This window comes from Musca vetustissima, unplaced genomic scaffold, assembly GCF_032173495.1.
Source record: "Musca vetustissima isolate MV318-11 ecotype Yass unplaced genomic scaffold, APGP_CSIRO_Mvet_v1 utg2577, whole genome shotgun sequence".
Lineage (NCBI taxonomy): Eukaryota > Metazoa > Arthropoda > Insecta > Diptera > Muscidae > Musca > Musca vetustissima.
Genome location: NW_026888763.1, coordinates 1 through 120,061, shown reverse-complemented (window position 1 = coordinate 120,061; position 120,061 = coordinate 1). Strand labels below are relative to the sequence as shown.

Below are 120,061 nucleotides of genomic sequence, written 5' to 3'. Positions count from 1 at the left end.
TTTTCAGGGACCTACACAAGGCGTGGATTTTTTAAAGAATATTTTTTCAGGGACCTACACAAGGCGTGGATTTTTTAAAGAATATTTTTTCAGGGACCTACACAAGGCGTGGATTTTTTAAAGAATATTTTTTCAGGGACCTACACAAGGCGTGGATTTTTTAAAGAATATTTTTTACAGGGACCTACCTACACAAGGCGTGGATTTTTTAAAGAATATTTTTTCAGGGACCTACACAAGGCGTGGATTTTTTAAAGAATATTTTTTCAGGGACCTACACAAGGCGTGGATTTTTTAAAGAATATTTTTTTAGGGACCTACACAAGGCGTGGATTTTTTAAAGAATATTTTTTTTTTCAGGGACCTACACAAGGCGTGGATTTTTTAAAGAATATTTTTTCAGGGACCTACACAAGGCGTGGATTTTTTAAAGAATATTTTTTCAGGGACCTACACAAGGCGTGGATTTTTTAAAGAATATTTTTTCAGGGACCTACACAAGGCGTGGATTTTTTAAAGAATATTTTTTTTAGGGACCTACACAAGGCGTGGATTTTTTAAAGAATATTTTTTCAGGGACCTACACAAGGCGTGGATTTTTTAAAGAATATTTTTTCAGGGACCTACACAAGGCGTGGATTTTTTAAAGAATATTTTTTTCAGGGACCTACACAAGGCGTGGATTTTTTAAAGAATATTTTTTTAGGGACCTACACAAGGCGTGGATTTTTTAAAGAATATTTTTTTAGGGACCTACACAAGGCGTGGATTTTTTAAAGAATATTTTTTTAGGGACCTACACAAGGCGAGGAGTTTTTAAAGAATATTTTTTCAGGGACCTACACAAGGCGTGGATTTTTTAAAGAATATTTTTTTAGGGACCTACACAAGGCGTGGATTTTTTAAAGAATATTTTTTCAGGGACCTACACAAGGCGTGGATTTTTTAAAGAATATTTTTTCAGGGACCTACACAAGGCGTGGATTTTTTAAAGAATATTTTTTCAGGGACCTACACAAGGCGTGGATTTTTTAAAGAATATTTCTTCAGGGACCTACACAAGGCGAGGAGTTTTTAAAGAATATTTTTTTAGGGACCTACACAAGGCGAGGAGTTTTTAAAGAATATTTTTTAGGGACCTACACAAGGCGTGGATTTTTTAAAGAATATTTTTTAGGGACCTACACAAGGCGTGGATTGTTTAAAGAATATTTTTTTAGGGACCTACACAAGGCGTGGATTTTTTAAAGAATATTTTTTTAGGGACCTACACAAGGCGTGGATTTTTTAAAGAATATTTTTTTAGGGACCTACACAAGGCGTGGATTTTTTAAAGAATATTTTTTTAGGGACCTACACAAGGCGTGGATTTTTTAAAGAATATTTTTTTAGGGACCTACACAAGGCGTGGATTTTTTAAAGAATATTTTTTTAGGGACCTACACAAGGCGTGGATTTTTTAAAGAATATTTTTTTAGGGACCTACACAAGGCGTGGATTTTTTAAAGAATATTTTTTTAGGGACCTACACAAGGCGTGGATTTTTTAAAGAATATTTTTTTAGGGACCTACACAAGGCGTGGATTTTTTAAAGAATATTTTTTTAGGGACCTACACAAGGCGTGGATTTTTTAAAGAATATTTTTTTAGGGACCTACACAAGGCGTGGATTTTTTAAAGAATATTTTTTTAGGGACCTACACAAGGCGTGGATTTTTTAAAGAATATTTTTTTAGGGACCTACACAAGGCGTGGATTTTTTAAAGAATATTTTTTTAGGGACCTACACAAGGCGTGGATTTTTTAAAGAATATTTTTTTAGGGACCTACACAAGGCGTGGATTTTTTAAAGAATATTTTTTTAGGGACCTACACAAGGCGTGGATTTTTTAAAGAATATTTTTTTAGGGACCTACACAAGGCGTGGATTTTTTAAAGAATATTTTTTTAGGGACCTACACAAGGCGTGGATTTTTTAAAGAATATTTTTTTAGGGACCTACACAAGGCGTGGATTTTTTAAAGAATATTTTTCAGGGGTCTATACAAGGCGTGGATTTTTTAAAGAATATTTTTTCAGGGGTCTATACAAGGCGTGGATTTTTTAAAGAATATTTTTTCAGGGACCTACACAAGGCGTGGATTTTTTAAAGAATATTTTTTCAGGGACCTACACAAGGCGTGGATTTTTTAAAGAATATTTTTTCAATGAAATTATTCCCCCACTGTTCCATTCAATAAAAATTAATCAACCATACAAATATGGCAAGAATAAATGACGATCTTCACCATCGTCGTCTTTTTTTTCTTCTTCTAGTTCGAAAGATCGACCAGTCCCACACACCATTTAAGGCTAAGCATTATAAAATTTTAATTAATTGAGTGATTACGAATGGGAAGCAAATATAGAGAATTGCAGCAACAACAACCACGACAACAAAATCACATTCAAATGCAATTTATTTTGTTTATTTGTGTGATTGTTTGTTTATAAATAATAGAAATCATAACAATAATAATAATAGATTGCAGTTTTGAGATTTGTTGCATTTGGGAATTTAGAATTTAATTAGGAAAAAAATAATTCTAAATTGTTGGAATGCTGCAACAAAAAAAAAAATAAATAAATAAAAAGAAAAATAAATTAAAATATCAAAGAAGACGGAAATTTAATAATAACCCAGCAAACAATTTTGGAAAGGCGAGGGGGAAATAAAAATCTATGAATGATCTTTGGGGGATTTTCTGAAAATATAATTGCCTTGGAGAGATATTCTACAAATAGGAGACCTCTTTAATATAGCACTCAAAATGTCTACCTCTCAAAAGGATATCTGTCTATACATACATTTTAAGGACCTCTAAAGAGATTTTCTTTTTATAGAAGGGCCATTTATTTGTAATATGCCCCCAAAGGGAAGTTTCTAAAGCTTATCTGCCGATGCATCTTTTATTCAATCACAAAATTTTTTAAATTACCTTTTCATTCAAATAAGTGTCGGAAGCACGATATGAAGATAATAATTATGAAGCACCCCTTTTTCTAAGAAAATTGAAAATGCTGGCCTTAATTATGCCTTCCGGATATGCTGGTTAAAAGTCAGTTTACATCTAACGTATCATTAACATCGAATAAGCTTCTGAACGCCAACACGTTGCCTAAGAACCTAAACTAATGCTGCCTCTAAGCTGCCTCCTCCAAGATTGCTGTTGCAACACCAATCCTCTTCGAAGTATGCAGAATTTTAATCTGATTATGTGAATATTCTTTTTTGTCTGTATATAAATTTTAATTATAGTTAAGCAAAAAAGAAAAATATGCGTAGATTTTGCATAATAACACACAGACACACATGCACGCACACTTAGATAAAACACTCGCCGATGCATTCATTCATCTGAGGCCATTTGTGGTCAAAAGAACTACGAAACCACAAATGCATGCCATTCATCTCTTGAGTTTCTTTTTTTTTCTGCGTTTGGTTCCGCAAATGACTACCAAACGTCTCCATTATTGTGTGGTATGTGCATGCGTGTGTGAGTTGTTTTATGAATTCATAAATTTTTTGGGAGGGTAAAGTTACGGAAGTTTTTTTTCTTCAGCTCCCAATCTGCATAAAAAAATCATTAGCTTTAATAGTTCCAATTTGCTGAACGCATTCAGAGTACGGGCAATTTTTTTCTGAATGATTTTTATTCCTATTTTACGCTGATGAAGACATAAGGTGGGGAAGAATATGCGGAACAAAAATAGTTTAGGAAAATTATAATTTATGATGGCCGAACAAAACGCATAACCACCTCTTTTTTTCTGGAAATTAAAAGGCATGAAGATGATGGGAGGAGTTCAAAAACGGATTTCAAAAACTGAATAAATTTTTGCATAATATATTTAGATAAAAAATAATAAAAATATTATTATAAAAAATCCACGCCTTCTGTGTATCATTGAAAAAAATATTCTTTAAAAAATCCACGCTTTCTGTGTATCGTTGAAAAAATATTCTTTAAAAAATCCACGCCTTCTGTGTATCGTTGAAAAAATATTCTTTAAAAAATCCACGCCTTCTGTGAATCCGCCTGAAAAAATATTCTTTAAAAAATCCAGGATTTTTGTAGACCCTGAAAATATTCTTTAAAAAATCCAGGATTTTTGTAGACCCTGAAAATATTCTTTAAAAAATCCAGGATTTTTGTAGACCCTGAAAATATTCTTTAAAAATCCACGCCTTCTGTGGATGTCTGAAAAAATATTCATTAAAAATCCACGCCTTCTGTGGATGTCTGAAAAAATATTCTTTAAAAATCCACGCCTTCTGTGGATGTATGAAAAAATATTCTTTAAAAAATCCACGCCTTCTGTGGATGTCTGAAAAAATATTCTTTAAAAAATCCACGACATCTGTGGATGTCTGAAAAAATATTCTCAGGGGCATTGAAAAAAATATTCTTAAAAAAATCTACGCCTTCAGGGGCATTGAAAAAAATATTCTTAAAAAAATCTACGCCTTCAGGGGCATTGAAAAAAATATTCTTAAAAAAATCTACGCCTTCAGGGGCATTGAAAAATAATTTTTTTAAAAGCTACGGCTTGTGAAAGGCCTTGAAAAAATATTCTTTAAAAATCTACGCCTTGTGAAAGCCCTTGAAAAAATATTCTTTAAAAAATCTACGCCTTATGTAAGGCCTTGAACAAATATTTTTAAGAAATCCGCGCCTTATGTAGGTCGATTAAAAAATAATTTAAAAATGTAATATTCTTTAAAATTCCGCTCTTGTTAGTACTTGGAGAATTGTCTATACAAAATCTACGCCTTCTGTCAGGCTCTAAAAGTGTAATTTTCCCCTATCTTAATTGTCATCTACCACGATTAAATTCCAATAACTCAACAAGTCTTCCTCAGCTTCATGCAAATAATCTCTAAAAAAGCCCACATGCATGCCTCAACAAAAATTGATTTATTTCCCGTCTTAATTACAAAATGATTGTAAAGATCGCTTATCTCATTTGAAATAGAATAACAACAAAAATATTGGTTTGCGACAAATTTTTATTTGCCAGTAGTTAGTCGCCATTTGCCACATATGGAGATTCTAGCCAAAACGGCCACACTCCTCTTCGATGGCAACACTTTTATATGGTCGTTCGTTCGGCGGTCAGTTGGTGGTAGGTTTGTGTTGTTTTGGTTAGAATTTTCAAAACTGGTTCAAAATTGGTGTTCAAACAATGGACCACACTTGACACGATTTAAATAATTTATATTCAACGAATTGTCATTTCATATAAAAATTGGTTATAAATATTCTCAACTCATCATTGCCATTATTAGTATTGTTATTGCGATGCCATATTTGGATAATATTAGGTGATAGCGATCTGCTCGAAACAGCAGGTAAAGGCAAAAGGTGTTCGAGCAATGACATGATTATTGGGTAATGAATTAATTTATTTAATAAATGCGATAATGACAGGCGAAACGCCTAATCTATATGAAAAATTCACGCCTAAGCCTCAGATGTTGGCTCTAAAAATCTATTTAAAAAATCCACGCCTAAGCCTCAGATGTTGGCTCTAAAAATCTATTTAAAAAATCCACGCCTAAGCCTCAGATGTTGGCTCTAAAAATCTATTTAAAAAATCCACGCCTAAGCCTCAGATGTTGGCTCTAAAAATCTATTTAAAAAATCCACGCCTAAGCCTCAGATGTTGGCTCTAAAAATCTATTTAAAAAATCCACGCCTAAGCCTCAGATGTTGGCTCTAAAAATCTATTTAAAAAATCCACGCCTAAGCCTCAGATGAAGGCTGTAAAAATCTATTTAAAAAATCCACGCCAAAGTCTCAGATGTTGGCCCTACAAATCTATTAAACAAACCACGCCTAAGTCTCAGATGGTGGCTCAACGAATATTTCTAAAAATATCCCGATCAACGTTGAACCTCACTTCCTTCCGTCCTTCCTTAGAAGTAATGTCAATATTAATAAAATGTCAACAATGTTAATCAAGAAAAAAACAACAGCACAAACAAGTGTCAATGTCAGTGTTAAAGAAACCGATGCGCGACATTTTCCCCTTATTTCACATTTTCAAATCTCAGACAGTTTGTCTGAGTTCTTCTTCGATCTTCGTCGATTATGGTGTGAAAAATGTCAAATACAATTGACAGGTAGCTGCTGCAACAGAGAAAATTCAAAGAATGAGGAATACAAGGAAGAGGAGAAAAAAACTACTGTAAAAATATCCAATGACTGGGAGGTGAGGTAACATTGTACACTCGAAAAAAATGTTAGTCGAAGTAAAAAATGGCATTAAGATTTTTTGATTTGTTTTCGAAAGCAGTATAAAATATTTGGGAGGAAGGCTTGAAATTCGTTTTCTTACCTATTTAACTTAAATTTGGACATTCGTTTCAATATTTTCACTTTTTATGAAAAATTGGCAAATTTTGAGTTGGGGACCTCCTTGCCAACATAAAAATCACTTTAGCATTCAACGCCCACCTAAAAAAGTGGCGGCAAATTCCTTTGGTTTCGCTTTTTATGGCACCACAAATTTATTAGGCGGCGGCCACCATTCCGCAGCCAATTTTCTTCAATGTTTTAATTAATAAACGGTCAAATCAATGGAAAACAATCTTAATTAAACATGCACAGCACGCTTAATGTTGAAAATTGTTTATTAACACACACAAAATGCAAAAAACAAAATATTTCATCTCTAAATGGCTTGTAATGGCATGTCAGCAAAAAAAATGCCAAACAGCATTTTTTTCTCCGTTCCGACCAGAAAAGCAAAACCCTGATTTTAATTGGTTTTACACAACGGCAAACAATGATCTACGCCAACAACCCATCAACGCCAACACCGCCACCAACCACATCGTATCTAAGCTCAACGCCGTTATGGCAATGCAAATACGACGGCGCAATACTGCCGTCGGAATGGTGCCACGCTCACAAAATGCACTTTGACTTTAATTCGTGTCTAAGTCGTAAAGAAGTGGGCGGGAATGACAAGGGAACACAACCAAAGCCAGAGAATGAGTGCCACCTACTAATAGAAAAATGATGGCAATGGTGCCACACCAGAATGATTTTTAAAAAATATTGTAGCTACCTAAAAAATATTTTTAAAAATCCTGGGTACTAGAAAAAATATTTTTAAAAAATCCCAGCCTATTTGAAAATTTCATGTGGCAACACCCTGTACGAAGCGTTTGCTTCTTATCGAATCCAAGCTCACTAGCATTCAATAGACATGACTTTAAATAAGAGTGTACATATAGTTTTGAACATGCAAATGACTTAAAATACCAAGGGGTGAGGAGTACTGCAACAACAAAAAACAAAAAATTAAATTCAACTACACTTGATCTGTCGTTCATTCTGCGCTGCACTCGCTTCGAAGTTTCGAATGTAATAATTAGTTGTACCGGTCGTTGGCGTATTTACACGAATCATCGCCGATGTTAACATTAATTATGCCGATTTTTCCTCGCTTAACAAGACAACGGCTGCAAACGTCAGTTGTAGATCTTTATCTCAATGACTCTGTAGCAAGGTAATAAATTTATTTAAATTTGCACCTAACCACCGTCGCCAACACCGATATTTTTGGGGACCGAAATGGCGAGGATGATGGTGTTGTTGTTTTACAAAACGTTTACAACACGATTAACCAAAAAGACAACAACAACACCTGTGAACTTTGACGGTTGTTAATGATGTTGACAGTCGAACAGAAACAAACAACAACAAAAATTGCACGATAATTTAATTTTGTTGTCAGGGTAGAAGTTTTTTTTTTCGAAAATGGGCCTTAGGATTTTTTTTTTGAGCCTTAAATAGATTTTTAGAGCCACCATATGAGGCTTAGGCGTAGATTTTTAGAGCCACCATCTGAGGCTAAGGCGTGGATTTTTTAAATCAATTTTTAGAGCCTCAATCTTAGCCTTAGACGTGATTTTTTTAAAAAGATCTTTATAGCCGCCATCTGGGGCTTAGACGTGAATTTTTTAAATAGATTTTTAGAGCCACCAAGTGAGGCTTAGACGCGGATTTTTAAATAGATTTTTAGAGGCTTAGGCGTGGATTTTTTAAATAGATTTTTAGAAACACCATCCGAGGCTTAGGCGTGGCGTTTACAACACGATTAACCAAAAAACACAACAACAACTGTGAACTTTGACGGTTGTTAGTGATGTTGACAGTCGAACAGAAACAAACAACAACAAAAATTGCACGATAATTTAATTTTGTTGTCAGGGTGGAAGTTTTTTTTTTCAAAAATGGGCCTTAGGATTTTTTTTTTTTTTTTTTGAGCCTTAAATAGATTTTTAGAGCCACCATATGAGGCTTAGGCGTAGATTTTTAGAGCCACCATCTGAGGCTTCGGTGTAATTTTTTTAATAGATTTTTAGAGCCACAATTTGAAGCTTAGGCTTGGATTTTTTAAATAGATTTTTAGAGCCATTTTCAGAACCTTAGGCGTGGATTTTTTAAATAGATTTTTAGAACCACCATCTGAGGCTTAGGCGTGGATTTTTTAAATAGATTTTTAAAGCCACCATCTGAGGCTTCGGTGTAATTTTTTTTTAATAGATTTTTAGAGCCACAATTTGAAGCTTAGGCTTGGATTTTTTAAATAGATTTTTAGAGTCACCATCTGAAGCTTAGGCGTGGATTTTTTAAATAGATTTTTAGAAACACCATCCGAGGCTTAGGCGTGGATTTTTTAAATTGATTTTTAGAGCCACCATCCGAGGCTTAGGCGTGAATTTTTAAAATTGATTTTTAGAGCCACCATCTGAGGGTTAGGCGTGGATTTTTAAAATTGATTTTTAGAGCCACCATCTGAGGCTTAAGCGTGGATTTTTTAAATAGATTTTTAGAGCCATTAATAGAGGCTTAAGCGGGGATTTTTTTAAATTGATTTTTAGAGCCACTTTCAGAACCTTAGGCATGGATTTTTTAAATAGATTTTTAGAGCCATTTTCAGAACCTTAGGCGTGGATTTTTTAAATTGATTTTTAGAGCCATTTTCAGAACCTTAGGCGTGGATTTTTTAAATTGATTTTTAGAGCCACTTTCAGAACCTTAGGCATGGATTTTTTGAATAGATTTTTAGAGCCATTTTCAGAAACTTAGGCGTGGATTTTTTAAATAGAATTTTAGAGCCATTTTCAGAAACTTAGGCGTGGATTTTTTAAATAGAATTTTAGAGCCATTTTCAGAAACTTAGGCGTTGATTTTTTAAATAGATTTTTAGAGCCATTTTCAGAAACTTAGGCATGGATTTTTTAAATAGATTTTTAGAGCCATTATCTGAAACTTAGGCGTGGATTTTTAAAAAAGTTTTTTTTTTGGTTTTGTAAATAAATTTTTGGAACCATTAATAAAGGCTTGGGCTTGGATTTTTAAAATAGATTTTTAGAGCCACCATCTGAGGCTTAGGCGTGGATTTTTTATTGAAATATTACATTAAATTTTTTTATATTATTTACTAATATTTTTTATTTACTTTTTTCTATTTCAGGTAATTCCATATTTGAAGCGAATATCTCACGTGAGTGTATCTTAAATTTGAAGACATTATCGAAGTGATTTACACAAAAACTCCATAACATATAATTATCACCCTATGTTCGGGCTTGTTGTTAATTTAACCCAATTAAATGCAAATTTCGAAGTTAAACAAGATCGAAAAACTTCCCACGCTCGTTAGGTGACAACAGAACATGTGTGAGTTTGTGTGGCATGTGCCTTAAATTGTATTTTGAATGAATTTATTAACGGAATTCCCTTTTACTTCTTTCGAACACCATCAACCCGACATGTGGAATATGGACTCACAATAAATTTTACAATTTTCAACTTAAATTGCCTATCTGACTGGCTGGCTGGTTGGCTAAATAGCTCTGAGTCTGTCTATGTATGTGTGCATTTGTTTGTGTGTTGGTTGCCAAAGCATTTATGTTTAATCCCTTATTTTGGGCCATAAATAAAATAACGATGCCAATAGGTCCCAAACACCTACGAATGAATAACAAATGTGTATTGTGAAGTGTGTATCTGTGTGTGTGTTTAGGTGAGAAATGCATTAGTTATAATTCATGCCAACACACACACATGCATACGCGTAAATACCCATTTACATATGGAATTGAATCAATGTTTTAAATCATTGCTGCATTCTTGAGTGACAAAGTTTTGGGATAGAAATATGTGGGATTTTGGAAAACTGAAATGCATTAATTAAACAATAACAACAACAAATATAAAGTAGGATTTTTAAAATAGTTTTAAAAACTATTTATAATATTTTAATAGGCGTGGATGTTCTAAAAATATTATTCATTAAGCTACAATAGGCGTGGGTTTTTTAAAAATATTTTTCATCAACCTACAATAGGCGTGGATTTTTAAAAATATTTTTTCATCAACCTACAATAGGCGTGGATTTTTTAAAATATTTTTTCATCAACCTACAATAGGCGTGGATTTTTTAAAATATTTTTTCATCAACCTACAATAGGCGTGGATTTTTAAAAATATTTTTTCATCAACCTACAATAGGCGTGGATTTTTAAAAATATTTTTTCATCAACCTACAATAGGCGTGGATTTTTAAAAATATTTTTTCATCAACCTACAATAGGCGTGGATTTTTAAAAATATTTTTTCATCAACCTACAATAGGCGTGGATTTTTAAAAATATTTTTTCATCAACCTACAATAGGCGTGGATTTTTAAAAATATTTTTTCATCAACCTACAATAGGCGTGGATTTTTAAAAATATTTTTTCATCAACCTACAATAGGCGTGGATTTTTAAAAATATTTTTTCATCAACCTACAATAGGCGTGGATTTTTAAAAATATTTTTTCATCAACCTACAATAGGCGTGGATTTTTAAAAATATTTTTTCATCAACCTACAATAGGCGTGGATTTTTAAAAATATTTTTTCATCAACCTACAATAGGCGTGGATTTTTAAAAATATTTTTTCATCAACCTACAATAGGCGTGGATTTTTAAAAATATTTTTTCATCAACCTACAATAGGCGTGGATTTTTAAAAATATTTTTTCATCAACCTACAATAGGCGTGGATTTTTAAAAATATTTTTTCATCAACCTACAATAGGCGTGGATTTTTAAAAATATTTTTTCATCAACCTACAATAGGCGTGGATTTTTAAAAATATTTTTTCATCAACCTACAATAGGCGTGGATTTTTAAAAATATTTTTTCATCAACCTACAATAGGCGTGGATTTTTAAAAATATTTTTTCATCAACCTACAATAGGCGTGGATTTTTAAAAATATTTTTTCATCAACCTACAATAGGCGTGGATTTTTAAAAATATTTTTTCATCAACCTACAATAGGCGTGGATTTTTAAAAATATTTTTTCATCAACCTACAATAGGCGTGGATTTTTAAAAATATTTTTTCATCAACCTACAATAGGCGTGGATTTTTTAAAATATTTTTTAATCAACCTACAATAGGCGTGGATTTTTAAAAATATTTTGGAGTTCTTCAAAAGGCACGAAGTTTTTTCTCTGTTAAAGAAAATTTAGATTTCTCCTATTCACACATATTACTGTCCATTGCGGAACTATAAGCCACCTCTCAAGTTTCTCCCCCCTCGCCGAAACTATCACTACCCAGGTTTCCCAACCTCCCTCCCTTCTTGTTGTTGTTGATGGTAGTTGGCCTTTTGTTTGTTTTGGTTTTGGGTTTAGTTTTGTTTTTTTTTTCGCAAACATTGGCAACCTAAAAAAATACGTTCACCTTTCTTTTGAAAAGTTGCCGCCTTTGTCGGCTTAACTGACAACTTCAATCAATTTCAAAGCGGAGCGCTTTTCACCCCTTCCATCTCTGCTGCTTCCGTTTCTCCAATTCGTGGTGCTCTTGTTCGTGTTTGTTGTATGGCGGCGGCGGCGGCGGGATGTACATATGCGTGTTTTTGTTTTTGTATTTTTTGTAACACAAATCCTTTTGAATTGTTCTGGAATATTGTGTTACACCGACTGACTGACTCACTCATTTTGCCAACCATTGAAATGGCCAGTAGATATGTGTGCTGTGTTGCACTGCACATATACAGCTCGTATTCCTACTCCTTCTCCTCCTTCTCCTATCAGACGAGGGATGGCCACATTTGTTTTGCCACAAGCTCACCTCAACCGGTCACATGTTGTAGAGTTGCACTTTGTCGGTCAGTGGTCATGTTGCAGCAGCCAGAAAAGAAGAGTATCAACGATGATGCCAACAGCAACAACAAGAGCCATTAAAACCAAAACTTCACAGCATAAAATATCATTTTGTGAAAAAATAAATATGTTTTTGTATATGACAAGGTGGGTCAGGTGATATCCTAGTATATAATTCTATCTTTAAAAATAAAACTCTCAGGTTCGAAATATTTTTTTCTCATATTCTCACAAATATTTAAGTACCTTTAGACTATTTCATTGACACACCATTCCGCATAAGTTTTAATTTAAATATAAACTTTAATATTTAAAATTTCATTAAATTCTATTTTTAGCCCTTCCCAAAAATAGCAGCGTTATCTGCCACACTTCATCATTTCCAAAATGTGCGACACCCACCTTTTGAACTAAATCTTCTGTTATGGCACATAAATATGTGGTCATTTGTTTACAAGTCAATGATTCCGATTTTGGTCATTGATAAAATAAACACGAAGTTTCGAAAATGGAAAGTGTGACCGAAAGCATAAACCAGGCGTGATGGATTCATCCCATGATAAAACAAGTTTTTACAAAAATAAACAAATACATAAAAAAACAAGTGAGCGGAGCAGTATAGTCGGACGGGGCCGACCATACGATACCCTAAACAACTACCACGGAACTCAAATTTTCTGCGGATGTTTATTCCGAGCCAGGGCAGTATTGCGTGATATTTGTACCCTCTTTCCCGATTAGAGGTAAACAGCACCTCTTCCTCACACTGACATATTTTCCGAATATTATAGCTATTGTCCAGATACCCTTCACCGTGGGTTGTGTTGTGATGATCGGCTTTCATTTGTGGTCTATAGATCGACTCGAAAATAACAGAAAAAATTAAGTTCTCGGTCCACTTCATTCCAAAATTATTATCTGATCATCACCGAAAATTATAGGCGTTGTCCTTGACCATAACTGGAACCTCATGTTCTGTGGTAATGGGTTACTAACTAATATACGAATACGGAGATACCTGTAAATATTTAGGTGTAACTCCCACATCCGAGCACATACAACAATATAATTGGTATTAATTTAAAGGTCGACCTCTCCTCCTCCGACGAGTACATACGACAATAAAATTGGTATCAATTTAACCACTCCTCTTAACATCTCGGGTTCATGTCCATCAGGAGAAAATATGTACGCCATAGAATACAAATTTTGTAATTTTTCACACAAAAGTCAGGTTCCATTTGACCCGCTAAATATTGATCGATCTTTATCAAAACATATATGCTTATTCTTTGGCCCGATCCCCTCTCGGGATGTTCGGGCCATTATTGCGGCCTCTACAGCGACCAGAAAAACCGACAAAAATTTAGTATTTGGTCCATTTCATCCCCTAAATATTAACCGATCTTTCCCAAAAACAATAGGGGTCTTCATTGGCCAGAACCCATCCCACATGCAAAATTTCGTGAAGATTGGTCCATAACTGTGGCCTGTATCGTGTTTACAAATTATAATGGACGCACGGACGGATACACATGTCTAGATCGACTCAGCTAGTCGAGATATGATATGATCGGTATACTTAAAGGTGGGTCTAGGTTTACATAAAGGTGGGTCTAAATCGGTATACTTAAAGTTGGGTCTAGTATACTTAAAGGTGGGTCTAGAATACTTAAAGGTGGGTCTAGAATCGAATTTTTAGATGATTTTGCATTAGTCGGTAAAAGTCGAAAATCGATTTTGATCAGGTTTGACAAAATCGAAAGATTGAAAAGTCGACTTTTTCGTCAAAGACAAAAATCGAAAAGTCTAAAAATCGACTTTTTGGTCAGAGGCAAAAATCGAAAAGTCTAAAATCGAATTTTATGCTCAACTACGACTGTCTAAACAAAACTACTTTACCTGCCTACCATCCAATTATTTAGATATTAAGAATATACATTTATAGATCAGTCAGTTCGTACTTATGACATTTAATTTATGTCTAAAAGCATACCTGATGTTCAACTCGTCTACAAAGACCACATGCTTCACGTGATATAAACTGAATTTTTCCGGAACGCCTGCAGGTTATTTAGCGACATTAGCTCCTTTATAGGAAGGCTCTCTGCCCTTCGTCTGTGTATATTAACTGTATAAAACACCATGTCCATATTGTATTGAAAGTCTTCCTGGCATTCAGCTGCTTTATCCATATTAAGCGTCCCTCAGATTGTCTGAAAAAAATGTATTCCCTTCATCTCGTTTATAGAAGATCGTCTATAAAGGACATTTCATATTGGGTATTTAAAACAATAAATATATTTGAAGACCTTGAATACGCGAGGTTTAAAAATTCTTAAAACGCTTCAAGTTGTGGATTAATTAAAAATATAATTTTTTTTTAAGAATCGCTGACTTACATCTCGCCAGTATAACAGATGAAGGGCAGTGAGCTTCAGAAGATCTGCCCTTCAGCTCCTCTAGAAAAAAATTCGCAAATTAGCTTCACCACATCTAAATAGAATCTCTACACTTCAGAATATCTATACAAGACTTCCAGTTTAAACACGAGTATACCAAGCTTCATTCTAAAAAAGACACATTGCCCTTAGGCTCCTCTGTAAAGACTTCATTAAAAAGAGGACTCCACCACCTCTAAGAAAAAAATGTTGCACATCGACTCGTCGATTATCTACTCTGTGGACTTTGCTCTTGTCTTCACAAGCTCTAAAAAGAAGTTTTACCATTCAGCTTATCTATACAAGACTTCCAGCTTCAGAACGCTTGTACAAAAAATCCTAGCCCCCTGCTTCGGTCTATAAAGATACCTGGCCCTTCGGCTCATCTATAAAGACCCCATTCAAATCTCCTCTTGTAAGATTCTTTTTCTTCAGCTCGTCTATATATAACCGACCTTAATATCGTACATATAAGACACCCAATTTATATATGCAGAAAATCTAAGGAAGCCTCATTTTCTGTTATGGTATGGGTGATTCTCTAGTCTTCACCTTCTCTAGTAAGAATGTCTGTTCTTCACAACAACCATAGAAGGCTTACAGCTTCAGCTCGCCTGTTCTCAAAATTGTGGTCTTCAGGTGATGTAGTAAGACTATCTTCAAATCAGGCCGCCTATAAGAAATATATTAATCTTGACGACTTGGTATGTGTGGAACCACTGCCCATCATCTCGTTCGTAGAAGACTCTCTGCTTCTATGTACCGAAAATTTGCCGTTTAGGTTGTGTAAGCTAAAGTGTACAGAAACGTCTATATACGAACTGAAAGATAGATAGTACCTTCAGTTTGTATATGGACGATTCTCTACACTTCATCTCATCTATGAAGAATCGCTGCTCTTCAGTTCCTCTATAGAAGACTTCCTGTTTTAGCTCGCCCTGAAGAAGACATTCCTGTCCTTCCGCCTTAGTATATAAAAACATTATGTGCTTGAGCTCATCTATTAAGACTCCCTTTAAATCAGATCGTTTGTAGAAATTTTTTCTCATCAGCTCGTTTGTAGAATTTCACCTATACAGTCTCACTCGCTCATTTTTGCAAGACAGGCATAACTCAAAAAAACCGATTTTGCAGAAAATGCGTTTCAAGTTTTCAATTTACTCACACTTTATATGGGACAGAGGAACTTCTACAGATTCTCAATTAGAGTGTGTAGGAGACATTCATATGATTTTTTTTTTTAAATCATTAACTCGAAAATCACTTTTTTTGAGTTATGCCTGTCTTGCTGCAAATGAGCGACATATCCTTCAGCTAGTCTGGGGAGGATTATATGTTCATCAATTCTTCAGTTGTAAAAAAGTCTGTTGTTCAGAAAAAAAATTCAGATTCAGCTCAGCTCAACCTAATCTTCAGCTGGTTTAATTTGAAGTGCCTACACTTGATTTCGGGTATGGGTGACTCTCTAACCTCAAGGACATCTTATAGAAGGCTTTAGGCTTCAAAATCCCTGTAAAAGAAATTCTGTTCTTTACCTTCAGTCTACACCTTGCCTTTCACGACGTCTGTGAAAAATTCAATTCTCTTTAACTCATTTCTAGAAGCTCGCCTACATAGACTCACTGCCATTTGTTGTATTCGTAGAAGACTCCCAACTTTTATATGCGGAATCTGCCCAGCTCGTCTGTAGAAGAAGTTAAGTTATGTCGTAGAAAATGTCTATCGCTGCAGCTCGTTTTAAGGAGCTCGCCTATATACACTTAATGTCATTCATCCCATTTTTAGAAGACTCCCAGCTTATATATGCGGAACGTCGGCCTTTCACTGTGTGTATAAAAGATTTTCTGCTTCAGTACTTAAAAAACGCTGCCCTTCAGCATCAGTCTTTAAAGACACCTTTCCCTCCGGCTCAGTTTTTCTTCAGCTCATTTATAGAAGATACCCAGCTAATATATGCAGGACATCAGCTTTTTATCTCATGTAAGGAGAACTAGATAGACACATCAGTTCATGTATGGACAACTTCATAATATCTGGCCTTCAACTATTGTTCAGAACTCTTCCTTCTTCAGCACGCCTGCAGACTTCATTCTGGCCCTTAGCTTGACCTTCGTCTCATCTGTAAAGGCTCCCTCCATTAGCTCGCCTATTAAGGTACTCTTCTGGCCCTTCCATAAACCTTAATAACTTAATAACATTTTAAGCTATTTGTAAATATCCCCTTGCCTCTCCCCTCTCTGAAAATAATTAGTCAAGTCTATGTGTGTGGTCTTTGGCTGGCCATTGGCCATAGATCACATCTGGAAAGACATTAAATCCGACGTAAGCTGGCGACCATCATTAAGGCAATGCAATAAATAATGGGACGGACATTAACTTCCTAATCAAAAAAAACAAAGACAACAACAAAAAACCACCAGCAGACACAACAACAACAGACATCATCAGCAGGCCAGTCGGAGCAACCAGTAACAAAAAACAAAAATGTGTGAATTAGTTGTAGTGACAGACAGGCGCATGAATCGGCATCGACAGACAATCATCAAACAAAAACAACAACAACAACAAAACGAAAATCTACAACGATGTGAAAAATTATGGAAGCTTAAAGCGAAGCGATAAAAAAACGATGCGCAAAAAAACAAACTCTTTCACCAAATATGCCGATGCTGGTGCTGCCATCGCTGCTGCTGCATCAGCTGCTGCTGATCAATGAAATGATGACTGTAATCAATGAATGACGAAAGAGATTCCCAACATAACCGAACCAGCTATGGAATTGGCGACAACACAGACATGGAGCAGCAAAATGAACGACAGACGTTAAATACCGAAACAAGATCATGCCAGTTTGTCATTCTGCCGATCTGTATGTCTTCTGTCTGTTTGTCATTCAGCTGTCGGTAACGATCAATGTGGAGGACCACACACTGAGCGACAAAGAGAGCTAACGACAACCCGTTGTGATCCATCATCTTCTTGTGGTCAAATGGACAGCAATGGATGCGAATAGAAAGACGGACGGACAGACAGACAAATGGATGAATGTTACAGCCATCATCTCCACCACCATACACCATCATCAGCAGCCGAAGTCGCATCATCATCATCAATAGATGACTGTATTGACACCCCATGTAATGAGAATCTATCAACGCTTCAAACGTTGTGGCCAACCGCATTGAAGAAGTCTGACAAAAAAAATCGGCGAATAACAGTTTTTTCGTCGAGCCTTCAATTGGTTCCCAACATATCGAGGCGGCAATGGAACACCATTTAAAGCTAATTATGGTGGTGACACAAAAGGTAATCATCATTATCGCGAAGGGGATAAGGAGGATGAAGGCTGGGGGATGATCAATCGTTAGAATTGCCCAGATGCATTAAATGAATCAATGAATGAATGGATGGATGATGATTGAATGACTGGCTGACTGACTGGACTGGCTGACTGACTGTCTAACTGAATGCTTGGTTGACATCGATCGTTCAGAGAGAGAGACACAGAAGAGGAGATAAAAAACTAACCGTATAGACCTCCAACCATAATGGATTTTTAATATGACATTAGGGGGGACCAACAAAAAAACAAGCCAAGCAATTCTGTGGAGAATCATCGGAGTTGCCAGCAAGCGGATTTTTTATTTTTTTGCCACAATCGAATCAAAGCAAAAAATTCGAAATACAGTTCAAATATCATTGAAATGCTTCAACAACTGTGTGTTTGATTGAAATCCTCCATATGCCATCATCATACCAATCGATCCAACCAACCGTTCGATCACTGCTTGTGTCTGCTGATGATGACAATTGTGGAGCAAAAAACTCCGCACCACATTACGCCAGATGTCACATCCAATCAAGTGCAATGTGTGATCAATGAATAATTAAAAAATTGAAGAAAAAAATTAAATACATTCAATAACAACAACAACACCGACAGTGAAAAAAATTGTTTCTAATTACATTAAGAATGTTGAGCTGTCTGATCTCAGCTTCTTTGCGGCGGGGTTATGTGTGAAATGAAAATAATATAAATAATTGTTATTGATTAATTATTATAGAGGGGAAGTCAGAATGGATGAAGGCAACACATAGAAAAAAATTATCGATTACTGAAGACAGCGAAAGATAGGCTTCTACAGACGGGCGGAAAGGAGATTCTATAGACAAGCGGAATAAATTATTCTATAAAGAAACCGAACGGATTGTTCCACACAAGATTTGAAGAAAGTCTCCTATCAACGAATGGAAACTTCTATAGATGAGCGAAACGGTGTATTTATAGACGGCACGATCAAGGGAGAACGTCTGCCCTTCTGTTCGTCTATAGTTCTCCTATATAAAATTTCACCACCTTTAGCTTCAGGGAGGACCTTTCTTTAGTTCTCATTCCATCCACGAATAATCGAGCTAAAGAACAAAAGCTAAAGAAAATCTTCTATATATGAATGAAATCTTCTATAGACGAACGGAACGGAGACTTTATAAACGGCACGATCAAGGGAAAACCCCTGCCCTTCCTTCGTCATTAAAAATTTTCCTGCTCAGTTATCCTATAAAAAGTGCCCTATAGAGAAGAAAATTGTGCCCTTACGCATCAGTCGTTAAAGATTCCTTACCCTTCGACTCGTCTAAAAAGACAGCGTTGAAATAAGTTGTTGGTGTAGCAGATTATACTGCTGTGTATTTTTCTCTTTAATTCTTAATCTGCTTCTGTGGGGTATAGCTGGGCAGTTGATGAGGTGTAGCGTGTCATGCGGAATCACATACCGTGCAGATATTGTTCACCTTGTCGTCAATTCATGTCCAATATTAATTGAGTCGGATATACCATCCAAATCTCAGTTGTGACAAGATCACTCCCTTTTGCACCTTTGGATATATCCTCTCCAGATCATGAAGATCCTTCCTGACATTCCTAGGTGGTGGGTGCCTATCCATAAGGTGATTATTTGGATTACTGCGAAGCAGCTATGGACTCGACAACATCTTGTTTTGTTACCGCTCAGGAATGATCTTCGTCTCACTCCGGCTCTGATGTTACAGTGATTCGGGGTATAGTACAAAACCAAACCCATCCGCTGCCTCAAATGGGAAGTTAGTTCTTAATTCGGGTATACGACCCGCAGGTATATAGCTAGTGATGATGACCCGGAAATTCCTTTCTGCTACCCATCAGAAGGATTGGGCAGTTATCTGAAGCAACGATTGGTGAAATTTCTGAATGATTGCTAAATGGCTTTTCTATGGCGTTCAGAAGTTATGAAGTTGGGTCTGGATCTGTTGATGGATATAATAATCAATCTCCCAATCTGTGTGTCTTTAGGTTATATGTAAAGAATTTATTTACCTTCAGCTCATTTTAGAAGCTCAGATATACAGAACCTATGTCTTTGTAGGCGAAGGATACTTTATAGAGTCTCCTGTAGACGAGCTGAAGCATGTCTTCTATAGAATAGATGAGGAGAGTCTTTATAGATGAGCTGCAGTGCGACTTTAATAGACGACAGGGAAGCAGTCATCTATAAAAGAGCTGAGCGGTCTCTTTTACAAACGAGCTGATATGAGCCTTCTATTAAAAAAGAGAACCTTCTTTAGACGGCGACAACAAAGGAGTCTTTATAGACGGCTAACAGAGATCAAACAAACTGTCTATTGTCTTCTATTGATAAGCGAAAATCAGGCATATGTGGCTGAAGGAACCATATATATGTAGACGAGCAAATCAGAGTCTCTATCGAAAGAGAATGTGGTATAATCCAAGAGATGAAGACAATCTGTTGAGTGAATCTATAGATCTAGTCTCCATAGTCGAACTAAAGATTCCCTCTATAGCCTAACTGAAGAGCAGAAAATCTTTTAAATCGAGCTGATGGCCTGTAAATGGCCCTATAAACCAGAAGGAGGTTTTCTATAAGCCAGCTGGAGTTCAGAAACCTTATTACAGACGAACTAAATGGCAGAAGGACTAAAGGCCATTGAGTATGTTATACACTATCTGAACGGGCACTAAATCTCCCATAGAACAACTGAAGAACAGAAAGTCACCTGAAGACATCTAAAGACCTTTTCCGAAGGCAGAATCCATGTATTTTGGATTCTTTAAGGGCTGGCTGAGGTCTGGCTAAGGTCTGGCATAGAGGCCTTCTATAGGCGGTATGGATGCCAGTGATTCTATTAAATACGAGCTGAACGGGCAGTAAGTCTATTATCGATTAAAGGGCAGCGAGTATATTCTATTGAAGAACTGGAGGCCCACGAATCTTCTACAAAGGAAGAACAGGCAGAACAGACATCTGAAGATGGACTTTCTGAAGACAAAGGAGTTTTCAGAGGACGAACTGAAGTCCTGGGATTTTTCTGAAGGCAAACTGCAGTCCAATGAGTAGAATAGAAAAAAACTACTAGTATATATAGCCCGACTAAAGGTTTCCTCTGTAGACTAGCTGAAGGACAGGGAATTTTTAAGGCCAGTAGCTTTTCTATGGACAATCTGGATAAACTGAAGGACAGAGAGACTTTTATAGAAAAACTGAAGGACTGTGAGTATTTTATAGACGGACAGTTACATATCTAAAAACCTTCTGAAGACCTAGGAATATTCTGAAGCACAGATCATTTTTGGAGAGAAACTGAAGTGCACCGTTCATTTACTGAAGACGAACTGAAAGTCAGGTTACCTGCTATAGAGGAACTGAAGTACGGAAGATGTGGGGAAATTCTGAAGACACACTGAATACCTGAAGACGAAGCGGTCTTGGTGATCGTTCACAAGAACAGAGAGATTTCTCTAAAGAGACTTAAGGACTGTTAGTCTGTAGAAGGACAGATATAAAGATGTTCTGAAGACAAGCTGATGGTCAGGTGCCCTCACAAATCAAGCTGAAGGACTGAATATGTGGTAAAATTCTGAAGATAAAATAAATACCAGCGGGTTTTTTTATAGAGATCTGGAGCAGGAATCTGTAGTGTCTATAAAAATGAGCTGACGACTTGGGAGTTTTGTTACGCAATCTGATGGCTAGCCTGAAAATCTCTATAGACGATATCTGTTGATAGGATTAGGAATATTTTGAAGACAAACTGAAGGGCAGGGTATTTTTTAGAGCTCAAGGGCATGAAGGACTGAAGATCTGGGAGATTTCTGAAGATAAACTAAATGCCAGTTAGTTTATTTTAGACGAAGCAATATTTTATAAAGACAAGCTAAGGTATTGAGGTATTTATGAGAACGAAAGATTTTCAAGGATTTTATATATACTTTATGAGCTCGAGCTGGAGCTGAAATCAGATGGAAATAAATCTCTATAAAAAAAACTGAAGACTTTATAGGCTTGTTAGACGATCAGATGGCAGTCCTGTAAATATTTATAGTCTGATCTCTTGATCTAATGTATCACATATATTATACGAAAGATATTCTGTAGAAAATCACATCTAGGTCTTTGGAGATCTGGATTTTCTATTCAAAAATACTCTTTAAAGATCTAATTGATTTACAAAATATCCTATCCTTTTAAACCCTATATAATCTCCACCATATGTGTGTATTTAAAATATATAAAATCGGTGTAGATCTTTATATGAGGACTGTGTCGCTGTAAATATTAGCTATGTTCTAAAAAAATAAAAACATTCAGAATGGGAAAATTGACTATGCACTTCAAAATATCGAAAATTGAGCGGGACAATTTTGTGGTGGGAAGGAGTAATTTAAAATTTTTTGGAAACAAGTTTTTCATACGCCTAGAAGGCCAACTTACTACCATTTCGGTGAGAAATGCGTTTAGGGTATGAAAATACTTCAAATTGGGCGGGGCCTAAATATGGTCCTATATTGAAAAATTTCTCTATTCTCTGTCGAACTCTAATATGGGAAAATACAACCACTTCGGTAGGAAATGTGGCTTAACCCATTGATATGCCGAAAATGAGCCGGGACCTTAAAAATATTGAACAATCACGGCCTCTATAATTTACGGAAAAAATATGTTTAAGAAAATTCGCGCCGATAAAGGTAACTGAAAAAAATAATATTTAATAAAAATGGATGTCATGAAAAACCATTCTTTAAAAATCCACGCATTTATAGGACTCGGAAAAAATCATTTTTAAAACATCCATGCCTTCTGTAGGTCACCGAAAAAATATTCTTTAAAAAATCCATGTTCTATAGGTCACTGAAAAAATGTTCCTTAAAAAATCCACGCCTCTGTCACTGAAAAAAAAATAATTTAAAAAAATTAACGCCTCTATAGGTAACTAAAAAATATTCTTTAAAAAATCCACGCCTGTATAGGTCACTGAAAAAAATGTTCATAAAAAATCCTTGTCTCTATAGGCCACTGAAAAAATATTCTCTAACCACTTCCTCGCCTTTACAGGTCGCTAATAAAATAGTCTTGGAAAATCCAAACATGTCGGGGGAAATATTCAAAAAATTCAAATCCATGATATGGATGGCGCACGCATCAGTTAAAGTTTGTTAACCTCCAGTTACTTCAGATGAGTTTTTTTTTAATAATGGCCAATTTCGAGTAAGACCTTTATTTTTTTATTTCAAAACAAATAGCCAAACGTTCCGCTTTAAAATTCCAGGAATATTTAAAATAAGACGTAAATAAAGCTAGAAAAAAACGATGGGGTAAAGGAATGATAGATAAAAGGGAAAGCAATAAACAAATATTTCAGAAAACCCAATACTTTAGCAAGGTTCATGATGGTTAGGGTTTGCAGATAAATTCAAAAACCTTCAAAGCGAGTATCTGACTACAGTTCTTCTTGGGGATGCCAATTTCTAGGTAAATAAAATAACAACAAACGATGGTCTACATCAATTCAAAAAATTGTAACGTAAACAACGGGTTTTCCAGGAAATCAATAAAAAAACAAAACAAAGAAGAAGGTCTTTGAAATTGAAATTTGAACGCCATTGCGTTCAGTGATGTTTATCGCGTGGTTGTCTATTAGAAGAAGCCCTCGACATCGTCGTCTCGCTTGCTTTCCGGGAAGCGAAGTTTTTCATCGTCTTCTGCTGCAGCCATGGAACAGTTTTTTTTTTTTTTTTGTTATAAACAAATGTTATTGTGAATGTCCCATTATTTGTGTCTTCCACTTCATCGTCGTCTCCAAAAAAATTGGTCTAGTTTTACGTTACGTCTTCTTATCTATGTCATGGTTCTGCTCTGCTCTATGGTGTAGGAGTTGTTTGTTCTTGTAGTTACTTCCGAGAATTGCTTCTATTTTGACAATAGAAACCAAAAGTTGTGTTTTTGTTCTAAAGTGTCATTCAAGACTATTGACAGCCTTCTTGTGGTTTCTTTGTGTGTTTTCCTTTTCATTGTAATCAAATATTTGCAGACAATTTATTCTAATATTTGATCATTTGGATTTTTATTCTTTATGTTTGTTTCTTTGCAGGTAACTAAATACAAAGTTTTAATGGGAGAATTCCTCGGAACAAAATGTATATGTAAGTAGAACAGTTTTGCGGAATAATTTAGGAGAGGTTGCCGAAAATTGGAATAGGTAATTGGAATGGAAATAGATATCCACGTTTTAATAGATTTAAAAAATGGCTCTAGAAAAAATATTCTTTAAATAATCCACGTCTTCTATAGGCCGCTGAAAAAATATTCTTTTAATAATCCACGCCTTCTATAGGCCGCTGAAAAAATATTTTTTAAATAATCTACGCCTTCTATAGGCCCCTGAAAAAATATTCTTTAAATAATCCACGCCTTCTATGGGACCCTGAAAAAAATATTCTTTAATCCACGCCTTCTATGGGACCCTGAAAAAAATATTCTTTAATCCACGCCTTCTATGGGACCCTGAAAAAAATATTCTTTAATCCACGCCTTCTATGGGACCCTGAAAAAATATTCTTTAAATAATCCACGCCTTCTATAGGCCCCTGAAAAAATATTCTTTAAATAATCCAGGCCTTCTATGGGCCCCTGAAAAAATATTCTTTAAATAATCCACGCCTTCTAAAGGCTCCTGAAAAAATATTCTTTAAATAATCCACGCCTTCTATAGGCCCCTGAAAAAATATTCTTTAAATAATCCAGGCCTTCTATGGGCCCCTGAAAAAAATATTCTTTAAAAAATCCACGCCCTCTATAGACCCCTGAAAAAATATTCTTTAAATAATCCACGCCTTATATAGGCCCCTGAAAAAATATTCTTTAAATAATCCACGCCTTCTATAGCCCCTGAAAAAATATTCTTTAAATAATCCACGCCTTCTATGGGACCCTGAAAAAAACATTCTTTAATCCACGCCTTCTATGGGACCCTGAAAAAAATATTCTTTAATCCACGCCTTCTATGGGACCCTGAAAAAAATATGCTTTAAATAATCCACGCCTTCTATAGGCTCATATAGGCCCTAAAAAATATTCTTTAAATAATCCACGCCTTCTAGAGGCCCCTGAAAAAATATTCTTTAAATAATCTACTTCTTGCTGGGCTCCGGAAAAAAATATTCTGGCCCCCCAAATGTATTCCATATGCCAGAATTTTTTTAGAATAAAAAAACGTCTGTACGACCCTAGAAGTGCAAGTTAAATACTTTTTATTAAATCGGATTAAATATAAAGGGATTTTTTATTAAATATTATTTTTTTCTCCACTCTACCCCCATGGCACCTCTGCAGCGATTAATGTGCTTCGGCTGCTATTTACTATTTATTTTTCATAAATTTCCATAATTTTTTCTCTCTCTCTTCTATTTCCTATTTAACTTGTTTATGCGGTTATTATTTAGATTTGTCGGCATTGATGTATGTGTGAGTGTGTGTGTTTGGGTCGAGTGAAATCTTGGCCCCAGGCTCTTTATCCATCCCGCTACCATTACTATTATTATTATCGCCAATCCACATTTGTGAAGCACTCCCATATGTTGCAGAACACAAATTTTGAAGTGCATTTTTATTTGCACAGCACTGCATTTCGGTTGCCATTGCTGCAGCTACTCCACAATGAGAGTTCTATGCGGGAATAATAAACACACGGGATGGATGGACGGATGGATGGTGTACTGATACATAATGGGTGTGTGTATGCGTTCCAAATATGTTTGCTCAACCATTGCAAATATATTGCATGAGCTGCCCCATCATTCCCTCTCTTCTTCCAACATTCTGCTGGTGGAGCATCTATCATGGAAACGCACATTCTGCCACTCATAACTGTCATAACTGGAGGATAATGTGACTTAAAGCGATTTAGCATAACAACATTTGTTGTTGTTGTGAAGAAAATATTGTAGACTGGGATATTTTTTTAGCTTCTATGCCATATTGCAGTTTTTTTATGTATTTAAATGTCAACAGGAAGGCGGGAAAAATATTCAAGCCTTGCAAAATATTCTTTAAAAAATCCACACCTTGTGTTGACCCTTGAAATAATATTATTTAAAAAATCCACGCCTTGTATTGACCCTTGAAAAAATATTCTTTAAAAAACCCACGCCTTGTATTGACCCTTGAAAAAAATAATCTTTAAAAAATCCACACCTTGTGTTGACCCTTGAAATAATATTATTTAAAAAATCCACGCCTTGTATCGAACCTTGAAAAATATTCTTTAAAAAATCCACGCCTTGAAAGGCCTTGAAAAAAATATTCTTTAAAAAATCCACGCCTTGTTTGACCCTTGAAAAAAATATTCTTTAAAAAATCCACGCCTTGTGTTGGTCCCTGAAAAAATATGAAAAAATATTCTTTAAAAAATCCACGCCTTGTATTGACCCTTGAAAAAATATTCCTTAAAAAATCCACGCCTTGTATTGAACCTCGAAAAAAAATTCTTTAAAAAATCCACGCCTTGTATTAACACTTGAGAAAAGGATTCGTTCGCCATTAAACTTCCTCATTATTTTCAATTGACTTATTTCAATATTTTTATCTTGAAACTCTTCAAATATCCTTAAGGTACTCCAGTCTTCGGGGACTTATTTTACTAAATTAAGATAGGAGAGTAAACAAAAAACAACAACCAAACAAAAGAGAGAAGTATTTGTTGTAGGGATGTTGCTGCTCCGATGCTGCGGATGATACAGCATTGCTACTGCTGCTGCCACTGCTTTGGCATAAATGCCGCATTAAACAGATGGTGTTTGCAACGTCTCCTCGCTGGACGACGACAACAACACGCACCTCATTGTTGTTGTTTGTTTTGCTGGTTTGGCTAGGGTTTAGCTGTATTTGTAATGATTCGGACGATGATGATGATGCTGCTGCTGATGCCGAAAGAACATTGAACTTTGTTTAAGGACCTGGCAAAATGTTTACCCAACAGAGGTCGATCTTTTGCAACTGCCCTGCTGATGTTGTTGTTGGTGTTGCTGTGGCAAAAGCTACCCTTTTTCCAAGTAAACAACTAGCCAACCAACCATGTGATGAGGTCTTTGTCTTTTTTTTGCGTAATCGTTTATTTTTTTACTGTTTTCTTCAAAAAGTAAGGGAAGAAATGACAAACGTTGAAGGGGATTACTCCACCAACCAGGTATCTGATCCCTGATGCCAGTTGATTTTCAAGCGTACGTAGTACTATGTCGTAGCTTCGTAGAGGTAGGTCATGTAGTAGAGTGGAGAGTAGAGTAGCTACTTGTCGTAAAAAATATAGTAAACCCTAGTTAACTGCTGATGCTTGATTGCCTGTGTAGTATTTGTGAAACGTAGTAGAAATTATGAAACAAAAACAAGAACATCAGCAACAACTACAACAACACAAACAGGATTATATTGTATTTCAGGAGTGAGTCAATGCCACGCTATAATTTATGTTCCGATTGTTTTTTTTTTATTCCCCTATCATCACGTGTTGCGAGTATAGTGAATAGATCGCGTAGTAGAATTTAAAAAAGTAATGTTTTCGCAAGGGGGGTCATTTATTGCAGTGGAGGATTAAAAACTAGTATTGTTTTTCAATTAGTTAAAGGATTCAAAACTCAGCAACATTTTCTAATATTAAGAGGGGTTATATTTCCTATTTCCTGTTTATTTAAGTTAGGAAATTGCCATAGATCTGTGCTGTAGATAGAAGGCCTGAAGGTATTGTTGCCCCAAAAATATGTGGATTTTTTTAGAAAATATTTATTAGGGTCCGAGGATTATTTTAAATCTTTTTCTAGGCCCAATAAGACGTGGACAATATTATTTCTAGCCCTAACAAGGCGGGGTTTTTTTAAGGAATATTTTTTCTAGCCTATGCAAGGCGTGGATTTTTAAAAGATTTTTTTTCTAGGCCATACAAGGCCTGGATTTTTTAAAGAATATTTTTTCAACGATACACAGAAGGCGTGGATTTTTTAAAGAATATTTTTTCAGGCGGATTCACAGAAGGCGTGGATTTTTTAAAGAATATTTTTTCAACGATACACAGAAGGCGTGGATTTTTTAAAGAATATTTTTTCAACGATACACAGAAGGCGTGGATTTTTTAAAGAATATTTTTTCAGGCGGATACACAGAAGGCGTGGATTTTTTAAAGAATATTTGTCAGGCGGATACACAGAAGGCGTGGATTTTTTAAAGAATATTTTTTCAGGCGGATTCACAGAAGGCGTGGATTTTTTAAAGAATATTTTTTCAGGCGGATTCACAGAAGGCGTGGATTTTTTAAAGAATATTTTTTTCAGGCGGATACACAGAAGGCGTGGATTTTTTAAAGAATATTTTTTTCAGGCGGATACACAGAAGGCGTGGATTTTTTAAAGAATATTTTTTTCAGGCGGATACACAGAAGGCGTGGATTTTTTAAAGAATATTTGTCAGGCGGATACACAGAAGGCGTGGATTTTTTAAAGAATATTTTTTCAGGCGGATTCACAGAAGGCGTGGATTTTTTAAAGAATATTTTTTCAGGCGGATTCACAGAAGGCGTGGATTTTTTAAAGAATATTTTTTCAGGCGGATTCACAGAAGGCGTGGATTTTTTAAAGAATATTTTTTCAGGCGGATTCACAGAAGGCGTGGTTTATTTAAAAAAAATGTTTTTGTGGTTTATTTAAAAAAATATTTTTGAAGGCTTCGGAGACGTGGTTTATTTAAAAAATTTTTTTGAAGGTCTCGGAGACGTGGTTTATTTAAAAAATATTTTTGAAAGCTTCGGAGACGTGGTTTATTTAAAAAAAAATATTTTTGAAGGCCTCGGAGACGTGGTTAATTTTAAAAATATAGTTTTGAAGGCCTCGGAGACTTTGTTTATTTTAAAAAACTATTTTTGAAGGCCTCGGAGACGTGTTTTTTTTAAAAAAAATATTTTTGAAGGCCTCGGAGACGTGGTTCATTAAAAAAAAAATATTTTTGAAGGCCTCGGAGACGTGGTTTATTAAAAAAATATATTTTTGAAGGCATCGGAGACGTGGTTTATTAAAAAAAATATTTTTGAAGGCCTCGGAGACGTGGTTTATTTAAAAAAAATATTTTTGAATGCCTCGGAGACGTGGTTTATTTAAAAAAAATATTTTGAAGGCCTCGGAGACGTGGTTTATTTAAAAAAATATTTTTGAAGGCTTCGGAGACGTGGCTCATTTAAAAAAATATTTTTGAAAGCCTCGGAGACGTGGTTTAATTTAAAAAAAATATTTTGAAGGCCTCGGAGACGTGGTTTATTCAAAAAAATATTTTTGAAGGCTTCGGAGACGTGGTTCACTTAAAAAAATATTTTTGAAGGCCTCGGAGACGTGGTTAATTTAAAAAAAAATATTTTTGAAGGCCTCGGAGACGTGGTTTATTTAAAAAAATATTTTTGTGGTTTATTTAAAAAAAATATTTTTGAAGGCCTCGGAGACATGATTTATGTTAAGAATATGATTTCAAGTCCCTCTAAGGCTTAGTTTAATTTAAGAATACCTTTTCAGGGCCCAGTAAGGCGTGGATAATTTTAAAAATATTGTTTTCAGTTTGAAAATGTTGTTGTAAGGCCTTTATATATTTGTACATTTTACTAAGGGTACTTTTTATGAAATTGAAAATTGTTATATAATTAAAAAAAAACCTTACGTTATTTCTACTTAAAGTGTAATACATTTAAAGTAAAACCCTACAAAGAATTCCCCCGTATTTTGTATTCTCAAAGAAAACTAAGTGATTTTTGTTTTATTGTAATATAAACCTGCAAAGAAATTTACTTACATTTGTCGGACCATTAGTCAATTGGTTCGTTAGTTATGTTTATTTTTTATTTTTTTTTTATATAATTTTCACCCCATTTTTTGTTAATTGTAATCTTCAAAGGACGGCATATTAAATTTCATAGCGCACAATGCGTTTGTCAATTTATTCTTCTTTGCCAAAGAAGAGCTCAACCTAACAACAACAACAACAGCAGCAGAAAAAAACAAATGCCACACATTCAACATAATTTTTGCTTAGGCATAGGCTAGAATATCACAAAAAAAAAAATGCAACGACGACACCTGTTTAGACATCCATCCGAACGCAGAACATCAAAGAAAAAACTCCGCACTTTGTTTTTTTTCTGTTACATGAAAAAGGGTAATTGACGCCTACGGAAGTTAGTGGCATGGTAACACCGCATTCATACAACGTTTCTTTTTCGTTTTTCTTCCTCTTATTCTTGTTGTTCTTCTGCGGTGGCTTGTAATTCGTTTGTTGTTGTTCGTTAAGTTTCATTTTCATTTGTCAGCAATTAGTTATTCGGTCAGATCTGATGACAACACAACAACTTTTGTAAACCGATGATTTTCATGTGTTAGTACCTACCTCCCCATATATATTATCCACCAACAACAACCATATGAGAGTTTTGTTTTGTTAAAATGTTTTTTCTTGTTGTTGTTCCGTTATGACAAAACCACCAGAGAAGAATTTACGTCACATCAAAGGGTTGCCAGAGGAATTTTGAAGGACCTAAACCAAATATTAAATATGTTTATCAAGATCCTAAGAGGAGTGGTCGATTAAGGCGTGGATTTTTTATGAATAATTGTTAAGGCCCTAAGAGGAGTTTTGGAATAAGGCGTGCATTTTAATAGGCCCCAAAGAGAGTGAAAAAATAAGTCGTGGATTTTATAAGACAATTTTTTCAAGGCCCTATGGGGCCTTAGAGGAATTTTTTATTTATGGAATATTTTTTGAAGACCCTTAGAGGATTTTTATACCCTACACAACTATGTTGTCAGGGTATTATAGCTTTGTGCAGCCCCAAATGTTTGTAACGCCGCGAAATATTGGTCCTAGACCCATCTTTAAGTATACCGATCGTCAAATCTCGACTAGCTGAGTCGATCTAGACATGTGTGTCCGTCCGTCCGTCTGTCCATTATAATTTGTAAACACGATACAGGCCACAGTTATGGACCAATCTTCACGAAATTTTGCATGTAGGATGGGTTCTGGCCAATGAAGACCCCTATTGTTTTTGGAAAAGATCGGTTAATATTTAGGGGATGAAATGGACCAAATACTAAATTTTTGTCGGTTTTTCTGGTCGCTCCAGAGGCCGCAATTATGGCCCAAACACCGCGAATTTTTGCATGGAGAAGGGGATCGGGCCAGAGAATAAGCATGCATGTTTTGATAAAGATCGGTCAATATTTAGCGGGTCAAATGGACCCTGACTTTTGTGTGAAAAATGACAAAATTTGTATTCTATGGCATATATATTTACTCCTGGAGGATGTAGACCCCAGGAGCTAATAGCATATCCAAGAGGAGTGGTTGGCCTTTAAATTGATACCAAATATAGTGATGTATCTACTCAGATGTGGGAGTTACAGTCAAATATTTACAGGTGCTTACGTATTCAGATATTATTTAGTAACCCATTACCACATTAGAGGGAGAAATATCGCGCTGATGGCTTTGAAATTTTTCATGAAGTTCCAGTTATGGTCAAGAACAACGCCTACAATTTTCGGTGATGATCAGATTAAAATTTTGGGATGAAATGGACCGAAAACATAATTTTTTGTGTGTTTTCGAGTAGAGTATAATCCGAAAATCACAACACAACCCACCGTGAAGGTAATCTGGACAAGTAATTAGAAGGACTGTACTGAATATTCGAAAAAAGTAAGGAAGAGGTGTTGTTAACCTCTAATCGGACAAGAGGGGGCAAATATCACGAAATATTACTCAGACTCGGAATAAACATCCTCAGAAAGTTAGAGTTCGTGGTAGTTGTGTAGGGTATCGCATGGTCGGTCCCGTCCGACTATACTGCTCCGCTCACTGGTTTTTAAAGAATATTTTCACGGCCCTTAGAGGAATCCTTCATTATACCCTATGACAACTATGTTGTCAGGGTATTATAGCTGTGTGCAGCCCCAAGAGTTTGTACCGCCGAAATATTGGTCCTAGACCCACCTTTAAGTATACCGATCGTCATATCTCGACTAGCTGAGTCGAATATTCTTAAAAAAATCCGACCATACTGCTTCGCTCACTGGTTAAGAAATATGGCCTTGAACATTATATTAGTTGTTTATTTAAGGAATATTTGTTGAAACCCCTTCGAGGATTTTTCGTATATAAGGAATACTTAAGAAACAATTTTCAAGGCCCTTAGATGATTGTTTTAATTAAGGAATATTTTTCCAGACCATATTAGCCGTGGTCATAAAAGATTTGGAAGATTTTAAGCATATGTTTTGAAGGTCCTATGAAGCCTGGGATATTTTAAGATAATAATTTTGTAGGGTTCAACAAGGCCTCTAATGTTTCAAGAACACATTTCTGGGACCTATCTAAGCCTCTAAATACGTTTCTAAGACCCATCAAATCCTCGAATATTTTAAGATAAAATTTCTAAGACGCAACAAAGCTCTGATTATTTCAAATATATGTTTCTAGGGCCCAGCCAGGCTTCGCATAATTTAAAATACTATTTTTAGAACTCAACAGGAAATGGAATATTTTAGGATTAATTTAAAGGACCCAGCAAAAATTTAAATGGTTTAAGTATAATTTTCTAAGGTCCGACAAAGCCTCGCATATTAAAAAACTAATTTTTTAGTGTCCAGGATTCAGCAAGGATTGGAATATTTTAAAAACCAGTTTCTTTTACCCAGCAAGTCTTGGAATGTTTTAAGAACAAATTTCTGGGATCCAGCAAGGCTTCCAATGTTTTAAGAAAAAAAACTATAGGACCCAGCAAAGTCTCGAATATTTTCAAAATAAGTTTCTAGATCTCAGCAAGAAATAGAATATTTCTAGACACATTTTCAAGGGTCCAGCAAGGCATAAAACATTTTAGGAAGATATTTGTTGAGTCCTGCATGGCCTCAAATATTTAAAAAATGTTTCTAGGCCAAGCAAATCTTCGAATGCTTTAAGACAAATTTTCTAGGACCCATCAATGCCTCAAATATTTTAAGAACAATTTTCCAGGACCCTCGAACATCTTGATGATTTGTTAGCTCGAGCAAGGCCTCGAATATTTTTGGACTCGAAGAAAAATGTAAGGCATACCAATGTTCGAATATTTGAAGGACAATATGTTAAAGACTACCTTCAAAAATTTATAAAGTAAGCCTTGAAAAAACCTTCGAAAATTAAAAACAAAGTCTTGTTGAGTCACAAAAAATTTAGGAAATTTTTTTTGAGGTCTAAGACGGCTTCGATTAATGAAAAAAATCTTGTAAGAAAAATCTTGAAAAGCCTTGAATACTTACTTTGCTTGTTACAGAACGGTTGTTCCAAAAGCGAGCTTAAAAAAGATTTCCAAGCGCGTCGATCTTGTGCGCAACTCCACCAATTTGGAAGACCACGTTTCAATATGTTGTTTTCTACTTGGTCTTTCCATCTAATTCGTGGCCTTCCCCTTCTACGGGAACCATCAGTAGGCTAATTTTTATATGCCTTTTGAGCTGGGACATTTTCATTCATCCGGACAACATGGCCTAGCCACAGTAGTCGCTGCAACTCAATACGACTGACTATGTCGATGTGCGCGTATAAATTGTAAAGCTCGTGATTCATTCGACGCCGATATTCAGCGTCGAGGCAGATTGGCCCGTAGATCTTTCGGAGAATGTTTCTCTCAAACACCCAAGGGCTGCCTCTTCTGCTTGCGCAAGTGCCCATGCTTCTGATCCATATAATAGCACGGGTAGTATCAGCGTCCTTCACAATCTTCTCCGAATTTCAAAACTGATGTCATTCGTTTTATTTATGGCGGTACCAAGGTATATAAAATCCTTAACTACTTCGAAGCAGTAGTTCTCTAGTTCCCCAGTTGGTCCGAGTCTACTGGACGTCTTGCTCGTTGATACCATCAGCTTGTTCTTCTCGCCGTTTACTGCCAGACCCACTTTGGCAGACTCCTTTTCAATTTGTTCAAAGGTGGCTGTTACCGCTCGCAATGTTCGACCCATTATATCGATGTCATCGGCGTAGGCGAGTAACATGTGTTGTTTGGTGTACAGAGTGTCATTTCTGTTCACCTTTGCGTCTCGTATGACCTTTTCCAGTAGGATATTAAAAAGATCACACGACAAACTGTCACCTTGTCTGAATCCTCGTTCGGTATTGAAGGGCTCCGATAGGTCCTTTCTGACTTTAGTTGCTAACCTTGTGCCACTTAAAGTTATCCTGCATAGCCGTATTAATTTTGCAGGAATGCCGAACGCAGACATGGCTTTAAACACCCTGTCGGGCTGTCGAATGCGGCTTTATAGTCGACAAATAGATGGTATGTGTCGATGTGTTTTTCGTGGGTCTTTTCCAGGATTTGGCGCAGAGTGAAAATCTGGTCAATGGTGGATTTGCAAAGCCTTGAATATTAAAAATAAAAACTGTTAATGTATTACAGGCAAACCATTACTTTAAGACCACGCATATTTAAATAAAATCCTTTGAGGGCTTAGGGTCTAAAAGAGTTACGAATATATACAAAAGATCTTTCATGACATAATCTGTTCCGGAACTTTCTAAGAAAATTCTTTTAACACTACAAAAATATTTTTTAAGACTTAGTAAGACCTCATGAATACCTCGCAAAAAAGGTTTCAAGTTAAAGAAATCCAGGGCATATGACCTTGAATATTTTAAGAAAATTGTTTAAAGGTCTAACAAAGCCCCCTTCAGTTGCTGGGAATTATTTTGTGGCATGACGAGGTCTCCATTATTTGCAGAAAAGTTTCTTTGCAAATAATTTGAAATATTTTTTTCAAGACCTGGAATATTTCAAGGTCCAACAAGGTTGGTAACTTATTCCAATAAGGCCTGCAATATCTTAAGAATATTATTTCAAGTTCCATCAAGCTCTGGCATATCTCATGAATATTATACCATGACATATGACAGGTCATGGATATTGTATTTTTGTAAAGTCAAACATAGGAATTGGATATTATTTTAGAAAAAATGTTAATGGCCACCTAGACCTGTAATATTTAAAAAATATAGGTTTTTTCAAAACCTAACAAAACCAGAAAAATAAAAAAATATATATTTTATTCTAAAATCCCCTGGCAACCCTAATTGTCGGAACAAATGGAAAACTTGTCACCAAGTTCTTAACGCAATTCAAAGAAAAAAAAACATATTTTGCAAATTATTTGCGTGAAATGGTCAACAACAAAACCTCTGTTTAAAAAGGTGCTGTTAACTGGGCTTGGTGTAAATCACAAGGTACAAACTTCAAAGAAATTATTGTTGTTGTTGTTGTTGATGTTTTATGTTCGGCATAACAACAAAGGCCAAGTATTAAATCATTTGTGTGTTATTGTCCAAAAGGTTATTGACCAAAATTCCAAATGTGGAAAAATGCAGCACATCATCTCCGCTCTCGCTCTCTCTCTAGCTCTCCCCTAAAGAGAAGATCTTAAATTACTTGACATGTTTGACTAGGGCAATGAAAAAGAAATCAAAGAAGAAGAAAAAACAGGGACAGGATAGATTGTACTTAAAAAAAATAGTACAAAAGGTTTTAATTTCCCCTTGATGTAATGTTCCCCCCATCACCCGATGAAGAGCATACAGCGAGGGGAATATGTCAAGTTTCTTTGTTCTTTTGCCGAAATTAAAAGTTTCAAATTACAACAAAACATTAAAAAAACAAAGCAACAACAAAAACAAATAATTACAACAAACCACATGTATTTGTTGGCTGACTGATATTCTTCTCATTTGTTGTTTATTGTTGTCCTCCTCCTAGGCCATGAGGATAATTCCATTGACTTCATTGCCACAACTGCTGCCTCGTTTATCGCCACTGATGAGGATAATTGCATTGACAGCGTTAAGCCTTTGTTGAACTATTTGTTTAAAAACCCTTTGACACACAAAACGATTCGGCCAATATGTCCGATTCACATTCACACACACACACACACACGGTGGCTTTTGTGTATCAATGAACTTTTGTGTCAGAAATCAATCAGCGATGTCAGGGAGCAATGAATCAAAGGAGAAGAAGCATCACACAACAATCAATGAGGGGGAAAGGGGAGCAGGACTGTATAGAATAAAGATTGTAAAAAAGAAAAAAACAAGTGAAAAAGTATTAAGTTCGGCCGGGCCGAACTTTGGATACCCTCCACCATAGATATACTGACAAGTACTAGAAATGAAAATATAGGGAAAATACCAGAAAGTGGACCTATACCAACATTTCTAAAAAAGGATTAGAAATTTACTTAAAATTTATTTATAATTGATAATTATACCCTCAGCATTATGGCTAATGAGGTGTATACACTTTAACAGACCCCATGTTTCAGTGGACCAAATCCGTTTCAAAAAATTTAGATTTCATCCAAACTTATTATTTCTCCAAACTTAGTTCAAATTAGAAGATGGGGAAAATCGGTCCAATCCTTCTGGAACCTCCACACAGAGACTAGGTCTAAATGCGGTTATAGTTCATTATCGAACCTTACGTTCTAATTTTTTATCTCGCTATCCTCCGCAGGTGAAATGATTACAACAGAGTCTTAGAACCAAACTCAAAACGACAGATAACTATTTTAATATAAAAAAGGGGGTTATATGGGGACAACCCCAAAAAGGGGGCGAATATTCAAAATTTTTGGTAGGGAGATTTGTTACCATATACAACTACAAAATACCAAATTGCAGCAAATTCGATTGAAAAATGCGCTCAAGAACCCCAAAATACCGAAAATTGGGGATACCCTTATATGGAGGCTATCCGAAAAAATTGACCTATACTTATAATTTTTTGTGAAGAGATTTGCTACGCAATAAGAACTCAAAGTACCCAATTTTAGCGAATTCGGTTGAAAAACGCGGCCAGGAACCCTAAAATACCGAAAATTGGGGGGTACCCTTATATGGGGGCTACCCGAAAAATTGACCTATATTTATAATTTTTAGTATAGAGATTTGCTAACCAATAAGAACTCAAAGTACCCAATTTCAGCGAATTCGGTTGAAAAACGCGGTCAGGAACCCCAAAATACCGCAAAATTAGGGGTACCCTTATATGGAGGCTATCCGAAAAAATTGACCTATACTTATAATTTTTTGTGAAGAGATTTGCTACGCAATAACAACTCAAAGTACCCAATTTCAGCGAATTCGGTTGAAAAACGCGGTCAGGAACCCTAAAATACCGAAAATTGGGGGGTACCCTTATATGGGGGCTACCCGAAAAAATTGACCTATACTTATAATTTTTAGTTTACAGATTTACTAACCAATAAGAACTCAAAGTACCGAATTTCAGCGAATTTGGTCGAAAAATGCGATCAAACTCCCCCAAAATACCGCAAAATTAGGCGTACCCTTATATGGAGGCTATCCGAAAATATGGACCCATATTTATCATTTTTAGTGGAGAGATTTGCTACCCAATAAGAACTCAATGTACCAAATTTCAGCGACTTTGGTTGAAAAACGCGCTCAAGAATTCCAAAATTCTGAAAATTTGGGGATACCCTTATATAGAAGGTATGCCTAAACGTGGACCGATATAGCCCATCTTCGAACTTGACCTGCCTGCAGACAAAAGGCGACTCAATGCAAAATTTTGGCGTTCTATCTCAATTGATTTTTGACCAAAAACCAAGTTAAAAAATAAGGAAGATCTTCACCGATTGGCTTTATCCTAGTTCATATGAAAGCTATACACTCACAGAGAATCGTGTAAAAATTTGGAATCGATTGGGTTATTAGTTTTTGAGTTATCGTGCCCGCCATTCGCAAAAGAGAAAAACGCGTTTAAAGTTTGAGAAGCCCTTTAGCCGTCACTTGATGTTGACACAATAAATCGGCTATATCTTCAAGAGATCTTGAGATTTTCACTTGAAATTTTGTAGAGACATTCTTGAATTAGTGTAGAATCGAATTATATCAAAAAAATTTTTGACCCCGAGAATGGGGTCAAAAAAATATCTCTACATTCTGGTTGTGGTTCTCCTTGTGACCTTCTGATTTCTATCCAAATAACTTACTTCACATAGTGACCTCCAAACTTAATTCCTCCCACTAAATTTTTCAAAACACTCTTATAAATAATTCAGATTTATGTCTACATAACAACCAAAGCATTTTCTCTCCAGTATCGGTATATACTCCCTTGTGGCATCCTGAGTTAATTTCTTCCCTATTTTTTGCGACCCACTCTTTTATATATTTTTTTTTTTTTTTAATTTTTTTCCTCTTGTCTACAATATAACTATTGACCAAAAGTCATGTAAGCCAAACATGTTTTCGCGTTGGCTAGACTTCAGCCACATAGACGAACGGTCGGGTCTATAATTATATTTGTATACATGTAAAAAAAACATAAATAATTAAAAGTACATAAATATTTCTATTAATATTTAATTTATGTTAAACATTTTAATATACAAACATGCACTGCAAAGGAATAAAAAAATAATATAGAAAGCTATGCAACAGACCGGCCAACCAGCTAACAAAACGAACGTGTATTTCCTTTACAGTTTTGGCTGTAGTTAATTTTAATGGCGTTAACATTTAGGCCATATATGGTTTTTTGTTTTCGACGGGAGTTTCACTTGACCACACTTTGAAAAGAAATAATAAAAACTTGTTTATATATATATGCCCACAACTTCGTTAGCGAATGTAGGAAATATTTATTAACATATTATTTTATTTTCAAAGAAAACTGCATATGTCAGAAAAAAACAATCCACACATTAATATCGACCATAAATTAAATTTGAGCACGATTTAGTACCAAATTTCATGAGCTCTAAAGGTTCATCCAAATCCAAATTTTACCAAATTTTCTATTTAGCACACATTATATCCATAAGTACCCTCGTCAACCATCTAACTAACCTCCTCAACATTCCAACTCCATAGGTTCACACACAATTCAAATTGTACCAAATTAGTACACAAAACATCTTACTTACCCCAAACCTACATCACCACAGTTATCCAAAGGATAACTATCAGGATTCCAATTCTGTCGTTCCACCCACAATTCAAATTTTACCAAATTTCCAAAACTTTCCACTAAACCCAAACAACACCCCAACAGTTATCCTAAATCTAAGTTTCAGAATTCGAACTCTACCACAATTCAAATTGTACCAAATTTAGTACACATTAGTACAAATTTACAAAACAAACCTACATACCCCAATCATACACCCACACAGTGATCCTAAATCCAATGTTCATACTTCCAACTCTATCGGTTCACCCACAATTTAAATGGTACCAAATTTAGTACACAGCAGTACCAATTTCCAAAACTTCCTACATACCCCAATCATACACCCCCACAGTAATCCTAAATCCAATGTTCGGCTTCCAACTCTATCGGTTCACCCACAATTTAAATTGTACCAAATTTAGTACACAGTAGTACCAATTTCCAAAACTTCCTACATACCCCAATCCTACACCCCCACACTAATACTAAATTCAAATTTTAGGATTCCAATACTATCGGTTCACCCACAATTTAAATTGTACCAAATTTAGTACATAGTAGTACAAATTTCCAAATCTTCCTGCATACCCCAATCCTACACCTCCACAATGTTCATAAATCAAAATTTCAGGATTCCAACTCTTTCGGTTCATCCAAAAATCAATTCGTACTAAATTTGGTACATAGTACTACCAATTTCCAAACCCTCAAATCTTCCTGCATACCCCAATCCTACACCTCCACAGTGTTCATAAATCAAAATTTCAGGATTCCAACTCTTTCGGTTCATCCAAAACTCAATTCGTACTAAATTTGGTACATAGTAGTACCAATTTCCAAACCCTCTTACATACCCCAATCCTACACCTCCACAGTGATCCTAAATACAAATTTCAGGAATCCAACTCTATCGGTTCACCCACAATTTAAATTGTACCAAATTTAGTACACAGTAGTACCAATTTCCAAAACTTCCTACATACCCCAATCCTACACCCCCACACTAACACCAAATTCAAGTTTTAGGATCACCCACAAATTGTACTAAATTTAGTACATGGTAGTACAAATTTCCAAATCTTCCTGCATACCCCAATCCTACACCTCCACAGTGTTCATAAATCAAAATTTCAGGATTCCAACTCTTTCGGTTCATCCAAAGCTCAATTCGTACTAAATTTGGTACACAGTACTACCAATTTCCAAACCCTCTTACATACCCCAATCCTACACCTCCACAGTGATACTAAATAAAACTTTCAGGAATCCAACCCAATCGTTTCACCCACAATTTAATTTGTACCAAATTTAGTACAATTAGTACAAAATTTCTAAAACTTCAAAAAAAATTCTAAAACTTCTAAAACTTCAACTTCAAAATTTCAGGAATCCAACCCTATTGTTTCACTCACAATTTAAATTGTACCAAATTTAGTACAATTAGTACAAAATTTCTAAAACTTTCTACATACCCCAACCCTTCATCCCCACAGTGATCCCAAATCCAAGTTTCAGGGTTGCAACTCTATCGGTTCACTCACAATTCAAATTGTACCAAATTTAGTACACATTTCTAAAACTTCCTACACATATCTCAATCTTACACCACAACAGTGATCCTGACTCCGAATTTCATGATTTTAGCTCTATTGGCTCACCTAAAATTCAAATTGTACAAAATTTAGTGCCATTTAGTACCCATAAGTATTATTTTCTTAAACTGAATCCTGACCCCAATCCCACACCCCTACAGTGATCCTGATTTCAAATTTAATTTCTCCCGCTCTATAGGATCACCCAAATCCAAACTATACCGATTATATACGATTTAGTACTTTTCGTATACATAAGTAACAAAATTCCAAAACTACTTTAATATCCCAATCCTACAATCCGACGGTAATTTTAATTTCAAGTTCCAGGATTCCAGCTCGATTTGTATCTCCAAAGTAAATTTGTGCCAAATATAGTACCATATAGTACTTTTCGTACACATGGGTACACGCTTTCAAAACCATCTCCTTAAATGGACCCTACTTCTCAACATTAATTCACACACCAAATTTCAAAGTTTTTAACACTATCCGTTCACATGCTACAGAATTGTACCAAATTTAGTACATTTTCGTACTTTTCGGATAGTTATAGTTCGAATTTCCACACACCTACACACCATCAGCGACCACCAATCCAAATTTCAAAGTTCTAGCTCTACCCGTTTGCCAAATATAAATGGTATCCCACAACCTGTAAGGCATACGAAAAATATTTCTAAGAAATATCCCCTTTTTTGACAGACCTTTGAAAATAATTTCGGAAAATATCAATGATTTGGAAAACATAAAAAAAATATTTCTTAATGAACCCCTTGCATTGACAGGACTTAAAAATACAGTCCTTACTGGGACTCGAAACAAATATTTAACCATTTCAGTGTGTTTGTCGAATATATTCCACATTTAAAAGTACTCTCTTTCTTTGCGATTTTTCGGTTATCCTATGTACCGATACTATTGATGTTTTTGTTTTTGCTGAAAGACAGACGAACCTGGGTAAAAAAGTACATTGCTATTTTTCTAAAGTTTGTGCCTTTATATGATCTTAAATACAAAATTTTAGATTTTTATACCTACACTGAAAGGGTTAAAAATACATGCCTTACTTAGTCTTAAAAAATATTCATAAAATAATTTTAATATTGTTGAGAAAATTTTTTAACATATTTCAAGCCTTAAAGGACTTTAAATGACATATTTCTAGCCTCAATTCATTCATTATGGTACCTTGAAAATATATTGTCAAAAATCTACTATGCATTGCTAGACAATGAAATAATATTTTGCCACTTAACCACGCCTTGCTGTACCTTGAAATACATTCTTAAATGAGTCATACCTTGCTAGGCCTTTAAAATAACTACTAAAATTAGACACGTCTTCTTAAGTCTTGCGTACAAATTTTCTTTAAATTATCCAAGTCTGGTAGAATCCAAAAAATAGTCCACATTCTTTAAGTAATGCCCGTCTTGTTGAGCCTTGAAAAAATATTTTTACAATCGTTCACTTATCCACACCTAGAACAAATTCTCTAAACAAATGAGTGCCTTGTTGTCCTTCAATTAAATTGTAATACAAATCCATCGTACCGCAGGGCGTATGACTACTGTCGTTAATTATTCGCCCCATATTCTGAAAATCATCAACCACTTGAGGGGCTTTGGAAAAATATTCCCAAACAATACATTCAAAAAATATTCCATACATTTAAGGACATTCTTTAAATAATCAACGCCTTATTAGACATTGCCTTGCAAAGTCTTGCAAAAAAAATATTCTTTAAATTATCCAGGTCTGGTAGAATCCAAAAAAGAGTATACTTTCTTTAAGTAATCCCTGTCTCATTGAGCCTTGAAAAAATATTTTTTAAATCGTCCACCTATAACAAATTCTCTAAATAAATGGTTGCCTTGTTGTCCTTCCATTAAATTGTAATACAAATGCAACGTACCGCAGGGCGAATGACTGTTGTTAATTATACGCTCCATATTCTGAAAATCATCAACCACTTGAGGGGCTTTGGAAAAATATTCCTAAAACAATACATTCAAAAAATATTCCATACATTGAAGGATCTTCTTTAAAAAATCAACACCTTATTGGACATTGCCTTGCCAAGTCTTGCAAACAAATATTCTTTAAATTATCCAGGTCTGGTAGAATCCAAAAAAAAAATATTCTACTTTCTTTAAGTAATCCCTGTCTCATTGAGCCTTGAAAACATATTTTTTAAATCGTCCACCTAGAACAAATTCTCTAAATAAATGCTTGCCTTATTGTCCTTCAATTAAATTGTAATACAAATCCAACGTACCGTAGGACGTTTGACTAATGTCGTTAATTATTCGCCCCATATTCTGAAAATCATCAACCACTTGAGGGGCATTGGAAAAATATTCCTCAAACAATACATTCAAAAAATATTCCATACATTGAAGGACCTTCTTTAAATAATCAACGCCTTATAGAACATTGTCTTGCAAAGTCTTACAAACAAATATCCTTTAAATTATCCAGGTCTGGTAGAATCCATAAAATAGTCTACTATCTTTAAGTAATACCTGTCTCATTGAGCCTTGAAAAAATATTTTTTAAATCGTCCACCTAGAACAAATTCTCTAAATAAATGCTTGGCTTGTTGTCCTTCAAATATAAATCAAATGTAATACAAATGCAACGTACCGCAGGGCGTATGACTACTGTCGTTAATTATTCGTCCCATATTCTGCATCAAGCATCAACCACTTGCGGGGCCATGGAAAAATATTCCTAAAACAATACATTCAAAAAATATTCCATACATTGAAGGATCTTCTTTAAAAAATCAACGCCTTATTGGACATTGAAAAAATAATCTTACAATAATCCAAGCCTTATTGAGACTTATAAACATATTCTTAAAATAATACATGCCTTTTTGGGTCTTGAAAAATATTCTTAAAATAATACACGCCTTTTTGGATCTTGAAAAAATATTCTTACAATAAGCCAAGCCCTTTTAGGCCTTAAAAAATATTTTTAAAATAATACACGCCTTTATAGGCCTTAAAAAATATTCTTCCAATAGACCACTCTGTAAATAATTGGGCCTTTAAATAATTTGAAATTAAGACATCTACGTACCTCAGGGCGTATGAGTACTGACATTAGGTATTCGACATATATTCTCCAAAAAATCCACGTCTTGTTGAGCCTTGATAAAGTATCTTTAAAAATACCCAAACAATGTTGGGCCTTGAAAAAATATTCTTAAAATAAGTAAAACCTCATAGAGTTGAGAAAATATTCTTAAAGTAATCCAGAACGTATTGGGCCTAGAACTAAATTTTTTTCAAATAATCCACGCCTTATTGGGCCTTGAAATATTTCTGACTCATTAGATCTTAAAACATTTTCTTAAAGGAATCCACGCTTTATAACATCTTGAAAACATATTCTGAAAATCATCAACCACTTAAGGGGCTTTGGAAAAATATTCCTAAAACAATACATTCAAAAAATTTTCCACGCATTGAAGAACATTCTTTAAATAATCAACGCCTTATTGGACATTGTCTTGCAATGTCTTGCAAACAAATATTCTTTAAATTATCCAGGTCTGGTAGAACCCAAAAAAATAGTCTACTTTTTTAAGTAATCCTTGTCTCATTGAGCCTTGAAAAAATATTTTTTAAATCGTCCGCCTAGAACAAATTCTCTAAATAAATGCTTGCCTTGTTGTCCTTCCATTAAATTGTAATACAAATGCAAAGTACCGCAGGGCGAATGACTCTGTCGTTAATTATTCGTTCCATATTCCGAAAATCATCAACCACTTGAGGGGCTTTGGAAAAATATTCATAAAACAATAGATTCAAAAAATATTCCATACATTGAAGGATCTTCTTTAAAAAATCAACGCCTTATTGGACATTGTCTTTCAAACAAATATTCTTTAAATTATCCAGGACTGGTAGAATCCATAAAATAGTCTACTAACTTTAAGTAATCCCTGTCTCATTGAGCCTTATATTTTTTAAATCGTCCGCCTAGAACAAATTCTCTAAATAAATGCTTGCCTTATTGTCCTTCAATTAAATTGTAATACAAATCCAACGTACCGTAGGACGTATGACTAATGTCGTTAATTATTCGCCCCATATCCTTAAAATCATCAACCACTTGAGGGGCATTGGAAAAATATTCCTCAAACAATACATTCAAAAAATGTTCCACGCATTGAAGAACATTCTTTAAATAATCAACGCCTTATTGGACATTGTCTTGCAAAGTCTTACAAACAAATATCCTTTAAATTATCCAGGTCTAGTAGAATCCATAAAATAGTCTACTTTCTTTAAGTAATCCCTGTCTCATTGAGCCTTGAAAACATATTTTTTAAATCGTCCACCAAGAACAAATTCTCTAAATAAATGCTTGCCTTATTGTCCTTCAATTAAATTGTAATACAAATCCAACGTACCGTAGGACGTTTGACTAATGTCGTTAATTATTCGCCCCATATTCTGAAAATCATCAACCACTTGAGGGGCATTGGAAAAATATTCCTCAAACAATACATTCAAAAAATATTCCATACATTGAAGGACCTTCTTTAAATAATCAACGCCTTATAGAACATTGTCTTGCAAAGTCTTACAAACAAATATCATTTAAATTATCCAGGTCTGGTAGAATCCATAAAATAGTCTACTATCTTTAAGTAATACCTGTCTCATTGAGCCTTGAAAAAATATTTTTTAGATCGTCCACCTAGAACAAATTCTCTAAATAAATGCTTGGCTTGTTGTCCTTCAAATATAAATCAAATGTAATACAAATGCAACGTACCGCAGGGCGTATGACTACTGTCGTTAATTATTCGTCCCATATTCTGCATCAAGCATCAACCACTTGCGGGGCCATGGAAAAATATTCCTAAAACAATACATTCAAAAAATATTCCATACATTGAAGGATCTTCTTTAAAAAATCAACGCCTTATTGGACATTGAAAAAATAATCTTACAATAATCCAAGCCTTATTGAGACTTATAAAAATATTCTTAAAATAATACATGCCTTTTTGGGTCTTGAAAAATATTCTTAAAATAATACACGCCTTTTTGGATCTTGAAAAAATATTCTTACAATAAGCCAAGCCCTTTTTGGCCTTGAAAAATATTTTTAAAATAATACACGCCTTTATAGACCTTAAAAAATATTCTTCCAATAGACCACTCTGTAAATAATTGGGCCTTTAAATAATTTGAAATTAAGACATCTACGTACCTCATGGCGTATGAGTACTGACATTAGGTATTCGACATATATTCCCCAAAAAAAAATCCACGTCTTATTGAGCCTTGATAAAGTATCTTTAAAAATACTCAAACAATGTTGGGCGTTGAAAGAATATTCTTAAAATAAGCAAAGTCTTATAGAGTTGTGAATATATTCTTAAAGTAATCCACGACTTATTGGGTGTAGAAAAAAATATTTTTCAAATAATCCATGCGTTATTGGACCTTGAAATAATTCACGCCTCATTAGATCTTAAAACATTATCTTAAAGGAATCTACGCTTTATAGCATATTGAAAACATATTCTCGAGGCGTGTTTCGAAAATAATTTTGCATTTTTTGGTGTTTTTAGAGTATGGGGCGTATACATTGTGTCAGTAATCATACGCCATGAGATACGTTTATTTCATTATTACAATTTTATTTAACTAATCAGAGCAGATTTTTATAAGACATGAATTTATTCTTAACTTGTTGCCAAGTCCATCTAATTTGGATAATTTTAAGACACATATTCCTCAAATAATCCATAATAATCCAAGTTTTATTGGACCTTATTGGGCCTAGAAATAATAATCCACGTTTTTCAGCATCTCGAGTTGCGTTTCAAAAATAATTTTGCATTTTTCAGGGTCTTATATTATGGGGCGTATACATTGTGTCAGTAATCATACGCCATGAGATACGTTAATTTTATTGTTACCATATTTTTATGGGACAACCAGAGAAGATTTTTTTAAAAGACGTCCATTTATTCTAAGATTTCTTTCAAGCCCATCTAGTCTTGGATAATTTTATAATACAATCTGGAAAAAATATTTTCGAAAACATATGTGTTTCGGAAATTATTTTGCATTTGTTGGTGTTTTATATTATGCGGCGTATACGTTGTGTCAATAATCATACGCCCTGAGATACGTAGATTTTATTGCTACCATATTTTAAGAAACAACCAGAAAGATTTAAATTATAAAGACGTCAATTTATTTTAAGATTTTTTTGAAATCCATCTAGATAATGTTAAGAAGTTTTTTTCTGTGTAGGTCCAATAAGTGTAAACTATTTTAGGAATATTTTTCACAGGTCAAATAAAGCTGGATTATTAAGCCTGTTTTTCCAAAACCAAATAAGGTTTGGAATATTTTTTCAAGGTCCTATATTACGTGGATACGTTTCTGAAAATTTTATGGATGTATGATAAGGCACGAATTATTTCAAGAATATTTTATCAAGGACCCATAAGATGTGAATTAGTTTATTTCAATAATATAACTATTAGACTGGTAAAAAAAATTAAATCCTCGCCTTTGGAGACTGACAAAAAATACTCTTTAATAAATCCACGTTTTCTGAGGCTGTCAGAAAAAAAAATTATTTAAAAAAATACATGTTCTCTGAAGAAAAAAATATTTTTACAGCCCTTCCGCAGCTTTTTTAACCCACTGTCCAATCTAATAGAAAAAGGTGCCATTAAAACACCAATCCAAAGTCCACTTTCTAAATAGATTTTTTTATTATTCCGTTGCTACCATTTCACTTAAAGATGAGGGTTTCTCCAAAAAAACATAATGCCACAGCAGAAATGGATCCTGTGTCTAGTGGTTTTATGGTGGACGGGCGTGTTGCAAGCATTTTGTTTTTAGAGATATTATTATTATTTCTATTATAAAAAAATGTTTTTATTGTAAAATAAAAACATTAAAATCTTTATTACCCTCATTTTGAGATGCCTTGTAAAATGCATCGATGCTGTTGCCAGCTAGCCAAAGCGGATTTTTTTTTGCGCTAAGAAACATTTGTATTTTTTCCACTGCAATGACCAGTCAACGAGAGCTGAGCATCTGTGGCAAGCAATTAAATGGTGCGTCGTCACTAAGTGTGCTAAATGGATGGCCAAATGGCTGGTTAGCTGGCTGGTTGACCGGTTAGCTGCGACTCTGGCTACCCAGGGTATTTCTGGCCTGCAAACATGATCCTCACCACCAACACCATCAGTGAATTGATTTGTATCTTTCTTTTTTGGCAAGAAAAAGAAATCTTTTTTCATGCTGCCTCTGTTAGGCGGAAGACGGTTTGCCCTGCTTAAGTTTTTTATTTTCGTTTTTGCTTAGGACTACAAAATTTCATTACACCAACAACAACAACGACGACAAAGACATTTGTCAGCGTTTAATTCTCACTTAGCAATTAGCAGACATTTCAACAGCAGGAACAGCCAACCAACCAGCTAGCCAGTCAGCCAGCCAAACAATTTTTAAGAATATTTTCTCTAGGCCTGACAAGGCGTGGATTATTTAAAGAATATTTTCTCTAGGCCTGACAAGGCGTGGATTATTTAAAGAATATTTTCTCTAGGCCTGACAAGGCGTGGATTATTTAAAGAATATTTTCTCTAGGCCTGACAAGGCGTGGATTATTTAAAGAATATTTTCTCTAGGCCTGACAAGGCGTGGATTATTTAAAGAATATTTTCTCTAGGCCTGACAAGGCGTGGATTATTTAAAGAATATTTTCTCTAGGCCTGACAAGGCGTGGATTATTTACAAAACATATTTCAATATTTCCATACTTTTAAGGGCTCTTAAAATTATTCTCATAGTACTTTGTAGCGTATTATCGATGTCACAATGTATACGCATCACTGATAGCTACAAATGTTCTTTAGAAAATCCACGCATTTTGAGCTTCAAGTTTTTGGTTGCTGAAAAAATCTTCTTTAGTAAATCCACGCCTTTTGAGGATTCATATTTTTGGTTCCTGGAAAAATCTTCTTTAGTAACTCCACGCCTTTTGAGGATTCATGTTTTTGGTTCCTGAAAAAATCTTCTTTAGAAAATCCACACCTTTTGGGGCTCCAAGTTTTTGGTTTCTGAAAAATCTTCTTTAGGAAATCTACGCCTTTTGAAGATTCATGTTTTTGGTTCCTGAAAAAATTTTCTTTAGAAAATCCACACATTTTGAGGCTTCAAGTTTTTGGTTTCTTAAAAAATCTTCTTTAGAAGATCCACGCCTTTTGAGGCTTCAAGTTTTTGGTTCCCGAAAAAACTCTTCTTTTATAAATCCACGCCTTCTTAGGCTTCAAGTTTTTGGTTCCTGAAAAAATCTTCTATAAAACTCTTCTTTTATAAATCCACGCCTTCTGTGGCTTCAAGTTTTTGGTCCCCGAAAAACTCTTCTTTTATAAATCCACGTCTTCTGAGGCTTTAGGTTTTTAGTCCCTGAAAAAATCGTATTAATCAGTCTAGTCTTTCTGAGGTCCCTGAAAAATTCTTTTTAATCAGTCCAGTCTTTCTGAGGTCAAAATATTCTTTAATAAATCCACGCCTCAGTTGGCCCTTGAAAAATATTCTTTAATAAATCCACGCCTCAGTTGGCCCTTGAAAAATATTCTTAATAAATCCACGCCTCAGTTGGCCCTTGAAAAATATTCTTTAATAAATCCACGCCTCAGTTGGCCCTTGAAAAATATTCTTTAATAAATCCACGCCTCAGTTGGCCCTTGAAAAATATTCTTTAATAAATCCACGCCTCAGTTGGCCCTTGAAAAATATTCTTTAATAAATCCACGCCTCAGTTGGCCCTTGAAAAATATTCTTTAATAAATCCACGCCTCAGTTGGCCCTTGAAAAATATTCTTTAATAAATCCACGCCTCAGTTGGCCCTTGAAAAATATTCTTTAATAAATCCACGCCTCAGTTGGCCCTTGAAAAATATTCTTTAATAAATCCACGCCTCAGTTGGCCCTTGAAAAATATTCTTTAATAAATCCACGCCTCAGTTGGCCCTTGAAAAATATTCTTTAATAAATCCACGCCTCAGTTGGCCCTTGAAAAATATTCTTTAATAAATCCACGCCTCAGTTGGCCCTTGAAAAATATTCTTTAATAAATCCACGCCTCAGTTGGCCCTTGAAAAATATTCTTTAATAAATCCACGCCTCAGTTGGCCCTTGAAAAATATTCTTTAATAAATCCACGCCTCAGTTGGCCCTTGAAAAATATTCTTTAATAAATCCACGCCTCAGTTGGCCCTTGAAAAATATTCTTTAATAAATCCACGCCTCAGTTGGCCCTTGAAAAATATTCTTTAATAAATCCACGCCTCAGTTGGCCCTTGAAAAATATTCTTTAATAAATCCACGCCTCAGTTGGCCCTTGAAAAATATTCTTTAATAAATCCACGCCTCAGTTGGCCCTTGAAAAATATTCTTTAATAAATCCACGCCTCAGTTGGCCCTTGAAAAATATTCTTTAATAAATCCACGCCTCAGTTGGCCCTTGAAAAATATTCTTTAATAAATCCACGCCTCAGTTGGCCCTTGAAAAATATTCTTTAATAAATCCACGCCTCAGTTGGCCCTTGAAAAATATTCTTTAATAAATCCACGCCTCAGTTGGCCCTTGAAAAATATTCTTAAAAATATTCTTTAATAAATCCACGCCTCAGTTGGCCCTTGAAAAATATTCTTTAATAAATCCACGCCTCAGTTGGCCCTTGAAAAATATTCTTTAATAAATCCACGCCTCAGTTGGCCCTTGAAAAATATTCTTTAATAAATCCACGCCTCAGTTGGCCCTTGAAAAATATTCTTTAATAAATCCACGCCTCAGTTGGCCCTTGAAAAATATTCTTTAATAAATCCACGCCTCAGTTGGCCCTTGAAAAATATTCTTTAATAAATCCACGCCTCAGTTGGCCCTTGAAAAATATTCTTTAATAAATCCACGCCTCAGTTGGCCCTTGAAAAATATTCTTTAATAAATCCACGCCTCAGTTGGCCCTTGAAAAATATTCTTTAATAAATCCACGCCTCAGTTGGCCCTTGAAAAATATTCTTTAATAAATCCACGCCTCAGTTGGCCCTTGAAAAATATTCTTTAATAAATCCACGCCTCAGTTGGCCCTTGAAAAATATTCTTTAATAAATCCACGCCTCAGTTGGCCCTTGAAAAATATTCTTTAATAAATCCACGCCTCAGTTGGCCCTTGAAAAATATTCTTTAATAAATCCACGCCTCAGTTGGCCCTTGAAAAATATTCTTTAATAAATCCACGCCTCAGTTGGCCCTTGAAAAATATTCTTTAATAAATCCACGCCTCAGTTGGCCCTTGAAAAATATTCTTTAATAAATCCACGCCTCAGTTGGCCCTTGAAAAATATTCTTTAATAAATCCACGCCTCAGTTGGCCCTTGAAAAATATTCTTTAATAAATCCACGCCTCAGTTGGCCCTTGAAAAATATTCTTTAATAAATCCACGCCTCAGTTGGCCCTTGAAAAATATTCTTTAATAAATCCACGCCTCAGTTGGCCCTTGAAAAATATTCTTTAATAAATCCACGCCTCAGTTGGCCCTTGAAAAATATTCTTTAATAAATCCACGCCTCAGTTGGCCCTTGAAAAATATTCTTTAATAAATCCACGCCTCAGTTGGCCCTTGAAAAATATTCTTTAATAAATCCACGCCTCAGTTGGCCCTTGAAAAATATTCTTTAATAAATCCACGCCTCAGTTGGCCCTTGAAAAATATTCTTTAATAAATCCACGCCTCAGTTGGCCCTTGAAAAATATTCTTTAATAAATCCACGCCTCAGTTGGCCCTTGAAAAATATTCTTTAATAAATCCACGCCTCAGTTGGCCCTTGAAAAATATTCTTTAATAAATCCACGCCTCAGTTGGCCCTTGAAAAATATTCTTTAATAAATCCACGCCTCAGTTGGCCCTTGAAAAATATTCTTTAATAAATCCACGCCTCAGTTGGCCCTTGAAAAATATTCTTTAATAAATCCACGCCTCAGTTGGCCCTTGAAAAATATTCTTTAATAATCCACGCCTCAGTTGGCCCTTGAAAAATATTCTTTAATAAATCCACGCCTCAGTTGGCCCTTGAAAAATATTCTTTAATAAATCCACGCCTCAGTTGGCCCTTGAAAAATATTCTTTAATAAATCCACGCCTCAGTTGGCCCTTGAAAAATATTCTTTAATAAATCCACGCCTCAGTTGGCCCTTGAAAAATATTCTTTAATAAATCCACGCCTCAGTTGGCCCTTGAAAAATATTCTTTAATAAATCCACGCCTCAGTTGGCCCTTGAAAAATATTCTTTAATAAATCCACGCCTCAGTTGGCCCTTGAAAAATATTCTTTAATAAATCCACGCCTCAAAAATTGGCCCTTTGAAAAATATTCTTTAATAAATCCACGCCTCAGTTGGCCCTTGAAAAATATTCTTTAATAAATCCACGCCTCAGTTGGCCCTTGAAAAATATTCTTTAATAAATCCACGCCTCAGTTGGCCCTTGAAAAATATTCTTTAATAAATCCACGCCTCAGTTGGCCCTTGAAAAATATTCTTTAATAAATCCACGCCTCAGTTGGCCCTTGAAAAATATTCTTTAATAAATCCACGCCTCAGTTGGCCCTTGAAAAATATTCTTTAATAAAAAAATCCACGCCTCAGTTGGCCCTTGAAAAATATTCTTTAATAAATCCACGCCTCAGTTGGCCCTTGAAAAATATTCTTTAATAAATCCACGCCTCAGTTGGCCCTTGAAAAATATTCTTTAATAAATCCACGCCTCAGTTGGCCCTTGAAAAATATTCTTTAATAAATCCACGCCTCAGTTGGCCCTTGAAAAATATTCTTTAATAAATCCACGCCTCAGTTGGCCCTTGAAAAATATTCTTTGGCCCTTGAAAAATATTCACGCCTCAGTTGGCCCTTAATAAATCCACGCCTCAGTTCTTTAATAAATCCCTTGAAAAATATTCTTTAATAAATCCACGCCTCTGGCCCTTGAAAAATATTCTTTAATAAATCCACGCCTCAGTTGGCCAAAAATATTCTTTAATAAATCCACGCCTCAGTTGGCCCTTGAAAAATATTCTTTAATAAATCCACGCCTCAGTTGGCCCTTGAAAAATATTCTTTAATAAATCCACGCCTCAGTTGGCCCTTGAAAAATATTCTTTAATAAATCCACGCCTCAGTTGGCCCTTGAAAAATATTCTTTAATAAATCCACGCCTCAGTTGGCCCTTGAAAAATATTCTTTAATAAATCCACGCCTCAGTTGGCCCTTGAAAAATATTCTTTAATAAATCCACGCCTCAGTTGGCCCTTGAAAAATATTCTTTAATAAATCCACGCCTCAGTTGGCCCTTGAAAAATATTCTTTAATAAATCCACGCCTCAGTTGGCCCTTGAAAAATATTCTTTAATAAATCCACGCCTCAGTTGGCCCTTGAAAAATATTCTTTAATAAATCCACGCCTCAGTTGGCCCTTGAAAAATATTCTTTGGCCCTTGAAAAATATTCTTTAATAAATCCACGCCTCAGTTGGCCCTTGAAAAATATTCTTTAATAAATCCACGCCTCAGTTGGCCCTTGAAAAATATTCTTTAATAAATCCACGCCTCAGTTGGCCCTTGAAAAATATTCTTTAATAAATCCACGCCTCAGTTGGCCCTTGAAAAATATTCTTTAATAAATCCACGCCTCAGTTGGCCCTTGAAAAATATTCTTTAATAAATCCACGCCTCAGTTGGCCCTTGAAAAATATTCTTTAATAAATCCACGCCTCAGTTGGCCCTTGAAAAATATTCTTTAATAAATCCACGCCTCAGTTGGCCCTTGAAAAATATTCTTTAATAAATCCACGCCTCAGTTGGCCCTTGAAAAATATTCTTTAATAAATCCACGCCTCAGTTGGCCCTTGAAAAATATTCTTTAATAAATCCACGCCTCAGTTGGCCCTTGAAAAATATTCTTTAATAAATCCACGCCTCAGTTGGCCCTTGAAAAATATTCTTTAATAAATCCACGCCTCAGTTGGCCCTTGAAAAATATTCTTAATAAATCCACGCCTCAGTTGGCCCTTGAAAAATATTCTTTAATAAATCCACGCCTCAGTTGGCCCTTGAAAAATATTCTTTAATAAATCCACGCCTCAGTTGGCCCTTGAAAAATATTCTTTAATAAATCCACGCCTCAGTTGGCCCTTGAAAAATATTCTTTAATAAATCCACGCCTCAGTTGGCCCTTGAAAAATATTCTTTAATAAATCCACGCCTCAGTTGGCCCTTGAAAAATATTCTTTAATAAATCCACGCCTTTCGTTGGTGGCCTGTAGGGCGTATGACTATTGTCGTTACTTATACGCCTTAATTTTGTTTGACAGTAGTCATTAATTTCATGGCTCGTTTTCATATTTGTTGTCGCTTCAAGGTTCAAAATCGAATATTATTCAATTCTATATCCATTTTTTATTTAAAATCGAAAATTGTGCAGATGTTTAATGTAATCTCTAGCCTTTGGAATTCAATTACATTTTTTTCCTATTTGAACATTTCTCATTTGTCTTCTTTATCGTGTCGTCTTCCTGATTTTTCTTGTGTGTGCATGTCTCTTAATTAATATTTAATTGCGCCTCATTTCGCCTTTGATTTTCGATGCAATTCCCTTGGTGCAGATTTCCTATATTATTTTCTTCTATTTTTTTTTCCTATTTTTTGTGCGCTGTTTTGCTCTGTCCCCAATTTGTAACGTTTGCGAAAGTGTTTCTCTAATTATTGCAATGTTTTTCCAATTAAAGTGATGGGAAAAATCCATTTTCGTATTCCGCTTTATTCCGCTATTATTTTCTTGAAATTCTGGTGTTGTTGTTGTTGCTGCTGCATTTGTTTTTCTATTCTCTTCTTCGGTGTTGTGCTTTGTTGGAGTGTGTCTTTTGTTCTGGTTCGCTTTTCCGCACTTTTGGCTTTTGGCTCAATTGTTAACTCCTGCAAAAATGTTGTTGCTGCTGTTGTGCCCTCAGGCAGCCCAGAGCATAGCATAAGCAGCAGCTATAACAACAACAATTGTAATCGTCATCAAAATATTTTTGTCGCTGGCTCTGTGTCGTCGTCGTTTTCGTCGTCATCATTGCTGCTGCTGATGATTGTATTTTTATTTTTCAGCATTTCTTTTTTCTTTCAATTTTTAATGTCAATGAACTTTTAACTCAAAACATCAGCAGCACCAGAACCAACAACAAACACACCAGCAGCAGCATTGGCACCGACATTACAACAACGAAAATTATAATAATAATTGTAATAAGAACAACAACAACATAAGCAATATTAATAGCAACATTACTTCAGATTGCAACCCAAAAGCATATTAAATGCCAGCTAGGCAGCCGGCATACGGCGGTGGTGGTGATGTTCACACTCTAGCCCTTCCGAACCACCCATCTAGGCAGGCAGCCAGCCAGCCAACAATCCATCTAGCCAGCCAGCCATCTAGCAAATTCATTCTGTCCTATGTCGTCCACTCACCGTTCATCATCGGCAAATAACGATGTTGTAGTCAACAACAACAAAAACATCGGCAATGAAGAATAGAACCATTGCAACGATGAAGAAGAAGAAAAAAATAAATTATATCTGCATTAACATAAAAATTAAAAAGGCAGGGGTACCGAAACTTTTTTGTAAATTTTTTAAAGGGCTTAAAGCGAAAATAAATTCGGATATTAATGCGTATAAGTAACGACAATACTCATACGCCACAAAAATACTTTCTTAGCGGCTAATAGAAGCGACAATTTATTCCACGTCACGGAGGCGTTGATTTTTTAAATATTATTTTTTAAAGGCCTATGTAAGGCGTGTATTTTTAAAGAATATTTTTTCAAGGCCTATATAAGGCGTTTTTTTGGATTAAAGAATATTTTTTCAAGGCCTATATAAGGCGTGGTTTGAATTAAAGAATATTTTTTCAAGGCCTACATAAGGCGTGGATTTCTTAAAGAATATTTTTTCAAGGCCTACATAAGGCGTGGATTTCTTAAAGAATATTTTTTCAAGGCCTACATAAGGCGTGGATTTCTTAAAGAATATTTTTTCAAGGCCTAAATAAGGCGTGGTTTGAATTAACGAATATTTTTTCAAGGCCTATATAAGGCGTGGTTCGAATTAACGAATATATTTTCAAGGCCTAAATAAGGCGTGGATTTTTTAAAGAATATTTTTTCAAGGCCTATATAAGGCGTGGTTTGAATTAAAGAATATTTTTTCAAGGCCTATATAAGGCGTGGTTTGAATTAACGAATATATTTTCAAGGCCTATATAAGGCGTGGATTTTTTAAAGAATATTTTTTCAAGGCCTATATAAGAGGCGTGGATTCTTTTAAAGAATATTTTATCAAGGCCTATATAAGAGGCGTGGATTTTTTAAAGAATATTTTATCAAGGCCTATATAAGAGGCGTGGATTTTTTAAAGAATATTTTTTCAAGGCCTATATAAGGCGTGGATTCCTTTAAAGAATATTTTTTCAAGGCCTGTATAAGGCGTGGATTTTTTAAAGAATATTTTTTCAAGGCCTATATAAGAGGCGTGGATTTTTTAAAGAATATTTTTTCAAGGCCTATATAAGAGGCGTGGATTTTTTTAAGAATATTTTTTCAAGGCCTATATAAGAGGCGTGGATTTTTTAAAGAATATTTTTTCAAGGCCTATATAAGGCGTGGATTTTTTAAAGAATATTTTTTCAAGGCCTATATAAGGCGTGGATTTTTTAAAGAATATTTTTTCAAGGCCTATATAAGGCGTGGATTCTTTTAAAGAATATTTTTTCAAGGCCTATATAAGGCGTGGATTCTTTTAAAGAATATTTTTTCAAGGCCTATATAAGGCGTGGATTTTTTAAAGAATATTTTTTCAAGGCCTATATAGTTTAGGTTTGGGGATGTGCAGTCACTTATCTGGCTGCAGCACTCTGAGACCGTTAGGTCCGTTGTGATAATCCACAAGAAGAAAAGAGATAAGGACAGATCTATAGGGGAGGGAAGATTGGGGAAATAATGAGAGATGAGAAGCTTACAGAAAGATATAAAAAAGGTAAGATTGGAATAAAGTCGAAGGCTACAGAAATCAGACAGAAGATATATTACGTGTCAAGGTTCCACTTTCCCAACCACTTTAGGTTTCTAATTATGCTGTAGATTAGAGCAGGTTCGGTTGTTGAGAAGAAGCTAAGACTCTGTAGAAAATGAGCACCCTACTAGCCTGTGCCGTCTGTAAGCCAGGGCTGGACAGTGACACATAAGATGCTCAATTGTCTCCGTCTCTCTCCTCCGCAGAGTCTACAGTAATCAATTGCATCAATATCCCATTTAAAGCCCTGGTATTGCAGTGACCAGTAATGATTCCTGTCATTACACTTATTTCAGCTTTGCTCAGGTTCAACAGTGAGTGCGTTCTTTTGGTAGACAGAATCGGCCAAATGGATCTTGACACGTTGCACCTAGGTTCGTTGTGCCAGAGTTCATAGGCTCTTTTGTCGAAGAACGCCTCAAAGTTCCAGCAAAGATTACATGTGGGTGGTTTGATTGAGTCATCAATTGCTAGATCTGTGGATTGAGATCCTCGTCTAGCTAGTTCGTCCGCTCAATGTCCTGGTACCCAACACAACCGATAGCTGCAAGTAAGTTCTTCCAAAGCTGCTCTACACTTGAGGACTGCCTCAGATTTAATATAACAAGATTTGATGGCTTTAAGAGCCGACTATCAACGAAGATAGTCACCGGTTCAAGGACCTCTGCATCCAGACTTTTTATCAGCATTGTGTTCAGGGCTGCTTGTGGCGTACTCCTCCTGGCTCCTGTAACTAGAATCGAGGCGGTATCTAATTTACTGGATGTCGACTTGTGGCGCAAGTAGTGCCATCAAACAAGAGAACCATAGGAAAAGATGGGCCTTACCACAGTGATATACAACCAGTGTATAGTCGATGGTTTTAGCCCCTAGCTTTTCCCAATGGAGTTCTTGCATGCATAGAGTGCAATCAGCCCTCTCCGAGCTTACGCTTCCTAGTGAACATTACCAACGCGACAGCGTAAGTAAGGCTCTTTGCATAAGCTCCGAGATAGTTGACGGAAATTTTCCGGAAATCAATATCACCACGTCGTCCGCATAAGCTACAACTTTGGTATCTTTCCCGTTCAGTTCCATCAGTATATTATTAATTGGCAATAGCCATAGCAACGACGAGAGCACCCCTCCCTGAGGTGTGCCTCTAGTTACGGTTTTCCTTATATCTAGCCAATATGTAAGGGTGTCAGGAATGCCAACTTCTTGAAAGTGAATAGTTTATGGATTCAAGTTTAACGTTGTTAAAGGCTCCCTCTATATCTAGAAAGGCGGCCAGCGTAAAATTAGAATTTTCCATATTCCTTTCAATGTACCCTACCACCTCGTACAGTGCAGATTCTACAGACTTGCCCTCCAATATGTAAGGGTGTCAGGAATGCCAACTTTTTTAAGTGAATGGTTTATGGATTCAAGTTTAACTTTGTTAAAGGCACCCTCTATATCTAGAAAGGCGGCCAGCGTAAAATTAGAATTTTCCATATTCCTCTCAACGTACCCTACCACCTCGTGCAGTGGAGATTCTACAGACTTGCCCTTTATGTATGTGTGTTGTGAGTTGCTGAGAGAGGTTGTGTCTATACGACTCCTAATCTCCAGGTCGATCAGTCTTTCGAGAGTCTTGAGGAGAATGGATGATAAGCTAATGGGTCTATAGTTCTTTTGGTGCAGAGTGGCTTGGTTTCCCCGCTTTGGGAATGTAAGTAAACTTTACCTAGTTCCATAGATGAGGAATATAGGAGAGAGTCAAACACGCCGGATAGATCCTCTCAAGGATCAGATATATACTTGGCGAGGCAAATTGAAGCAGGGAGATTAAGAGTCTCAGATCCAGAGTCCGTCCACGCTCCATCCTACTTTTTGATACTTCCGATGGACTTCGGATCCTTGAATAGTAGTCTTCGAAATCTAGCAGCGTCGCTGATACCTTCTATCGACTGATAGAAATTTATCCAAGACTTCTTCTTTGCGCGTTTTATCTCAGTCTTGTATTTGTTGAAACTAGTTCTGAAAAAAAATAAAAAATCTACGTCAGTTTTTTTTAACTAATAAATTTCTTTTTCTCTTTTTTCTTTACAGGTATGGTTATTGTGGACGAATGTCGTTTGTGAGTTAATTGCTGGGCAATGTGAATCGTGGATAAATTTAGGTTTATCACTGGAGAGCTTTGGTGCGTATGACTATTGTCACAACGTATACGCAACCTGGTTCGATAACTGCAAAATAAATTCGCACGTAAGATCTCCATTGGTTTTGTACTTTGAGAATCTCTGCCTCGGCAAAATGAATCATCTGACTTTTTGGTGGGTACCTTTCTTAATAAAAACGGACAAATGTTTTAACAAAAAAAGTTTTTTTTAATGCTGCGACTAAAAGCACCGAACATGGTAGGTGAGGTACTAGCCCCCATCCACAAATTTAACCATACAATAAAAATAAATGTTGTTTAAACTCTTTAATGAATTTCTTTAAACATCGGCAGCCAGAGCAGTGAAAACCAATTCACCCAACATATCCTTGGCATAACCACTAACAATAAAAAATGTTCCTAGCATCGAATAAAATTTGGTGTGGGCAAAGAGATTTCTCTTAGCAAAATAAATCCATCATATTTTTCCAGAAGAAGAAAAACAACAACAGCCGTACAGAAAACAACAGATCCTCAGAACCATAACAAAGCTCCCGAAACGATTCAACGAACCGAAAGTCAAGTTTAATTCATTAACAACATGGAGGACCAAACAATGGGGAAAAACTGTTTTCTGTTTTCCATCTTTTTATTCTCATTTTGTTTTCGAACTTTTTTTCCGAATGCAATGATGTTTGGCAATACAGCCGGAATTCATGCTTAAAATTTCAACATTTTGAATTCATATTTTTTTCCGCATAGTCATATCTTATTGTGTTCCAACACCCCAGGCAGGCAGGCCGCCTTAACATCAGCAATTATCCTTGGAAGTCTTGGATGGATATTTTAAAGAGGGCATCGGAAATGTTTTTCGTCTTAATAACAACAAATGTTCCAAAAAAAATCAGGAGACGGAGAAAAATGGGAAATATTAATTATGATGAGTAACACGTGGCCAAATGCTGGAGGTTTGGGGCAACAATTTCAATTTGCTGGAGATGTTAAAAACAAACTTTGCAATAATTTTTGTGGAAGAACATAATTTTAAAACAAAGGGTAAACAAATTCTTTCAAGAGCCAAAATAGGCTTTTTATATCAATTTTTTCTAGACATTAATGCTACTAAATTATACCCTACAGTCCATTCGAATTCATGCGTATGAGTAATGACAATACTAATACGCCCTAGGTTTCCTGAGAGACTTCCACAAGATCTAGCAAAAGCATAAATAGGCCTTGAAAAAATATTCTTTAATCCAAACCACGCCTCTTATATAGGCCTTGAAAAAAATATTCTTTAATCCAAACCACGCCTCTTATATAGGCCTTGAAAAAATATTCTTTAATCCAAACCACGCCTCTTATATAGGCCTTGAAAAAATATTCTTTAATCCAAACCACGCCTCTTATATAGGCCTTGAAAAAATATTCTTTAATCCAAACCACGCCTCTTATATAGGCCTTGAAAAAATATTCATTAATCCAAACCACGCCTCTTATATAGGCCTTGAAAAAATATTCTTTATATAGGCCTTGAAAATATTCTTAATCCAAACCACGCCTCTTATATAGGCCTTGAAAAAATATTCTTTAATCCAAACCACGCCTCTTATATAGGCCTTGAAAAAATATTCTTTAATCCAAACCACGCCTCTTATATAGGCCTTGAAAAAATATTCTTTAATCCAAACCACGCCTCTTATATAGGCCTTGAAAAAATATTCTTTAATCCAAACCACGCCTCTTATATAGGCCTTGAAAAAATATTCTTTAATCCAAACCACGCCTCTTATATAGGCCTTGAAAAAATATTCTTTAATCCAAACCACGCCTCTTATATAGGCCTTGAAAAAATATTCTTTAATCCAAACCACGCCTCTTATATAGGCCTTGAAAAAATATTCTTTAATCCAAACCACGCCTCTTATATAGGCCTTGAAAAAATATTCTTTAATCCAAACCACGCCTCTTATATAGGCCTTGAAAAAATATTCTTTAATCCAAACCACGCCTCTTATATAGGCCTTGAAAAAATATTCTTTAAAAAATCCACGCCTCTTATATAGGCCTTGAAAAAATATTCTTTAATCCAAACCACGCCTCTTATATAGGCCCTGAAAAAATATTCTTTAATTTAAACCACGCCTCTTATATAGGCCTTGAACAAATATTCTTTAATCCAAACCACGCCTCTTATATAGGCCTTGAAAAAATATTCTTTAAAAACCCCATCTTGTGTCTGGGTCTGGTTAATGTGAAATTTTCTCCCTTCATCCTCTCTTTTCTTATTAAATTTCTTGTTCAAACATGCAGCAAGTATCCTGCATTCTACTTTTTTTTTTCTGCTTTTTATATCCGACCTGGGGTTTAATGATTAAAAAATGAAAAATCTCATATTTGTTGTTGTGATTGCTGTTGATGGTTGGTTGGTTGGTCTGTTGGCTGGTGGCATGCCACAAAAGAAAAAAAAAAACTACCAAAGTTTAATTTATTGATGTTGTGCCGTTGTTGTTGTCGGTTTTCTCAATTTTTGCTTTATTTGAAAAGCCGTTGTTTTTCTTTTTTTTCATAACAGACTTACCCTTGAAATCTGAATATAGAGAAAGAGAGCGGTGGCATGTGAATTCACTTACACATTCTATAGACCGACACAGAACCCTTCAATATTAATGAATAGCTGGAGAACGGCAATGACGATGACGACGACGATGGTGATGATGATGGCGACGAGGACGACGATGACTGAGTATTGGTTTGATTTGAGTCACCCCCTTCGAAGTGGTAGGCTCTATATAAAGAGGCCTACCTTTTTCCTTGGGCTGGTGTGAGTTTTAATATGATGATGCTCCAGTTCCACCCCCTCCCCAATGTTCAATATGGGATTTGTTTTTTTTTTCTTTGCTTTCAGCATTTAATAATCCACAAATACATCCAGCATGAAGTTTTATAGCAATTTGAATGGCAATATGGACTTGTTAAACTGTTCCCATGGTCCACCACATGCATGCCGGCTGAGACAGGGAGGGGCCGAGCGGAAAAGCGAATAATGTTCGTTTTGTTAAATGGTAACAGCCAACATTGGCAAATAGGGTCCCCATGGTGGTATTCTGGTCGTCGTCACCATTGTCGACAATGAGGACAACGTAGAGGACGACGAGGACAGCAACAACAACAACAGCGACGATGCTATATTGCATTGAATACAGTAGCAGCAGTACCAGTCCATAGTATCCAATGAGTTTTTAGAGCTCTGCTAGCAGAGCAAAAAAATTTTTTCTCAACAATTTCTATTTTTTTTTTTTATTTTATTGTATCCTGCAGGATATTAATGCCTTCCTTTTTGAACGCCGAAGGAGGATGGAACCTAGCCTGTACACAAACATACATAGAGTCGGAAAAACGAAAGCGGGGGAAGGGGATTCCATATTGTTCATTGTATTCTTCTAACGTCTAATTAAATCCTCTTTAGTCAATATACACTAACACACACCCACACACACACATCTGTATGAACCTATACACTTAGGGGCACACATAAGCAGTGTTTTTAATGTGGTTGTTTGTTTGTGTGTGTGTGTGTGTAGGTTGTTATGCTACTATTATTTGGATTTTTTATGCTTTAGAGTTGTTTGAAAATTAATTTAGTGTAAAGGCACGTTTTTTTGTTTTGTCCAATGAAAAGCAAAAACAGAAAAAAACAACAACAACTGTGAATTTCTTTATTACCCTGGGAATTTTGCATAGATTGTATTTAAAGTAGGTTTTGTTTATATGTATGTGTTTATTTAAATTTTTTATTGAAATTATTAAATCAACAATAATTTAAAGGATATTAAATTTTGTACACACATTTTGTCCGGGCATTCATAGAATCTGGATTTTTTAAAAAGTATTAAAAAATACTCTTTAAAATATCCACGCTTCAGGCAGACACTGAAAAAATTTTCTTTAAAAAATCCACGCCTCTGGTAGACCCTAAAAAAATATTCTTTAAAAAATCCACGCCTCTGGTAGACCCTAAAAAAATATTCTTTAAAAAATCCGCGGCTCTGTTAGACCCTAAAAAAATATTCTTTAAAAAATCCGCGGCTCTGTTAGACCCTAAAAAAATATTCTTTAAAAAATCCACGCCTCTGGTAGACCCTAAAAAAATATTCTTTAAAAAATCCACGCCTCTGGTAGACCCTAAAAAATATTCTTTTAAAAGCCACGCCTCTGTTAGAACCTGAACAAATATTCTTTTAAAAGCCACGCCTCTGTCAGACCATTAAAAATATATTCTTTTAAAAGCCACGCCTCTGTTAGACCCTGAAAAAAATATTCTTTAAAAAGTCCACGCATCTGTTAGGGCCAGAAAAGAATATTCTTTAAAAAATCCACGCCTCTGTTAGACCCTGAAAAAAATATTCTTTAAAAAATCCACGCCTCTGTTAGACCCTGAAAAAAATATTCTTTAAAAAATCCACGCCTCTGTTAGACCCTGAAAAAAATATTCTTTAAAAAATCCACGCCTCTGTTAGACCCTGAAAAAATATTCTTTAAAAAATCCACGCCTCTGTTAGACCCTGAAAAAAATATTCTTTAAAAAATCCACGCCTCTGTTAGACCCTAAAAAATATTCTTTAAAAAATCCACGCCTCTGTTAGACCCTGAAAAAAATATTCTTTAAAAAATCCACGCCTCTGTTAGACCCTGAAAACAAAACTCTTTAAAAAATCCACGCCTCTATTAGACCCTGAAAAATATTCTTTAAAAAATCCACGCCTCTGTTAGACTCTGAAAAATATTCTTTAAAAAATCCACGCCTCTGTTAGACCCTGAACAAATATTCGTTAAAAAAGCCACGCCTCTGTTAGACCCTGAAAAAATATTTTTTTAATTTAAGTCCTGAAACAGTATTAAATTCCTTTATTTAATCCATTCAAAATAAACCTCTATTTCCCAAATAGTTAAAATCTTAATTTGACTTTGGCTAATTAAACCTCCCTGTTAGAGTAAATATTTAAGATCGAATCGGAGTTAGTTAACTGAATTCTAAAGTGAATCGAACAAAAAAAAACGAAAGGTAACAAAAACAATTATTGGCCATTGAATTGTAAACATCAAAGGCAAATGGGGAAACATTCGGAACGCATGAGCGTAAGTAAAGTTCAGTGACAGAACTAAACTACCTGCCTGCCTCCCTCCCTCCATCCATCCCTCGCTGGCAGTCGATGGCCAAAGTCAATGACTTTATTCGGTAGTGGTGTTAGTGGTCATTAGAAGAGTTTTAGAAACTTCGACACGTTTGGTTTTGGTAGTTCTAGTTGGGGGGTTCAGTTGAAACTTTTTTGTTTTTGTTGTTGTTTTTTTTTTTGGTTCTGATTCTGTTTCTGGATTCTGATGATGGCCATAGAAAAAGTTTCATTGGCCAAAGTTAAATCTTTAGTTGTAATTCTATTGAAATTTTGCATTTGCATAGTCCGTCAATAGAAACTCAAATGTGGTCATTTGTGGAGCTTAGGGGGTGTGTGTGTATGTGCATGCCACTGTGTGTGTGTGTGTGTGGGTAAACATTTGGAAAATCGTAACATAAAAGGCCATTTGGGTTGCTGCCACATCACAAACCTCGGGGTGGGGGTTGATGATTTTTAAGTATTTGAAATTCAAGTAAATTCCTCTATTACAGCCCTCATCCTTCTCCGAATTCCCCCAATGCTATGCTTTAGTCTCATTTGTAACAAAAACAAAAACTGCAAAAACTGACATTTTGACAGTTTGAATAGAGCTGTAGCAGCAAATCTAACACAGGGCAACAATTAAAACCTCAACTAAATCCCCATCTAATGGCAGAATCTTTGTGTTGGCTGCAACAAAAAAAATTAGAAGTCAATGCAACAACATTTTTTGTTCAATGTTTTTTTCGAAAACATTAAAGGCGGACATTAAAAGTTTGATGGGTACAAGGATTTTATTGTTGTTGCTGTTGCTGTTCGCCAACATTCCATAGAATGTTAGCAACTTATTTTAGCTTTTATTATTTATTGCCTCTGCGAATGAACGAGCGAGTGAACGCTGGGTTCTATTCGATGGGCTGTCTCACAGCTAGTGGTGGGCTGTTACCAATCATTTCAATTGTCTGTCATGGAGGAAAAAACCAGCAACAACAACAACAAAATTAAAATGTAACAACTTTGTCAATCAAATTTTGTTTCAAATGTTGGCGAGAAATTTTCCTAGTTCTTGTCAGTATTAAGATTTCAAAGGAAAAATATAATTTCGAATTTTTAATTTCAGATGATAACTGAACCCAAAACCTGAATTTTTAGATTTTTTACAAAATATTTTCAGGGTCCTCTAGAAGGCGTGGATTTTTTTGAAAATATTTTTTAGAAGCCTGTAGGGACTTGGATATTTTAAAAACCACTTTCTCAAATTGTAAAAGAATATTTTTCAAAACCTCCCATTAGGAGTGGATTTCTTAAAGAACATTTTCTAAAGTCCTCTTTAGGGGTCGATTAGTAAAAGAATATTTTTCAAGGCCTTCTTTTTCAGAGACCTTCTATGCCTTGATTTTTTTAAATAGAATTCTCACAATGCATCCTTAGGCGTTGTTTTTATACCCTTCACCACACTGTGGTACAGGGTATTATATCTTTGTGCATATGGGCAAAAATAATAGAGATAGACACATGGTTCCTTTTGAGAATATGCATAGAATCACTTTCTGAGTCGATTTACGCATGTCCGTCTGTCCGTCCATGTATTTTTGTGAACAAAGTACAGATCGCATTTATGATCCGATTTGGATGAAATTTGGCATAGGTCACTTATTTGGCCCAATGACGAACCCTATTGAAATTTGGGAAAAATCGGTTCAGATTTAGATATAGCTCCCATATATATTTTCGTCCGCTTTAAGGCAAATGGTGCACCAAAGTCCCTAGATAACTTTCGATTTGCACGAAATTTGGCACAGCGTAATGAATAAGGTCACGAACACAACAATGTGTGTGCAAAGTTTCGCGAAAATCGGTTCAGATTTATATATATAGCTACCATATATATCTTCGTCCGATTTAAGGTAAATGGTGCACCAAAGTCCCTATGTATCTTTCGATTTGCACGAAATTTGGCACAACGTACTAAATTAAGTCTAGAATGATATGTGTAAAGTTTCGTGAAAATCGGTTCAGATTTAAATATAGCTCCCATATATAGCTTCGCTCGATTTTAGGTAAATAGTCCACTAAAGTGCCTGGAAATCTTTTGATGTGTACAAAATTTGGCACAGAGTTATGAATAAGATCGAGAATGATGTCTGGCAAGTTTCGTGAAAATCGGTTCAGATTTAGATATAGCTCTCATATGTATTTTCATCCGATTTAAGGTAATTGGTATTAGACTCTGAAAAAATATAATTTATTTTTGTCGATTTTTCTGGTCGCTACAGAGGCCGCAATAATGGCCCGAACATCGCGAAATTTTACATGGAGAAGGGGATCGGGCCAAAGAATAAACATGCCTGTTTTTATAAAGATCGGTTAATATGTAGAAGGTCAATGGATCCAGACTTTTGAGTGAAAAATTACAAAATTTGTATTCTATGACGAATATATCTACTCCTGAAGGACATAGACCCGAGAAGCTGATAGTATATCCAAGAGGAGTGGTTGACCTTTAAATTGATACCAATTATATTGTCGTACGTACTTGGATGTGGGAGTAATACGTAAATATTTGAAGGTGTCTATGGGCTAAGATATTTATTACTACTATTACCCCACTAGAGGGCGGAAATGTCGCGCTGATCGCTTAGAAATTTTACATAAAGTTCCGGTTATGGTCAATGCCTATAATTTTCGGTGATGTTGAATTGGTGCTTAGGGTGCAATAATCCGAAATCTTAATTTTTGTCAGATTTTCCAGTCGCTCTAGAGACCATTATTATATGCAGAACATCACACAGATTTTACATGGAGATTTTACATGGTGAAGATGATCTGAACAATTACTTAGAACGGCGTTAAGATTATGTTCGGTCAATATTCCGAGGGTCAAATCAACCACAACCTAAAGTGACCACAGTTTTATTTTATGGATTAAATATTCACCTCGGAAAAAAAGATTTGGAAAATATGCCAGGGTTAGAACGTGGAGCTGTTGATTTATAATCGGTCAAGAGAGTGCAAATATCTGGAAATTTTGCCCAGGCTGAGAATATAGGACCGCAGAAATTATAGTTTTCGGGAGCCTGTAGGGTGCTTGGATTTTTCAAAAAATATTTTTCAGAAGCCTGTAAATGGCGTGGATTTCTTAAAAACTATTTTTTCGGAAGCCTTTAAAAGGCGTGGATTGTTAGAGAATATTTTCTCAAGGCTTCCTCTGGTGTGGATTTAAAATTTTTTTTTTTCGCAAGGCATTTTTTCAGAGACCTTTTCAGGTGTGAATGTTTTTTTTTAAATAATTTGTTTTCCTAAGAACTCTTTTTAGAGATCTTGTCAGCCCTGATTTTTCTTTAAATAAATTTTCTCTGTGCATCCTTAGGCGTGAATTTTTTTTTAAATAATATTTTTTCAAAGTTTCCCTGTGCGTGGATTTTTTAAGAATATTCTCTCAAGGCCTAATTAGGCGTGGATTTATTGAAGAATATTTTCTCAAGACCTTTTTAGGCTTGGATTCAGTAATGAATATTTTCTCAAAGCCTCCTTAGGTGTGGATTTTTTTAAAGAATATTTTCTCAAGGTCTCCTTAGGCGTGAATTTGTTAAAGAATATTTTCTCAAGGACTCCTTAGGCGTAGATTTTTTTTAAAGAATATTTTCTCAAGGCCTCCTTAGGCGTGGATTTATTGAAGAATATTTTCTCAAGGCCTCCTTAGGCGTGGATTTTTAAAGAATATTTTCTCAAGGCCTCCTTAGGCGTGGATTTTTAAAGAGTATTTTCTCTAGGCCTTCTTAGGTGTGGATTTTTTTTAAGAATATTTTCTCAAAGCCTCCTTAAGCGTGGATATTTTTAAAGAATATTTTCTCAAGGCCTCCTTAGGCGTGCATTTTTTTAAAGAATATTTTCTCAAGGCCTCCTTAGGCGTGAATTTTTTTTAAAGAATATTTTTCCAAGGCCTCTGTAAGGCGTGGATTTTTTAAAGAATATTTTTCCAAGGCCTCTATAAGGCGTGGATTTTTTAAAGAATATTTTTCCAAGGCCTCTATAAGGCGTGGATTTTTTAAAGAATATTTTTCCAAGGCCTCTATAAGGCGTGGATTTTTTAAAGAATATTTTTCCAAGGCCTCTATAAGGCGTGGATTTTTTAAAGAATATTTTTCCAAGGCCTCTATAAGGCGTGGATTTTTTAAAGAATATTTTTCCAAGGGCCATATAGGCGTTTTTTTAAAGAATATTTTTCCAAGGCCTCTATAAGGCGTGGATTTTTTAAAGAATATTTTTCCAAGGCCTCTATAAGGCGTGGATTTTTTAAAGAATATTTTCTCAATGCCTCCTTAGGCGTTAAAAAAGAAATTTCTCAAGGCCTCCTTAGGCGTGGATTTTTTAAAGAATATTTTCTCAAGGCATCCTTAGGCGTTAATAAAGAATTTTCTCAAGGCCTCCTCAGGCGTTTATTAAAGAATATTTTCTCTAGGCCTCCTTAGGCGTGGATATTTTTAAAGAGTATTTTCTCTAGGCCTCCTTAGGCGTAATTTTTTTTAAAGAATATTTTCCAAGGTCTTCTTAGGCGTGAATTTTTTTAACGAATATTTTCTCAAATACCTATTCTTCTCTTTTCTCAACTATGGCAATTATTGATTATCATGAAGCAACCTCCTCTATATGTGTGTGTGTCGGATTGTATCCGGCATGTTGCGTTTGTCAAGTGTTGATTGCATTTGATTTATGGTCGTTAGCGGAACACTTATTTCTTGTGCATGTTGTTGTTGTTGCAACGACTATTTGTTTTTTTTTACTTGTTTTTACTTGTTGGTAATTACACGCACAATGAAAAAAGCATGGATTTTTTGACAAGGGTTAGGGATTTAAAAAAATCAAGCCTATTAAGTTATTTAAAAAATATTGAAAAAATATTTTTTTTTTATATCTAATATCTGATAATCATTTTCAAGAGCCACTATTGTGAAATGATTTCAAATAATATTTTTTTTTAAATGTGCATATCCATGTAATACCACCTCAATCCTTCTTCTTTGCAACTTCCCCCTTTTTTTAGTATTCTACTATAATAATCTAGTCTTCATCTGATTGGACTAAATATAAAAATAAAAAAAGAGATCTAAGGTAGGCGTATCAGGAAATTTCATAGCTTGAAATGTGGCAAACACTTTACGAGTTGCAATAATTCCAAACTACCGCCCAAAATGTAACCTTCAAGACAGCTTTTCATCACCGCCGTACACACACGCAAAGGCGTGATTGACTGACTGACTGACACTTTGACAAGTGACCGTTGGCTTTTCGGACTGGAAATTATTTCGAAAAATGTAGACAACAGATAAGAGATAAGTGGCCATGAAAAATGAGTACAATATGATATTGAGTTGGAATGGTTGTCCGAATGTTGATGGTCCGAAGATTTGTTGGTTGAGATCTCTAGGGCAAGGAAAGGTGGGGGATTCATGTTACCGTCTATTAATTCATAATTTGTTTTCTTCATTTGTAATGCAGTTGTTTGTGTGTGTGCCTTGGTTCATGATCAACATTCACAAATCACAAAGAAAAAAAAACAGCAACTCAAAACATTTTAATTGCTTTACCTGCGCTTGGATTAATGCCTTAGCCTAGCCACCAATTGGCCTAGTCCAGACAGTCCGGTATCTAGACGACAAGAAAAGTGTATCTTCAAGTAATCAAAATATTACAATTAATAACATTTTTGCGTTTTTTGAGCTATAGATGAGATATCAAGCACTTAGTTCAGATAGATAATTTAACCCTCAAATGGCAAATGGAGGACTTACAAAAAATATCAGAGGCTGAGGCGTGGATTTTTTAAAAGAATATTTTTGGAGGTACCAGTTGTTTTTGTATCAGCCCTACTGCTTTTACACAATGGGCTGAGGCGTGGATTTTTTAAATGAATATGTTTGGAGGTACCAGCAAGGCCTTAGATATTGATTGTGTCCTTTGATTTTTTTCCGATTTAGACTACATCGGAAAAATTATTATATTTTTTATTTTCATTTGTGCCACAGATCTGTAAATGTTGTTGGTTTTTTGTTGTTGTATTAATCGGCAAATGCATTAACCATCAAACCGCCGCCGTTAGCCATTGAATGAATCCATTAGCCGGTTGTCTATTTGACTTGCTTAACCGCCACTATCCGCAATATTGTTTTTTTTTTTCTAGAATATTGCGGCAAACAAAACGCCATTAGCCAAAGAGAGGGATGCATTGAAGTGAAATGCAAGCAAAAAACCAACAACAACAACAAATTTCCACCAGAGTGCACTAATAAAAGTCATTAATCACCATGAATGTCGGAGAATGCGTTAACAATTTTTTTAGAAATTGGCTACTGTTTGGTGCACTTGCCGGACCGGCTGCCTGGCCTGGCCTGATGCACTTACTCGATCAATGGGGTTGGGGCTGGGGATTGGGGTTTTGGGTCTGGTTGCTTAGATTGGTGGGGGCAACACGCGCTAGAAATATTTTTTTATGTCTATATACATATATATAAAAATGGGCGGAACTGAATGCAATAGAACATCTATGGACGGACAAGTTTTGGGAATTTTTTTGTCTTTATTGTTGTTGTTCTTCTTCTTTTCAAATCATTTGCTATGTGCCAAAACAGATTTTGGAATGCAATTTTTTGTTTCTATAAAAGAATATGAGAAAACAAAGAAACAAAATAAATTTTTATAACCTACACAACTATGTTGTCAGGGTATTATAGCTTTGTGCTGCCCCAAAAGTTTGTAACGCCGCGAAATATTGGTCCTAAACCCACCTTTAAGTATACCGATCGTCATATCTCGACTAGCTGAGTCGACCTAGACATGTGTGTCCGTCTGTCCGTCCATTATAATTTGTAAACACAATACAGGCCACAGTTATGGACCAATCTTCACGAAATTTTGCATGTATGATGGGTTCTGGCCAATGAAGACCCCTATTGTTTTTGGGAAAGGTCAGTTAATATTTAGGGGTTGAAATGGACCAAATACTAAATTTTTGTCGGTTTTTCTGGTCGCTCCAGAGGCCTCAATAATGGCCCGAACATCGTGAAATTTTGCATGGAAAAGGGGATCGAGCGAAAGAATAGGCATGCTTGTTGATAAAGATAGGTCCATATTTAGCGGGTCAAATGCACCCTGACTTTTGTGTGAAATATTACAAAATTTGTATTCTATAGCGTATATATTTACCCCTGAAGGACCCGAGAAGTTGATACTATATCCAAGAGGAGTGGTTGACCTTTAAATTAATACCAAGTATATTATTGTATGTGCTCGGATGTGGGAGTTACACCTAAATATTGAAATGTTCCATGAGGTTCCAGTTATGGTCAAGGACAACGCCTATAATTTTCGGTAATGATCAGATAATAATTTTGGAATTGGAAAGTGGACCGAAAACTTAATTTTTTGTGTTATTTTCGATCTATAGACCACAAATGAAACACAACCCACGGTGAAGGACTGTATTGTCCAGATTCGGAAAATATGTCAGTGTAAGGAAGAGGTGCTGTTTACCTCTAGTCGGGCAAGAGGGTGCAAATATCACGAAATATTGCCCAGGCTCGGAATAAACATCCGCAGAAAGTTTGAGTTCCGTCGTAGTTGTGTAGGGTATCGTATGGTCGGCCCCGTCCGACTATACTGCTCCGCTCACTGGTTTTGGAAATATTTTTGTAGGACCATCCGAGCTATGAGTGAGGATTTTTCACTATAATCTATGATTTCTAAAAATAATATATTTTCCAAGGAGCTTCATTAGTGTGAACGTATAATCAAAAATATTTTGAATAGACTTAAGGGGACCCCCCATTCTCGGGGTCAAATTTTTTTGATTTAATTAGAATCTACACTAAATCAAGAATGTCCCTCCAAAATTTCAAGTGAAAATCTCAAGAACTCTTGAAGATATAGCCCATTTATTGTGTCAGCATCAAGTGACGGCTGAAGGGCTTCTCAAACTTTAAACGCGTTTTTCTCTTTTGCGAATGGCGGGCACAATAACTCAAAAACTAATACCCCAATCGATTCCAAATTTTTACACGTTTCTCTGTGAGTGTATAGCTATCGTATGAACTAGGATAAAGTCAATCGGTGAAGACTTTCCTTATTTTTTAACTTGGTTTTTGGTCAAAAACCGGCGATTTTTCAAAAATATTTTTTCAAAGGTCCGCCATTATGTTAATTTTAGAGCGAAGTCAATAATCCTAGTTCATACGAGAGCCAGACATGTACTCTTTCTAACACCGTTGGAATTTTCGGATTCCGATGTTCCAGTGAGGAGTTATCATGCCCGCCATCAAAAATAAGGACTTTTCTTTAATTACAAAAAACAACAACAAATCAATAACAAAAATTTTTTGTAAATTATTTTTCTTCTCTTTTAAATCTTCAAATATATATGTGCAAAGTTACAAACCTTAACAAGCATTGGTATTGATTTACCAGCCCATTGAAAATCTTGAAAAATGAAAATCGAGAATGGGTGGGGTTCCCTTAAGTGTAACTCCCACATCCGAGTACATACGAAAATGTACATCCGAGTACATACGACAATGTAATTGGTATCAATTTAAAGGTCAATCACTCCTCTTGGATATACTGTCAACTTCTCGGGTCTATGTCCTTCAGGGGCAAATATATACGCCATAGAATACAAATTTTGTAATTAATACAAATTTTGTAAATCGAGAATGGGTGGGGTTCCCTTAAGTGTAACTCCCGCATCCGTGTACATACGACAATGTAATTGGTATCAATTTAAAGGTCAATCACTCCTCTTGGATATACTGTCAACTTCTCGGGTCTATGTCCTTCAGGGGCAAATATATACGCCTTAGAATACAAATTTTGTAATTTTTCACACAAAAGTCAGGGTTCATTTGACGCGCTAAATATCTAACCGATCTTTATCAAAACAGGCACGCTTATTCATTGGCCCGATCCCTTTCGCGATGTTCGGGCCATAATTGCGGCCTCTGAAGCGACCAGAAAATCAAAGAAAAATAAAGTTTTTGGTCAATTTCATCCCATTAATATTAACCGATCTTTACCAAAATCAATAGGGGTCTTCATTGGGCAGAACCCATCCTACATGCAAAATTTCCTGAAGATTGGTCCATAACTGTGGCCTGTATCGTGTTTACAAAGTATAATGGACAGACGGACGGACGGACGCACATGTCTAGATCGACTCAGCTAGTCGAGATATGACGATCGGTATACTTAAAGGTGGGTCTAGGACCAATATTTCGCGGCGTTACAATCTTTTGGTTCTGCACAAAGCTATAATACCCTGACAACATAGTTGTGTAGGGTATAATTAATTTTTAGCACAATTTTGACCATTTTGTGGGGGAGGTACCACAAGGGGTGGACCAATGGGCCCCATCTTAAAACTTAATCTAGGCTTGGTAAAGATAATAAGTTGTACAATTAGCCTGATATTGGATTTGAAAATTTTTACCCTTTGTGGGGGAGGAGTTGACCTATGGGTCCCATCCCACATAGGAAGATGGGACAACTCTAATAGGTCAAAAATAATAGTTTCTACAAAGTTTCGTTAAAATCGGATAATCCGTTTGCATGTTATTATAAAATTAATTTTAGCACAATTTTGATAATTTTGTGGGTGAGGTACCAGAAGGAGCGAATCGATATTCTCCATCTTCGAACTTAAACTTAGTTTGGAAGAAATATAAGGAAATACAAAGTTTGAATGAAATCGATTATTCCCTTCGAGAGTTATTGTGCCAGACAGACATGCGGGCAAAGCACGGACAGACGGACGGACATGGCTAAATATACTTCAAATTTTTTAAACCGGACTTGGTCCAAAGGAACATGGGATCTAAAATCAATATTTCGATGAGGAACATTTTCACTGTATCAAAGTGTATATACCCTCATTAGTCATAAGGTTGAGGGTATAAATATGTCTAAGGACTTTCATTAGTGTGGATTTTTAAATAAGCATGTGTTTAAAGACCTTCATAGGTATGGATTTTTAAAACAACTGATGTGATGATTCTTGAAAAAATATTCCCAAAAAATCTACGCATAAGGTTCCAACGATCCTTGAGAAATTATTCCCAAAAAATCTACACCTATGCCTCAGATGATTATTCATTGATTATGATGATTATTCGTAAAAAAAAATTTATCATGAACATTTAAAATCGAGAATGAGTACAAATATGTTGGTCTTTCCTCGCGTATAGTGCAATGCATGCCCTTCATCATAAAAGATTCTGCTCGAGATTCTGATTGACTGCTTCACTTTTTTCTTGAAATACACCCATAATGGACCTTCCATGAAATACTCCCTACAAAAAACTTCCATTCTTGACATCTAACTGGCTTCTAGTTGGCCTATTAAATAATCCTTGGTATTTATATTGCCAGCCTCTCAGTTCGTCTATGAAAGACGTCCCGCAATTTGGTTTGGCCACAAGCTGTCATTTAGCTCGGCTAAAGAAGACTCATGACCTTCAGTTCGTCTATACATACTCTCTTGAGAGCTTGCCTAACTCGTATGTAAAAGACTTCATTCATCTGGTGTTTAAATACTTCCTTCTGTTCTTAAAAAACTCTCATCCGAACATCCATATTGACTTCCTTTAGCTCGTCAATGAAGACTCTCCTTAAATTTAACTTTAAATATCTCTGACAAAGAGAACAAACCAATGTCAATAACTTTTTAAGTTCTTGAAAAAAACAAGCATTCTTAAAGCCAGGTCTATAGCTCCATTGGTAAACTAAGTTCCTCTCTGTTCTCTTCAGATATTCAATAATAAATGACTGTCATCTACATTGACTATAATGGTCTCCTACTGTTCAAGTCAAGTATAATAATCGCCTTTGCTTCAAATTGTCTATAAATGCTTCATAATGTTCATTATTCTTGCCGGGCCCTAACATCACCTATAAACAGCTCTGAGTCCTTCGTCCGGTTTAAAAAGTGTCATTTCTTCAATTTTTCTATGTAGACGGTATATATCCTGGTTCCTAAAAGTAAGCACCAATTTTTGTATATTTTACCTTCTTTTTGCCTTCTGTCATTCATGTTGAGCTTCAGATATCAGTCTATAAAAATGTCTAGACCTTTAAATGGTTAATTTGTCTTCAGTTTTTTGGGTATATAACTTTCTTCAAATTTTCTATGTGGACGGTATATATTGTGGTTCCTAAAAGTGTGAACCATCTTTTTATACCCTTCACCACACTGTGGTACAGGGTATTATGTCTTTGTGCACATGTTTGTAACAGGCAAAAATAATCGAGATAGACCCATGGTTCATTTTGAGAATATGCATAGAATCACTTTCTGAGTCGATTTACGCATGTCCGTCTGTCCGTCCATGTATTTTTGTTAACAAAGTACATGTCTCATTTATGATCCGATTTAGATGAAATTTGACTCAGGTCACTTAATTGGCCCAAGGACCATCCCTATTGAAATTGGGAAAATCAGTGCAGATTTAGATATAGCTCCCATATATATTGTCGTCCGATTTTATGTAAATGGTGTACCAAAGACCCTATATATCTTTCGATTTGCACGATATTTGGCACAGCGTACTGAATTAGGTCTAGAATGATGTGTGTTAAGTTTCCTGAAAATCGGTCCAGATTTAGATATAGCTCCCATATATATTTTCGTCCGATTTTATGTAAATGGTGTACCAAAGTCCCTACATATCTTTCGATTTGCACGAAATTTGGCACAGCGTACTGAATTAGGTCTAGAATGATGTATGTTAAGTTTCCTGAAAATCGGTTCAGATTTACATATAGCTCCCATATATATATTTTCGTCCGATTTTATGTAAATGGTGTACCAAAATCCGTACATATCTTCCGATTTGCACGAAATTTGGCACAGCGTACTGAATTAGGTCTAGAATGATGTGTGTTAAGTTTCCTGAAAATCGGTCCAGATTTAGATATAGCTCCCATATATATTTTCGTCCGATTTTATGTAAATGGTGTACCAAAGTCCCTATATATCTTTCGATTTGCACGAAATTTGGCACAGCGTACTGAATTAGGTCTAGAATGATGTGGGTTAAGTTTCCTGAAACTCGGTCCAGATTTAGATATAGCTCCCATATATATTTTCGTCCGATTTTATGTAAATGGTGTACCAAATTCCCTATATATCTTTTGATTTGCTCGAAATTTGGCACCGCGTACTGAATTAGGTTTAGAATGCTGTGTGTTAACTTTCCTGAAAATCGGTCCAGATTTAGATATAGCTCCCATATATATTTTCGTCCGATTTTATGTAAATGGTGTACCAAATTCCCTATATATCTTTCGATTTGCACGAAATTTGGCACAGCGTACTGAATTAGGTCTAGAATGATATGAGTTAAGTTTCCTGAAAATCGGTCCAGATTTAGATATAGCTCTCATATATATTTTCGTCCGATATATAAATGGTTCACCAAAGACCCCAAGGTAGGCCGATTGACAAAAAATTTGGCACAGCGAACTGAAGTAGATATAACCTTGCTTGAAGCAACCCTGTATCTGACCAAATGAAAAATATAGTATAGGTTGCAGAATGACATGTTTATGGATCCATTTTCATGTTAATGGTCTTTCAAAAATTCGACGTCTGTTAGGATTCATCTGTTGAATATACCCACAGTGGTGAAGGGTATAATATAGTCGGCCCCTTCCGATTTTACTACTTTCCTTACTGGTTGTATATTGTTTCCTTACATTTAAAATTTTCCCCTTAGGCCTTTATTTAAGATTGCCAATAAAGATATCCAGCCTTTTGTCTTTTTTATAAAATATCCTTTCTTATATAGAAGGCATATATATAGTGGTTCCTAAAAGTATGCACTACTTTTTTGTTTATTACCATCATTTAAGTTTTTTCCCACTGCCATTCATGTTGGACTATAGATATCAGCCTATAAACATATCAATTCCTTTGTCTGGTTAAGAAAAAAATCCCTTTCTTCGTTTATCTTCAGTATATTTTCTGGTTTTCTAAGAGGACGGTACATATTCTATCTCCTAAAACTATGCACCACTTTTGTATGTTACCTCCTTCTGCATTCGTCCATTTATGATTGTCCTTCGGGTCGTCTATGATATATATATACCTTCGTCTATTTTATAAAATACCCTTTCTTATATCCAAGGCATATATATTGTGGTTCCTAAAAGTATGCACTACCTTTTGTTTATTACCATCATTTAAGTTTTTTCCCTCTGCCATTCAAGTTGGACTATAGATATCAGCCTATAAAAATATCAATTCCTTTGTCTGGTTAAAAAAATCCCTTTCTTCGTTTGTCTTCAGTATATTTTGTATATAACATTCTTCGGGGTTTCTAAGAGGACGGTACATATTCTAGCTCCTAAAACAATGCATCACTTTTTGTATGTTACCTCCTTCTACATTCGTCCATTTATGATGTACCTTTGTCTGGTTAAAAAAAATCCCTTTCTTCGTTTGTCTTCAGTATATTTTGTATATAACATTCTTCTGGTTTTCTAAGAGGACGATACATATTCTAGCTCCTAAAACTATGCACCACTTTTTGTACGTTACATTATTCTACATCCGTCCATTTATGATTGTGCTTCAAGTCGTCTATAATGACTATAACATCGTCCTGGTTTATAAAATTTCCTTTCTTCTGTTTTCCTTAGTAGAAGGGTTATACATTCTGGCCCCTAAAAATATGCACCACACATGTTTGTAATTTTCTCTTTTATGAGGTCTTACCTATAATTTTAGCTGTATCTGTAAAAAGTTTAATACACATTCTTTTGACTTTTCATAACCGAATGTCAATTAGACCAAAGCATTCCGCTTTTTACGATTTATTAGCCATTATTATTATCAAGTGAACCGACCGACCGACAAGCGGCGAACAATTTGTAAATACTACCATCGATCTTAACGGTTACAAATAAGTAACCGAAAAAAAAAAAATGATTGCTTCCTTATAGAACCACTAGCAACCATCCTTTGTTTATTCTTACAATAAATACTGCCATTTCTGCTAGTGGTGGTGGTTGGTTGCGAACATTGTCAGTTGGTTCGGTTCGGTTCGGTTGCCTGCCCTTGGGTCAGATATTGAATAAATAATCCAAACAGTGATCTATCATAAAATAGAAAAAAAAAACTGAATAAGAAAATCATGGTAGCTAGTCTCATACATCCTAAGCCATTATAGTTAATCAAGAGCCGGAACAGGAGGCCATTTGATATACTGGGCGAGGAGGGGTGGTAGTGGTTACCAGTTAGCAAATTACACATGCTTACAGTTTGTTTTCCTGCTGCTGCCGCTGCCGATGATGATCAATGATCGAAAATTGCCTTTTTGTAATCGTTGAACTCCAAACGACAGGGCGGTACATAACAACATTTCACTTGGGTTCAGAAGGTATGGCTGGCTGGTTGGCCATAAAAATAACCGTAACCGTGAGCTTTAGAACCATCGAACAAACAACCATCTAACAAAGAATACTAAATTACAGGCATTGTTGACATTCACATGATCATTAGTAAACATTATCATTAGCATTAAAGCGATTGGTTTGCGGCATGTGAGCGGGGCAGATGAGGTGGTGGTGGTTGCGGTGCAGGCGGGTGGTGCATCACCCTTGAGGCTATGTGATGCATGCAGCGGAACCGTAGAAAATAGGATGGGTTTGTTTTCTAGCTTTTAAATAGCTAACAACTTGGCACATTGTCATTGACCATGATATTCTATCAAATTATCATGATCGGCATGTTGATGATCATCATCGGTTAGCAAAAAAAAACATATAGGACACCTCCTAGGTTTGATTCAAGGTTTTTTCTTTTTCTTCTTCTTCGCCATCTAAGAATCTCAATTGTCATCATGCTTGTCAAATAACAATAGTCGTCGTATTTTTTGTTTAAACTGTTTTTTCTGTTCTTTGATTTCCAGCTAGGTGGGGGAATGGTGTATAATTCTGCTTTTTGGGGGAACCTCAGCAATAAAGATTTCGTTTCGGATTTTTTTTTCCTCTCAACTATTGACAATGACAACGTCGTCGATTGTCATCATCGACGCTGGCATTTGCCAGCTAGATAGATATTTTAAATGGTTATGATTAACAAGATTTGTGGTTATGAGCCTTTGTTTGCCGTTTCTGGTGGCCGTTCTTCGGCTTCGACGTTCCGTTTATTTCATTTCAATGGCAATGTTGTAAATTTTACAAAGAGGTTTGTTAGATTTCATAGTTGTTGTTGCTGTCGTTGTGGTATGTTTGTTGTCCCTCCTTCATTGTCATCATCAATCCATTTTAGTTAAAGGTGCCGCACCTATTTGTTTGATTTCTCCACGCCAATGCCATCACGAAGAAATAAGTTGGCAAATTTGGCAAAAGCTTCTAAAGGGAGGGTAGGAGGACATTTTTGAAATTGATAGGGAAATAAAATATAGAGGAGGTGACAGGGTGACATGAAGGCTAAGCCGTCATCTATAGGCGGGCTGAAGACCAAGGACCTTTCTGCAGACGAGCTGAGGGCCAGCATTTTATGATAAGTCAAACTAAAGGTCTAGAAAACGTCTATTTGGTGAGCTGAAGACACAGAGAGTCTTCACAAGGCAAGCTGAAGGAAGGCAGTATTATATAGGTGAAATCGGAGACTATGGTGTCTTCAAGTGAACAAGCTGAATTTGTAGAATATTTTATATGCGAGCTGAAGGCCCAGAAAGTGTTCTCAAGGCAAATTAAAGGAAGGGAGTATATTATAGGTTAAGCTGAAACTAGTGGACGAGCTGAATTTATAGAATATTTTAAATGCCAGCTGAAGGCCCATAATGCCCATTCTTCAGTTTTCTTTCAGTACAATGTATATAATTAGGTTCCTAAAAGTATGCATCTGGCGGCATACCTATCTTGCGATGTTTTTGGCTTAGCTGTATCCAATCTTTGCTCTTTGGCATAACTTTTCCAAGGCTATCGAAGCCTAGATTTCTTAAAACATTTTTTCAAACGTAGACGATCTGAAGGCCGGAGAGTGTTATATATATAGATGAGCAGAGAGAGTCTATTACAGACGCCTTTCCTATAAAATGAGGCCTAAAGAGTCTCTCATAGACGAAGAGTCTTTCATAGACGGACACTAAAGGTAGTCTCTCATAAATAAGTTCTGACGCCAGTCTTTCCTTGATGAGCCGTGAATGGAGTCTTTCAAAGATGAGCTTTGAAGGGATTTTTTCATAGACGAGCTCTGAAGGAAGTATTTTCTAGGAAGACTTATATAGATGAGCACAAAGGCAGGAGTCTGGAGAAAGACCTGAAGAGAAATTTTCACAGACGTGCCCTAAAGTGATTCTGGGATATAGATTTAGAATATAGTTTCCTTAAGATGGACTAAATGACAAGTAGTCTTCAATTGATGGGCTGAAGGGTACGGAGTCTTCTATAACCAAGCTGAATGGCAGGGAGTATTCTAAAGGCGTGGTACAGTCGACCTCTTTCATAGACGAGACCTTAATGGTATATTTTATTAACGAGCCCTGAGTGGAGCCCTTCATAGGCTGAAGGGAATATTTCATAGATGAGCTGCAGGGAGACTTTCATAGGCGATTCCTAAAGAAAGTCTTTTATATACGAGCCCTGAAGGAGTCTTGGTGAACGTCAGAGACTTTTCTGGAAATAACGAAATAACCAGCAAATCCTCTATATGCTAGGACTACGAAGCCTAGATTTCTTAAAACATTTTTTTCAAACGTAGACGATCTGAAGGCTTGAGAGGGTTATATATAGATGAGCAGAGAGAGTCTATTACAGACGCCTTTCCTATAAAATGAGGCCTAAAGAGTCTCTCATAGACGAAGAGTGTTTCATAGACGGACACTAAATGTAGTCTCTCATAAATAAGTCCTGACGCCAGTCTTTCCTTGACCAGCCGTGAATGGAGTCTTTCAAAGAAGAGCTTTGAAGGGATTTTTTTTTTCATAGACGAGACCCAAAAAAGTCTTTCCTTGGGAGTCTTATATAGATGAGCAGAAAAGCAGTGGGTCTGGAGAAAGACCTGAAGAGAAATTTTCACAGACGTGCCCTAGAGTGATTCTGGGATATAGACTTAGAATATAGTTTCCTTAAGATGGAAACTATATTCTAAGTCTATATTCTAAGACAAGTAGTCTTCAATTGATGGGCTGAAGGGTACGGAGTCTTCTATAACCAAGCTGAATGGCAGGGAGTATTCTAAATGCGTGGTACAGTCGACCTCTTTCATAGACGAGACCTTAATGGTATATTTTATTAACGAGCCCTGAGTGGAGCCCTTCAAAAGCTGAAGGGAATATTTCATAGAGGAGCTGCAGGGAGACTTTCCTAAAGAAAGTCTTTCATAGACGAGCTCTGAAGGAAGTCTTTCATAGACGAGCTCTAAAGAAAGTCTTTTCTAGGGAGTCTTATATAGACGAGCAGAAAGGCAGGAGGACGTCTGTAGCCGAGCTGAAGGGCAGAAAGTATTCCAAAAGTGAGTTTAAGGGCTTCCAGATGACTCCCTCTATATGCGATATGAAGGACAGTGAGTCCTCTACAGACGTGGTGAACGTCAGAGACTCTTCTGGAAATAACGAAATAACTAGGAAATCCTCTATATGAGACCTTAAGGGCAGAAAGTCGTGCGTGCCAGCTATGCCAGACCTATAATAGGCGTAGATTTTTTAAAGAATATTTTTTCAAGGACCCACATATTTTCAAAGGACCCACATATTTTTATAAAAAAAATAATTAGGGCATGTATTTTTTAAGAATATTTTTCCAGGAATAATTCAAGCCGTGAATTTTTTAAGAATATTTTTTTAAGGAATAATTCAAGACATGGATTTTTTATACCCTCAACCCTATGGCTAATGGGGGTATATACACCTTACTGCGGCAAAAATGTGTCTCATCGAAATATTTGCTTCTTTGGACCAATTGGGAGTCGATTAATAAATGTCCGTCCATCTGTTTGTCTGCGCAGAATAAGCGACTGCATCCTCTTCAATGAGACCTGTAGGACTTCTATAAGTAATTCAGCAGGTATTCTTATAGAAAACCAGTAGATCTTCTTATTAAGGACCACTAGGTCATCTTCTTAAAGACCAGTAGATCTTCTTATTGAAGACATGTCGTCTTCGTCTCGAAGACATGTGGTCTTCGTCTAGAAGACCAGTAGGTGTTCTTCTAGGAGATCAGTAGGCCAGTAAGACTTCTTCTTGAAAACCTGTCGATCTTCTTATAGAAGACTAGTAGGTATTCTTATAGATGTTCTTCTAGTAGACCTTATGAAATAATTTCCCTCCTCCCCCTTCCACTTTTAAATTCTATAAAAATCCATTTTATTTCTCATAGCTTCTGACTGACATATTTTGACAGATTGAATAATCTAATGGCCAATATTTTGATGTGTTATTATTGTGAACCCATCCCAACGAGAGATTTCCAAATAAAGTAAAGAACAAATCTGAAAATCATCATCCAACCAACAACAAAAACAAAGACAACAACGGTCATAAAAAATCGTTTGCTTTAAAAGTCAACATAAATTCTGAATGAAAACGATGACAGCGAATTATTCCATGGCACGACACAATGTGCCGATGTTTTTCTAACAGCAACGACTACCGATCCAGCTGCTGCAACATGTCAACAACATAAATGTTGTTCATGTTCTTGTTGTTGTAGCTGTTGCTGTCGCCGTTGCATTAACAAGCAGCATTCAATTGAAATGTTTATGATGATGATACGCGCGCTGCAACTCAGACAAACATGCCATGGTCGACGAAATCTTCCTGGCTTGGCAAAACCATTGGTGATTTCTGCGGTGGCTACCTAACGTTTAGTGGGAGTCTTAAAAAAAAAACACAACCAAACTATAACCCCAAATAGAGTGTGGCTATTAGACCAAAGACTTGTGACAAAAACACACGAAGGTGATACAAAGGCATGGCGAACTTTTTTCAAGCATGAGCTTTCGCAGAGGCCATGACATTTGCAGGGTTCTAGACCGGCAGATAGACAGACAGAGCTCCAATGGTACGAAAAATCATACAAAGGATCTGATGTCGAATGATGTCTACTGACAATGACAACATCGACATGAGGGTAACAGCGACTGCAACAATAACCGCATCAATAACCAATTTCGTTTGAGACTTTGTGAAGGCTGTTGAGAGTTCCAAGTTCCGATCGTCTCACATCATTGGCAAATTAAATTTTCTCAAGTAGACAAACTGTCGGTCGTAACATAATTTAAGTCCGACATTGAGGTTAGCCCCGTTTTTATGGGGGAGTATTATATGGTTTCCAGGTATGAGGGTCGCTCGTGATATTTGGGTATAGATTTGCTGAATTAATTTTCCCATGGAAATTTTGAATTTGCTGAATTTTATTTTATTTGAGAATATTCAGCAATTCAGCTTAGCTGAATAGGAATTTTTGTGGTACGAAAAGTTAAATTCAGCTGTGTGAAATATCTTAAAATATTTCTTAAGTACACACATATTTGACTATAATATTACAAAATTCTCAGTGCCTAATAAATATTAAGTGGAAATATTGCAATTCAGCTTAGCTGAATTACATATTTTATACAATTTGTAAAATTTAGCTGAACTGAATAACATATTTAGCATCTTTAATTAAGCTTAGCTGAATAGCACTTTGATTGAAAATATTTCAATTCAGCTTAGCTGAATATGTTTTTTCGCATAAAAAGTTTAATTCAGCTTTCCTGAATTGTAATATCTTCAATTATTTCTCAATTCAGCTCAGCTGAATTACATATTTGGCAATAATATTACAAATATCTAAGCACCTTTTGAATAATAAGTAGACATATTTCAATTCAGCTGAATAATTACGTACTACATTTAATATTTAACCTTTAGCTCAGCTGAATTACAAATTTAGCAAGAATTCTTCAATTCAGCCGAGCTGAATTACACAATTTATGAAAAATACTATAATTTTCATGGCTTATATTCAATATTTTATCGATATATTGCAATTCAGCTGAATTAATAGTTCAATTTAGCTCAGCTAAATTGCACTATTCTTTGACACACATTCAATTCAGCTATGTTAAATTCTTTTTGAACGTAAATAAATATATTCAGCATAGCTGAATTAGCATTGTACAAAATTTCTTAATTTCAGCTAAGCTGAATAATGCTCCCTACAAGAATACTAAAATTTTATTGACTCAAATTTACTAAGAAGTAGAAAATAATGGTTTTTCGTAATTTTGCATGGCTGAATTCCATTTGATGTTAACATTTTTTGTATTCAGCTCAGCTGAATTGGGGTTTTATATAGTAATTGTTTAGTTTACGTCATAATATTCAAATTCAGCTTAGCTGAATACGATTATTTCTTCAATTCAGCAAGGTTAAACATGTTATATTTTAAGAGTTCTAAATTCAGCTTAGCTGAATATGTATATACAAATCTGGATATCTACATAACCCGTTAAGGGAAATTCAGCATAGCTGAGTTGTATTTTTAGTTAAAATTTTTAAATTCAGCTGAGCTGAATTACGTTTTTATGCAAAAATTCATCAATTCAGCTTTGGTGAATTTACTTTTCCATTAGAAAATTGTAATTCAGCTCAGCGGAATTTACTTTCCTTTTTCAATTCAGCTAATCTAAAAATGATTTTGGCTAAGAATTCTCTAATTCAGCTAAATATTTCTTAAAAATTCAATTAAGCTTAGCTGAATTAAATTTATAGTTACAAATTTTAAATTCAGCTCAGCTGAATTGAGTTTTTATGCAGTATTTCTTCAATTTAGCTTAGCTGAATTTGCTTTTACACAAGAATATTGTAATTCAGCTTAGCTGAATTTACTTTCCAGGACGAAAATTTTCAATTAAGCTAATCTAACAATTATCAAAAACAAAAATTATCAAAAAACAATCATTCAAAACTAAAGTCAGCTAAATATTTCATTAAATATTCAATGAAGATTAGCTGCATTTAATTTCTAGTTATAATTTTTAAATTCACCTTAGCTGAATTATGTTTTTATACAGTAATTCATCAATCTGCATGGCTGAATTTGCTTTTGCACAAGAAAATTGTAATTCAACTTAGCTGAATTCACTTTCCAGGACGAAAATTTTCAATTCAGCTAATCTGACATATATTATGGCTAAGAATTTTTCAATTCTGCTCATTCAAAACTAAATTCAGCTAAATATTTCTTTAAAAATTCGATTTAGCTTAGCTGAATTTAATTTCTAGTTAAAATTTTTAAATTCAGCTCAGCTGAATTGAGTTTTTATGCTATAATTCATCAATTTAGCTTTGGTGAATTTAATTTTTTATAAGAAAATAGTAATTCAGCTATGCTGAATCTACTTTCCAGGGCGAAATTTTCAATTCAGCTAGTCGGACACAAATTTTGGATAAGTATTCTTTAATTCAGCTCATTCAAAACTAAATTCAGCTAAATCTTTCCTTAAAAATCATAACCAAAAATTGTGTTTAAATTTCTACAATTCTAAAAATCTGTTTTTGCAAAATAGTCAGGCTGAATCCCAGTGTGTTGTTTTAAAAAAAAAAAAAAAAACAACTATTTATTAGTGGGGAATGTATGGCATTGTTTGCCGAGGGGTAAGGCAGGGAAGACTATAGTTTCGGATCACGCCACTGATCCTCATCAGTTCCCTTAGTTTTTTGTTGGGATATTCTCCCCAGAAGCTATTGCTTCTATACAAAAAACCTTTCATACCCAAATGTCTCTTGTAACAAAGCGAAGTACTTAGCTGACCAACGACATAAACTGCATGAGAATTTCGCTGGAGCCTCACTTCGAGGTTAACAAGGCATTTACAAACAATACCACACCTTTCCCACTGTTGTGTGTTGTCACATCGCGACAAATGCACACAACGACTTTGTTGGTGTTGCTAGTATACAGCAACAAACCAAACAGTTCAACCGTGCCTGCGTCTACAACTTCAGTAGTGTTGGCGGTTTATTTGGGATACCATTTGTATTTTGTTTTTGCAAAATAGTCAGGCTGAATCCCAGTGTGTTGTTTTTAAAAAAAAAAAAAAAAAAAAAAAAACTATTTATTAGTGGGGAATGTATGGCATTGTTTGCCGAGGGGTAAGGCAGGGAAGACTATAGTTTCGGATCACGCCACTGATCCTCATCAGTTCCCTTAGTTTTTTGTTGGGATATTCTCCCCAGAAGCTATTGCTTCTATACAAAAAACCTTTCATACCCAAATGTCTCTTGTAACAAAGCGAAGTACTTAGCTGACCAACGACATAAACTGCATGAGAATTTCGCTGGAGCCTCACTTCGAGGTTAACAAGGCATTTACAAACAATACCACACCTTTCCCACTGTTGTGTGTTGTCACATCGCGACAAATGCACACAACGACTTTGTTGGTGTTGCTAGTATACAGCAACAAACCAAACAGTTCAACCGTGCCTGCGTCTACAACTTCAGTAGTGTTGGCGGTTTATTTGGGATACCATTTGTATTTTGTTTTTGCAAAATAGTCAGGCTGAATCCCAGTGTGTTGTTTTTAAAAAAACAACTATTTATTAGTGGGGAATGTATGGCATTGTTTGCCGAGGGGTAAGGCAGGGAAGACTATAGTTTCGGATCACGCCACTGATCCTCATCAGTTCCCTTAGTTTTTTGTTATTCTCCCCAGAAGCTATTGCTTCTATACAAAAAACCTTTCATACCCAAATGTCTCTTGTAACAAAGCGAAGTACTTAGCTGACCAACGACATAAACTGTAAACAGTGGGAAAGGTGTGGTATTGTTTGTAAATGCCTTGTTAACCTCGAAGTGAGGCTCCAGCGAAATTCTCATGCAGTTTATGTCGTTGGTCAGCTAAGTACTTCGCTTTGTTACAAGAGACATTTGGGTATGAAAGGTTTTTTGTATAGAAGCAATAGCTTCTGGGGAGAATATCCCAAAAAAAAAAAAAAAAAAAACTAAGGGAACTGATGAGGATCAGTGGCGTGATCCGAAACTATAGTCTTCCCTGCCTTACTCCTCGGCAAACAATGCCATACATTCCCCACTAATAAATAGTTGTTTTTTTTAAAAACAACACACTGGGATTCAGCCTGACTATTTTGCAAAAACAAAATACAAATGGTATCCCAAATAAACCGCCAACACTACTGAAGTTGTAGACGCAGGCACGGTTGAACTGTTTGGTTTGTTGCTGTATACTAGCAACACCAACAAAGTCGTTGTGTGCATTTGTCGCGATGTGACAACACACAACAGTGGGAAAGGTGTGGTATTGTTTGTAAATGCCTTGTTAACCTCGAAGTGAGGCTCCAGCGAAATTCTCATGCAGTTTATGTCGTTGGTCAGCTAAGTACTTCGCTTTGTTACAAGAGACATTTGGGTATGAAAGGTTTTTTGTATAGAAGCAATAGCTTCTGGGGAGAATATCCCAAAAAAAAAAAAAAAAAAAACTAAGGGAACTGATGAGGATCAGTGGCGTGATCCGAAACTATAGTCTTCCCTGCCTTACCCCTCGGCAAACAATGCCATACATTCCCCACTAATAAATAGTTGTTTTTTTTTAAAAACAACACACTGGGATTCAGCCTGACTATTTTGCAAAAACAAAATACAAATGGTATCCCAAATAAACCGCCAACACTACTGAAGTTGTAGACGCAGGCACGGTTGAACTGTTTGGTTTGTTGCTGTATACTAGCAACACCAACAAAGTCGTTGTGTGCATTTGTCGCGATGTGACAACACACAACAGTGGGAAAGGTGTGGTATTGTTTGTAAATGCCTTGTTAACCTCGAAGTGAGGCTCCAGCGAAATTCTCATGCAGTTTATGTCGTTGGTCAGCTAAGTACTTCGCTTTGTTACAAGAGACATTTGGGTATGAAAGGTTTTTTGTATAGAAGCAATAGCTTCTGGGGAGAATATCCCAACAAAAAACTAAGGGAACTGATGAGGATCAGTGGCGTGATCCGAAACTATAGTCTTCCCTGCCTTACCCCTCGGCAAACAATGCCATACATTCCCCACTAATAAATAGTTGTTTTTTTTTTTTTTTTAAAACAACACACTGGGATTCAGCCTGACTATTTTGCAAAAACAAAATACAAATGGTATCCCAAATAAACCGCCAACACTACTGAAATTCTAAAAATCGTTTGCAATTTCTCCAAAATTGTCCTGCACCCCTCCTCCTTATATCACTATTTCATTTCAAGATGTCACATCGATTTTAATAACATTAAAAGCAACCAGCAAGAGGAGGTGAGGAAAATAGAAGGAACGGAACCTAAAGTTTGATGCCACACACAAAATGTTCATGAAACTTGTGTAATATTACAAAGTAGAATTCAACAGCCTCACACACATCTCCGACTTCTGCCCGTAGGCGTATGTAAGCATCCAAATATATTTCTAAAAAAAAACTTTACTCCATGGCATTAAAAAGTATAATCATAAAAAAATCAAGTATACGCTCATAAAAATAACAGAAAACTCATAGCTGAAATAAACGGAAAATTCTCCATGGATTTGCTGGCTTGGGCCTCTGGAGTGTGACGGACTTAACACAAAATCACAGCAGCAGCAACAGCACCATCACCAAGCATCATCAGCTCTTGAGATGACAATAACGAACAAAAATCTAGGCAAAAAACACATTCTCGCCACAAGAGGCTGTGTGGATAATTTTTTTCTCTTTTTTCGAAAAAAAAATAATTTTTTCCAAAACCAACAAATACAGTTCAGATACTACTATCATAATATCTATGATGTTGTTGTTTTTTGTTTTCCTGTTATGTTTGCCTTTTGTGCCACAACAGAGTCAAGGCTGACAAGATCCACTAAATTGTGATGGCAGGCAGCATGCACAGCAGCAAAAACAAAACGCCAACACACAACTGCCACCTTCGCCACTGCTGCTGCTGTCGCTCTTGAGAAATACAGGAGCTGAATACAAATACCCGAATTGTAAGGGTTATAGACGAACTAAAAAGATGCTATATAATTCAATTCAGCTGAGCTGAATACAAATTTCTTACGGAAATATTTCAATATAAGTTTGAAAAATAATGTTTTATTTTAGAAAATTTCAATTCAGCTGAGCTGAATTCGATTTTTCATAGAAAAAACTTCAATTAGCCTTGGATGAATGAAATTTTCAACAATAATTTGCATATTCAGCTTAGCTGAATTTCGTTTTTAATGTAAAAATGTCTATTCAGCTAATCTATATTTCGTTTTCTTTAATTCAGCTCAGCTGAATTTGATTTTTCATAGGAAAAACTTCATTTAGCCTTGGCCGAATGAAATTTTCGACAATAATTTGCATATTCAGCTTAGCTGAATTTCGTTTTTGAGGTAAAAATATCTATTCAGCTAATCTAAAATTAGTTTTCTATAATTCAGCTGAGCTGAATTACATTTTTCATCGACTAAACTTCAATTAGCCTTGGCTGAATACAATTTTCAACAATAATTTGCATTTTCAGCTCAGCTGAATTTCGTTTTTAAGGTAAAAATTACTATTCAGCTCATCTAAATTTCGGTTTCTTTAATTCAGCTGAGCCTAATTAGATTTTCCCAACTGAATTCAATTTTTTGTACAAAAACAGGATATAATATTCTGCTACTAATTTCAAATTCAGCTAAGCTGAATTAGATTTTATAACCATTTAGCTTATCAATCTTTAGTTTTCTTCAATAAAATTATATTTCAGCCTAGCTGAATTACATTTTCTGGAGCTGAATTATTTATTTTTTTGAAAAAAAAAATCAAATAGCCTTGATGGGATAAAATATGTTGGGATTATTTTCAAATTCAGCTAAGCTGAATACAATTTTCTCTCAGCTGAATTGTGTTGTTTGCACTGAAACACCAAGTAAACTTGGTAGAATGACGAATGCTTATATTATTTTTATATTCAACTTAGCTTAATTTGGTATTATAGCCATTGAGCTTATAAATCTTAGGTTTTCTTTATGGAACAACAATTCAGCTAAGCTGAATAGCATTTTCTTTGAGAAATTATCAATTCAGCTTAGCTGAATAGCATTTTCTAGGGGAAATTCTAAATTCAGCACAGCTGAATATCATTTTCTATGGGAAATTATCAATTCAGCATAGCTGAATAGCATTTTTGGTAGAAAAATTTCATTTCAGCTTAGCTGAATAGCATTTTCTATAAGAAAATATCAATTCAACATAGATGAATAGCATTTCTAGACTGAAATGTTGCAATTAGCTTAGCTTTATACAATCTTCTTGAAGAAAACAGAAAGTTAACATAGCTGAATAACATTGTCTTTAAGAAAAACAAAATAAAAAATAGCTGAATAACTTTTTCTGTTGTAAATTTTCAATTTAACTTAGCTGAATGGCATTTAAACGCCGAACATTTCAATTTACTTAGCTGAATTTTCTTTAAAAATTTCCAACTAGTTTAGCTGAATATCCTTTATAGTTTTAATATTTTAATTAAACTTAGCTGAATAGCATTATCTGTAACAAAAAATAGATATAACTTAGCTGAATAGCATTTCTGATTAAATTCTAGGTAGCTGAATTAATTTTTCTCAAGGAAAACTTTAATTCAGTTCAGCTGAATATCATTTTCTATTAGGAACTTTCAATTTAACTTAGCTGAATAGCATTTCCACGGCTAATATTTGAATTTAACTCTGCTGAATATCATGTTAATTAAGAAATTCTCAAATAAGCATAGCTAAATAACTATTATAGTTGGAATTATTCAAATCAACTTGGCTAAATGTCATTATTTTTAAGAAAACATCATGATAACTTAGCTGAATAGTATTTTTAATTGGATTCAACATAGCTGAATGCATTTTACTGTAAGAATGCTTTGATCAGCCTAGCTGAATAGCATTTTCTAAAATAAATTTCAATTTAACTTTGCTGAATAGCGTATTTAGATTAAAATTTTAAATTCAGCACTGCTGAATAGCATTTTCATTGAGAATTTTTAATAATAGAGTTGCTGAATAATTTTTAGAGTTGAAATATTTCAATTCGACTCAGCTGAATAGCATTTTTGGAAATAAAATCTCCAATTCTCCAATTCAGCAAAGTTTTTTTATATATCCTAAATACCCTTTGTAGGGTATCCTTCTTTTCTAAACGTATTCATCTATTTCTTTTGCATCAACTCAAGCTGACTAAATTTCAGACAATTCAGATGCAGTCGAAAAAAAAACTGAATCATCCATAGAAGACGACGATGTCGTTGGTCTCCATTAATCCAGAGCAAAACGGCAAGAGAGGTGGGGAAGAGCAATCTATTTTGTCTATGACTCTGCCAGACCAGTCATCCTCTCTACAGCAAGGCAAAAGCCTTCACTTCGTTGTAGTTGCTGTTGTTTTCTTCTTCTTTTTTGCTACAGATGACGAACTGCAACATCTCCTTGGCTGGCAGACTGGGGCTGACTGGATTGAAAGTAACCTCAACCTTATCATGAAGTATCCATCCATCCATACATGTATGAGTATGAGTGTGTCTCGGTGTGTGTGTCGTCGTTGCATTAAAGAGTCATTCATGTGTGACAAATTACATACATGAAAAGTGCAGTTCAGCACAGCATCCAAAGTTGAAACCAATATGGGAGGCCATTTGCTCTCTTTGTCTCCCTCTCTTCAACCATCCCTCCTTCGTCGTAAAAGTTCTTTGGTGTTGTTGTATTCTTTTTTTGCTAAATGTTTTTAGATTGCATCTCGTAAGTTTTTTTTTATTTGTGCAGATACTTGCTTACGTGCTAAAATTTATCGAGATTTGATGTGATGAAGTTTATTTCTAAACTGATTTTGTTTTCAAGATAATGAACATTTAATTTTTTTGAGGTACTAAGAAGAAAAAAGGACTTTAAAATTAATTCAGCTATGCTGAATTGAAAGATATTTTCAATTTTTCTTAGCGGAGTAATAATATCCGCAATACAAATTTAATTCAGCTATGCTGAATATGATTTTGATCAAAAGTTAAGCTATACTACTTTGCTGAATTGTGTTTTTATAAAGATAACATCAATTCAGCTTAGCTGAATACGAATTGTTTAAAGAAATTATCCAATTATCACAGTAGACTGACGGTTTGAGTGATAAAACTCAAATTCAGCTCAGCTGAATTTAATTATTGTCAAAAAAATTGTTAATTCAGCTTAGCTGAATTTAATTTTAGTTAAGCTATTTTCATTTTAGCTTAACTGAATTTGATTTTTATTAAGAAATATTAAAGATTTTGTTTATTCAGCTTAGCTCAATTTAATTGTTGGTAAGCAATCTTTAATTCAGTTTAGCTGAATTTAGTTTTTGTTAAAGAATTCACAATTTAACATAGCTGAATTTAATTTTTGTTAAGTTATATTAAATTCAGCTAAGCTGAATAAATCTTCAATTCAGCGTAGCTGAATTTAATTCTTATTAAGAAATCTTCAATTCATCTTTGCTGAATGTACTTTTTGTTAAGAAATCTGCAAGTCAGCATTGCTGAATTAGGTTTTTAGTGAGAAAATTTCAATTTAATTCATCTGAATTTTGTTTTGATTAAGAAAACTTCAATTCAGGTGTGCTGAATTACGTTTTTAATAAAATTCTTCTATTCAGCATAGACAAACTCAAACTTTCATAAGAAATTTTTAATAACAAAACTTCAATTTAGCTTAGCTGAATTTGATTTGCGTTAGGAAATCTTCAATTCAGCTTTGCTGAATTCCCTTTCTGTTAACAAATCTTCAAATCAACATTGCTGAATTCAATTTTCTCAATGATATATACAATTCAGTATAGCTGAATTTAGTTGAATATTGACTGAATGTTATTTTAATTAATAAATCATCAATTCAGCCCAGCTGAATTGAATAAATACTAGGTTCTACGCTGCTGAATTTGTATTTCATTGAGAAATCTTAAATTTTACGCAGCGGAATTTTACTTATAGTACTTAAAATGTATTTTAGCTTAACTGAATATCATATTTTGTTATAAAAATACAATTGAACTTTGCTGAATAGCACTTATCATTTTGGTACCAAGAATTTCAATTATGCTCAACTGAATAGTATTTTCAGCTGAATAACATTTTTACTACAAACATTTCATTTCACCTCAGCTCAATTACGTTAAATTTTAAAAATCTTTAATTTAGTTTAGCTGAATATTGGCTTAAAAGCTTCAATTTTACTTAGCTGAATTAAATTTCCGTTACCAAAAAATTCAATTCAGCTTAGCTTAGCTTAATTGCAGAAAATTCAATTCAGCACAGGTGAATATCAGTTGTCACATGAAATTTTCTATTCAGCAAAGCTGAATTGCATTAATGTTGCACAATAATGCAATTCAGCTCGTCTAGTGTGCATTTTTGGCACGAAAACATCAATATTTTGCTAGCAAAAATTTCAGTTCAGCTTTGCTGAATAGCATTTTACTACCAAACATATCAATTCAGCTTAGCTGAATAGCATTTTCGTTACCAAAAATATCAATTCAGCTTAGCTGAATAGTATTTTGTTAGCAAAAATTTCAGTTCAGCTCAGCTGAATAACATTTTCGTTACCAAAACATTCAATTCAGCTTAGCTGAATATCATTTTACTACCAAAAATTTCAATTCAGCTTAGCTGAATAGTATTTTTGGTGCTAAATTTTCATTTTCACATGAAATTTTCAATTCAGCTCAGCTGAATAACATTTTAACTGCTACAATTTCATTTTACCTCAGCTGAATTGCATTTATGATGGAAAATACTGCAATTCAGCTTAGCAGAATTACGCAGTTAACCATCAAATTTAAAATTCAAATTGATTTTTTATCCAAATTACCTTTCAAATTTCAATTTTTTTCAAAACAACAGCCACTCACTTTACAGCTCATTATCAAATCCGAATATCCGCTGATAAAATCCCCAGTATTTCCTTCATCATTAAATTGTAATTTACATAGTCGTAAAAATCACACACACTTCATGGTCATAAATGCTGTTGATTTGATTCTTTTAACGCCAAAAGACGACCTGGTCAATATCAGCGTCATCACCGTCATCAACATCATCCGCACCACGACCATCATCCGCCTCATATCCCCCCATTTCGAAGCCATTCAAGATATGACATTCTAATGAAATTCGAAAATGAAGCGATAAACATGCTGTTTCTTCCTTTAAGTTCTATGGCCTGAGTCGCTTCTTCTTCTTCAATAAAAACAAATAACAGCAACAACGAAAACTCCAATAAATTCCAGTAATAGCCATTGATTTAAAGGTAGATAAGTTAACTTGTCTCGAGACTCACAAAATTGTTCAAAACCAGTAGCGACCTCAAAAAAGACTGAACATAGACAGGAGGCATTGGTCGCTTAAGAACAGAAGGGAGAGGGAGGGAGGGGACATCTTCAAAGCACACTTGCAGCCAAGGAACAATTATGCAAAATTTCCATACACACATATGTGTATGTTGATTTGCTGGGATTCCGGTTACAGTAGCACAAAACATTACGCATACAAAGTACACCTGATTGCTAGGCATGCAGACCAGCCAGCCAGCCAACCTACCAACCAGCCCATTCTGCCAGCTAACCAGCCAGCCATCTAGCAATAAAGACACCATGATTACAGCCCAACAAAAACCCAGAATTGTTAGTTTCGTCTATCTGTCGGACAGCCCAAATATATGTGTGTGTATATTTCTAGTGGCCGTAGGAATGCCTCTGTTAAGCTGCCAGCCTGGCCTCAAACATAACCAATTAAATGACTCTCGGTGGTTAACTATTAACGACGCCAAAATTGCCGATTCATAATTTTCACATAGACGACACATTGCAGTTATGGCGCCGCCATTTCAGACGGGCGGACAGACATAGCTTGAGAGACGCACATATGGTAGGCCAGTCATCCGCTCCTATATATATTGGAAAGACAATTATTGGAAAAAAAACATATTGACATGCGATACATAAAAACGGCGAGACTTTTGGAGCAGGAAAAACCAAAAAACCCTAGACTGGAAAGGAAGTCATAAAAGCATGGAGTTTTCAAAATACCATTTTTTACATTTTTCCTATACGAGCAAATATATTGGAAAATTTTGAAAAAACAACTGGCTGAATTTATTTGTAGGTCGAGAAAAACACAATTCAGCTAGCTGAATAATCACTTTTAGGAGCTAAAAACGTATTTCAATGAGGTTTAAAGCCATTCAGCTAGCTGAATTGTACTTTCCATGGATTTTTGTCGAATTCAGCTAATTAGTTTAAGTCTTAAGTGTCTTTTCAACCAATTCAGCTAGTTGAATTGTATTTTCCGTGAATTTTATAGCAATTCAGCTAGCTGAATTGTGATATTACAAGGTGTAATATGTATTCAGCTAGCTGAATTATACTTTTCATCGAACCTTATCAAATTCAGCTAACTAGATTAAGTCCCAAGTGATTTTTAAACAAATTCAGCTAGCTGAATTTTATTTTCAATGGATTTTAAAGCAATCCAGCTAGCTGAATTTTGAAATTAGAAAGTTTAATATATATTCAGCTAGCTGAATTATACTTCCCATAGATTTTTAATAAATTCAGCTAATTAAATTTATTCTTAAGTGACTTTTAAACAAATTCAGCAAGCTGAATTGTATTTGCAATAGATTTTGAAGCAATTCAGCTAGCTGAATTGTGATATTAGAAGTTTTAATATGTATTTAACGAGCTGAATAGTATTTTTGTTAAAATAATTTCAATTGGACTTAGCTGAATAGCATTTATGCTACAAAAATTCATTTCATCTCAGCTGAATAACCTTTTTAAGACGAAAACTTTAATTCAGCTAAGCTGAATAGCATTTTTGGTTGCAAAATGTCAACTCAGTTCAGTTGAATGCCATTTTTGGCTAAAAAATTTTAATTCAGCTTAGCTGAATAGCATTTTATTACCAAAAAAATTAATTCAACTTGGCGAAATAAAATTCCACACCAATTCAGCGAGCTTAATTATGTTTTGGTACGACATTTCTTCAATTCAGCTACGATATTTCCTCAATTCCGCTACGATATTTCCTCAATTCAGCTATGCTGAATTAGTTTTTGAGATATTTTTTAATTAATTCAGCAACATGAATCCTTCGTTTGAACTATCTGAATTGACTTATTATGAATTTTAAAATTTACCGTTAGCTGAATTACATTTTTGTTGGATATTTATTCAATTCAGCTAGCTGAATTTAATTTTAAATGAGTATTTATCTATTCAGCTAGCTGAATTGTGTTTTCAATGACATTTAAATATAATGAGCCAGCTGAATTTAATTTTTCACAATATTTAAGTAAATTCAGCTTTCTGAAATGTGTTCTCAATTAGTTTTAGTTAAATTCAGTTAAATTAAGTTTTGCGACAATTTCTAATCAAGTCAGCTATTTTTGCTCTCTAATAATTCTCTCTCATTAATTATATATCCATCTCTCTCTTTCTTCCAGGCCGAAATGCATTTGGACCATTCAACACTACTTGTGCCATCAATGGGTGGTTTAGCACCACCACCACCGCATCAGCCTTTACCACCTACCATGCTTAAGCATCGTGGCGATCCGCAACAACAACAACCCCAGCTGGACATTCCAACAACGAAAAAGACCAAAGGTTTAGATGATGCCTCCGCCTATCAACTGGAATATCAACACTATCAATCCCTGATGTATGCCCATTGTGCCCAGCAGCAACGTATGGCAGCGGCGGGACAAATGTCCGCTTTCCGACCCTGGCCACAACCAAAATCTTTTATGCATTCTGCATATAATGCAGCAGCGTTGGCAGCTCTATCCACTCTCCCATATTTGAGTCAAGAACCACCAGTTCTACAAAATCCCGAACGAGTGGTCCGCAGTTCAGATCGTGAACGGTTTGAGCGAACGTATCAACCAAATGTGGCGCTCGCACCACGTAAAACGCATTTGGCTCAGGAGCGGGAGAAGGAACAGCGTGAAATGCGTGAACGAGAACGTATGGAAAGGGAGCGAGAGCTGGAACGGGAGCGTATACGTGAAAGGGAACGGGAACGTTCGCGAGAACGTGAGCGTGAATATGAACGTGAAAGAGAATTGAGAGAAAGAAAACTGCAGCAGCAGCAACAACAAATCAACAAACCTCCACCTCCTCCGCCTCCATCGCAAACCCAGGTTTCCAGTTTGTGTGATGTCACCGATATCCAAATTAAGCAGGAACGTGCCCCCACACCCACTGAAATGAGTAGCAGTAGTCCCACACCCCCGCCGCCCCATAACAATAGCAACAATCAGCATCATCCACACCATCATTTGCATCTTACTCATCCTGCCATGGAGGATGGGCGCCGTAGTAGCAACAGTTCGGGTAGACCGCCTTCTGAAAATCCAGATACGGATGATGTACTAAATACCTGCAATCCTGCATTAATGTCACCCCTGTCGCTGAGTCGTGGCAAGAGTTCGCTGGCCCATTTATCGCACATGGATCCAGTGCGCCGTTTGTCATTGCAAAATTCATGTAACTCTTCGAACTCCTCCTCCGCCGCCGCCGCCTCAACAACAACTCCTGTGGCCGCAGCAACCACAACACCACCTGCCCCAAAAATGCAGCAGCATCAGTTGTCGCATCATTCGTCGGCTAGATTAGGTTCGGCCTCCTCAGCATCGTCGTCGTCTTCATCATCATCGTCGTCGTCGTCTTCGACGGCATTGCCATCCTCAGCTCAGCAAAACTATTTGAGACAATCGCCATCGCCAAATCGGCGCTGTAATAGTGCCTCCTGTACAAATTCCCGTAGCCCTGAGGAATTTGGTGGTTCCAATGAGATTACCTCGTCGACCTCTCCCATGCCTCATACGCAGCATCATAATGCACAAAATATTATTGCCACTGTGAATCATCACAATAAATTGCTGCCCTCTTCTTCATCGTCGGCGGCTGCGTCATCATCGGCGACGAATTTTGGTGCTAATAGCAGTGGTGGCGCCCAACTGCTGAACCACAACGAATTGCCAGGTCGTATACGCATAAGTAAAAATCTATTAAATCAAAATAATATTATACGCTCGCCCACACCGCCGCCGTCGTCAATGCATTCGGCGTCAGGACAGGGCCAGCCTCACCTCAACCAGCAACAGCAGCAACAATATGACTACTATAAACATAATGCCCGATTTTATGGCACGCCGCATCAGCAGCATCATCACCAGCAGGCTCCGATGCCTCCACACCCGCGACAATGCCATCAAAGTCCACAACCTCAGCTGGCAAATCATCAGCATAATTCGCCATCACAGTCTTCCAATGCCAGCCCAGCCGTGGTAACTGCTGCATCCGCATCAGGTGGTCTAAATCTAACCACAAATGCCACCAGCAGCAGCATGGCATCACCGGCAAACAGTGGCAGTAGCCAAGACAATAGCCAGAATTGCATTAAACCTCCAACACATCAGCACATGAGAATGGCAGGGCAAATGGGAGGAGCGGGAGCAGGAGCATCATTTCTACAACAAACCCACTCACAGTTTGGACAACATCATGGGCAGCATCACCCTCCTTCTCATCACCATCACCATCTGCAACATAGCCACCCTCACTCGCAGCTGCAGCAACAATCTGCCCAGCAGCAACCACCCTCATCCGCCACCTCCCATCCTCATCACAGTCTGGCCAATGGACGCCGGCCCCTACCATTGGTTGCCATGAATTCGGAATTTGAATTGTCCACCGATACCGATGACGAAAGTGTCAACGATGGTGAACCGGATAGCAGCAATACGCTAACCCCCTGGGAATTGGCCATTGAGGCATTGCGTGACTCACGACCCAAAGAACGCGAACGTCTCTTAAGCATGCTACAGCGTATTCTGAATGAGAATCAACATTATCGCTTGCAAAATCAACAGCTCAAAGAGTTGATTGTCGAGCGTAATGAACAGATTACGAAGTTGCAAACGGAACTGCAGCATTGCCAGAGGCAATTATCGTTGCTACAGCTGGGACAACAACCCACGGTGGCGGCGACGGCGAATTCATTGAATGGCGGTACAACTGGCAACAATGGCCTAATTACAAAAGCTTTACGCAAAGAGACCAGCAGCAGCCATGAGGATCATCAGCTGATGCTGAGAGTGCCGCTGAAAAAGTCGCTACGGCGTGAGCCGGAATCCTATGATGAGGAGAGTAATGAGCGAAATCATAATCGGGAAGCAAATGAGGGAGAGCAGCATAGCTTTACGCCCTGCCTAAAAGAAATCAAGAGAGAGCTTTGTGAATCAATGGAAGAGGATGAAGAAGCCGCGGAGGAGGAAAGGGATCGGGCGGTGGAGCAAAGAGCAGAAGAGAGCCAAAGACACATAGTAGCCCCAGAAAGTAATGATGGCTCGAGGCATCACCAAGTCGAAAGCTCTCTGGGGAGAGATATGGAAGAGGATGATGATGAACACAACAACCAGGAGAGAAAGCTTAATAATGACTCAGAGTCCGAGTCCGAACATAATGAGGAGCCGGAGGAAGAGCAGGAGCATGAGGAGGAGAAGGAGAGTCAGGAGTTCCACAAAAGCTCCCAAAGCTGCTTAAGGCAACGATCTCAAAGTAATGACAGCCTAAAAAGACGACTGAGCTTTGAGGATGAAAATGGAATGGCGGAAAGCGGAGAGGAAGATGAAGATGAAGAAGATGCGGAACGTCATCATCAGAGAGGGAAACGTAGGATATTGGAGGAAGATAATAAAGATGAGAAAGCAGATACAGATCAAGAAAACGAGGAAAGTGATAAAGAAGAGGACGAAGAAAATCGAAATAATGGAGATGATGAAAATAGTAGAGAGAAGGATCAGGATCACGAGGAGGACGATGATGATGACGATCATAGCCAACACAAAAGGGTGCAGGCACCGCATACGAATGCTTTGAATACACCACCCACAGCCACCACACCGCTCTCACCCGATTCTGCTGCCACTGCGGGCCAGTTATTTGACAGCAGTAACAGTAGTGATGAGTCCTCAATGAAAAAAGCTCAAATGTCCGCCTCAAATGCTTTGGCCAAAATGAATTCAGAGACCAATGACGATGATGATGAAGATGAGGAGGACGAGGTGGAAGATGCAGAGGAGAGACATGAAAAAAGAAAAAATGTAACTTCAAGAGATAGCAGTGATGATGAGGAAGAAGAGGAGGAAGCAGAAGATGATGCCGAAGAGGAAGAAGATAACTCCCAAAGCTCTTTAAGACACCACAGAAGAAGCCGAAGACATCACAGACTTAACCAAAATGACTCCGAAGAGGAGGACGAGCAGGAAATGCAACAAGAGGAGCAGGAAATACAACACAGAATGAGGTTTCGTTTGGAAAAAACCTCGAACACGACGACTTCGACCACAACTTCCAACAACAACTCCACTACCACGGTTGTGCTGGCCACCAAGGCTAGCAAAAAATTAACTCCAACAACGAATAATGATATAAAAATCAAACAGGAATATCTATAATATAATAATTATATTATTACAACAACAGCAACAAACTGAAAATGTGCCGATATAAATGTACGATGATGTGTGTTTTTTTTAGTAAATTAAGCTCTCCAAAAACAAACCAGAACTTTCATCTCTTTACTCTCACCACACACACAGACATAGACATACTCTCTTTAAAGCACTCGGAAATATTACAAACAAATTTTTTTAATTACAAAAAAAATCAAGACAACAACTTTTTTTGAAAAGCTAACTCTTTTTAGATTATTAAGTTTGTAAGAGAAAAACAAAAAAGCTTTAACTAAGACAGTTAAACATGATTTTCCCTCCGTTCATTAATTTCAAAACCTTTTCCTCTCTTTTTGTTCATAAATTTCCCAAATTTATGAACTTTTGTTTTTGTATAAAGAACTTTATACATAATTATTTTTTGCCAAGCTTTTAAGCTTTGCTTTTGGCAAAGCTTTGCCAAAAAAACAAACAAACCTGAAACCACACACAATCAGCTGATGGGGAGAAGAAATCAAAGCGATTCTCTCTCTCCCTCTCTAGCTGTTTCTCTTTTTTTCTTATAGGTTGATTACCACTCTCATTTCTTTAGACATTTAAGTACAAAAAATTAAAAATTTAAATCGTTAAACAAAAAAAAAACAAAAATTTGTTTACAAAACAAACAAAAGCTCTTTATATAATATTTAAATATATATATATAGAAAAAAATAAATTTAAAAATATATATATAAATAAAAAAACATGTGTAAATTATTAATTTAAACAAAAAAATAAATAGTTAAAAGAAATATATACTATATATATAGTCATCTGTGAGATTAAAAAACAAAAAATAATATTTAATTAAAAAAACATGTAAAAATTTATTTGAGTTTTAAAAACTTATACAAACAAAAATTAATAATAAAAAGCCTACTTTCTCCCTCCCATTCTTTAGAATTAAAAAATAACAACAACAACAAAAAAACAAATTCAATAAAATACCAAAAAATAAACACAAAACTCCTTTAGTTGAAAATAATATAAAATTTCGAAAATAAAAAAAAATACAAAGCTTAAAAGCTTTATATCCAAATTTAAAATAATACAACAAATGACATTAAATTTTAAGAAAAGATGGTTTTTTGCATAAGGCAAAATGTTTATAATAAAAATTACACAAAAAAATCTACAAATCTAACAACAAAAAAATCCATTTAAGAACTTTGTATATTTAAAAAATAACCTCAAACCCCCTACTCTCCTCCCCCCATGAAATGAAATTTGTTTTCTTGTTAAATTGTGATTTAAATTCAAAATTTAATTTCTTTTAAAAATGTTTGTGTTCATTTTATCCCAAAAAAATATTACAAGAAGCTTAAAGCTTCTTAGAAAAGTTTTTCAAAAGCTTCAAAATTGTGTTTCAAAAACAAAAATTCAAAATTATATAATTTAAAAATGACTTTCTTTTTAAAAATATTTCAGGTTCTTCCAAGCTTTTACAATTAGCTACAAAAGCTTAAAGCTTTTTGCTTGTTCTCACAAATATTTGGAATTAAACAAAAAGTTTAAAAATTCTAAATTATGTCATTTAAATGTTTTTTTAAATGTTGCCAAGCTTTTACAATTAGCTATAAAAGCTTAAAGTTTTTCTTTCTGTTCTCACAAAAATTTTAAATTGATCGAAAAAATTTATTTAAAAAATCAAAATACAAAAATTGACATTTAAAAATGGTTTTTAAAATTTTGCAAAGTTCTTCCAAGCTTTACTATAAGCTATAAAAGCTTAAAGCTTTTTTGTTTTTACAAACATTTGGAAATAAACAAAAAACATTTCCTAAATTCGAAAAACGCCATTTAAAAATTATTTAAAAATTTTTTTTTTTTGTTCTCACAACAATTTGGAAATAAACTAAAAAACATTTTCAAAATTCTAAATTATGCCATATTGAAATGGTTTTTAAAATTTTGCCAAGTTCTTCCAAGCTTTTACTCATATCTACAAAGAAATATCTACAAAGAAAGATTTTTGTTCTCCCAAAAGTTTGGAAAAAAACATAAAATTTTCAAAATTATGCCAAGTTCTTCCAAGCTCTTGTGATATGCTGTAAAAGCTTAAAGCTGTTTTTCGTTCTCTTAAAAATTAGGAAGTAACAAATTTTCCAAATTCTTAATTATGCCATTCTATTATGTTTTCTTTAACAAATTGCCGAGTTCTTCCAAGCTTTTCTGATTAGCTGTAAAAGCTTCAAGCTTTTTCTCAAACATTGTATTATTCAATTCTTTGTTTTTATTTCAAATTAATTTATTTTCTTAATGTTGGTATTGTGTGTGTTTCAGATTTAACATAATTTAGATCTCTTTCGAAAAGCTTTGTAGAGCTTCCAATTAAAACTGGAGGTTGAAATCCAAGAAAAGTTTGATTTATAGACACCAAATTTTCCATATAACCCGAGAATTTATTTTCTCATAAAAAAACTGGGGACAATTTTTCCATAAGGTAAAATTCCCAGTAACTTGGGACAATTTTTTTGTATGGGAAAAAATAATCCCCAGCAACTGGGGACAATTTTTCTTTTACGGAGAAAATAATTCCCAGAATTTTTTTCTACACGGAAAAAAATATCCCCAGTAACTGTGGATATTTTTTAAGCGGAATTTTTCCATCAAGGAAAAATTGTTCCCAGTTACTGGGGATTATTATTTGTCCGTGGGGACAATTTTTCCTAAATGGAAAGAATAATACCCTGTTACTTTTTTATCCTAAATAAATAATCCCTATTCAACTGGGGAAAATCTTTACTAAGCGAAAAAAATAATCACCAGTTATCTGCGGATAATTTTTCCCATACGGGAAAAAATAATCCCTGGTAACTGGGGACACTTTTTCCTATACGGAAAAAATAATTCCCAGTCAACTGGGGACAATTTTTTCTATTCGAGAAAAAAATCCCCAGTCATCTGGGGACAATTTTTCCTATTAGGAAAAAATAATCCCCAGTCAACTGGGGACAATTTTTCCTATTAGGAAAAAATAATACCCAGTTACTGTGAATTATTTTTTCCGGGGATTATAATTTCCCCAGCCATCTGGGGACACTTTTTCCTATACGGAAAAAAATAATCCCCAGTCACCTGGAGACAATTTTCCCTATTAGGAAAAAATAATCCCCAGTTAAAATGTCCCCAGTTACTGGGGATTATTTTTCCGTATAGGAAAAAGTGTCTACAGTTGTCTGGGGATTTTTTTCTCAAATAGAAAAAAATGTCCCCAGTTGACTGGGGATTATTTTTTCCATATAGGAAAAATTGTCCTCAGTTAACTGGGAATTATTTTTTCCGTGTATGAAAAATTGTCCCCAAATACTGGGAATTTTCCCCAGTTTACTGTATTATTTTTTCGGTATAGGAAAAATTGTCCCCAGTTAACTGGGGATTATTTCTTCCGTTAGGAAAAATTATGCCCAGTTATGTGGGGATAATTTTGTTCGTATAGGAAAAATTGTCCCCAGTTAACTGGGGATTATTTTTTTCCGTATAGGAAAAATTGTCCCCAATTACTGGGGATATAGAAAAATTGTCCCAAGTTAACAAGGGATTATTTTTTAGGAAAAAAATTCTCCGTATAGGAAAAAGTAAAATTTCAAGACCCCTCGTTATTCCCAAACCTTGATTTTTATGAAAGAAGTAATAAAAATAAAATGTTGATCGTTTCTAAATCTTCTTTTAAATCTAATAACAAACTTTAAATGTGCCAATTTGAAATGTAATTAGCAAAATAGAAAAAAAAATTTAATTTTAATATATAAAAATATATAACTTGAGGATATATATATTTTTTTTAATTTTCTAATAAACAATAAAATATTTTTATTTAATTTTTTTCTAATAAAAAAATATTTCTATTTAAATTTTCTAATTAAAAATTAAATTTTACTTTTTTAAGAAATGCACCCCACCTTTTTTTATAATTTCTCAAAATGAGAAAAATTAAATGCTAAAGGATTTTTTTATTTCTTTTTAATTACTTTTATTTCGTATATATATAGAAAACATTATTGAAACCAAAGCTTTAAATTTAATTAACATAAAAACAAATTACAAACAAAAACATAATTTTTTGTTCAAAAAAAAAATAAATCGTTTGTGTTTTCTTAAAAAAATAATAAGTTATATAGTGTAAATATTTGTTAGCATTAATTTTTTCTTTTTAATTTTATTATGTATAATTATTTTTATATAATTATTATATAAAACATTAAAATGAATAATAAAACACAAAACTAATTTTTAAGTGAGGCTTAATAATTAGTAAATTTATATTAATAATCTTTTATTATTATTTAATATACGGCAAAGCTTTAAGTTTATTTAGAAACTTATAAGTTAATAACAATTTTATTTTATTCTCTTAAAAGAAATAAAAAATAATAATATTTTTTAAGACAAACTAAATTAATTGTTTAATTTAATTTTTTTTAAGTTATCAACAAACCCACCAGTAATTTATTTTGATTTTTTTTTCTAAATAATTTTTTAATGTTTCTTTTATTTTTTTCTTCTTAAATTTTGTAAAAAAAAAGTATTATTCAGTTAAAGAAAACATCACAATAATATTTGTTGTTTTTTCTACAATGTTTAATACTTAATAATGTTTTTGATGTCTTTCATTTTTATTATTATTATTTTTTTAATTATTTTTAACAAAAAAATTTAGTCTATAATTTAAGCTCAAAAAATAATTTTTGTGTTTCTTGCATAATATTTTTTTTTCTTTAATACAAATAATGTTTTGTTTTATAATTATTTTATAAAAATTAAATAAAAAATAATATTTTATTGTAAATAATTTCTTATTTTTAGTTTATTTACGTTTAAGTTGAATTGTCAATTTTATTTTTTCTAAAAACAGAAAAAACACACGAAAACAATTTTACTAAATAGAGATTTTGAAAATTAAAAAAATATATACACGGTGTTTTTATTTTTAATTTTTATAAAGCGAATATAGAAAAAATTGTTGTATTTTGTATTTTTGCTGATTAGAAAATATTGTCCCCAGTTAATGGGAAATTTTTAAGGTCAAGGAAAAATTGTCTCCAGTTAATGGAGAATTTTTTAAGTAGAGGAAAAAATTGCCCCCACTTGATGGGGAATTTTTCTCCAGTTACCGGGGTTTATTTTTTTCATTGTAGACAATTTTTTTTTTCGGCTTCAGTTAACTAGGGATTTTTTCCATATAAGAAAAATTGTCCCCAGTTAACTGGGGATTATTTTTTCCGTATAGGAAAAAATTGTCCCCAGTTAACTGGGTATTATTTTTTCCGTATAGGAAAAAATTGTCCCCAGTTAACTGGGGATTATTTTTTCCGTATAGGAAAAATTGTCCCCAGTTAACTGGGGATTATTTTTTCCGTATAGGAAAAATTGTCCCCAGTTAACTGGGGATTATTTTTTCCGTATAGGAAAAATTGTCCCCAGTTAACTGGGGATTATTTTTTCCATATAGGAAAAATTGTCCCCAGTATAGGAAAAATTGTCCCCAGTTAACTGGGGATTATTTTTTCCGTATAGAAAAAAATTGTCCCCAGTTAACTGAGGATTATTTTTTCCGTATAGGAAAAAATTGTCCCCAGTTTTACTGGGTATTATTTTTTCCGTACAGGAAAAATTGTCCCCAGTTAACTAGGGGATTATTTTTTCCGTATATGAAAAATTGTCCCCAGTTAACTGGGGATTATTTTTTTCGTACAGGAAAAATTGTCCCCAGTTAACTGGGGATTCTTTTCGCCTAGGAGAAATTGTTCCCAGTTAACTGGGGATTTTTTCCGTATAGGAAAAATTGTCCCCAGTTAACTGGGGATTCTTTTCGACTAGGAGAAATTGTTCCCAGTTAACTGGAGATTATTTTTTCTGTATAGGAAAAAATTGTCCCCAGTTAAATGGAAATTATTTTTCGGTGGGGAATATTTTTCCCCTATAGGAAAAATTCTTATTTTTCCGTATAGGAAAAATTGTCCCCAGTTAAGTGGGGAAATATTGTCCCCAGAGGAGAATTTTTTCCCTAAAGGAAAATTTCTCACAATGTCTATGACTTTCTAAATTGTCCGCTTCAATTTAATTTTTTTGGTAGTATCTCTGCACAATACCAACAATTTATTCATTTTCAGTTTCAAATTGGCCCAAAATATTCAAAATTACCTTTCAAGTTCGTATCACTTTCGGAATTATTTCCATATTCGACATTTTTCATAATTATTTTTTAATAAACATCTAACCTCCAACACCTTCATCCCCTCCAAATTTAAACCCCTCAAACCAAAAACCAACAACAACAAATTACAACAAACAAATGGTATTCAAATTAGCATTAATTATTATGGCCAAAAAAAAAAGACAACAAAAACCAAACCAAAAAATATTTAATGAAAACAATTTCTACTCTTACGAAGAAAACCAAAAAAACGAAAGGCTAACAATCTCCCCTCTTGAAACCCAAACTCTCCACCACCCCCTGAAAAAATGATAATGAAACCAGAATTTATAAAATAAAATAAAACAAAAACGAAACCAAAAAATTATTTCTATTCTAATTTATAACCTCAAAAAATATAATAAAAAAATCAAATCTAAGGCAAAGAAGGCAAAAATACATAGAGAAGGACAAAGAACAGATGACAAGCAAAAACCGGAACAGCAAAGTATAAAAATGGAAAAATTGTGTAAAAGCGCGCAGCATGTTAAAGGTTTTCAGTACAAATTTTATATTACCAAAACAAAAAACAACAAGAAAAATAATAAAAAAAAACAAATTATTACAGCAGCAAACAACAACAAAAATAAATCTTTAAAAAACAAATTATAAATTTATAATAAGTTGAACATATAAAATAAAGAAAAATCTGTGAAACGAACAACCAAAAAAAAGAAGAAAAGAAAAAGCAAAATAACAATCATTTTTTTGTACTTCCCCCTTTTTTCTAAAACTAAAAAAACAACAACAAATAAAAACAATAAAATCTAGTGCTAATTATTAAAAAATAAAAGAAAATTGAATCCTCCTCATCCAAATCCCACACTAGAACCAAAATTGCAATACATTATTATTAAATTTAAATAATTCATTAAATATTCTTCATCAGAAACAATATATTTTTTATCACAGTTAATAGCAAAAGTATGTGGTCATTTTGAAGTGAAAGCAATTTTGAAATTCTGAAGAGTTACTAAAGAGTATTTTTTAATTTAGTTAAAATATTTCCAAAGAAATTTTAAAATATTTCAATTTATTTTAAAAATTTTGTAATTATTACACGCAGTGGTACATACTTTTGTTGGTAACTGTAAAATTCTCAGAAAACCAATGTGTCGACAATAAAATACCTACAGTCTTTATTTCAAATCAGATCAATTTCATGTCATCTATAGGTCATATACACGACTTCTAAACATAGAGGACATATCACTTCCTGTATCCAGTTACTGGATAGTATTTTTTTTTCTGTATTAGAGAAATTGTCCCCCGTCACTTCAGCACCTGTACAATTTTAGTTCTAGCTTCCGTTATTGGGGACTATTTTGCTATAAAAAATTCAAATAGAATCCCATACACTACTGGAATGTTTCTACCATAGGAATGTTTCTACCCAGTTACTGGTAAATATTTTACCTTTGGAAAAAATTGGTCCCAGTTACTGGTGAATTTTTTACCTTAAAGAAAAATTGTCCTCAGTTACCAGGGGAATGTTTTCCACTTAGGAAATATAATTTCCAGTTACAGGGGGAATATTTAGCCTTTAGGGAAAAATTGTGTTCAATTGCAGGGAAATATTTTCACTTTAGGAAAAATTTCCAAAATTTAGTTCGGCCATTTTAGTTCAGCCATTTTTTATAATTAAAATATGCTATTTTACATATTTTATTCGTAAAAAAATTCTCCATAAACACTATCGAGGCATCAGCATATTTATACAATCACTCTGCTATTTTTTGTGATTTAAAAATGATTAAAGGCCTCCGTTAAGTCTATCTGTAAATATTAATTTCAGCTTGTCCATAAATACCCTACTCATTAAGTGGTTATTGCATACTTTCCGGGGTATATGGAATTTCTTTTCTTATTTCTGTGGAAATATTAATAAAAACATTTTCTTTAGGTTTTTACATTGCTACAAATCTGGAAAATTCCTTCTGCATTCTTTCAACTTGTCCATAAATACCCCACTAATTACATTACTCAAACCAATAAAAACGACATGCAGTTTTTTATATTATATTTCTTTGTAAGCTTCCCCTCATAGCTCAAAGAATGTTTAGCTGTCTGTATTTTTTTCCAGCAAGCCCATAAATGTACTACTCATTTTATTTGGTTAATATTGGTTAATAATCGATTGCATACTTTTCTGTGTATACGAGATGCAGTGTTTTATTTTGGTATTTCAGTAGAAGCCTTTCCTCATATACTCCCATTTAGCTTGTCTATAAAAAATCCTTTCTGCTTGCCCATAAATACCCTACGCATTACATGACTCAATCCAAAAAAATAGACATTCATTTTTTTTATTTCATTATAAGCTTCCCCTCATAGCTCAAAGACTCCTGTTTAGATTGCCTGTAAAATATTTTTTAAGCATACCCATAAATACCCTATTCATTAATTGGCTAATAATCTATTGCATAATTTTCCTGTGTATACGTAATTTTCATGCAAAATATTGATAAAAATGTTTTCTTTTTTACATTTCAAGAAATCTGGAATTGTGGTGTCTATATTTGGAACTCAATCCAATAAAAACAAGAGTTTTTTCTTTTGGTATTTCAGTGCAAGCCTTTCCATCATAGCTCATATGCTGTCGTTTAGCTCATCTATAAAAATTCATTTCAGCTTGCCCATAAATACCCTATTCATTTATTGATAATAATCTATTGCATACTTTCCGGCGTATATGTAATTTTTTAATAAACTGTTTTTTATTTCTCTTGAAATATTACTAAAAATATTTTATTCTGTCTTTTACATTACAACAAATTTGAAAAAGGTTGTGCTTATATTCGAAGCTTTATCTTGTATTCCTTTCCGCTTGCCCATAAATTCTCTACTCATTAAGTGGCTCAATCCAATAGAAACGAGATGCAATTTTTATGGTGGCATTTCATTGTAAGCTTCCCTCCAAAGAATCCCCTCAAGAATCTTCTTAAGCTCGTCTGTAAAAATTCCTTTCAGCTTGCTCATAAATGCCCTAGTCATTAATTGTTTGCGAATATATTGCATACTTCCCGGCGTATATGTAATATTCATGAATAAATTTTATTTTCTCTTGAAATATTATTAAAAATATTTGCTTCTGACCTTTACATTGAAAGAAATCTGGAAAATTGTGTGCCTATATTCGCAAATTTTACATGCATGTATTTCAGCTTGCCCATAAATACCCTACTCATTAAGTGGGTCAATCCAATAAAAACGAGATGCAATTTTTTTATTCTGACATTTCATTCTATGCTTCCCTCCATAGCTCATAGAATTCTCTTTTAGCTCGCCTGTAAAAAATCCTTTCAGCTTGCCCATAAATACCCTATTCATTAAATTTTTAATAATCTATTGCATACTTTCCGGTGTATATGTAATTTCGATGGGCGGGTTTTTTTATTTCTCTTGAAATATTTAATAACAATATTTTCTTCTGACCTTTACATTGCCACAAATCTAGAAAATGTGGTGCCTATATTAGGACCTTGATATTGATAGTTTTTGAGGAGTTGGTATCAAAATTGTCATAACATTTGGTTTTCTCAAATTTGATCAATTTTTCTACACAAAATTTACATATTTTAAATCTTCCCTCATCCCGCTCCTTCATTCCATCCATTTCCCCATTCCACACCCCCTCAATAGAAAAATTATAAAAGAAATCAATAAATATTTATATATACAAATAAAAATCAAATAAATTTAAAATCGCTAACAAAAAAACGTCTCTCTCTCTATATATCTTTCTCTTTGGATATGTCAAAAATTTCGACAAAAACAAAACGTTTATGGAAAAAAATTAAAAAAGAAAAAATTACAAAAACAAAACACAAAAATCGAAACAGTTTCATATTATTATAATAATGATGACAATTATTATTGTAGAACAAACATAACTCCCCATTTTGCTCTCAGAAATGAAACCACACACACAAAAAACAAAATGAAAACGAATTATATAAATACAATAAAAATGAAAAATACATTACACACAAATTCAAAAAAAAAAAATGTTAAAACATTATAAAAAAATAATACACTTTAAATAATAACAAAAAGAAACAAGTCATAACATTTTAATTCAGAAAAAAACTCTTAAAAAAGATGCAAAAAATAACACAAAAAACAAACGCATATGTAAATTACAAAACAAATTTAAAAAATGAAAGTTATAAATAAATAAATATTATGCAAATAAACAAAACGATTACACTAAATATAAACGAATTACAAAAAAAAATACGGACTTTGTTTTATTTCCCCCCGAATGAAAAATAAACAAAAAAAGTAAAAAAGTGTCAGTCGGTATTACCGACAGATATATGCCCTCAGAATATGGTATTATTCGTTGTTGAAAAAAAAAATATATGTTTTTATCAAAGAGTTGACGCTCCGTGGAGAGGTACTTTAGGTACTCTACTCCAAGACGGATATTTGTAAATCGACTCCAAATTGTCTGAGTCGGATTTGGTCCAAAGAAACATTAATATTCAACTAATTTAAAATAATATTTTTTATATATATATTTATATATTATTTATTTCACAAAAAAGTATACGATTATACCTTTCATATGACACCACTTTCAAATGAATACCAGCAATACGAAAAAAGTTATTGCAAAAAGAAATGAAATTGTTTTCATAAACCAGCGCAATCTATTGATGTGTATGATTCAAATCAGGCTCATCAGTTTTTCTAGTCCAACTTTATACAGATCATTTTCATGGACTCTTTCAACGGAACTGAAATATTAAAAATAATATTATCTTCGAAAAGTTACATTGCAATAAATCTGGAAAATGTCTTTATTTAGACCTTTAACTTGTTTACCTTTCAATTTGTCCATAAATTCCCTACTCATTGAGGGGGTCAATCCAATAAAAACTAGATGCAACTTTTTTATTCTGGCATTTCATTGTAAGACTAACGCTTTGTAAAATATCATTTCAGCTTGTCCATAAATACCCTATTCATTTATTGGTTAATAATCTATTGCATACTTTCCGGCGATTATGTAGTTTATATGGACTGGTTTTATTTCACTTAGAATAGTAATAGAAATATTTTCCGTTAAATTGCAACAAATCTGGAAAATTTTGTGCCTTTAACATTCCTTTCAGCTTGCCCATAAATACCCTACTCATTAAGTGGCTCAATCCAATAAAAACTAGACGCAAATTTATATTCTGAAATTTATTCCTCCATAGCAAATAGAAACACTTTTTAGCTCGTGTGTAAAATTCCTTTCAGCTTGCCCATAAATACCCTATTTATTAATTGGCTAATAATCTATATTCATGAACTAATCATATTTCTCTTGGAACTGGTTTTATTTCTTTTGAAATATTAATAATAGTATTTTTTTCAGAGTGTTACATTGCAAAAAATCTGGAAAATGTTGTGTATCGGACCTTTAACTTGCTTTCCTTTCAGCTTGCCCATAAATATCCTACTCACTAAGTTGTTCATTCCAATAAAAACTAGATGAAATTTTTTTTTGCAATTTCATTGTAAACTTCCCTCCATAGTTCATAGAATTACGTTTTAGCTCATGAGTAAAATTCCTTTCAGCTTACCCATAAATACCCTATTCATTAATTGGTTAACCTATTTTCATGAACTTGGTATATTTCAAGAGAATATATTTTTCTAAAAGAAATATTTTCTTCTGGCTGTAACATTGCAGCAAATCTGGAAAATGTGGTGCCAATATTCGGACCATTAACTTGCATTACTTTCAGCTTGTCCATAAATATCCTACTCAATAGGTGGGTCAATCTATTAAAAACGAGATACTATTTTTTTATTCTGGCATTTCATTGTCCTTTCAGCTTGTCCATAAATACCCTACTCATTACGTGGCTCAATTCAATAAAAACTGAATGCAAATGTTTAATTCTGGAATTTCATTGTAAGACTTCCGTTTAATTCATCTGTAAACATTATTTTCAACATGATCATAAATATCCTATTCATTAATTGTTTAATAATCTGTTGCATACTTCCCGGAAATATGTAATTTACATGGACTGTTTCTGACTTTTACATTGCAACAAATCTGGAAAATGTGTATATCGGATCTTTAACTTGCTTTCCTTTCAGCTGGTCGATAAATACTATACTCACTAAGTTGGTGAATCCAATAAAAAAGATATGCTATTTTTTATTCTGGCATTTTATTGTATGCTTCCCTTCATAACTCATAGTTTAGTTATCTGTAAAAATCACATTCAGCTTGCCCATAAATACCCTACTCATTAATTGATTAAAAATATATTGCATACTTCCCGGCGTAATTATACATTCACTCTGTGATTTTTGTTATTTAAAACAGCTAAAAGTCTCCCGCTTAGTTTGTCGGTAAAAATGCCTCTCAGCTTGAGTATAGATACCCTTTCAACCTTTGAAATTCAAAAATTCTTGTAACACAAATATTAACGAGGACAATTATAGAAATATTTAGTACAGCATTTCATTATCAAAAATGTGAAATATTGATTTTTTTCGTATGTCATCAAAAACTACGTTTTATATAACACCAATTTCAATAGGTCAAGCGTTATGGCGAAAATATATGAGTTTTAAATTTTACGTAATCAATTTTTGGATCTACCCACTCAATAGATGGCGCTGACGAAATATTATGATGTCTAAAGATTTGTCAAGTTGCAGTCCATTCGCTTAATATTGGATTTATAAAAATTTAAAACATTGTGCATCTTCCAACAATACACAGGTTTGGTAAAAGTATTAGGTTGTGCAAATTTTTGGTTCAAATCGTATAATCCAATTATAATAACAAAATTACTTTTAAGTTCATTTTTCACCATTTTGTGGGGGAGATGCCAGAAGCAGTTGTCCGATATTCCCCACCTTGGATCTTGATTTAAGAATGGAAAAAATATATATATAAAATTTAAACATCTTTCTTATCTTAAAAATCAGTAAGCGGAGCAGTATATTTGGACGGAGCTGACCATATGATACGCTACACTGCTACCACTGAGCTCTGAGTTTCTGAAAACGTATATTTCGAGCCTGGGAATATTTTACTCAATGTAAATGTTGTTATTTTAAACAAAATAGTTTTGGTTCATTTGACCTGCTAAATATTGATCTTAACTATAATGACAGCCTATGGAATTATTTTGCCAGATCGACTTCCCCATGGAAAATTTGTGTGGTTTGGCGTTTAGAGGGAATAGAAAACTGTCAACAATAAAGTTTTTGGTCGATTTCTTCCGATAAACATCATCCGATCATCATCGAAAAAATCTATGACCATAACCTGAACCTCATGCAAAATCTCCTAGCCATCTACAGCTACATATACGCTCTCTAGGGTGGTAATGGTAATAGTAAACAATATATGAAAACATATATCCCGTATACGTTCATCAATATAATGGGTATCAATTTAAAGGTCAACCATTCCCCTTGGATGTACTATAAACTTTTTGCTATTTTTCACACAAAAATCTGGATGCATATTGATCGATCTTTGTCAAAACAGTAATGCTTATTATACGGTCAGACCCCTTTCTCTGTTTAAAATTTCGTAATGTTTGGTTCATAATTGTGATATCTAGAGCGACAAGAAAAACAGGAAAAATAACGCTTTTGTGCCCATTTCATCCCCTAAATATTAACCGATCTTTACTTAAAATAATAGGGATCTCCTTTGGTCAGAACTCGTCCTACATGTCGAACACGTCCTACATTCGTAGCGATTGGTACATAACAATGGCCTGTATCATGTTTACAAATTATAATGGACAGATATCTAGATAGACTTAGCTAATCGAGATATTACGATCGGTATACTTAAAGGTGAACCTAGGACCAATATCACGCGGTGTTTCAATCTCTTGGTTGTGTAGGGTATAAAAATTAAAACATCTTTCATATTTAAAAATATATTGCATTCTTTTTTATTTTTTATTCCAGATTGTTGTTAATCCGATTTCCTTCCGTAAGATGACAATCGAAAACGGTCTTCAAGGAAGTTGGAAAAATGGCAGGGCCGTCCCGCCTATAACGATAATTAAATCTTTTTGGAATTATCCGTTTCTCCCTGTTCATAAAATTCTACCTAACGGAAGGATTGCAGCAATATAATAGAGATCAGATAATTGGGTTTAGTTGTTAGGAAAAGTGTTATTTATAAAAATTGCTATTTTTATATATTTCTTATATATGTACGTATATATTTTTTACAAAGAATATTCAATAAAAAATGAAAAAACTAAAATATAATGTTTGTTTTTATTTATGGATACAAACAAATATGGTAAGTACACATGTCCCTAAGCGCGCGATACACATTTTTATGTGATGACGTCACAATTTTTCTTGCACATTGCATTTTTTTGGGCAAATTTCACAAAAATACCAGACGCCCAGAATAAAATAGGAAGTAGCCCGCCAAAAAAATATTTATGTAGGAAAAATCTGCATCTGGCAATGCCGTACTAAGAATTTTCAAAATTTGTAGCATACTTTTAGGCGCTCGAATTTTTTGGCGGGTAAAATTTTTCTGATTTTTTTTTGGGAGCTACTTGCTATTTTATTCTGGGCGCCTGGTATTTTTGTGAAATTTATACTTTTTTAGGCGCTCGGATTTTTTTGGCGAGTAAAATTTTTCTGATATTTTTTGGGAGCTACTTGCTATTTTATTCTGGGCGCCTGGTATTTTTGTGAAATTTGCCCACAAAATGCTCATCTTTTTTAATTAATTGGGAGCCAGAAAGGATAAATATGTGAATACCTTAATACCAGATAAACCCCCTCTTACAAATTTTTTAGACGTCCATAAATAAAAAACAATTTTTAGTATTTGTTTTTAAATCGGTTTATTTGTTTGATTTCAATAAACAATCTACTTAATAATAATATTATATTACTTAATAATAATATTTAATACAATCCGGTACACTACAGGGAAGAATGATGATTGAAGTCAGTCTGGGCTTAAAGTTTGGAGTGGGTATTTTCTTTCGGAAATCGCTCAAACATACCAGGCATCTAGAATTGGTAGTTAGAAAAATAAACTAGTTGGCAAACTGCGGGCTGGCTTTCAGCTTCGTAACATGTACCAGGATTGAAATTCGGTCCAATTTTTGGGGCTCATATCAGGAAAATGATTTCACAAGATTCAACATAACTGCTTTGATTTTTTTTCATATTTTTTAAAGGGCTGTAAACAGAGTGGATTTTTAAAATAATATTGTTACGAATATAACTTTAGATTTAAGTTAATTTAGATGAATTCCGTTAATTTAAGAATTTGAATTGTAACGTAAATTTCTACTACGCAGTTTATTCGAATAACTTCACAACAACAACTACTGTATAGATTTTTCTACATCCTTCCATTTCCTCTTTCTTTTTCTATTTTGTTGTTGACGTACAATTCTTGTTAAACGTCATCATTGATGATCGCTTAATTCCTCTTTCTTTGTAACCCCCTCGCTTGTATATGTGTTGTTGTTATTGTTCACTCAATGTAAGTTTGTATGTGTTTGTTGTATTGGTAGATTGTTCTGATGCTACCAGATTGTTCGTAATCTAGATGTTACCAGATCGTCTAGAAACTTCTGTAGCTACAGGCATGGCTCATATAAATAGAGGAAATGGCAAGGCAGTTAGTCAGTTGTGAATCAGATCGCGAATTGAAGTCAAGTGAAGTAAGGTGCAAAGTAAAGTTGTGTCAATAAAGTCATTGTAATAATCGTAATCAGAAAGAACCCGCGTTTTATTTAGTACGAACTGTATTGGGAAATAAAACAACGTTCACACGGAATTAAGTAAAATCCAAGAACGTAACAATATTTTTCATGGGTTAAAATAGGCTAGGGTTTTTTGTTAAGAATATTTTTTCGGCGTACAAAAGAGGCGTTGATTTTTTAAAGAATATTTTTTCGGCCATCAAAAGAGTCGTGGATTTTTCAAAGAGTATTTTTTTCAGGCATCAAAAGTGGCGTCGATTTTTTAAAGAATATTTTTTCGGGAATCAAAAGAGTCGTGGATTTTTCAAAAAATATTTTTTCAGGCATCAAAAGTGGCGTCGATTTTTTAAAGAAAATTTTTTCGGCCATCAAAAGTGCCGTCGATTTTTAAAGATTTTTTTCAGCGCCATCTATTTAAATTTAACTTTATTTTCCAATATAAAATTATATAAAAATGGTAATACAATTCATAAACCCTATACCTATTGTGAATCATTCACAATACCACAGTGTGGTTATACACCACAGGGTAACACACTAAATATGTATTTTTGTATCACCCTCATTGCTCCGGCTGTGTTCCCATACATGTTGACAAACCAAATTTTAAATTTATAACCGAAAAGCAATTTAAAAAAAAATCTGAAATAAAAAATTAATAAAAATTAATTAAAAATGTGGACATTCAATATTTTATTTCATTGCTGTCAAATTGAATAAATATTACCACATCATTTTTAAAATTTACTTCTTTTTCGTTAACACATTTTTTATGTATATTTTTACTCTCATTTAGATTTCTGGATTTCATTCTATTTCCTGTTTAACCCTTTAAAAAATATGAGGACTATTCAATAAATCAAAAAACAATTTGTATTTTTTTCTTTCCTTTATTTTATCTTAACACAAATATTGAAGCATTTTCATTTTTATATTGTAATATACTTATTTGTTATATTTTATATATTATTATGTTATATGTTATCTCTCTGATACTATAACTTATAATGTACACCAAAAATAGTTTTTTCTATGATTTCAACTCTTAATTTTATATAGGTTATGTAATATTTTTTACTAAAAACTATTGTGCTTATGGATATACTAAAATGTTCAGGAACAAAAAATAGAATACGGAGAAAGTAATTGTTCTTCTTTACAACGCTTACTTGGAATTTACAAATTCAACAACGTAAATCAATTCCAAATTGTCTAAAATTGATTTGGTTTAAAGAAACATGGGGTCAAGACCTACCATAGGCGTGGATTTTTAAAGAACTTTTTTGATGGGTTAAAATAGGCGTGGATTTTTAAAAAATATTTTTTCAAGGCTTGATTTTTTTACAAAAATGTTTTCTAAAAGCCTATAATAGACAGTATTGCCATTCAGGTATTTGCCATTCAATATGACACGTTATTGGTGTTCGTAGAGAAATTTGTTAAACGGTTACAGCCGTTAGAAGACAACTCCGAAGAAAAAGATGGAACAAATATTTTTTTTTTAAAATTAAACCATAAAAACTTATTCTTAAAAAATATCAAATAACAGTGCGAGTCCTTGAAATATATATTCTTTAGAAACCCACGCCTGTGGTAGGCCTATTATAGGCCCTGAAAAAATATTTTTAAAAAATACGAATTTTATAGGCCCTGAAAAAATATTTTTTTTTAAATCCACGCCCATAATAGCCCTCTAAAAAGTATTCTTTAAACCTGTAAGGAAAGTAGTAAAGTCGGACTGCACCGACTATATAATACCCTTTACCACGTTGTGTAAATTCTATATATGTATCCTAACAGACGTCGCCTTTTCGAAGGAATATTGACATGAAAATGAACCAACTTAAATCTAAATCTAACCCGATTTTCTCGAAACTTAATGGTAGGGACAGATTTCCATCTAAAAGGCACGAACATGCACAACAACAACAATTGTGTGCCGGTCGGCCAAACTTTGGGTCGTTAGTGCACAATTTACATTAAATCGACGAAAATATATATAAATATATATAGAAGCTATATCTAAGTCTGAACCGACTTTCACGAAACTTAGCACATATCATTCTGGACCTAATTCAGTACCCTCTGCCATATCGAGAGATATGTAGGGACTTTGGAGCCCCATTTACCTTAAATCGGACGAACATATATATGGGAGCTATATCTAAATCTGACCCGATTTTCTCGAAACTTGACACACATCATTCTAGCCTTTTACAATTTAACATCTACAGACGGACAAACGGACGGACATGCATAAATGGACTCAGAAAGTGATCCTATGCATATTCTCAAAAGGAACCATGTGTATATCTCGTTTCCTTTTGTCTGTTACAAACAAATGCACAAAGACATAATACCCAGTACCACAGTGTGGTGATGGGTATGAAAATCAATGGCTATTATAGCCCTTTAAAGAAACATTCCTTAAAAAACCACCCCAAAAATAGTCTTTAAAAATCCCCGCATATTGTGGCCCTTGAAAAGATATACCTTTAATTATGCACGTTTAGTTTTACCCTTGAAAACATATTCTTTAAAAAATACACGTATGTTGAAGGCCTTAAAAAATATTCGTTAAAAATCCACGCCCATAGAGTAGCCTAGAACTATACTCACACATGTAAAGAACCCCAACCCCTTAGAAATCGTTAAAAGGGATAACATTATATTAATCTATAAATATTACAAATTGTGTGCTCCTCAAAATCAAACCTCACTCTCACTCAATTTTTAGTCACAACAATATCATAAATTTCGTTATTTTTTTTTTCTAAAATTCACTGTTCAGGACTATGTTATTCCGGTTTTAATATTTTCATATAATGATAATTTAATATTTTCATTATTACTCCATTATTTATTTTTTTTTTCAATCATCTAAACTAACTTCTAACAAAAAATCGAACGATGTATATTGTATTTACTAAATTTTCTATTTCATTGTATTTGTATGTATGTAGATTCTTGTGTATTTATTTGTAAGGCACATTTCATTTCAAAATTTCTATTGTTCATTGTTCGTAGGTTTGGTATGTAGGTTTGTCTAACTAAAAAAATAGTGGAATCAATTGTTTTCTATTGACAAAAAAAAAGAAATAAAACATTTTGGTTTTTTTGGAGGTCTTTTGTTTTTTTTTCTAAAATATTTAAAAATATTTTATTTGGTGTCTTAAATTGTGCATAACATTTGTGTACTATTTTTTTTTATATATATGTATGTCTATATAAATTTTCCATTTTTTGTTTTCTATCATACATACTTATTACTTAAGCATCTATAGGTGAGGATTTTTGTTTCACTGTTCACACAAAAAATAATAAAAAAAAAGTATTTATTGTAGCTAGGATTGTAAATATGTATGTATTTGTTGTTTACTACATAGTATGTGTGTTTTTTAGATTCTTAATATATATACGATTTTTAGAATTTACGTTATTTTTTATAATTAAGTATGTATGTGTTATATATAGTATAGAAACTAATAATAATTTTTAAAAAGTAATAACTCTACTATA

General features: G+C 34.5%; 1 protein-coding gene across 1 annotated transcript; it reads left to right on the top strand.

The window, feature by feature from the left end:
• Positions 1–6,831: 6,831 nt before the first annotated feature.
• Positions 6,832–100,636, top strand: LOC133336595 (protein split ends-like). Its single transcript, XM_061544876.1, has 5 exons — positions 6,832–6,999; positions 58,865–59,020; positions 96,563–100,189; positions 100,259–100,299; positions 100,372–100,636. The coding sequence occupies exons 1-5, from the start codon at positions 6,832–6,834 to the stop codon at positions 100,580–100,582; spliced, it is 4,203 nt and encodes a 1,400-aa protein (XP_061400860.1). The 3' UTR covers positions 100,583–100,636.
• The last annotated feature ends 19,425 nt before the right edge of the window (positions 100,637–120,061 follow it).

What these genes read in the sequence shown, in the direction of transcription:
- LOC133336595 (XM_061544876.1), top strand. Translation starts at nt 6,832, where the DNA reads ATGATCTACGCCAACAACCCATCAACGCCAACACCGCCACCAACCACA. An exon ending in CGTGTCTAAGTCGTAAAGAA is followed by an intron (nt 7,000 to 58,864) that starts GTGGGCGGGAAT and finishes TTTTCTTTACAG; the next exon opens with GTATGGTTATTGTGGACGAA. An exon ending in GATGATGCCGAAGAGGAAGA is followed by an intron (nt 100,300 to 100,371) that starts AGATAACTCCCA and finishes CCAAAATGACTC; the next exon opens with CGAAGAGGAGGACGAGCAGG.